The 144,179-nt window shown below is 37.3% G+C and overlaps 7 protein-coding genes, 1 long non-coding RNA gene and 1 other non-coding gene across 47 annotated transcripts in view; 1 reads left to right on the top strand and 8 right to left on the bottom strand.

The window, feature by feature from the left end:
• LOC122139436 overlaps nucleotides 1–29,092 on the bottom strand; it is an 84,166-nt gene extending 55,074 nt beyond the window's left edge. For 5 of the 8 annotated variants that reach the window (XR_006156287.1, XR_006156289.1, XR_006156285.1 and 2 more), the window contains exons 1-4: nucleotides 9,071–9,180; nucleotides 7,481–7,790; nucleotides 7,183–7,292; nucleotides 6,966–7,094 (exon numbers count right to left, since the gene is read on the bottom strand). This is a non-coding gene — a long non-coding RNA (uncharacterized LOC122139436). Of the gene's footprint in view, nucleotides 1–4,255; nucleotides 4,780–6,965; nucleotides 7,095–7,182; nucleotides 7,293–7,480; nucleotides 7,791–9,070; nucleotides 9,495–28,912 lie in introns of those variants that run through there. The other 3 variants (XR_006156292.1, XR_006156288.1, XR_006156290.1) reach the window with 3 other exon arrangements.
• Nucleotides 29,093–29,360: 268 nt separating this feature from the next.
• ly6pge (lymphocyte antigen 6 family member pge) lies at nucleotides 29,361–33,810 on the bottom strand. Its single transcript, XM_042737080.1, has 3 exons — nucleotides 33,311–33,810; nucleotides 30,624–30,740; nucleotides 29,361–30,313 (listed from the first exon to the last, which is right to left on the bottom strand). The coding sequence occupies exons 1-3, from the start codon at nucleotides 33,369–33,371 to the stop codon at nucleotides 30,117–30,119; spliced, it is 375 nt and encodes a 124-aa protein (XP_042593014.1). The 5' UTR covers nucleotides 33,372–33,810; the 3' UTR covers nucleotides 29,361–30,116.
• A 3,984-nt stretch (nucleotides 33,811–37,794) lies between these two features.
• LOC109111252 (transforming acidic coiled-coil-containing protein 2-like) lies at nucleotides 37,795–79,363 on the bottom strand. 12 transcript variants are annotated; one of them, XM_042737064.1, is made up of 16 exons: nucleotides 53,655–53,780; nucleotides 51,366–52,788; nucleotides 51,160–51,195; nucleotides 49,519–49,579; nucleotides 49,149–49,404; nucleotides 48,614–48,663; nucleotides 48,375–48,484; nucleotides 47,583–47,733; nucleotides 46,811–46,945; nucleotides 45,566–45,658; nucleotides 44,751–44,810; nucleotides 43,579–43,644; nucleotides 41,884–42,018; nucleotides 41,202–41,278; nucleotides 39,452–39,495; nucleotides 37,795–39,317 (listed from the first exon to the last, which is right to left on the bottom strand). In XM_042737064.1, the coding sequence occupies exons 2-16, from the start codon at nucleotides 51,779–51,781 to the stop codon at nucleotides 39,271–39,273; spliced, it is 1,737 nt and encodes a 578-aa protein (XP_042592998.1). In that variant the 5' UTR covers nucleotides 51,782–52,788; nucleotides 53,655–53,780; the 3' UTR covers nucleotides 37,795–39,270. The 12 variants fall into 12 exon arrangements, 10 of the variants coding, with proteins under 10 accessions (XP_042592998.1, XP_042592996.1, XP_042593000.1 ...); XM_042737062.1 differs by having other exon boundaries at nucleotides 37,795–39,240; XM_042737066.1 differs by having other exon boundaries at nucleotides 37,795–38,625.
• Nucleotides 79,364–79,394: 31 nt separating this feature from the next.
• On the bottom strand, nucleotides 79,395–97,067 carry LOC109111059. 6 transcript variants are annotated; one of them, XM_042737074.1, is made up of 6 exons: nucleotides 94,493–94,814; nucleotides 91,121–91,252; nucleotides 89,445–89,510; nucleotides 84,771–84,994; nucleotides 83,468–83,596; nucleotides 79,395–80,166 (listed from the first exon to the last, which is right to left on the bottom strand). In XM_042737074.1, exons 2-6 carry the CDS (start codon nucleotides 91,151–91,153, stop codon nucleotides 79,395–79,397), a joined length of 1,224 nt encoding a protein of 407 aa, XP_042593008.1. In that variant the 5' UTR covers nucleotides 91,154–91,252; nucleotides 94,493–94,814. The 6 variants fall into 6 exon arrangements, with proteins under 6 accessions (XP_042593008.1, XP_018979571.2, XP_042593009.1 ...); XM_019124026.2 differs by having other exon boundaries at nucleotides 91,121–91,223; XM_042737075.1 differs by having other exon boundaries at nucleotides 89,454–89,510; nucleotides 91,121–91,223.
• Nucleotides 97,068–99,602: 2,535 nt separating this feature from the next.
• On the bottom strand, nucleotides 99,603–104,188 carry nsmce4a (NSE4 homolog A, SMC5-SMC6 complex component). Of its 2 annotated transcripts, none has more exons than XM_042737078.1 (11): nucleotides 104,050–104,188; nucleotides 103,264–103,503; nucleotides 103,081–103,161; nucleotides 102,776–102,906; nucleotides 101,803–101,946; nucleotides 100,735–100,833; nucleotides 100,557–100,647; nucleotides 100,370–100,464; nucleotides 100,247–100,295; nucleotides 100,078–100,163; nucleotides 99,603–99,842 (listed from the first exon to the last, which is right to left on the bottom strand). In XM_042737078.1, the coding sequence occupies exons 2-11, from the start codon at nucleotides 103,478–103,480 to the stop codon at nucleotides 99,777–99,779; spliced, it is 1,059 nt and encodes a 352-aa protein (XP_042593012.1). In that variant the 5' UTR covers nucleotides 103,481–103,503; nucleotides 104,050–104,188; the 3' UTR covers nucleotides 99,603–99,776. The 2 variants fall into 2 exon arrangements, with proteins under 2 accessions (XP_042593012.1, XP_042593013.1); XM_042737079.1 differs by lacking the exon at nucleotides 104,050–104,188 and adding an exon at nucleotides 103,895–103,913.
• Nucleotides 104,189–104,781: 593 nt separating this feature from the next.
• LOC109111061 (Hermansky-Pudlak syndrome 6 protein homolog) lies at nucleotides 104,782–108,587 on the top strand. Its single transcript, XM_019124028.2, has one exon. It carries the CDS (start codon nucleotides 105,130–105,132, stop codon nucleotides 107,632–107,634), a length of 2,505 nt encoding a protein of 834 aa, XP_018979573.1. The 5' UTR covers nucleotides 104,782–105,129; the 3' UTR covers nucleotides 107,635–108,587.
• A 1,745-nt stretch (nucleotides 108,588–110,332) lies between these two features.
• On the bottom strand, nucleotides 110,333–120,665 carry prom2 (prominin 2). Of its 2 annotated transcripts, XM_042737059.1 has the most exons (25): nucleotides 120,386–120,664; nucleotides 120,015–120,036; nucleotides 119,622–119,897; nucleotides 118,658–118,713; nucleotides 118,014–118,219; nucleotides 117,808–117,928; nucleotides 117,280–117,343; nucleotides 116,967–117,056; nucleotides 116,626–116,822; nucleotides 115,434–115,508; nucleotides 115,010–115,073; nucleotides 114,685–114,841; nucleotides 114,432–114,584; nucleotides 114,204–114,327; nucleotides 113,987–114,075; nucleotides 113,807–113,891; nucleotides 113,582–113,725; nucleotides 112,840–112,908; nucleotides 112,655–112,747; nucleotides 112,445–112,498; nucleotides 111,691–111,771; nucleotides 111,499–111,567; nucleotides 111,324–111,413; nucleotides 111,092–111,204; nucleotides 110,333–110,973 (listed from the first exon to the last, which is right to left on the bottom strand). In XM_042737059.1, the coding sequence occupies exons 3-25, from the start codon at nucleotides 119,842–119,844 to the stop codon at nucleotides 110,886–110,888; spliced, it is 2,505 nt and encodes an 834-aa protein (XP_042592993.1). In that variant the 5' UTR covers nucleotides 119,845–119,897; nucleotides 120,015–120,036; nucleotides 120,386–120,664; the 3' UTR covers nucleotides 110,333–110,885. The 2 variants fall into 2 exon arrangements, with proteins under 2 accessions (XP_042592993.1, XP_042592994.1); XM_042737060.1 differs by lacking the exon at nucleotides 120,015–120,036 and having other exon boundaries at nucleotides 120,386–120,665.
• A 1,815-nt stretch (nucleotides 120,666–122,480) lies between these two features.
• On the bottom strand, nucleotides 122,481–143,416 carry LOC109111076 (LIM domain-binding protein 1-A-like). 14 transcript variants are annotated; one of them, XM_042737049.1, is made up of 13 exons: nucleotides 143,299–143,416; nucleotides 143,100–143,134; nucleotides 140,242–140,342; nucleotides 128,607–128,709; nucleotides 128,365–128,409; nucleotides 127,799–127,874; nucleotides 127,477–127,579; nucleotides 127,148–127,320; nucleotides 126,692–126,814; nucleotides 125,714–125,797; nucleotides 125,509–125,632; nucleotides 125,269–125,420; nucleotides 122,481–124,747 (listed from the first exon to the last, which is right to left on the bottom strand). In XM_042737049.1, exons 3-13 carry the CDS (start codon nucleotides 140,267–140,269, stop codon nucleotides 124,517–124,519), a joined length of 1,242 nt encoding a protein of 413 aa, XP_042592983.1. In that variant the 5' UTR covers nucleotides 140,270–140,342; nucleotides 143,100–143,134; nucleotides 143,299–143,416; the 3' UTR covers nucleotides 122,481–124,516. The 14 variants fall into 14 exon arrangements, with proteins under 14 accessions (XP_042592983.1, XP_042592991.1, XP_042592986.1 ...); XM_042737057.1 differs by having other exon boundaries at nucleotides 122,481–124,142; XM_042737052.1 differs by having other exon boundaries at nucleotides 125,275–125,420.
• On the bottom strand, nucleotides 126,886–127,017 carry LOC122139513. Its single transcript, XR_006156355.1, has one exon. It is a non-coding gene; the product is annotated as a small nucleolar RNA SNORA13 (small nucleolar RNA).
• Nucleotides 143,417–144,179: the final 763 nt, after the last annotated feature.

Raw genomic sequence — 144,179 nt, 5'->3', positions numbered from 1 at the left:
TGCTTCTTCCCTCTCAGCCTCTAGTTCTCTCTCTTCTTCATTTTCTGTATCCTCATGTCCTATCTAGGATAACAAGTGTGCATAGGGCCTAGGGCTACATGCTCCTTTAATAAGAACATAAACATTGATGTGCATGTTTAACTTTTGTGTCACCATCTCTTATTTTGTGGCTCTGTGATTCATTACAAACACAATGTCATGCACAAGTCCTTTGGAATGAGGTCTTGTCTATGGCTTTTTATTAGTCAAATACTGTTGTTTTATTATATCAAAGCTGCCTGCAATAGATCATGAAAAGTCATAATCCGTGATAAAAACACAGACTTTTAACCAAATTTGTTAACACACAAAATTGTATGAAACTTTCAAAATATCAAAGGTTTTTTGTTTTGTTTTTGTTTTTTGTCCAGTTTAACTTTGCATGACAAGCTTGGCATGCTGGAGTTTTTATTTATTTATTTTTAATTTTTTTACACCCATCATTTGAGGAGTGACATGTATGTAACATCATAAAAAAATGTGTGATCTCGTCTGGAGCTGTCTAAATACACTCACTCTTGTCACTTGTTCATTATTTAGTTAACTGTGACATTCACTAATGAGTAAGTATCCCTTTTATCCATTTTTTGGGGTTTAGAATTATACAGTAGCCTCTATAGAGCTTGTGTGGGAGAAAAAGTTACTAAACTAATTTCTATGACATTGTATTGACTACACTGACTGATCATTCAGATATTATTTTATCACAATCAAAATGACATGTTGCTGCAAAAACAAAAAAATAAAGCATAAAACCAAACTTGGAACAAGTTCCAAACTGTCATTTAAATGAGCTCACATTAACGTGTATAACACAACCACATAAAAATAAAAGCTATAATTTCATCCTATCAATTTTGTGGGCTTAGAATTATATAGTACACATCTCTCTAGAGCTTGTGTGGGAGATTCACAAATTAACTTAAAAGATTCAATGACTATTTATAAATTATTTCAACTTAAAGTGGATTTAAATTGGGTTTTTAAAAGAGCTCACAATTTATAGTGAATTGTGGATGTATTATTTTTACTTTTACCTCATTAGCATCTTACTTGGCCTTGCTATCTCTCTTCAGTCTCTCAAAATAAATTTGCTACTGAATTAGAACAGGAGTTCACATTACTGCAGCTTAAAAACAGTATAATGAACCATTCATTTATAACCAGAAATAGTATCAGCTTAGTGATTTTTCGTTTGTAGCATTTGTAGTTAAACCCAGGCAGTCTCAAAAACCATGAACACAAATGGTGGGAATTCTGTTGTTGACATGAAAGTACACTTCCTTTTTTCTTTATTGTGCAATGTTAAAATCACTAATGATGTCAACAAGCTTTATACTTTCAAGTGCTCAACACATTTTCACAAGATTAATAGTTTTTGTTCATGTGAATATTCCAACTGTATGGTTTGTTTTTGGCACTCCACATAAATTGCTGTCATTATTGGAACACCACAAATCTGATATTTAAAAATTATAAAAAGAATAAGCTTCATAATGAGCAATGTTAAAGTTGTGCCCTAATACTCAGACTTTATGCTTTTACACTTTCATACCTGGTGTGTTCACGCTGAATGTGAAAACCAGTGAAGTTATGCACAGATGATTCCTCTCTCCTTTCATAATGACTTTAGAAGATTTGCAATATAGTTGCATGCACTAATTTTATGGTACCTACCCACAACCCAGATTACTCTCTTTTATTGTATGGCATAACCTAACTTTTTAGCTCATTTTGAGTTCCCTGGACAAATAAAATAAAGTTGAACGTAGACAGAAAGGCAGAAAGTCTGTGTTAAAGACATTTTGACAGGAATCATACAGTACTATGTAGATGCACCATGTTGCACCAAGTTATTGCTTAGAAAGAGTACAGTATACACAATCGTTTGCTAAATAAAAGGATAATAACACATTTAAACAATAGTGTATTTTCCTCCACAAATGTCATCCTGAATTAGCTTTTATTTTTCTATGAACTATCCCTTTAAAAACATCCCTTTCTGACACATAAAACTTTTCTTAACTTTTTTTGTAGTTTAAAAAACAACATGCCAAAAGTTTTTATGACATGACAAGTCACACATTCAACATGCTAAAACAATTATTCAAAGACTCTCAATACAGAAGACTTTGTCTTAAGGTTCATTAATTTACACCTGGTTGAGACGTGTCAGTGACACTCAGATCAACTCTCAGATCAAGGTCATGCTTTGACATGCTGTTATGCAAACAAACTGCTATATGCTGTCAAGTGAAGGTGGAAATGTTATTTTCATAACTGTTAATTAGCATCTCTAAGATAACGGAAAATATAAGTTTGTCCAGCTGATTAGCACTTTAATTACACTGGTTACACAGAAATATGGTCCACGCCCTCAAAACTTTGTACTGATTTAGTGTAAGAATGGTATGGAATCAATAGACAAACAATTGGGAGGGTGTTTTGTAAATTATAATGAATGTTTTCAGGGTTGCGGAAGAGTGAAAGTTATAACATGGATTTATATTGTGAATATTATTCAATGTCTTTTTCTCCAGTAAAATATCCAAAAACATCATACATTTTACTCAAGTAAGATAAGAATATATAGGCTACATTTTCACACTGGCATAAGAAAAAAAAAAATCTGGAAAGCAAGTCATAAATACTGATAATGCTCAGGAAATGATTTTGCTTCTAAGACAAATCTAAATGATCTTGTCAAGAACAGCAAATTTACAAAATTCTAACTTTTAATCGAAATCCTGCGATTCTCCAAAACCTAAAAGAGAAATGCCAACAAACACTCTTCTGACTAAAATAGCCAGACTTTCCTATGTGAATTATTCTTTAATAATTTGTGATCATCCATATAGTCTAAAAGCCATGATGAAGAATTCCCCCTCATTTGGACTCCCGAAGATGGCCTCAAAGATTTATTAAAACATGCTATAAAAAGAGTCTGAGTAAAAATAACTGACACTGATATCATTTCTCACCTAGCCTGGCTACAGACCACCTCAGGGATCAACGAGTGTTGAGAGAGAGAGAGAGAGAGAGAGAGAGAGAGAGAGAGAGAGAGAGAGAGAGAAAGTGAGTATGTATGTTTGGTGGTCTTCATGTGGTAAAGAGGGTAGGCAATATATGGATAACACTTTGGGTTAAATTCTACAACTATTGTGACACTTTCATGCATGGAATTTCAACAGAAACCTGTATCGATGATATTTTCATCACTAAATCACTAAACTTTATATGGTGTTCATTATAAACTTTGAATATGACATTTGCACATATATTTTAAACAATATGTAAATGAACTTTAAATTAAAACTTACTGTTATGCCTTACATTTGTCTAGATATACTGCCTTGAAGCCATTCAGATGATTATATAAACTGACTGTGATGAGTAAAACTTTGACATTTAGAGCTAATTTGCAAAAATACCAAACACAAACTAATAACTCCTTTCAATTCTGAAGAATAAACAAGGGTTAATAAATGATTGTGGCAGAAGAGGGGCCAGATTGTTGTGGATTAGTGAACCAAATTAAGTGGCATTATGGGAAATATTAAAACAACACAAAAAAGACTGATATAGGCAGAACTCCCTTATGCTCTGATAATATCCTTATTACCATAGCAACACCATGGAGTCTGGGCTTTAAGTTATTTGCCCTTTTGTCTTGTTTTGTTGTGTTCCATGTCTTTTTTTATTTTTTATTTAAATAAAAAAAGCTGCTGACCCTGACTCTTTTCACACAGCTCTAATAAATCTTAGCACAAGAATCTAGACAAAGAAAGTTTATCACAAACAAGTTCCACTCATTCTTTCCATTCACTGTCTCAAAAGAATGTTTTACAGTGTTTTTTTTTTTTTTTTTTTTCAAGAAAAAACATTAGAGAATATATCACTAATGTGAACGTCTGGTCATGAATCACATGGGGAAAAAAACAGTCTGTGTGAAAACAGGAGTTTGAGAGTTTGACAAGCGTGTAGTGCTATAAAATTTGTGTTTTAGTTATGCATATGCTTTATTTTCTTAAGATTAACTGTTTTTTCCAAGACATTTTTAGATGTCAAAGTTTCCTGTCCTAATATGCAAAGATTTGATTTCAAAAACAGCATCATAACTATTAAACTATATCTTATGCTTTTAAATCTGTGTTTAACCTCAGAATGATCTCAAACTAAAAAGAGGTGTTTAAGTCTTATTTTGTGGTGGGTGTACTTTAAAATTACATTTTTATAAACTTACTTCAAGTAATGAAAGATTTTGAAAGTCTGACAGTAGTTAGGGCTGAGTACTACCGTAAGGTTAACCCTGCCTGCTTTAAATGTTCCAAAATGATTAACAGTTAAAAACATTCATTAGAAATTTTGAAAAGTAATCAAATGCAAATAGTTACATTAATAAAGCAATTGAAATAGTTACATTACGTTACGTACAGTAACTTGTAATCTGTTACCTATTACATTTCCAAAGTAACCTTCCCCATATGTTTACACATACTTTTTGTCATCATTGCAATATATTTCCTGCTTATTACCAAAAAAGCCATAAAAAGCCAAAGGCGGCTTAGGACATAAACTGACTGCTAAGACAGAGCTAAAACCCATGACCTCAACACATCATCTGTTCAGCAGAAAAAATGTATCCTGCACTGCATCTACTATATGAGTCAAGGTCCAGAGAGTTGGCAGGGCAGATCATTAGTTTTCCCCCACACCGCAGTTATCACCTCTGAAGAACTCCTTTCGAAGAAGAAAATCACAAGCATAAAAACAGTAACCTCCAGGGAACCAGACCACGGTCTTCTCATTAACAACTGAACAACATACTTGCTAAATGGTCACTATTGCACTTAAAATATTTATAGATGACACTACTACAGCCAAATAAGTTGCATGAAATGAACTCAAGTTGCGTAAGACGAATAAATAAGTCATGCAGCAGCATTGTGTATGTCAAGGCTGGTCCAAAAGCAAGTTTCAATAATCAAACTGTGAAAAATAACACTCAGAAATGTGGAATAATTGCATCAACTGGCTTTCTGGGAAGAAATATGCAGCATATATATATATATATTTCATATAAATGTCTGCGTATTTATTGAATTGTATTGTACTCTTTTATTATTTGATTGAGTTTTTGCATAGTAAAATGAATTTTAAATGTAAATATTTTAAAAAATGGCATTTCATATTTATGAAAGTGAAAAAAAAAGTGAAAGTGAAAGTGAAAGTGACGTGACATTCAGCCAAGTATGGTGACCCATACTCAGAATTCGTGCTCTGCATTTAACCCATCCGAAGTGCACACACACAGAGCAGTGAACACACACACACACACTGTGAACACACACCCGGAGCAGTGGGCAGCCATTTATGCTACGGCGCCCGGGGAGCAGTGGGGGTTCGATGCCTTGCTCAAGGGCACCTAAGTCATGGCATTGAAGGTGGAGAGAGAACTGTACATGCACTCCCCCCACCCACAATTCCTGCCGGCCCGAGACTCGAACTCACAACCCTTCGATTGCGAGTCCGACTCTCTAACCATTAGGCCACGACTTCCCATTTATGTCTTTTGTATGAAATGCACAACTCCAGATGGCAATAAATTTAAATGTTTAAATGCATGGAGAGCCTCGAAGCTTTATCTTGGAGTTGGTTCACTCCTATAATAAAAGCACAGTTTATGCTAGTTGTACTATCATTTAAAAAAGAATGATACAAAATGTGAAAATCGGCACTGCAAATGTTATCGGCAGTGAGCATGTCCAAATCAACAAAGGAAACATCTCTGTGAATCACAGCCCAGTCTTTATGGAGTACATTCACTCTTTTCTCTGCTGTATTTGTCATGGCAACAACAGTAGCCTCCACAGCCAGCAAATCATACTTAGATTTGACTTAAAAGAGAGAATTCGCTTTTTTTCATAGCACAGTCTATCTTGTGTTTTTCCTCCCTTAAAGCTATCAGTGTGAGTATCATTTCACAAAAAAAAACAAAAAAAAAACAAACAGACAGTAAAGTAGATTTACTAAACTGTCAGCCAGAATCCAAAAAGTCAATGTAACTGCTGTTTTGCTCACAAACAGTGATTAATTAAGCCCATCATTAAGATTTTATGGCAATTAAAAATACAGCAGATATGTGTTAGCTGTGGAAGCAAAAACCAATGATGGTAAGACTTGTCATAATGATAATATGTGCTGAAGAGGAGACACCTCAACTAATTTGCTCTGAACCTTTGGGATTTCAAGCTCGCTTTGCAAGCTAATGATTTTAAAAAGGCTCAATTAGTGAAACCTGACAGGCAGGGCAGGTATCATTTGTCACAATGGTAGAAGGAGACTTTTTGAGGTTAGACAATTCAAAAGTTATTTTGAAAATGTCACTTACTTGTCCAGACAAGGGTGTAATTTTAACTCCCATACTAATCAATTTTTCTTTACTAGATTTATAGTCTGGACATTTGCATTTTCATATAAATTGTGATGGATATTATAGGGAACATCAATTGTCAAAGTAATCTATAAATTAGATTTATTTTACCAAATTGAACATGAATGTCAACAGAGTGACATATTGGTAGACAAAGTGCACAGGCCTTTATTAGAAACTTTCAGAGAATGTTTCAATCGGTGTCACTCAGTCACAATCTTAGGCCTATACTAATGACCATGCACACTAAAGTCTTGAGCATGTTTAGAATGAACATGAATATTGTGTGGTGTGAGAGCGGAATGGCTTGTCAGACATAGCAACAGTAACGACGGGTCAATTGCAGTTGAAGTTACAACTGTCAAGCTCCAAAAAGGACCAAAAATAAATAATCACATATGTAATGACAGAATATGTATTTTTGGAATAAACTTTTTCTTTAAGCATACTCTAAATTAATTTGCATAAAACTGTCACCTCAGTGACTACTTACTAGTAAACAATAAGAAATATCCTTTGGGCTGGTTCTCCCACTTCTTTTAGTTTACATCTGAGCAGGGACTGCACAAACGTCTGCTGTAGCCAGGCAGGTCACAGAACCCAAGGCATGTTGCTTTGTTCTCTGTGGCAGTGTTAAAAACAGCATTTGTGACAACTCCGATTAAGTTGGAGCCAAGGATGTTCAAACAGAGACTGATAATGAAAGTAACCTCCAGACTGCTGACTCTGTGAACCCCCTGCTGTAACACGGCCACTATCTCCACTTGCCAAGCAGGCTTCCATGCTCAGCAGCGCTTCAGGGGAGGCCGCTCCTCTGACACTGCAAAGCAAACCGGATACGAGACTGAGAAAATAGGATGACTCCATCGTACCCAAAATAGAACGAATGTCAGATGGAGTCAGAGCATTTTGGAAAAACTTAATCTGTGTGTCAGTTTATCAGCTATATGACAGAACTAGTAGCCAGGTTTGCATGACCAAACAAAACATGGCAAAGATGCAGCAGACCTGGAAGCAATGTGAATCCACAGAGACAAAGGAGTAGAGCACCATCCAGTCATTTTTCAGTGCACTCGTTATGATGGCAGCCAGCGTTGGGGAAAGAGCAGGGTCAGAGAATTGTGGAGTGAAAGCCAGACCCTTCCCAAGGTCAGTCTTGTTCAATACATCACACCACCTCACCCTGTGGCCTCCGCAAGCCGACACACCATGGCCACATACACATGTCAAAGAAGTACTTCTTGCCAAAACAAATCACCCAGAGGGCACCCCAACCAGATCATTCCTCTCAGCTCAGGGCCTTTGTGTGATCTTCTTTCTGTTATGCAAATAGGAGAGAATGGCAAACTAAATACTGTAAATAATCATGTGCTCTCAAGTTGCAATTTTAATTCATGCAAAACATTTGCAAATTAAGCACCATCCCATGTGTTCAAGACAACAAATTTGTCACTTCTGGGGAAACTGGCACAAATGCAACTGTGGCTAATTTATTAGATGCAATAAATTACGGTTACGGTTTAGTGCATGCAGACAAAACGCAATGAAATTGACAAACTGGACAATGTTTGCTAGTGATCAGTAACAAATGTCTGGGAGCGACAGAATGTCAGACATTTCTAGGAGGTCATAGCAGCCAATCATTTTGATGACAGGCTTTGGCTCTGGCATTTGAGATTGGCCAGATCAATGTTTTCTTATGTATGAATGACTTGCTAAGACAAAGTCACTTGAGTTTATGCATAAAAAGCATAAAATTTATACTTTATAAAATAAAAAAAAGTATAAAATGAAAGCATTAAAAAATAGAAGTATAAAAGGTATACAAAAATGTAATCTAGGTAAATATTATTAATCTGGGTAAATTTAAATGACACTATTATTCATTATCATGCTTGCACAATTTAACTGATTAAGTGTTAAAACTGTATTAGTATAGGTAGAAATTCATTTTAACCTATAGATTAATAAATGCTATAAAAATATTGCTTATTTCACAAAATTTTATTCATTAATTTATGTTAACTGTTCTAAGTTTATATGAAAATGTTTTAATTCATATTTTGGAAATTAAAATTTCTTCTTGGCAATTCCATCCAGCTTTTAGTAAACAACATCATAACATTTGCATACAAAATATGTGGATGGAAACCTACCTGGCTATATACACAGAGAGAGCCAATCTAAAAAAAAAAAAAAAAGAAAAGGAGGAAAGAGCTAAAATGACCTATGTATGTCTCTGAGGGATACTGCTTCCAAATCGCATTCTTTTCCAGACCGGTCCGTTGTTTTTTCTGAAGGAAACTTTGCACGATAAATGTATCTGCTGATCCGAGTCGACCTACTTTTTTGCAGATTACACTCTAAAAGAAGATTTTCCTTTTATATAACCCTACAATGCATACAAGTATTTAATATTTTCTTTTCCTTGTCTCCATATGTGCGTCCTTCTAATTTAGGGCCTCTTTGTTTGTCTTTAATCACGATAATAATAATACAGTATAACAGCGCACCAACAACGGTGCCAACCAGGTGTTCAGCAGAAGTGATTAATATTTTCTATAAGGTCACAACAAAAGCTAGTTTCAGCTGTGGCACCTTTTTCCAGGAAAATGTCTTTCTGAAGCAGCCCCAGCTTCCCGGTATCCACCTCAGCAGTTCACGAGCCTCCACTCTTCAGATTTCCAGCTGAAACCCAATGTGGAGTCAGTTTCCTCAGAGACCTCTAACAGCTTTTTGCATTTGGACAGAGGGGTAACCACAAATGCCACAAACTGTCACTGACACCATTATGAAACTCAGCCCCTTCTGCATGAAGTAATACACACATTCAGCGCTCACACACACTCATATCCGACACACGCCCTCCCCAAACCCGGGCCATTTATTATTAATACAAGAAATCATTAAAGAATCCTAATTGGTGATGTGCTCGCGGAGTCTCCGAGGTGTGCAGGGTTCTGTCAGTACTGATCTCCAGCCTTCCAGTCTTTTGATAAGATGACAGGACACCCTGCTTTCATGTGCTCCTCCTGTTGACTGCAAAAGATGTAATTTAAATCTTCCTTTCCTTCTCCTCCCCATCCCAGGCTGATTAGCGCAAACCCGCTCCCAGACTGGCAGATGCTAATTCAGGAGCCCTTGTCTGGGGAACGTTGCCATTAGCGGCAGGTAGCACACCAACGCGAGATACGAAAACCTCCAGACGACTCGACCCGGCTGTCAATCACAGAACTAAAGTCAGTAGTTCAGCACAGCTAATGATACCTCACCAAAGTCGTGAGGTAAAACTACAGGAAAGATGAAGAACGATGTAAAAACGTAATCAGACGAGTGCTAATAACAGGGTGACCAGCGGTACAACTGGCTCTCTGGACTCCTAATAACAGTCGGTGCCCGGAGCAAGAGACCAGGGTGCCGTAAGACAACCTCGGCTGTCTAATTTCTCTCTCATTATGTCAGAAACTTCCAGTCTGATTCAAAAACTCACACTAATGGTTTAAAATAACATCAATGACGTCTGTCCCAACAGCCCCCACCTGAAAAACATAGGCTAACAAATGCGTTTGACTGTACAAAATCAGCAGTGACCGGACTGTCGGCCTGTCAGACAACACAGGCATGCTGAGATTTCAAAGAGCTTATCATTATCTAGGAATCTTAGCGATGTCTGGTTTGACAAAAGCAATCATGGTGACAGCCCATAGCAGTGTCTGACAGGGCTCTCCGTAAACCCAAAGTGTGACTGAACCAGTCGGACACTGATTATGCAGGCGTAGCACTGCTGCCAGCACCTGTCAAACCAGCTGTCTGCTGTCCAGAGGTAAATAAAAGCCTCTAGTCATTTAAACCACTATTAAAAAGATTACATTAAGCTCCAATTCCAGCCAAGGGCGTCATGAACCTATTTTTTATTATTATTTTTTTCGTGGTGTCCCTCAGTTTGAATCAGCTTGACTCTTCTGCTTCCAGCCATTCACGCACATGAAATGCTAGTTGACCTGCTTGCAACTGCGCTAATTCAAAGCCAGTTCATTACATCCGAGTCTCATCATCATCTTCTGCCGCTGGTCTCCCTCTGGTAAAAGCTATTTAAATGAGTCCCATTGGTCACTTGTTAAAAATGAGGTTCCCAAAGCCCAGTTGTACATGATTGATGGCAGACAAAAGTAGCATATCGTAGCTGGTGTGTGCAGCGGCCGTACTGTAGCGTTCGGGAAGCTACCTTGGAACTGTAAAGCTCTAAAGATAATGTAAAGTTTTTAAACTTAGCTACTGTAAATTTTCGAAAATGCAGTTAGTTACACTATAGCTAATACTAATAAGTAGCAACTAACTACTGTACCTTGAAACTAAAGGGGCAAAAAAAATTCAAAAGTAACTATCCAGTTATATAATTTATGGAGTATTTCAGTGTCATAGTTTTCTGGTACAAATACAAGTGTTTTTGATAAATAAACATTCCAAATTACAGTGATAGCATCAAATTTTAACCGATAAATTTACACTGAAATCACAAATCACACGATTAATCGCATCCAAAATATTTTGTTTACATTTTATATGTATGTGTACTGTGCATATTTAATATGCATATATAAATACATACACATACAGCATATATTTTAAAAATATTTACATGTATATATTCATATAACATACATATATATATATATATATATATATATATATATACATATACATATATATATATATATATATATATACTATATATATGCATGTGTGTGTGTTTATATAAACATAATAAATATATACAGTACACACACACATATTATGTAAACATTATGTAAAACTTTTATTTTGGATGCTATTAATTGTTTGACAGCACTATTAAAAATATATAAATAATAGGGCTGTATGTACCAAGTGCCATTTTCTGCATGTCTGTGATCTAATTTTGAATACTGACCGTGATTTTAAAAATATTAATTTTTTTTATTAAATTAAATTTTAAACAAAATTATAAAAAGAAACTCCAGATCTGCTGTGCTTTTTCATTGTTATTATTAGTATTATTATTATTAGTAGTATTATTATGAAACATGCTGCACATGTTTTTAAGTAAATTAAGCAATTATCAAACTGCAAAAGCTGTGAAAATACTGTATGCGTTATGTTTTTCATAACAATAATAATAACAACCTTCCTTATTTTATTAACTACATTGCAATTTCGTTTTTATTCTGATTAATCGTACAGCCCTAAAATCTAAAAACACTAGAATACTTAAAAGACATATTGATGAACTAAATATTCAACTATATAAAAACTACCTAGTAGGGAGTAAACTTATTTTTTAAATCTGTACCATTACAACAACCATTTGAACGAATGTAGAAATGCTACATAGAAGTACCATTTAGGACAAACTGAAAAACTAAAACACTCTACATATGAGAGAGAAGACCTTTAGGACAAACCAATTCAATAAAATGAATCTATCATTCCAGTATGAGAGCGAGAGAGACAAAAGTGTGTTTGATTACCTCAGCTTGCTCATAATGTGACATTACATAAAGGCTAATCAAATGCTGGAAAAGCTATAGTGAGCGCAGTCACGCTGCTAAACAATTTAGTTAGGTTAGTTATTCCCCAACAAGGTTTGTGTGTGCATATCGGTGCATAATAAGACTCAGTCGCGGGGTGGAAGGGTCATTGAAGCTGCTGCGATACACATCAACTAATTTTCCCTTGAAACGCAGCACAAATATCACAATAACACACATTTTATGTGTACAGCCTCCCAAGAGATGGTGCTGAGTTTCATCCTATTTGCACCCAGAGTGTGAACGTAGCACCCAGGCTGACAGTTCCATTTCTCCATCTCCCTGTGGTCAGACTCATGGAGCAGCAGGTCACGGAGGCTTCAGAGGTGGGTGCAAGCCTCCAGATCGCCTGGAGTAAGGTTTGCAATTAGCCACTCACTCCGTAGGACTGATAGAGGAGAGACGGGAGGGTTTGCTTGCATGAGTGTGTATGTGTTAGAGCATGTGTTTAATGCTAGGCATGTGTGACCGGGGGTGACAGCCTGGTTTTGGGAGGCGAGAGGAGAGATTGAGTGCGCTGTGATGGTGCCTGGTGTGTCACAGTTCTGTTGGTGAGAACAGCACCTCAGGCTCTGCTGGTGATTGCTTTGATGTGAAATGATTTCACTCTACCCGCCGGTGGAGTCCGCAGACCGTGGGCGCTTTTCGATGCCACCAGGACCTCGCTTAAATGGGCTCGCTAATGTTAACTCGCACACTCAACACGCACACCTCTACAATACAAACTGAGCTAAGTGAGAACACAGCTGCTGTTCTGATCATCAGGTAATGTCCCTGTAGGACAGACCCGGCCCATCAGCTTGAGAGGTGCAAATGAAACACACAAAGGGTGACGACCGTGAAGGGTGGGAGACACACGAACAGTCTATGAGCTCAATGACACAGTCTTCTAAAAGATATTAACTGTGAAGCAGTCCCTTCTAGCTAAGGGATCTTTTAACTTTACTATAACTCCACCTGGACTCTCAACCCCCAAATTAAAAAAACTAGAGGGGAAACTAGAAAAGAAGTCAAAGTACGTACAATTAATAATTATTTATATATAATAATATACAGTATATTAAACATTTAATTATATATAATTTATATACAGTTTTTCTTGTTTTTAGTGTGCTCATTGGTTCTATAGGGCTCAATTCCTGAAAAAACCCTTTAATAAAATACATTAAAAAGTGATTACAAGCTTTCATGGTTGCATTTCAATACTGATGAAGCCGGTAGCTAATTTTCTAACTAATTATATGGTCAAGTCACCCAGGTGTGTGAGCATATGTGCGGTGTGCATATGTGTTCCGGTGTGTGTTTGTGGATGCGCTGTGCTGCTGGAGCACCTTGACTAGGGTGGAGGTCTCTAACAGACCGCCAGCATCTGCTACAGTTCAACACCGCCCTGCCCAGACACCGTGAGTGAAGGTGCAGGTATAGCCATCAATTAGATTTTAACAAATGACTTTCTAAGTGCATTACCTAGCAGCTGCTAAATCGGTCAACCCCTCCCTTTCCCCATCTCGGAGGGGACAGCAGAGAAAAAAGCAGGAGATAAGAGCTGAACATTTTTCCCCTTCTTTTCCACAGTGTTTTGTTCCACATCACGGCCAGCTGCTTGTAAAGTCAGCTATGGCCAGGAGCGCAGAGCGGTGGATCGAGAGGGGGGACCTAACCACATCTCTGGGGGCCGAAACGGGAGGTAGGGACATGGTGACACGTACTACAGACCATGTCCACCCCAGGCTAAGGCCGTAAAGGCCACTCGCTTTCTCTCCTCCTCCTTCTCAAGATATGTTTAAAGAGACAGTTCACCAAAGAATTTAAATTCTGTCATCATTTACTAACCCTCATGTCATTCAAATGATTTTGTTACTTCGGAATCAGAGTATCATATTATAAGCACTGTGAATCATTTCACCAAAATTAATGATAAAAATGTTCATTAACACGGGTTTTGATGATTTTATCAACAATAGGACTATGGTAAGCATGAGACGAAGACTGTTGAAATGATCTTCGACCCTAGATCTGTAGGGGATCACAGTCCTGTAACGAAACATGGGAAATTAATTGAACAGGTTTCATCTCATAAATACAGGGTTCCCACGGGTCCTTGAAATCCTTGAAAGTTTGTGAATCTGAAAAAAAATTTCAAGGCCCTGGAAAGTTTTTGAAAATAAACATACATAGATACAGGTCCTTGAAAGTACTTGAATTTATTTATTTCTGGAAAAAAATCCATATTATTCCCTCTGATCCGCTAATGTGTTATTTCGCCAACACTTTGTGGCCTATGTATACTAGCTTGCTTGATTTACGTTAGTTACGTGCATTTTCCCGTTGCATTAAGTGTTTCCCCGTAAGGTACGTTGCCGTGACGTTCACACGTGCACAAACTACTACTATGGTAAAGTTTCATAGACACACCGTGAAATTAATGTTGAATTTCTTTGCTTGTTAAGATCATGTAAACCCATGAGGCAAGAAAAGCTTAAAAGCATATTCAAATATCTTAAAACTTATGGTTACATGAGCCTAAGCTCTTTTCAATAAAATCTATGCAAAATAGGGTTGCCAACCATTCCGTATAGCCTAATACGGTATTGTCCCATACTTAAGGCTTCAGAGAAGTGTTCTGTATGAAAGCTATATGGAATGCAGTTTGTCCTGTATTCCCAGGCATACGCTGTATGGCCATCTAGACCATACAAATAACAAATTAATCATTCTTTTTGCACAAATAATTGTTTGAATTGCAAATGTAGCCACTCAAGGAAAGCTTTAAGACCTTGTAGAATCCTCTGCCGTCTGGTTGCTCCCACTTCACAGTGAGTGGGGCTCACGCTAACGGCAGTTCCCTTCAGCATCCATATTTTGATTTTGCAAAATCAGTTTGGGTGAATGCAAAGAACGTGATTATTGATCATAAGCACAACATCCAGCTAGGCAAGAAAACATGCAATCTACCTGAGGTAAGACGTCTTTCAGTATGGTAAGTTAATGTTGTTAAATACAGAAACAAAATTACACATTTTTAAAATTGTAACTTGCATATTCCTAAACCTGACCTCATTCATATTGAAAAACAAATTCAAGCCCAAAAGAAGCCCAAACACTCCTAGTTACCTTTAACTGAAAATAATAATAATAATAATAATTTTCATGATTTCATAGGCTATATTGTTGCAATAACATTTTAGTTCAAAATTTTAAATGTCATTGTTTAAAAAAAAATGCTTTATTGATTGAAGTTTCATAGATGTTCAGTTGTTATCCTTTCAAATTCTATGCCATATTGTATATAATTTCACATTATATCACATTATATTTCACATTATATATTCACCTCCTGAATTGCTACACCACAGTCACAATTCTATAAAGGTTAAATTTACTCAGGCCAATGTTTTGTGTATAACATGCGTGACATTTTTTGAATTACATTATTTTTTTAGAACAGTTGTACATAGGTTAAGCAAAACAAATGTGATTATTTCTGAGAACCTTTTATATGCATACTTAACTGTAGACATGAAAAATGACATACTCTATGTGGTACAGAAAAAATATTTTAAGAGCGTCCCTTTGTCTTACCCTTATTTTCCTATAAAGAATCACAGTTGTCCCTTATTTTCATTTTCTGAAGTTGGCAACCCTAATGCAAAATCTATATCAGATCATTTTAGAATACAGTATAGAATATCAGATCTCTGTCATATGGCCAAAAATAAATGAAAAAAAAAAAAAAAAAAAAAGCTTTTTTGCATAGTTATGTTTGACAAATGAAAACTAACAAAGTATCTTACAAGGAAACACAATGTAACCTTGCTCTCACTTTGAAATGTGTCCTCACATTAAGTCCTTTAATTGGAGGGTATTGGACCTAGAAAGTCCTTGAAAGGTCCTTGAATTTGAAGTTAACCAAGGTGTGGGAACCCTGTAAATACTTGGGTGTTTATTTGGACAATTCGTTATGTTGGTCTACTCACATCAATAGTCTGTGTTCTAGATTGCAGCAGACGTTATATTTTTTTGCAAAGGTTGAAAGTATTTGGGGTAAATCAGAGGATTTTATTTCAATACCATTAGTCTGTCGAAACTTGTTCGACTACTATACTACTTTAAAAATTGTAGGTTGGGAAGCGAAACAACCTATTCAGGAGATGTACGAGGTATTTGTGTTAAGACAAGCTAAGAAAATTGTTGCCGATGATACACATATTTTATATGAGAATTTTAATATGTTACCCTCAGGTAGACACTTAAGGATTTTGATATGTAAATCAAATCGCTACAAAAAATATTGCCAACTTCAGAGAAATTATTGAATAGAGAATTGCAAAGATGAACATTGAAGCTTTTTAAAATATTAATTTATGCATAAATTATTGAATGTTGTACTGTGTTATGTGAATTGTATTGTGTTCTGGCCATGTCATGGAGTCCAAGACGAATTTCACAGAAATGGGATAATAAAGTATATTCTATTCTATTTCAATTAAAACATACTCTTCAGCATAATATGATAGAAGACACAATAACACCTCAACATAATAAATCAAATATTTTTGAAGATAAAAAAAAATCTAGTAAGAATATGACTTTCAAATAATCTAATGATAGTCAATGTCAGAGATTGACCAGTTTGAGCTGTATGATGCTCAAGCTGATGCACGAATGAACAGTAAACTGAAGCAATTTGTTAGTGTCTAACGGGTTAATTAGCTCACCAAAACAAATCTAACATATACTGTATACAGAAGAGCACAACGCACGCACATTCTCTCTCTCAATCTATTTAAAGCATATTCACACAAACGCTTCCCTTCAGAGCCATATATAAATCGTAAACTTTTCTCATCTTTCACTGTAGTGCATTTGTGGAGCCTCTCCATTTCTCTAAGAGGCATAACAGTGTGACACCGACAAAAGTTCAACGGCTTTCACTTTATCACAAGTTTCTGAGTCACACACTTTCAGTCAAGGCAATATAGCAGTAGTGATTTAGCTGAAATGACACGTTGCCATAAGCTTCCACAGACACACAAAGCCCAGTGGTGATAACTGCTGCCGTGAAGGCCATATTTCAGCCTTGTTATCCTCTTTGAATGATTTCACCAAAATGTTTTTGTGCCACTAATGGCACTGTAGGAAGCACTTAAAAGCTTGCCAGTATGAAATCTGTGACATTCAGAACTGAACTCCAACTACTGAAAGCTTCCCTTTTTACTCTTTAGAAAGACATTCTGCGAGTGTGACTTAGACTTTGCTATTTGTTTGCGCAATGAACAGCAAGAATGCATGAGATGTTTCTCCAAAAGCACGACAGACTTGCCACTAAGACCTGGGTTGTCATAGTTTTATGCCAGCAATGAGCTTCCTGAATAGTGCATTATTCCTTATCTCTCACAAAAACAAATTAAAACACAACATTCAGCTGCAGCCTAAAAGGATGAAACTGAGCTGAATGAAATAGTCTTACTCAGAATCTGATTGACTGCAGTGCATTTGCTTCACATGTGGCAAAAATTATGACAAATACAGGTTTTCCTCAATGGCTCAGACACTAAAATCCATTCTACAATCCTAAACCATAACATCATTTTTCAAAAGAAAGACTGCAGTATATACACTATTTGTGCATTTCACAGAGGATATAGATGTCAAACTTTTTTTTATTTGTCAACTTTAAACTGAATTTAGCATTTTACAATGTGGTCTTGTAGAAAGATTAGAATAACCATTTAATTTTTTTTATTAATAAAAAAAAGAAAGAAAGAAAAAGAAAAAAAGTGGGCATTTCATACCAGAAAGGAGGGAGACTGCTAATCAATGACTACATAGACATATGGCAGTTTGAGAAAAGAAAAGGAACGTTGATTCCCAAGACTACAAAGCCAAAGTAATTTTATTTTATTTTATTACTTTTTTTTATTACATACACTGACAAAACTTTTACAATAATACAGAAAGTAAATATGGTTTAAAATGTATTTTGACTTTCAAATACTTTGGAAGTGTGTCATTTAATATCTGATGTAGATCTTCCCATCCAACCTGGCAACTGAATATTAGGTTTACACACTTTTTTTAACCATGCATGTAACTGGTCTTTGACCTCTGACTGAATACAAGGCCAGTGATATGAATACAGTCCCCATGTTGATGTGTTGTACAGGAATTATATGTGCCATCCCACAGGCATCTTCCACTGACAAGCTGTCTTTAACTACTGCATAAATAATAAAAAGATATATATATATATATAAAAAAAAAAACAATCACAAACAAATCACAGATTCACAAAATAACCATCTCTGGATGAAGGCTGGTTTAAACATGGCATTCTGTAGAGAGCCACTTATTCTGTGAGAGAAGCGAGTTCACAGATCCTTCATGTGTGTGCTAGACTTACACACCCCAGCTTTTGTTTATTGATAAAATTAGTGTGGAAATTAATTTCCACTGCACAGACAGTGTGGCCTCACCTTTGAGTCTGTCTCGCTGTTTGGAATGTGATAAAGCAGAACATAATTAAATCATTTATAATGAATTTTTACAATTGTAAGCCATATTTTGTTTCTTTAACTTACAAACTTTTTAATTATAATTTTTAATGCATAAGCCTCAGGCGTCAAACACATCAAGATTGGTGGTTAAATAATTAGATGGTGGCCCACATTACATATATTACATTTTTAGGACATGCTTCATGCTGTCCAATTAGCCAAAAATATGGCACCCAACAGCACTCTGCTCTTCCACTCTCACCTGTCTTCAGGGCGATGAATCATCCCTCTTGTTATGACTTTAAGTATATATACTGTATATGAGGACAATTTCTACCTGTTTAGCACTGGATGGGAAATCATGAGTCTTAAACTGTCTACTTAAACTGCTAGAAAAGGGCAAACACACTTTTGTACACAAGTGCTTACTGTTTATACTCACATATGAGGAGTGTGGAATTAAAATGAAGGTTTTGACAGGCTTTTCCCAGTGAGGTGTTGTTATTCCTGTCACCGTCTGGCTTCTCGGTCATTTGGGGTGGGCTTTTAATGCCTGCTCAGAGTTCATTAGGAAAAACACTAATGGTTTAACGGTTTTAACTTACTTTAGCTGTGCATACAAGAAATAGAAAGCAAACAAAATATTCTAATTACAAAAAACAAACAAAAAAAAACAAGCAATTTGTGCTTAAAATGATTCATTCATATGCATTAAATTAAACTATATTTTATACAACAGTTAGTGCTGGTACTCAAATAATTGTCTGAACTACTGATACACAGTGATGAGGATTTTTTTTTTTTTTTTTTTTTTTTTTTTGTAGGTTACATTATGCCAGTAGACTTTTCTTCATAAGTGAGTCATTGAATTATTCATTCAACAGAGTCATTCAACAACACTAATGTATTCAGAAACTAAACAATTGTTTTTATGAATAAGTCAATGAATCATCTACTGATTCACTCAACTGATTAATTCTGGAAATGCACAATATTCATCTGGGACTTTTTCATCGGCAAAGCAAAAATAGACAAAGTAGCTGCCAATAAAATGCAGGTTATTCAGTAACTGTTAAGGGGCATATCATTATTTTTGTAAATGTGCTGTTGCTCTGAATATCAGCCATTATTTTTTTTTTTTTTTAATAATTGGAACAACAGCACTCTTACTTGTAGGATATTGCCTACAGAAAGATTAAATTATAGAATATAAGCAAACATGTTTAATTACATGTTTAATTACCCTATACCTTTTACCAACCACTGTTTTTAAACACACTGATTTTTTTCTAAATGTGCTTATGCACATCTTACCATTATTTCACTTCATGTCTCTAATGATTTCTTTTCAAAAGACTGTATGACTCGTGAATTTCTAAGTGTGAAACAGCTGTTGTGTGAAACATGGGACACACAAACACACTAAAGTGTCTGTGATTTTGCAGAGCTGTTGTCAACACAGAGACTGTTTTAAAAACACAAGCGAATCGAACGCACCCCATCACCTTGGTTACAAACATCAGCTTTGTCCACTGACCAGAGCTGAGTGAAAGGATTAAAATTAAGCACATTAAAAACTTGAGTTAATTTAAAGCTTGAGAAAATGACACCACATCCTGAGAAGACAGAATGGATCACACAGACTTTTCACGAGTTGACGTGGCAAAAAAAAGAAAAAAACTGAACCGCAATGGAGTGTTAATTTAATTAAAATTACAAATGCGCAATTTCTTAAATGAGTCACGCAGTTCACGATGCAGAAGCTGTATAGAAGCACAAAAGCAGATGATCAGCCGATGGGAAGATTGGAGCAGTCACCCCAAATGTGTGTGTCTGCTACCCCTAGTGGCATTGGAGCAACACCACACAAAACCAGAGAGAATAATCCCTGAATGCTTCCCCTGACTCCTGTGACCCCCTTCAACCAGGCTACATGCCTTTCTCCCCTCTCTTCTCGCACGGCTCTTATAACCCCTCTTGCCTCCCCACAGAGAGTAGCTTAGGTCATTACAGTGTGCTGTCAAAACCTGTGACTGCTCTGCGTCAGAGGATTAGGAGTAAGAGAAGAAGCACAGTCTTCATTTTTTTCCACCTCCTCTTTCCCCCTCCTAAAGTTGACCTCTCACTGTGTTTTGTAGCTACTTTCACAGTGGGTTCCATTAAGGCACAGAGGATAGGGGCACATGGAATGCACGGATATGGACAACAGATCAGGATCAGGATTTATACAGCAAGCTTGTGATTATTTCTAAAACATTCCAGCTTTGTTGGGCATAAAATGATTTGAAATACCTAAAATGCATTTCATTTTGTAAAAACAAGAGTTGTAGTGTGTAGTAAAAGCTCCAATATAACTCAAATCTGTCCAGCGTCATTTCACTAATTTAATTCCCCCTTCTTCTTCCCATTCTTTCTTTATCCATTATATCCAAATGAATTAGTTTAATACAAGACTGAAATACTGAAAAGTAGAGAAATAGTTATTATAATTTATTTACCAGTCAATAAAAAAGGTAAAAATTACAAAAGTAATGTTAAAATCACAAACAATTTCAGTTTTGGTGAAACCGCCCTAGCTTCCAAAACATTAAGAATAGATATAAAGTCTGAATTACAGAACGAGTTCTTCTTGTAACAGAAGACATGATCCATCCAAGCTGCCATCTGAGCAACAGCTACACCTTATCAAGGTTACGTGAGGGGGGTCCTTATAAATTGGCAGTTTCTCATTAAGTGTAATGTCAGCCCACTCAACAGGCGTGCAAACATAAGATGAGTCCAACAGAATGGCAGGCTTTCCTGTGCAAGAATAAGAGCCAAGAGTAGGAGCGTATCATAGACAGATACATACTAATGACAGGAGTCTGAATATATCATCTCGTAACTGTCTGCTAAGGTCTGTCATTGTCTACCAGCCCTGCAGGATCTACCAGCCCACTGCAGTCACTGGATGAACTGAGTGGGAAGGAGACAGAGTGTAAACATGCCGGAGCGGAACCCGGGGTGAAACCGCATCTGTCAGGAAAACTTTTAATGAGGGTTTAAATGCAACGCCATTTACGTCCTTAAACAGGGGGATGGGAACCTGCAGAGACCGATTTTAAGGGGATACTGTAAATCACACTAAAATCATTATTTAGTCACCCTCATGTTGTTCTGAATGTGTCTGACTTTCTTCTGTGGAACACAAAATAAGATATTGTGAAAAACGTCTCAGTTTCTTTGTGTCCATGACATTACAGTCAAAGAAGTCCAATGTTGTTTAAGAGCCCAGCATATTGTTTGTGTTTCTCAGAAGAAAGAAAATCATACACGTTTGATAAAGAGTTTTATGAGAGTGACATCCAATTGAGTGTGCAAATAAGATGCTTTCCTTCTCATCATCATAAAAGGAAAAACATGAAGTTTCTTTTTCATTTATCCAAAAACGTCTGGCCTAAGATAGCATCACGACTTAAAGCCTGCACTTCATATTAGTTTAATACGCCCGAGAGCTTACTTGAAATAAGTGTGAATCAGCTTGCTAACAAAGGCCTCGGGTGCGAGTTTTTTCATGCAAAATACTTTTCTGAAAGCCCTATAAATAGTTCTGAGAGGCTTAAGCTCCACTCTCTGTAGTTTTCAGCCAATGGAGGCTGATTCAGGCAGAGCTCTTTCAGTACTGTAAATGCCAGCAGTCTAATGCTCCCTTATGTCCTGCAGTTTTCATGCCCTCTGCTAATCCCAGTTTGGACTCGAAATACACTTCTGCCTGTTCCAGAAAAGCTGTAACTGAAAAAGATAAGAAAAAGAAAAGTGATATGACCTGCTAAGTGCATCGTGCGACAGGTAACAGCACGCTATCTGGCCTTGTGCTTCAACAACGCAGCAAATCAAGTTCATTTCTAGTCCAAGAGATGAGTCATGTAGAAGTTGGCTAGTCAGTTGGACGGTTAAGAACATGGCCAGCTGTGCCTCCTCCATTATGGCACCTGGCAGCTGCTGTGCCATGCCTCCGTCTGTTGGTAGCGCCAGGCTCCCCGTTCTCGCCCAGTGCCACGGGGTACAGACTGCACAGGCCTGAGAATCCTGGCCCGATGCCCGTCACTCTCCCCCTCCCTGCCGGTTCCCTTTATTATCTCATGGTATTCCTGTATTTGCTCTCTTCTCTTTAAAGGACTACATTACTTCCACCTCCACAAACTTGTCAAAACCAATTTGCTCCCCTATTATCCCCTGAACTGATTTCGCAGTGACCTCCTCTCTCTCCCCCACTTTGCTCACCCCTTTCTCCTAAACCCATTGCATCTCTCAACTAAAACCCCAACACGACCTGTGCTCCAACTAAACCGAACACCTCCCCCCTCAATTCACCCTTCCTGAGTTGGGCTTTACCTGCACAGCCCCCTTCTTCCTCCCTCACTATACTCCTTTTCTCCGGATTTACTCTGCAGTCCTTTATCCTTCCGGTCCAAATCTGGAATACAAAACAAAGGAAGAGGAGGGCAACTAACGCAGAGTCTGAGGAAACACGCTGAAGCTCCATAAAGGCAAAGAGAACATAATATACTTGACAGCCTATGATGGAAGCGCAGCTCTGTCACCCCTTCATGGCCTCCCCTTCCGCCTCCCTTCAATTAGCGTCTCACCAGTGACAACATGGAGGATCTTCATTAGGGGAGAATGCTCAATTATATCAGTTGATATTCGTTTCCAAAACTAATTATCCCAGTTGCATGGCATGGCTGACTGAGCCTGCCCCTGCCCCAGGGCGCAGCGGTTACTGATGTGACTTGGCTTTGGTTGGGAGTTTGGCTCCACTCCATCCGTGCCTTTTTTATTTGCTCTAAAGTGGCTAAATACATCCTCTACATGTAATTCTCATTTTTCAGCAGGTTTAGTCTGGCAAAAACACATAAGCGCATTAGCAGACACTGATTGGTAGGTAATCACTTGCTGCTTTTGTAGTCATTTTCATTCTTTTGAACACCAGCATTACTATGATTATTGACACACTAACTTAAGTGCAAAAATACAAACTAACATTACCAGGAATTAAACTAAACTAAAATTAAAACTTAACTCCATGTTTCCTAAACTAACTGAAATAAAACAAAAACTTATATCCATGTTTCCTAAACTAAATGAAATAAAATACAAATTAATTTTAGTTAGGTTTTTGATGCATGGTTTTTAAAAAACGTTAAACTTTAAATACAGTGCATCAACTTGGGAGCCCTAAAACCCTCAAGTTAAAATAAAAACCTATAAAAAACTAAAACTGAATGAAAAATTTAGTTGGTGAAAACCAACAAAAACTAAACTGTACTAAACTGTAAAAAGAAGTAACTATAATAACCATGATAAGCACAATAAAACATTTCTGTGAATACCAAACTAACTTTAATGAATAAATAATGTCCACACATTTATTTTAGTTTCAAATACATGGTTTCTAAAAAGTTTAACATTTAGAGCCATCGACTATTAGAGCTCTAAAAAAAAAAAAAATACATAAATATAAATAAATAAATGTAACCTGTGACATCTAAAACTAAACTGTTAAAAAATAATAATAATAATAAAAAAATTCAAAAAGAAAATTCAAAACTGTAATAATAGTTGAATACAATGCTGAGCTCTCCACTTGACTACAGCGGACAGTGGGACTATAATACTTAATTACAGTTAATTTACAGGATTTCTCTGCAGTACAACAGACTAAATCACATATAATCAGATGGAAGTGCTAAAGCAGAGTCACAGTTTGGAATATTCATGGGCACATTTACCATCAACATTCAGTGTGGCCCAGAGGGGAATGAGTAAAAAGAGCCTCTTATTTATGCTGAGGAGTATTCAGATTTGTTATTTTAAGACAAACACGCAATTTTTCTTTACTTGTTTATTTATGATTTTCTAAGGGCTTTCTGAATATACAGATCTGATTAAATGAATACACGTGCAGGAATAAATGATGCCTCTTAAATATAGTTGCAGAGGAAATAAAAGTTTAATCAGCTCTCTTATTAAATCTCTGTAACACAGCAGAGATTGTGTCATCTCACATGCGTGAGATGTACCAGCCTGCATAGAACACTAATCTGGAATAATTATCATGTGAGTAAAACCATATAATTAAGTCTTTCAGAGGCACTGGTCCAAATCTTCAGTCAAAATGTTCTAGACTGAAAAAACCTGCTCTGACAGGATAGAAAGCAGTTAATTGTGGAAACCGAGTAGTCGCCTGCAGTGACAAATGATTAATCATAGTCTAAAGTGTGAAACAACATATGAGAAAAAAACTCATTTAATTAGCTAGACTTCAATTTCACAGTAAACTAATCTATAGATTTCATGTTAGATGAAAAAGAAAAAAAAACTGCACAGGGGTTTTAAACGAATTGTAACACAGAACTAGATTTTAAAAAAAATGTGTAAAATTCTGTGAAATCACATCCTTAAAAACAGTACTCTTTGCAGGTGGCTTATTTGTCAGGTGCAAAATTTCATCTTAAATCAATTATAAATTGAATATATTTCATTCTCAAGTTTAAAGTTTATGACTTTGTGTCTCTTTTGCGTGCTTGCTCACTTGCTAGCCATATTAACTCCACAGAACAAACTATTAGGTTCATTTCAAAGTAGCTGAGGCCAGACTGATTATGCATAACTCTCCAATTCCTACTCTCCCTCCCTTTCCCAAACCCTGTTTCTGAACTCACCCCCTCTGCCCCTCTTCTATCAAGCCTCTGTGCCCTCCTCCTTCACTGGTTCCAAAGCCCTGGGTCTGCAGTCCGGAGGTAGATCACTTTAATTCTGCTTCATGGATCTTTTTCAAAAAGGACCTGAGACCCGGAGACCCCAGAACCAGTGACCGCAGGCTGAACCCAGACCAGCCAGCCGGGCTCCGTGCACTCGTAAACACAGCCATCATCTCACATGCTCCCTTTTCCACCCCACAGTTTTGCTCCCTCCCAATCAGGCACAGAGAGTATTTGATTCGGCCTACTAAAGTAAGTGCCCCACTCAGTTTGTGGGATATATGAATATGACACACTTGACCCATGCTGTTGTTCAATACCTATATGGTCAATACATGGAGGGAAGAAGAAAAGCTATCAAATAATGTCCCAAATTCTCTTTTTTCTGATGTCACACCTGGCTTTCAACAGATTAGCACAATGGGCTCTTTCTTCAAAACACAAAGTAGCCCTGAATATGAGTCAATGATGTACTGTACAAAAAGTGTAAACAAAGATCTTTTAAAAACAGATGTGGCAAAAATGTACTATTTGTATCCACATTGGCTTCTTATGGGTAAATTGAATTTCTCCAAAAATGTCACGTATTGTAAATGTAATAAAACAATAGACCTTAAATGTGTACAATTAATCATTATTACAAATTTTCAAATACATTTTGCAAAATACAAACTACTTTTTACAAATATCATGAATAGTTAATTGATAAGTATGATTTCATTTTTTCAGAAGTCGTAGCACAACCTGAAACTAACCTTGCCTTGTCATAGAAAAGCCAAATTATAATACATTTTAAATAACAAAAGTCCTGACATTTATTCAGAAATGCAAAACAAGTTTATTATAGAATATGTGTATTTAAATCATTGTACATGTGAATTGCATATTCTTAAAGGGGTCATATGACGTTGCTAAAAAGAACATTATTTTGTGTATTTGGTGTAATGCAATGTGTTTATGTTTAAGGTTAAAAAAAACACATTTTCCATATAATGTACATTATTGTTGCTCCTCTATGCCCTGCCTTTCTGAAACGTGTAGATTTTTACAAAGCTCATCGTTCTGAAAAAGCAAGGTGTACATTGATTGGCCAGCTATCCAGTGCATTGTGATTGGCTGAATACCTCAAGCATGTGACGGAAATGTTACACCCCTTGCCATACTGTCATGCCGTCTCCCAACACGATGAGACAAAAACAATAAAACCCATTACAAACAAGGCATTTGTTGCATCCAGTGGGGACATAATTACTGATTATAATGACTTGTACTGTGTTTTTACGCATTGCGTATCCCGCTGCGTAAACATAAAGCCATGTCTGCATTTGTGATCGGAGAAACGACAAACAACCAGTGCTACTCTACACTGCTCAAAACTTGTGTTTGAAAAGTCAGTGGCAAATTCTTTAAATATAAAAAACGTACTTACTGGCTGTGAGTCAGAAGCGCCAGACTGTCCTTGCAAAGTATGAACTGCACAACTTTATAGAAAAAGCCGTTGTGCCACAGACGAATTGTAGGCTACTGGTTCAGGAAATAGTCCTCATCCTCCATATTCTGAATATTTGGGTTGGACTGTTCTGGAACAGTGTTGTAAATACAACTTAATCACTGATTTCTAGTTGTGTCCTCTTTTGGAAGGCCAGACAAAGTAGTTTCGCTTTCACAACGAAACACAGCATCTCCAAGACATGGCAGCAGCGGCAACAGAGAGAATTAAAGTCACGCCTTCTTTCTTTGCATGAACATTTGGGCGGCATTATGCAAATCTTCCCGCATCATGATGTAGACATGTGGGGGCGTGTTAGAATGAGCCGTTTTAGGTAGGAGTGGTTGACTCTTAACTTTTATAAAGAATATCTCTTTGGATTTGAGACTTTATTCTTTGCAACTTTACAGATCTTCCTTATGCACCAAGAGCTTATAACACTCCAAAGAGAAAGGAAAAATTGAAATCACATCATATGACCCCTTTAAGTACATGAATGAATGTTATGTCATTAAGCCACATACATGTTGGTTACACCTTGGGCCAAAACTTTGTACTCCCCAATGGAGAAAAACAAAATGATGCCCAAACCCACGAGATGGAGGAATGAGGTTATTCATCATCTTTTTAAAATTCTAGCAGTCTGCAAAAAGCAATTCCGAGAACCTAACATGATATAGTTCATGTGTGGACCAAAAAATAACGTGCAACGTGTACTGGCAAGACTTTCTAGGAGATCAAAACGACCATCATCTGGTTTCCAGCATCCCAATAAATGACACGTGGCTTAAGGCTTTCCGTAGTGAAAATGGGATTTACAGTAATAGTGTCCCTAGGTGGAAATGGATTAGACTTGAGCAGCTACCTAGGGATGATCAAATGAGCAATTTCTTTCTAGATGCTCACCATAGCAATGACCTTTACGCATGCCACAGATGGCAAGCAGTAGCATATATTTTAATAAAAATGATAAGACATTTTTTTGGATATCGTTTTCCCTATAAGCTCAAAGGTACCTCTCTGGTGTACTACGATAAGATTTCAGTGCAAACTTGGAAAATGTTAGTCAATAGACATCAGAACATCTGAAGAAGTTTTCATGGAGGAAAACTCCCATATTGCCATTTCAGGAGCCTTAAAAATGAGATTGCTGAATAACTGGAAGATGCACTCTTGATTTTACTAAAACCTCTCTAGCCTAGTGATCTGCAGCTTTACCCGCAGCACTATTAGGTCTTGTTGAAAGTGAGAATGAAATCTCCAAATAAAGCTGATGAGGACTGATGAGGACTGACACAAGCAAAGCAAAGCACAAAGTGGAACGGCCCTGTAGCATCACAGTTTGGGGTCATTCTTTATCCCCCTCTGGGGCAGCTCGTTCACACTATCACACCTGTCTGTCAAAAGAAAGACTTGCAGAGTGAATGAGAGAAGAGAGAAGATTTAACCAATGCAAAAGTGAGAGAAATAAAAGAAAAGCACTGTCACAACGGAGATCACAACAGACAGAAAGGGCAAGGTTTAAATTACAGCTTAAATAACCTTATGTACTGCTTTGACTTAATGACCAACAAAATTAAGGCTCAGAAATAAAATCTCCAAAAGAAAAATAGCCAACGCAAGTGAACTGACAATAAAAAAGGGCAACTAAGTGGTAGATATATACAGACCTACTACTGTAAATAAAAATACACCGGCCTATAATAGGATAAATAAATAAAATTAACTAGTTAATTAAAATTACAGAATGATTCTGAACGCTTCTAGCACATTTTGTAGGACAGCCCAAATTTACTACGAAGAAATTGGGCTATAATAGCCTAATAGTTAAGGCGATCATGGCTACTCTGGGATAAATCTTTGAGAAGCAAGTTTTCTAAATGCATTTTGCTTGCTTAAAATTAATTTTTGGTCACTGTTAATTGACGGATCAACCAAAAATAAGCAAGGATTAGCGTTAATCATAAATAAACACGACATAAACTCTCAAATTCTTTGAATAAATAAGCACAACACGTCATGTGGGCGCTTCCACACCAGTGACGATTAATAGCCTATTATAAACTTCAAGAACGTTGTAGAAGGTTATGTTTAAAAAGAAGTACAATGCGAGTACAAACAATCCGTCCGCTAGATGTGTCTACCTTGGCCAGGTCAGGTGTTCATGGTGAGCTCTGGGTTCCAACAGCGTCCCTAGCGTTTAACGGCCTGATTACTGTTGATTTCTTAATTTACAGCGGCACCTTGTGTTGAGTAGAGGTAAAGCACCTGAGGACGTCAGTGGAAACACTTCTTCCGTCAATCAATTCAGAAGGAATTGATTGACGAAAATGTAAATTGGGCACATTTACATATTTTTTTGTCAGTAATTATAGAAGTGTATGAATAACAAATACACCCATTTTTCATGCTTGCTGTTTCCAGACTAAATTCTAAATGAATGAATGCATGGATGGATGGATGGATGGATGGATAAAAAATAGTGTATGAATAACAAATACACTGATGAATTGTCACTGTTTCCTGACTAAATCCTAAAGAAATATATGAATGAATGAATGAATGAATGAATGAATGAATGAAAACACCCAATGAACCATAAGGAAAAAGCAGTGTTTATTTACAATCAAGCACAAAAGCCAAACAAGCCAGAGAGTGTAGTCTTCATATTCATTTCCATGTATAGAGAGACATGAAAATTAAACTACACATTCATTTACTACATATTTGAGGCTCATCTTAAAACATCTCCTTCTTCATTATACCAAACCCTTTGTTCATTACAACAAAATAGATAATTCACCAAAAACTAAACATTCTGTCATTATTTACTCGGGTACACAATTGGAGTTATCTAGTAAAATGTCCCAGCTGTTCTTTTGCTTGCAGTACAGTGAAAACAGTTGTTGACCAAGGAACTATGTTCAAAAAAACTATGTTCAAAAAAAGCTTTATAAATATTTCTGTGCTTTGGAATGACATGAGGGTGAGTAAATAATGATGGGGTTTCATTTTTAAGTGAACCATCCCTATAAAAGAGTTCATTTAGATTCATTTGGCCTACAGAATAAAAAGGTGTTTGGCTTTTTGAATTCCTAGAAAGTTTGACCAATAAATACATTTGCTTTATGCAGAGTAGAAATGTGACAAAATCTGTATATGTGCAGCTCTTTGTGTGTGTGTGCTTTATTAACCTAATACTCACTGCATGCACAATCCCATGGCAGTACACTTGCTGACATTTGCAGTGTGGTATATTATCAGTATGTATGTCAACAATCACAGAGTATACAGAGTTCCATAATGGTAATGGTCTTTAATAGCCATGTCAGTTTGTCTAGGGTAGCATTAGTTTGACAGCAGATGCCAGACGAATAACAGAAGGCCCAGGAGGAAGCTGAAGCCTGTGCTGATTCTGGTGGCGTGTCCTGCCACATTGCAGTCATCAGAGTAGCAGCAGTGAACTTTGACCCCTGGAGCTCTGTAGCCCTGGCTGTTAGCCTGGCTGCAGAAGGATTTGTATGAGCACGACTTCATTACGCCACCTAAGAGGACAAGAACGGTATGAGAGCATGATTACATATTAATGTGCCTTGATCCTCATAAGGAAGCTATAGACCTCCTGCTATTTCTAAGCTGGAGCCAGACAGAGCAGTCTGTCTTCCTTAAACACCAACCTGATCCAGTGCCTCCCCTTAAAACACACACACACAGTCGTTAATGATTTTTCTAAAGATTTATCCCTCTGTAATTTATCACCCACATCCAAGGAAATAAAAAAATGTTCTCGCCCAGTTTCCTCTCATCCATCCATGCAGGAAAATTAACTATTAACTATGTGCCCATTAAACTTACTGCCATGTCCACGGACAACAGCACATGCATCTGAGTAGCTCGGACATGTTTTAGATCCTTGGCGATTACAGTCTTCATCTGTAGAGCCCATGCAGGTGTAACACTTCAGTGCCTCACCTAAATACAGACAAAGAAGAGGCAAAAGTAATTCAACATTAAAATTCCTCAAAAAAGGCCTAAAGTGTAAGTACTGACCAATCAATATTTATTGCTTTTCTTAATTTTGTCCTGTTGTCCTGTAAAAATTAAATTTAATAATGAAGTTACTTGAGAATAAAATCTATTAGTAGTAGTAGTAGTAGTATCAATATGATGATGATGATGATGATGATACACTATTTTGTTTATTATTTTACTATTTCTTTCTTTTTTTCAGTCAACGCATTGAAATGTGCGTTCTTGTATTAAACATGATTACTAACAATAACTTTAAAAAACAACAATTTGTCAGTAAGGGTAAAGTAAAGAATAAAATTTCAAAACAAAAAAGCAGATATATGCTCTTAAAAAATTATATTTTATGCAATTTTTGTCACATAGATTTATGTAATTTAATGTTTTTAAATTAACATGATGAAAACAATCATTTAAAAAAAAATAACTCCACACAATTTATTCTATTTTCATCTTTTTTTTTTTTGTTCTTTTTACTTATTTAGTCTCTTTTTGAACTTTATGTCACAGATTAAAGAGGATGCATAAACGATTAAATGAAAGGAAATAAATATTCTGTGTCCAGATGAGAACCATGTCTCAATGCAATCAAGGCAATTTTTACTTTGTCTCACCAGTGACACAACAATTGCAAACATCCAATGCATTTGACTAAACAAAGCTTGAAGTATTTTATGCCATTTCATTTCTAGTGTGGAGACAGGAAAATGTCACTGTACTTCATAATGACACACATTTAATGATGCACACTGTTTCTATTTCCATGATGAAGCAGCTTTAAACAGCAACAAATGTGCTATCAACAAGATCTTTTTTTTTTTAATCTTAGAAGATCCTAAATGATAATCTACAAATCTTGATCTTAACTTCACTGGTCTGTGAAGTCCAAACAGAACACTGATGTTTTATCCATTTTTTCCCTTTCGTTTAACAGACCCCAGGGAAGTCGACAGAAATCACAGCAGAGGAACATGTCAGTGTCTTGTAAATGCCCAGCAGTACATGTTGTGGTTAAGCCTTTTTCATGTGCCTCTTTGCTATAATCTCACAAAAAGTGCATTTTTTTCAGCAAACATCCTTTGAAGATCAGTCCAACAAGATCAGACACATAAACTCTATGACTGTAACACCTTCAGAAACAGACATTACTTTTAAAAGTATCTGCTATGTGTGTCTTAGAACTGTTAGTTCACCCTAAATATATCCTTCTGCTGCTTCTGAGTCACTCTCTTTGATAGCTAAACCTCCAGTTTTACAGGCAGGCTATTCAGGCTGTTTGAAATTAGGGACACTTTTAAAGTATAACACCAGCATGAAGGTCACATCCTTTTTCAAAGCATTTATCGAAAACATCATGCTTTAATTCCTAAAATGGACAATAAACTGTTACTTCCTGTCTATTGAGTTGGTCTCATAGTTCCAACACTCATAACAAGAATAACAAGATGTTTTTAACAGCAAATCATTAGAATTATTTCTAGATTATCATGTGACACTGAAGACTGTAAATATTGAATATTTCAAAATGTTTAGAGTAACATTTATATAAGAAATCGTATACTCATCCATGATGTCACTTAAGACACTAAAGGTATTATTCAACTACACACACGCACACGCAAAAATGTATAAATATTTGAAACAAATCAGTGGTTTGGAATTAATGCTATTGTCTCTATTTTATTCTCCACACCAAAAACCTTATGACAGGTTGAAAATAAAGTTGTTATATGCTTCATCTACACACAACATCCATAACAAGAGAGAACAAGCAGTCTCCAGTTTCTCTATGCCTGACTTCAGCTGCCTTTTGTCAACTATATCCAGACAGTTCTGTACTTTAGCTATTGTTTGTCAATATATTTAAATAGTTTAGGATTGTAATAAATTAAAAAAAAAAAAAAAAAAAAAACACACACACACACCTACCTGATCTTAGCTCCTTAGCTGTACTTAAATTACCCCCATTTGCATTTAGTATTAGCTTCAATGTGTAATTAAAAAAGCAACTGCTTTTTCTCACTTTAATTAGCACTTGGTTCTCAAATTTCACAGCAGATGCTTTCACAGTAATGTTTTGCTGTTGAATTGTGTTTTCTACAATTACTATTTAATGCACTACTGTTTCTGAATGTACTTCATGTAGAGATTCTCTCTTTTTTTTTTTCTTTTTTTTTTTTGGTCCAGCAATCTAATAAAAATAAAGACCTGCAAACACTTTTAGCCCTCAATCTGTTTAAGGGATTGAATTTCACCAGTTATTTTCTGTTAGTCCTTTAACACCTTCCTCAAGGCAAACAAGATATTCTCAGTCATAAGGAGAACACCTCAAATGGAGGAAACCGGAGAAACTAAATGAAATAAAAATGAGGAAAATGACAAAGAAAAAAGCCAAAATACCAGAAGTCTTTAGTGAAAAGTGAATCAAGACTTGTGAGTGTGGCACACATGCAGTAACTGAGAAGAGATAGGAGTTAAATAGTAGAAAAAAACAACAAGAGAGTAGTACTTACTGTGAGCAGCGAGGAGGATGAGGCCCAGGCCCAGCAACATGAAGAAATGGAGCGCTCTCATGTTGCCGGTGGTCTATGGCTGTCAGGTTAGCACAGTAAAAAGCAGGTTGTTTGCTCTTAAAACCCCTGAGCTTAAGTCCTAATTCCCAACGGCAGTGAGGACACACAGATTACCAGCCAGTCCACTGAGGCCTGTCCTTCGGTCTTAAGATCTGAATGGATCCTCACCATCTCCACTAATCAGAGATGAGGGATCGGTTACTGTGCTCCACCCATACAGAGCTGCATGCTAGCCGGGGGTCTGATACAACTTACAGATTTCATTAAACTAATGCCTCCATATACCGTATTAGTTTATCAGTGACCAAACTCACATCATTTCTCTTTGTGACACAGCAGAACAGTGGACACAACCAATCAAACAGTTGATGCAAAGGCTACTTGAACAAGGGTAACAAAAACCGAAACTTTACCCTAAATTAATAACTAGATCAGCTTATAATTATGTTACTTCCATTTACTTATTTTTTCCCACATTAACTACTTATTTTTTTATTGTATACCTTAATTTCATTTGTTTGCATTTTCAGTGATAAATTCATAAGATGGAAGCTGTTTTAATATATAAAAATTCTATTTTTATGCATATAGTAAAACTGCTTTCATTTTATACTACTGTATATTATAGTATTCAGTAAAATGATCTTAAAACATACATACTGTAATATTTTTAGTATGTTTGCAACACCACCTATAAAATTATTTCTGTTCCAAAAACATTTCTGTTGTTTTAATTCTTCCCCCTTCCACTATTGTTTTTTTTTTCTTCTTAAATTCTACTTTTGCTGTTCATTTGTTTCCTTAATTGAATATGTGCATGTGGTAAGGGTAACCAAAAAAATCAAACCTTTAATCCATATCAAATTAATGAATAGATAAACTTATATATTACTAATAAATATTCTTTCAACACTAACTACTTCCTATATACAATATTTAATAAAATGATATCATAAAATATCTAAATTTATTTGATTTATAATGAATTATATAGCATATTTATAATGTATATACTTATATGTTTATTATGTATACAGTCTTGTTAGTATGTTTGCAACATCACCTATAAAAATAATCATCCATTTGTTTCCATTTCTATTTATTTTTCTTACATTGCAACATTTCTGATTATTTCTTCAATTTTACTTTGACTCTTTTTTTTTTTTCACTCACTCAGACAGTTTGGTTCTGTGCCAGCATGTAATTGGCACTAATATAGTCTGTCTGGCGTGATTTTAAGACCCATCTGTCAGCTAACTAATGCATCTTTTTATGCACATACGTAGGATCATGTCAGCAAGATTTATTGTTTGTTCATTAACAACGTCGCTTTCTTAAAATGCCCTAGTGGGAGGCTAAAAGCATCTGCTAAATGAATAAGTGAATGTGATTGTTATTACATCAAACATCAAGCCTTTACATTTTGCATATTGACTGTGTCTGGGTGATATGGGTCAGATAAACAGAAGCTGTATTGCCATCTTTTATTGCACTTCATAAGCATGTCCTGTATAGCTGACAGAGCTTCATTTGTCTGAAACTTCAGCTACAGCAAGACTGAGACAAAACCATTCAGATTAAATTAGCTCAGAACCACTGACAGTCACGCGTGGGTTCATTTATATATCAAAATAAATCCAAAAATAAAATCACACACCAGTGTTGCTAGAAGACAACGAAACAAATGAACAACAAGTATCTACAAAGATACACAAGGAAGCAGATAAACTAACAGTATCAAAATCTGAAGTTATGTTCCTTTACTATTTTCAAGTCATTTTCATATTTACAAAACGGTCAAGGCCTAAAACATGCATTTTTTTATGATCATGAATACCACTTTGTGACAACTGAATGATTAATTCATCTGTTTTATAGTATATATATATTCTCTCTGGTCATTTCGGTTTTCAAGTTAAGAAGAGGGAACCACAGGAATCAGTTTAACAGTCGCCTCCATCAGTGGTTGTCATGGCAACAGCACTCATAACCTCAGACTCACTATAAACACATACTCTCTGCATGTGTGTGTGTGTGTGTGTGTGTGTGTGTGTGAGTGAGAGAGAGAGTGAGAGAGAGAGAGAGAGAGAGAGAGAGAGAGAGAGAGAGAGAGAGAGCTATACAGACACTCAAACAAAGTCTCTACTGATGGGGAGTACTTTCACAAGACCCTCAACATAGGTAAGGTGGTGTACATTAACATATTAAAATGAAGAGAAAATAATTACAGCCAGAAACTAGTGTTCTCCCAGTCATAGGGACTCCAGTTTTATGTGAAGACGTCAGTAGTATGAGATCCTTTTGTTTGGTTAGTTCATTGTTCTGTCCATTAGAAAAAGGAAAAACAATACCAAAACAATTTAACCTTGTTCTTCCATCTTTACACTCTTGTCCAGTTATTGTTCTTTTGTCCCTTTGTGGTACAGACAGAACTGTGTCGAATGGACGGCTAGCTCTTTCCCATCTTGGCAATCAGTTCATCACAAATTTTGGTCAGTTCCTCAATCTCTTTATTCTATAAACAGAATCCAAAAAAATCATGTTAACCTCTGAATGTTTTGTTTTTTTTTTTTTTTTTTTGAAAAGATGAAAGATGTTTCTTACAATATGGTGAAATTACAGTAAATTTGTGAAATATTTTAATTTTAAAAATCAGCTTTCTATACTAATATATTTTAAAATATAATTTATTCCTGAAATGGCAAAGCTAAATTTTCACTGAAACTATTTTCATTATTCCTGTCTTCAGTGCCAACTGATCCTACAGCAATCATTTTATTCTGAAATATTTTTTATTATTATCTGTGTTGTACTGTTTAATACTTTTGTGGAAACCATAATACTTTTTTCAGGATGTTTAAAAATATATATAAACAGTCTGTGTTGACGCATTAAATTTATCATAAAATATATTAAAAGAGGAAATCATTATAAAGTTATAATATTATTGTTTTAATGTAGTTTACTTTGATCAAATAAATGGAGCCTTGTTGAGCATTAGAGACTTTTCAACAACATTTACAAAATCGTATTTATTCTGTGACTTTCACTGGTAGTATATACAGTCATAAACAACATATTGAATTGAATAAAATAATTGTTTGCTTTACTTAAAAATTAACTAAATGTTTTAACAACAACAAAATGACTTTAAAAGATGAGCATGTGGATCTGCAAGTGTGCGCAAACCTTTTGTTCCAGTGTGCGCTCCAGTGAGTCCACCTTCATCTGTTCTTTCCTCAGACTGGCCTGATACGCTGCCTGCTCCTGCTTGGCTTTGACTCTCACCTGAGCGATTTCAGCATTCGCCCTGCGGGTGCCACATGGTCAGAGTCATGCCATCATTTCATATTTCTAAAGACTCTCTCACAGTGCAAGTCTAACCCTTAATTCGCCTAACAGTTGTTGTTCCTTGTACAAAGCAAAGCATATATTAAAAACATATGCATGTAAAAGTTCTGTACATACTTATCCAGTTTCTCCTCAGCATGGATCTTCAAGGCCTGGTAACGCTGCTCCTCCTTACGGACACGGGACAGATACTCCTGCGCACATTTCTTCAACACATCCTCATTCTGAAGGGAAAAAAAAAGGAATATAGTAAATGAGCAAAAGCTATTAGATAATTTTAACCTGCAGCCTAATAGTTTTAATAGTATTTAAATTTTGCATGCAACATCCACAATCAATAACAATCAAGCCCCGACCTACATTTTTCTCACTGAATATTCAATTTATCTTAGAATTACATCAAATTACTGAGGTGCAAATGGAAATGCACAATGATTTCAACCTTTATCAATCTCAGTGTAAAGGGCTCACCTTCCGAAAGCCTTCCAAAACATCTTTCATCTTTTCATAGCGACGGAACAAGTCAGCGAGAGATTTCTCCACGGAGTTGAGATCAGCCAAAGCCTGGTCCTTCTCCAGGATCAACTGCTGGATAGTGTGATGAGACAGAGTCTTAAGTCAGCGAGAGATTTCTCCTAAAGTGAAAGTGAAAAGTGACGTGACATTCAAAAGTATGGTGACCCATTCAGAATTCAGTGCTCTGCATTTAACACAGAGTGCACAAACAGAGCAGTACACACACACACTGTGAACAACACCCGGAGCATTGATGCAGCAAATGCTGCGGCGCCCGGGAGCAGCTTTGGGGGTTCGATGCCTTGCTCAAGGACACCTAAGTCATGGTTGAAGGTGGAGAGAGAACTTACATGCACTCCCCCCACCCACAATTCCTGCCGGCCCGAGCGAACTCAGACATGAAATTATATTCTACATTACCACGACTTCCCAAGTCACATTAAGTTCATAAGTCACATTAAGTTCATATAACACTAAATAATGACAAATGAAAATGTGCAGTTTTGGCGACGATTTAATCTCCTATGTACTTCAGACATACACCACTATGCATGACCAAATGAAAATGCAGTTTTCGACGCTGCATCTCTATGATGCATGCAGACAACACACACATACGCACACACACACACTCAAAGATGTCCAAACCACGGAGACAAGGTGAGATGAGAAGACCTTTGAAAGACTTACTCAGCACATTTTTAAGGGAAACGTTATAAAAAGTTAATAGTCACATAAGTAAATTAAAAATAGTCACATTTTATTTAACTGTAGAAAATCTGCTGAATGGATCATTTTAATGAACTGATTTAAAAAAAAAAACTGTTTCACTGATTCAACAGAATCATCACCCAGTTGTGTGGAACTCCCTTCCCAACCTTTAAATAAATACTACCACATGTTTTATAATCAATTATATAGGTTTTATTCTAGTTTTATTACTTTAGTTTAAATGTACACTACTGGTTAAAATGTTTTTTTTTTTTTTTTAAAGGAACCAATACTTTTATTCAGCAAGGATCTATTCAATTGACAAAAGATTTCCATTTCAAATAAATTCTGTCCTTTTGTACTTTGTATTCATCAAATAATCTTGGAAAAAAATGTATCTTGGTTTCCACAAAAAAATATTAAGCTATTTTTATAAGCAACAGTGATAATTGTTTGGGTTTTTTTTTTTTACTTTGTAGCTACTTTTTTCTAGTTTGAGTGTACTTAATTGTCTTTTATAATAAAGACCAGCAATGCAAAACCAGATGATACTAAAATGAGAGATAGACCGTATCAGGTTATAGTAAGAGAAAACTCTCCCTGTCTGTTACTGTCAGATGTGGTGGATGCAACACAAACAAAGAAAATAAAGAGTTGCTGTTACTTACCAGGCATGCCTGAGTGATTTATCAAATATTTATGGGGGACGGAGGGAGCAAAACAGAAAAAAAGGGACGGCATTTAGTCAAGCCAGCAGGGCGGGACATGTGAGAGAGAAAAGCGTGTCAGAAACATAGACGAATTTTAAAATTAATGAAAGTGTCATAGAATAAAATGAAGTAGGTGGTGAGAGCCAGAAAAGTGGCAGAGAAAATGAACCATGGCAAAAGAAATTATAAGCAAAGACACAAAATAAAGTGAAAAGAAATGACCGACAGCTGGGAAGCGGAATATCAAGGATGGCATTTTATCATGAAGAACATAAAAAGGGAATGAAAAAAGGTTTTTCTTTGTACAGAGAGAAAAGCGTGCCAAGGTTAAACCAGACACTCAGTATAACAATCTGAAAATGTAAGAACGCACACAGCCTACAGTATTTACATGGACGTAAATACTGGACAGGCAAAGAAATCAGATTAATCTGTCAGTGGGTGAGGCCTGGTAAGGGACATGATTTGAGTAGAAACATGTTTATATTTTTTGAGATCAAGTCAAGTGGAATATAAAAGGAGACATGAAGGCTTGTGCTTGTAACTGACCAGTGTTTGGGTCCAGAGGCACGAAAGATTTGTCTGCAAATTAAATGAGAAAGTAACAAAAACTTATTGCATACGTGTGTTGGTGTGGAGTGACTGGGTAAGGGTTGTGCCTGTTCATTTATAGAAGTGTAGCAAAAGAAAAGCACAGATAAATAGAATCAGAAGTGCCTGAAAGTGTTGACAAAACACATAGACTGAAAATCCCCAGGAGAAGATGAAATCATATTTAGCAATCAGGACTCACCAATCATCTCTGCAATAGTCTTCTCATACTCCATAACTATCCTCCTGTAAAGAATAAGCAGAAATCAAGTTACCAAACAAAGAAGGTGCATATATACTGCAAGATCTGATCTTTTTAAGATCTAAAGTGACAGTAAAGACTTTTACATTGTTACAAAATATAAAAAAATATTTGACAGTTTACTGTTTTACAGTATTTTCATCAAATAAATGAAGTCTGTTAAGAGATTTAGGCTCAAAAACATTAAAAACAAACATGTTCTAGAGTCCATTCACATCTGGATTGGTAAGCATTAAATACAGGTGTAAGTAGGGTCCAAAATGTTTTGTGATCTGATCACTGGAACCACATACTGTGGTAGTTCAACAGAAAATACGGATGGACTTCATCTCTAAAATAAATAATCATGTCATTTGTCAGTTCATTCCTTTGCTTTTTTATTTCCCTTTTTTTATTTCCCAACATGCAGGAACACACTGACGCAGCAAGTGATGCACGTACTCACGAAGTCAGAGACCCTCCCTTCGAAATCCAATCACAAGTGATCACAGTAGGCGCATTTGACACACGTTACTGCTAGCTACTGTATGTATCTTGGCTGACCATTTGTGATCGGATCACCACAAACGGATCTTAATACCAGGTGTAAACAGGATTTAGACCCGCATTTGGAAGTGTCCCAAATTGGAAGCCAAACAATCCAAGCTAGAGATTTTATCTGTTTGCACGCATACAGCAAGATCCTCTCAGTGCCAGACATCAGGACTGGTTGATAATGCAAATGCAAACTTATAGAACAGTACATTCTGAGGTGGCAGTCACAATGAAATTCTGAATAAGGTTGATTACGTGAAAGGTCAGGAAACTGGCATTTGTTATGTCATGTGTTTGACTACAAGAGTTCGGCTGGCAGATAAAAAACTTGCTTGGAGAAAAGCAGGTTGCCAGCACAGTAAGCTGATGGATTAGCTATGTCTTCCTTAGCCTCTTAGGCCTTCCTTATCCTGAGCCCAATCAGGCTAATGAACTAAGCCCCATTCTTATCCACACTAACAAGGCCTAGTCCAGCTGGCTGTAATCCGCAACCCTTCCCGATTACCTTGTTCACTTTGCCCCTTGAATACAAAAGGACAGCTTTAAAACATGTCCTGGTTCAATAAACTGTCTTCTGAATTAGACAACACTGCATTTTTTTAAAAGTGCAGTGAGGTGACAAATACTTCAAAAATACTAAACATCTAATAAAACTGTCACCTGATTTGAACCCTTAGTTAGGAGATTGTAAAGCAGAATCTAATATAAAACTCCTTAAAATGGCATTTAATTTTGTGTCAAGAAAGTTTCATGAGTTTTCTGGATGGGTGAAAACCAATCTTTCGTCTATTCCCTCCCTTTCCTGCCTCCAGCTCTGGCACATCTGACATGTTAAGGCCCTCTTTAATTGGCTTTCTGTTTACGCTTGACTTCAAAAAAAAAAAAAACGTAGGAAAGAGATAAACAGATTGAGAGGTGGACTGAGGTTGATGCATGGAGCTGTAAACAGCCTTTACGGTTGAATTCACAAGGATTTGTCAGGCTGAAAAACATATGTAGTGAATAAACGTTTCTGACAGTTTTATTGATTTGAAGTTTATAGAGAGGATATTACATGATGGGAAAAGTAGGGAGAAACGGGGACGGCAAATGATGCAAGCTTCACTCGTCATAGCTCACAAGGGCACAGGAATTTCTGTCCTTTGAGAACACCCACCTCATCTCCTCCACTTCCCGTCTACTCTCTTCATATTTTCTCTTCCACTCCATGGCTTCTTTCTCTTTCACAACAATCTGAAATAAGAAGAGCGTTACTTCACACACTTTACACCCTGGAAATTGTTAAACCAGTGTCATTCTGGGTTAATGCAAATCTAATTTTAAATGTCATTTGCCATGTTTCACACTGTAAAAATTCTTAGTATTTGCACATTTATGAGGGTAATATTATAATATTATAGCGATGAAATGGAAGTAGTGACAGATCTTTTCTTGTGATGTACATCTGAGCAAAACAGTTTATTGAAAAAGATCAAATTTAAGGCATAGATTTGGTTCTATCCATCGGTTGTTGATTGGATTTCGTCGCAATCAATAATGAGTGCGAGCTCACAGTCAGTCATAAGAAAGGGGAGGGGTTTTAGCAGACCAAATCACTATAGAAGTCTTTCATTTCATGAGAAAATTGAAATATGAGAAAGTGAGTAATCTCCTTTCATGTTGACTTTAAATCTTCTGAAATACAGAAGAAAAATAATTCTCTCATCACTCCAGTATATCAACATTTTGAACTTCCCTCTGATGCTGAAAATGAACACAGCATGGGAACGTTTCTCTGATTGTCCAGATTGTTGTTTTTATAATTGTGGCGTGGCATCATGCAATTGGTGAGAATATACCTCTTCTCGGGCAATGCCAAGAGAGTGGTCCATGTCACGTGGCAGATGAGGGCTTTCCCCTTCAATGTATCCTGTTCGTGAATAGAGGGAGCACCTCGAAACCCCGCTGTCCCCCGGTGAGGCCGTTTCTCTCTGCTGCAGAGGAGAGAGTTGTGGAGAAACCATGAAAAACCTGTGAGTTTATTTCTGTAGAACAACATTCACTTTACACATCTTGGAGGGAGGCAGCAGATCATCTACAGGTTCTACTCAGCAAAGCCATAATGCCATGGAGAGCAGGCTCTTAGTTTGGGTTCAAAAGCCTCCAGCAAATTGCGACTGGCCCGCTGGAATGTTATGACTGACAATCCCCAGTGTGAGATGGGTGTGAAAAGCTGTTTGTCATGAAATTTTTGCGGCTGTGACCAGGTCAGAGAGGAAATGCTGTGTCAGATGATGACTGCAGGAGTACAGTCTGATCCTTATGTTAGCTTTCGAAGATTAAATAAAGTGCATTAAAAAAAAGACTGTATCCTAAAAAACCCTTAATGCAACAAAAGACCACAAAAGACCAATCAAAACACACTATTTGCATACGTCCTACAAGAAAAGGCAGACATGTTTTATGAATATCTGCTTCAAAGGCTCAAACAAAAGCAGAGATGTACTGTCAGTAAATGTACTGTAATTTAATAACTAACTTCTGAATATTCACATGTACCATTTTCAGAAAGCAATTGTTTTCATAAGGCCTCTTTATAGCCAGTGATGGGGTGTAGTTACTGAATAATCATCATGTTTAGCCCTTAAACCCACTTGCTGAATAAAGCTGATTAATTCTTCCTAACAGAGCTGGCTTAGGAGATTAATTGAGTTTGACTCTTATACAAGGTAGGGGGCCATGTGTTAGAGTACAAATACAGAATGCCCACCACATGTTGGGTCTGCAAGGAGAATTTATTCCTAATACCATTTACTGCATTATTGGAATGCAGTCAGATCATGGACGAGACATATAGTCATATGGGAGGTACAAACTGAAAAATTAAAACCTAATACAAAAAGTTGAAATGGTGCTCTATCATATTTAGAATTGGGGTGTTGATCTCAGATATTCTATGACCACATACTGTACATTAAACATGGTCTAGATTTGAGTCTTGGCACTCACTGCATAACCTAATCTAGAATCTCCCTGAATGCGTGATCCAGTTCAAGAAAACAGCATAGAAGAGGGGGAGAAATGAGGAATAACTCTAAATGCAAATGAGAAACAAAAGTTTTAAAATTAATATTGCCATGACATAGTTCAGTACAGCATGGGGTTGAGATGTATTCCTGTTATCTTCAGAGCAGCTGCGCATGTATTTCCATGAACGATAAATTACTGCTAATGAAAAAGTAAAATTAAGAACACGTCATGGAGAATGTGCTGACGCAGCATGTGAAATGTGTCTGTGAGACTATTTCAGGAAGAGCGTTATCTAATAATGTATGTTAAAATATTGAATATTTTAAGAAGATCATCAGTTCAGGGTAGTCATCACTGAACCTCATTACTCCAGCTATATAATACAGTGTCACTCTTTTTATATATGGAAGCACTCCATAATCCTAAAATGTATTAGTACTCTTCTAGAAATACTTTTGATACATTAAACATCAACTCTATTTTGGAAATGAAATCTAGAGGTTATTCAGGGGCAGAAACAATACCTGTGGAATACGGGACGTCCTGCGACAGAGTTCGCTATCTGTCTGTGTAGTTTTTCCTGCAGTTTTCTACAAAAATAACCACACTAGTTTTGACAGAGTGAGACAAAACCTATTACTCAAAAAAAAAAAAGTTATGAGATCTATAAAATGTTATGTGTTATGTGGATTAAATGTGTCTGAAAAATGGGTTAGAGTTTACGTGTTTTTAATATGTATGCGACTGTCCTTTAAAGAGTTTCGATTTTAATTTGAGGTATTATTTTGTTGTCAAAAGTTTGGTCAAAAAGATTTTAATGTTTTTTTAAAAACTCTTATGCTCAATAAGGCTGAATTTATTTGATTAAAAAAACAGTAAAATTGTATTACTGTGAAATATTAATACAATTACTGTTTTCTACTTTAATATATTTTAAAATGTAATTTATTCCTGTGATCACAAAAGTGAATTTTCAGTCTTCAGCATCACTTTGCTGATTTGATGCACAAGCATCATTTCTTATTAATTATTATATATTTATTGTTCCTTATTTACAGTTTTGTTGCTTAAAATCCATGATACATTATTTTTTCAAGATCATTTGATGAATAGAAATTTATAGAAATAGAAATATACAGCATTTATAGAAATATAAATTTTCTGTTACAATGTGAAAGTCCAACCGTCACTTTTAATCAATTTAATGCATTCATTGGATTCTTGCTGGAAAAAAGTATTTTAATTTTACTGAACCCATACTTTTGAAGGCAGTGTATATATATATATATATATATATATATATATATATATATATATATATATATATATATATATAAATAATGGGATAAATACATATATATATATATATATATATATATATATATATATATATATATATATATCAGAAAGTGGACAATATATTTATTTATTTTATTTATTTATTTATTTTTTACTGTGTCTGGTTCTAAGAATGTAATGTTTTGATATTTCAATTAGAAAAAGGACAATCAATGATTAAGTTTCTTATGGTGCAGTAAACAGAAAGGACAAGAGAAGGATGAGATGTTTCTAGTCTGCAGACCTTGTTTTCTGACTAATGGTGGTTTAGTCTAAAGGTGGTACAGGGACAGTGGGATTAGAATATACGGACTAGACCTAGTTAGACTTTAGAGGGGACATTTTCTGTCCTTCTTACTTTAGCCATGCGAGAACCGTTGAGATTCCAGCGGCGTGGGCTGGGCTTCTTGAGGCGAGACTGTGAAGCGTGCAAGACAACATGATGAGAATGGAGCGGCAAGAATATGAGGCATGTTAGAGAGGTTGTAGTACGTGTGCATGTTTGTGTATACGAGATTAGTCTGTTCATTCCATTTCCTGTACAGATGCTGAGACAGAGGTGACGGTCACTCATCCAACATGACTGAAAGCAGATCTGAGCTAAGCTTCATGTGAAGCCACGCCAGCGGCCTCAAACCAGCCACACAGATGGTCTGTATACCCACTGTATTCAAATGAGTTAGTGTAAATTAGTAACAAATCGAAACCAGGAACTAGCATGAATGTGACAAGGAATTCAGCTATAAACATTCCGTTTAGGATAAGCATATAAATTATGAAATCTGCAAACCATTCATATTTGATGTAATAATATAGAGTCTATATACAGCGTAAGTTTCCAAGTCACATTGACCTTTATTTCTATGGATCTCCTGTCCAAGCAAACATGCAGGATTGTCACAAAGCCCTGGGAAGAACACACCTCTTTTGCTCAAGAGGGTGTTGGATTGGGAAAAAAGGAGCACCAATCGGGGGACAGGAGCCGGGATAAAGAACTGGGGTGAGATGTCACGTCCACAGTATGGTGCGGTAGTTTATGGGTGGGTATTCACACTCATACCCAAGGGTGCAGTCAGGGGGCTCGGTTCAGAAGGGGGTATCACACACACACACACACACACACACTCGTGCTTGGACACACTCACACGGGTGCGGGCTGGCTCAGCGCAGTACCTGAGGGGACACAGTGGACAAAGTGGGGCTCTGAGAGATGTTTTTGGCTACCTGTAGAGCCTCTATCCTCAGGGCTGCGAGTACCAGCTCCTCCTGGGCCACAAGGGAGGGTTGAGGGGAGGAAAGGGGGAGTGACCCATGAAGTGGGAATGGGGTAAGGAGGAAAAGAGGGGTTAGAGTTGTACCAGCCTCACGCAAATACTAAACCTGAGGGGAAAAAAAGCTTACAAATACTGTACACACACAAACAGACACTCATACACATTTTACTGTGAATGTTGTGTATGTGGAGAGATCCATCGACCCTTTCTAGGAGTTTTATTACTTTTACTTTTAAACGGATAAATCAGCCGAAATGAAAATTCTGTCTTTCAGTGGAATACAAATGGAGATATCAGAATGACTAAAGAGATGCCTTGTAATAACAGTGAATGGGGACCAAAAGCTCCAAAAAACACCATAATAGAAACATAAAAGTAGTCCATGTGATTTATTTCAGAAGACTTCAGAAGGCTTGAAACTATACAGTTAAAAAATCTGTAGTCATTAAGATTTTTTAAAATGTTTTTGAAAGAAGTCTCTTTTGTTTGATAGCAAATTCAGTAAAAACACTTACTGTATATTGTGAAATATTATTAACTTATTTATTCTAGTATATATATATATATATATATATATTACTTCATTTATTCCTCTGATGGCTTTAAGGATGTCACATGATCCTTCGAGAAATATTTTTATTATCAATTTTAAAAACAGTTGTGCTGCATAATACTTTTGTGGAAACCATGATCTTTTAGGATTCTTTGATGAATAGAAAGTTCAAAAGAACAGTATTTATTAAAAACAAAATTTGTAACAATGTAAAGTCAATCACTTTTGATCAATTTAATGCATCATTGCTGAATAATAGTATTAATTTCTTTAAAAAAAAAAACATGCTGACCCAAAACTTTTGAATGGTTGTGTACTATTATAGTGTTTTTGTTTACTCATTTGGAGTTTGCCAGTCCCAGAATTTTTCTTTTTTGGTTGAACCATTCCTTTAACATCTCCTGACCCCCAGTACTAGGGGGCAAACAAAAAATGAGAGACAGAACAAAGCAGACAAGGTACATGAAAGGGACAAACAAACACACAGTGAAACACAGCTGAGTGAAGACACACACTCTCACACACACAGAGCTGCAAAGGTCCAGGGAAGAAGAGATACAGTAGTTGGCTGGTAGGCTTCTCTCTACACACCTGCAGTTTTTGAGCGAAGGCAGTGGGGTTGGTCTCAGCCAGATCAGGCTCCAGGTAGCTGAGAGGGGCAGGTGAATCAGACAGTCTGTCTAAGAGGGGTAGATCTGAGGGATCCATGGGGCCCTGGATGGGGGACTGCGATAGGACCGAGAGCAGAAGAGGGACAAGAGGAGTAGGAGGTGTCTGGGTGTCAGTGAGGCAGGGCAAGCTTGTATTTAGCCTAGTGCATCATAACACTTCTATGATGGGTTTATGAAGCTTATGAATAAACATTCTGTGGTACTGATTCTGGTGAGGAGACCCTAAGTAAGCTGCATGCCTAGCAAAATAATTGTCTTAAAGTGAGAGTTCACTCAAAAAAAATATATATATAACTAAAGAAATCTGTCATTATTTACTATGATTATAATTGGGAAAAAGAGTGTACATTAGTTGGAGTGTACATTAGTCAAAATGACTCCTTTCATGTTAAACTGAAAAAATATGCAGCATATGTTTTTGAAATAACATGGGGTGAGTAAATAATGACAGGATTTATTTATTTAGGATGCACTGTCGCTTTAAGACTGAAAACAAAAATGTGCAGCATTGTAAATGCATCAGATCAGCTGTGCAATCTTTATTAGTAACAAAATAAAAATAACCCCATCTTCACACATTTGTGGTGTTTTCTTGTATTCTGACTGTACGAGCTCCACATTATCTGAGATAATGAAATAAATACACCCTTAATGGTGCTGATTCCTTTGGGGCTTGACTGGTTTGTACTTACCGCTCCATCTCTCTCAACGCTCTGTGTTCGACTCTGAGACTGGCTGTCTCTCTTTCTGCTTTTTTCTGAGACCAAGGAGTCACGAGCACCACATGGTGGCAGCACAGGTGATTTCCCCTGTGAGATCTGAGCCTCCATCTCCTCAAAGCTCCTGTGAAGAATCAGACCCACACAATTAAGCACATGAAATACATTGCCAAAGTACAGTAAATAATTTTCAAAGAGCCCATGAGAGTCAAATTTTATGGCTGAGAGAATCAATCTATATGATACCTATATATTGTACCTTCAGAAAAAAGGTACAATGCTGTCACTGGGATGGTACCCTAATTTACAAAAGCTAAAAGGCACATTTTTGTAACTTATTCGCCTCTAAGGGATTCATATTAATACATTAAAGGCACATATTGATACTTTAAAACAACATAATAGTAGCTTGTGTGTACAAAATTCACCTTTAGCAAATATATTCATTTAACATAATCTTCATGGTTTTACATTTGCTCAGTAGCTGACTAAATGGAAATGACTTTTTCCAACATAATGGAGCAGTTATGTCGTCTAGCAGCAGGTACTAACTAACTGACAGACAGACTTCCTGTTTAAACAGAAAATATTTCCACACAGATTACTACTACTACTCTTATTAAATAATTTCATTGCATTTTAAGCAATATATGATATATGTTACATGTAATAATATATGATATACAGTATGTGTGTGTGTGTGTGTGTGTGTGTGTGTGTGTGTGTGTGTGTGTGTGTGTGTGTGTGTGTGTGTGTTTGGTTTACCCAGTGCAGGGAGAGTTGGGCTCTGAATCTTGCATGTTGGAAGTCTTTGTTGGACTGTCGGTCACAGAGTCCAGCTTTAGATAAAGTGATGGTTTCTTCACTGAGAGAGGCTGTAAAAAACATACATTTATTCAGAAAAAAACAAATCCCTGTAATTTAAAATTAGTTTGGTGTTTGTCACACACACTATTCTTTTTTAGAAAATTTCCCTAAGTTTAGTGTGTCACGTAGATACTCACAGGTGCGGAGGAGCCAATCTTTTCCATGTATTCAATCTCATAGTCTGTAACTGCAGAAAAGACAATAGGAAAAGACAATAGAGAAAATGAGAGAAGATATAACAGGTTAAATGCTTTATAAAGGTTATATAGGAATTCAAAATAATATAAGGCTTTCAAAGAATATTCTTTCTATGCTGATCATCGGTTCAGACTGACAGAACCAATATGAGAGTGGCACTATAATTCATCTGCCTCTGTACTACTGACCCAGTTAGTTTCATGCAGAAACTGCCCTAGGGTGCGAATGGTTCCCTGAAGGTCAAAGGCTAATAAAACGGGTCAGCTTTGAGTTATTTGGGGTTGTAGGCAAACTTGTATCATGTGGGAAATTATCTGATGGGTAAATCTCACAAAACCATTTTACTCCAAAATCAACAGGGGAAAAACTATGTTTTTATTTTTAGGACCATTACTCTTATTTTGGACAGAAAAATCAAGGCTCATGATTAGAGATAATGTAGTAACATAATAAGAGACTTCTCGACTCTCTCACCATCACTCTGTGCTGGTAAACTGTTCTCATTGACAAAAGCTGTAAAGTCAGTCGGCTGTGGGAAGTCTTGGGGGTCAGAGTTCAGCTCCACCTCTACGTCATGTCTAGTCCATTTCTGACTGGTGGAGGAAGCCAGTTTCTCCTCATCTGTGGCGTGATCTTGTGAAGGATTTGTATTGGAATATGGGTATTTCTCCTGCAGGTGATTATGTGTGTGTGAAGTGGAGGGCGAGAGTGGAGAACACACAGGACAACACTGTTATGATATGAGGTGACAGCGAAGGAGAAAAACAGATCATCTTCAGAATGAACATCTGCAGTGACTGTGTGAGTGTACTGTAGGTGAATGTACGCTCACGTCTTAACTTACTTGAGCAGATGGCTCAGTAATCTGAGTCCTCTTTGGTGATTTCTTCACTCTAAAAGTGTTACTGTTTAAGAAAACATGACAGAAATGTATAGTCATTCTTAAAGTATCAATGTAGAACAAAATACAACATCCAACTATTATTTTTGTCCAACCATTTTTACAGTACACCGCAGTTTTTTTGGCAGATGCTGTACAGATAATGTTCTACTGAATAAAAGTTTTAGTTAAATAATACATACCTGTTTTGTTGTTCTGATAAAGGAATTAAATAACCTTTTGACCTTGCAAATATATTGTAATTCTTACAGTAAACGATGGATCTTATTATCAAGGATTAAATCTCATGAGTTAAGATCTTACTAGTGTGCAATATAATAGATTATTCTGGGTTTGCATCATGATTGATGCTTCTATTAGTGGGATATATCAAATATGCAGTATGTTTTTCAGTTTGTATTTTTTTTCTGCAAAGGTTTTTTTTTATTGTAAACATTTTTTTTTTTTTTTTTTTTTTTGCTAATGCAGTCTTTACTAATGGAACCATGCAAAGAAATTAAGACCAACAGATACTAAAGATTATTTGGAAATATGTTTTGCAAAAGTATGGTGATTAAGCAGTAAAGATCTGTGGTTTAGAAAATAAAAACAAAAAAAATCCTTAATACTCCACACAGTCTCTGCCCTGACCCAGTTTGTTTTAATCCCTGTAGCCCCTGTAAAATTGCTCAGTGACCCAAGAAAGTGACAGATGCCTCACATAACAGAAGCATTTCAAATCCTATTCTGTTGCTGTTGTTGGCACATTTCTTAGTTTAAGTGTGATGTAAATATTTCAGTTACTACTTTACTCCTCTTGTCAAATCTGAAAAGACATTTGTGCTGAAAAAAATAAAGTTGAAAACTTTGAATTGCGTGAGAACTATAGAGGAACTATAGAGGAAAGTTTGCATCTGAGTAAAATATATTAAATTGATTAATCTAAAACAGAAGCAAATGATCCAGTAAACTCCCAGATTGAAAGTAAAATTACTTAAAACTGCTCCTTAATAGCTGTGCAGGGGGTCTTAGAGAAGGAAAATAATGTCTGCTCATAGGCACAATAAAAATTCCCTTGTCAACATTCCAGGTCACAGTTTCTGCTTTCTAGCAATAAAACCTGCAGTGTTTATTATCCACTAGGCCACCCTAAGGAGGTAAGATTTCTGAAATGAATCTCATAAAAATGTCTGGATTACGAATTCATTCGGAGATTTTAGAGATAAACTATCGATCTTCATGTCTGATTCATTGAAAAAAGCATAGTCAACAAAGCTCAACTTGGATCACATGCACATAGTAACCCAATCATATAATGTTTTCTCGCCTAAGGTTTGTACCCCTGTGTGCAATGGCATGCCTCAATTGCCTGCACTTGTTTGAGAGTCCACTAGATGGCAACACATTCTCACTGGAGAATATCAAACATGGAGCCGAGGAAGATGGAGGTGACGTGGAAGATGTGATGAGACATCAGTAATATGTATTAAACTGAATGATAAAACAATTGACAATGAGCTCATGAGTTAAAACATGTTAAAGTGACATTTTTATGTTAAGCTATATTATTACTGATGCTGATTTTTCCACCATCTCTCTACTTACAAGAAACAACACAGAGAAGAGACATTGCTGGACTTCCTGTGATACATGAGATCAACAGACATGTGACAGAGGCTGACAAACAAGAACTAACACCCACTTACATACACATGTATTTGACCATTTAGAAATATACACAAGAAAATGTACAACAATTAGAAACCATGCAATACAATGGATGATGTACTTTGAAATGAAATCAGACTTACGATTTGAGAGGCTTCTTCTTGTTTTTGGCAGGTTTGTTCTGGTTGTGATCCTCCAACTCAACCATGTTATCATTGTCATTCTCGTTGTCGTTGGATTTGTCAAAAGTTGCAGCTTTCGGAGGGGAGTTTCCCATCTCCTTGGATGATTTGAAGGTATCGATTGAGCCTTCAAAAGAGTCAGGATCAAAGTTGTAAGATCCTTTAGACAGGCCAGGAGAGTTGGGGATACCAGTGCTTGTAGAAAATGGATTAAAGTTAGGGTCATCCCACTTGTTGGGATCAAAGTTATATGACCCCTTGGGGAGCGGGATGTCATCAATGTCATTTGAAAGTGCAGGGACAGGTGCATTGTCTAGCTGCTCTGTCTGGGGTGGAGGGGCCTTCTTAATCCCCAGTTTGGGCTTTCGGATGGGCATCTTGGCCCCTGGTTTCTTGCCTAGGTTTTTAGGAGGAGGAGTACTGCGTGGCGCCTCTCCACTGTCCTCTGAATAGTCAAACTCCAGTCTGACTGGTTGGCGCTTGGTGATTGGCTGTTCCTCAATGTTGCTGGGTTGCTCTTTAGCAGGGGAAGAGGCACGAGGCTCCTCTACAGCAACAGGAGTGTCTGAGACTGATGTAAAGTCGGCTTTCCTGCACAAAACCGGCGAGTTGGCAACTTTACTGCCTCCTGTACGGAATGGGTCAATATTCTCAAAGTTGTCTGGATCCCATTTGTAGGAGGCACTGGGAGGGATAGGAGACTCCTCGTCAGGAACAGTTGGAGCCTCGGGTACTGGATCAGGAAGCACCAGTTGGAGTTGACTTGATATTGAGCTGGCAGTGACCTCCTCAGCCAAAGGTGGAGGACTTTCAACTCGAGACTTTATCCTATTCCTCCGTAGGGTACCAGCAGGACTAGGACTAGGGCTGGGAGAAGAGCTAGCCCTCTCTTGGGTTTGCAAGGGGCTTTCAGGCTGTAGTTTCCCTCTCTTTTTCTCCTCTGGCGTGCTGCTAGAGGAGACTGTTTTGAGAGAGGTATGCTCTGGGTTTGAGTTCTGCCGGGAAAGTGGTTTCTTCTTTAGGGAACCTGGACGGGGCTTCTTCACTTTACGAAGAGTTCCCGAAGCACTTTCTGTTCCTATGTTGAAGGACTCTGCTCGTGGGTGAATGGGTTTGTCGGAGGTTCCTCCTGAGGATTTGTCTCCTGGGCTCTCTAACTCACCGGACTGCAGGCTTAGAGAGCGGGTGAGAGGCGCTCGGCTTGATGGTCCAGACCCAAAATTTGATTCTGGGAAGGGGTCATCAGCAATTAAGTATTGTAGGTTGTAGGTGCCACTAGCTGCTATTGGTTTGTCCTCATCAAAGACTATAGATTGAGAGCGACTGGGAGATTGAAGCTGATTTGGGTCTTGAGCTTCGCTGGCAGAGATGACAGCAGTGGAAGCTGTGAAGATAGAGAATGACATGTTACTATACATTTTGAAAACAGATCATGCTTTCAAGCAGATAACAGAGTACTCACATATGCATTTATATTATTTTATGTTATATAACAACTCCAGAACTGAAAAAGGATAGTGCGCAAAAAGTACTAGTAATGTTTGTAAGTTTTGTTTTTCTAGATCTTTCTTTAAAAAAAATCAGTAGCAATACATTGTATATCCACTAGAGAGAGTACAAGTGCAGTGTTTGATAACAAAGACCACAGTACTCCTGTCTGAGAATAATGGAAGTGAAAAGGCAAAATGAAAATTTTTTTCCTTATTTTTTTTTAAATAAGAACAAGAAATGAAAAAAATAACAAGAATACTGGTTAAAAAAGACACGAGGAAAACCAAAAGTATTGATTAAAGAATTTAATTAGACCTCCATCTCTTTGTTTCCAACAAAGCACAAACTGACATCTAAATTTTGCACACAGCCATATAACATAGATACTTAGATACAAAATAACTATATATAGCTACTTAGCTTTCCTTAACATTTCCTGGGATTCAGAGTTAAAAATAGTTAATAGTAAATTCTGTTTTCAGGTTTACTATTTACTGTTGCTCTGTGCTATCTGCTACTGTATAGTATTCATTTACTATTTATTGTCATTTAATATACCGTCCATTTTTTACTTTATATTAAATATTACAAAATTTGTTCAAAACGAGACACAGTGACACTATTTGTCAATGTCCTGTAATCTTAATCATTTCAAAGTTCAGTAAACCCTCCTGAAGCTATTCAAATGATAAATAAAACAATAAGACCACATAAGACCATCTGTGTGTGAATTGTGATGGAATGGAGATCTAAATGTACCTGTGTGTTCTTGGGACAATGCCTCTGAGTTGGTGCAGGGGGGCTCTGTTGGAGGCACTCGTGGGGAAGCAGACTTCACAGGGGTGGTGGACTCAGGGGTTTCGAATGCTCCGTCGAGTCTGAACTCCTGCAAAAGAAACAGTGAGACAGAAGAAGGTCTGAATATTTTGAATTAAGAGTTAATTTAATAATCTCATTGAAGTATAAACATCAAGTCTGTTTTGTTTCCATACAACAAAACTGCATATCATATCCAGCGCTGATACAGCAAACAAGCAACATCAATTTATGAGACAACACATCACAGCTCATATTTAAACTACAGGATCAAATAAATTCAGATACACCTATTAAACAATCATTCATTATGTGCCAGACCTTATAAGCAAACGCCTGCATCAGCATGTGTCTAGTAGGCCCTGGTGGATTATTACAGATGGAAATGAAAGCGCTGAACCTGCAGCTAGGAGACCAATAACAGCAGCTCAAACACATATTATGCTCAGCCATGGAGTCTATTTTTTTAACTACTGAGTATCACAGTGGACGTGCTATTTTCAAAAAATTGGTCATTTCAGTCAAGACTACCCATTTTGCTTTTTATGTCAATACAACAAAATGTCAGTTTGTGAACATTTTTGGTCATGGCATCAACTTATACTGTAATACACAAATTTGACACAATATGTGATAATGCAGGCGAACATACAGCAACAGTCCAAATACATTAACAAAGGCGCAGCCTCAGACAGATGTGCAGACCCCCACCCAGTCTCACCGGATTAGTCCCTGTCCTTTTTCTGCTGTTATACCACGCTCACCTCTGCCTGCCTTGGATCATGTAATCATGCTTGGAGGTCCAGCTGAGGCGCCGGAGGAGCCCTAGGGCTGGATCTGCCCCATCCTCTCCAGATGTTCCTCCCAGCAGCGTGTCCCAGCCCCAGCGAGCCCACTGCAGCGGAGACAGAGCCTGCCACGCGCTCACTGCCATTTCTGCCACCGATCACAGCCTCACGGTCACTCATACACCTTTTCCCTATTCCCAATGGCAATTCCTGAAATATATAGCTTTGTTTCTATCCCTTTGTGTGTTACATCCCTTTCTCACCGTCCCTCCCTCTTTTTCAATACCGTAGGCGCTCTCTCTCTCTTCGATCTATCACTGAAGGTGGGCTTCATCCAAATGAAACCCGTTGCAGATACTCGCCACTTGCAGACTCACTGCTTGGCTCTCTCTCTCCCTTTAACACATCCTCAGGCACGTTTCCCTCCCCCACGGTGAGGACAGAAGCAGAATTCCCATTCGGGCTACTGTAATGTAAAGAAAATCTGTGTTTTCTTATATATAATCGATGGGTTTTTTTTTCATTATTCCTCCATCTTATTTATTTCTTTCTCTCCACCTGAGCTGAAATATCCAGCTGTATTGCAAGTATAGAACAAAACAGGATTTTTCTGTTTCAATCATAGTTCTATTCATTTGAACTCATGTTTTCATTATTAGTATCTACAACAAGGACTTGGCTGGTGTCATACGCTCAGTTTTGCTGCATAAAACTCTGATTAATGTCCTGATGCTTTCAGTGCAGTGAACACACCCCTTTCCTGCTAAAAAAAAAAACCCTGCATGTGTTTTGGATGCTAGTCCTCAACATGGGATGCTGACCAGGCACCTTAACCAGCAACACAAACTAGACCAGGAGCAAATCAGCATAAACCAGCCTTCTGGTGTCTTCCATAGGAATGAATGAATAAAATCGAATCAAATTCGATTAAAGTATTCTTTAATCTAGACCTGAATAATTTACACAAAAATTTAATCTTTACCGTAGCTTTGAAATTATTATTATTTTTTTTATTTTTTATTTTTTTTTGTAAGGCTCCTGTCCATGTTTTGTCTATGTGATAAAGTCTTGTAATTTTGAATGAACCTGCTGTAACACAAGACAAATTTCAGATTTGTTTGACAATAAAGTTGTATCATATTGTATCTTATGATTCTGTATCTGAACAGTGTACACTTACAAACATGATGTCACGTTTCGGTTGTATTTGGTTTGGCGTTCCAGTTCACCTGTGTTCTCTTGATGTTTACCATGGTTTTGATTAATTAGCTCCACACCTGTTTCAGTTCTCCCTAATTACATTTCCAGTCCTCTGTTCTGCCCTGGTCCTTTGTCTGCTATTGTATTTGTCTACGGGTGGTGCTACCCCTTGCTCCTAGACTCCTTCTGTTTCTTGTGTGGATATTAGGGCTGGACAATATATCGAACGATATGACCATGCGCATCTCGTCAGTAAAGCCGGTTCCATGATTAGCGGTAAATCCCCATCACCTGCTTTCAAATGGAGCTGCAGTTAATACACAGAGCCGTAGTTCACTGATAAGCTATGCTATATTGAGTTTATTATCGAAGGCGATTGATTTTCAATAATGAACTCGATATAGCGTAGCTTGTAGGTAAGTTGTTGATTTGTGTATTATGTTATATTGTTTTTTTTATTGGGTGCTGGAGAGAAATAGACTGTATTTCTCCATCTCCCCCGCTGAGGAGGACATCTCCAGACCCACTCATGAACCAGAGACCAGTCAGCCGTCATCCCACTGCATGGAACTATTGCCAAAGCCCACCACAGACGGAGAGCCTGAGCCTGCCGTGAAACGTGAGCCTGCCGCGACACATGAGCCAGCGCGCATACCCACGACTGAGCCTATCATTGCCCCGGAGCCTGAGCCTCTAGAATGTTCTGACCAAGTGCGTCAGCCGGCAACACCGTCCGTTCCCGAGGGAATTCTCACTGTTTCTGTTTCTCCTGAATCTCCGCTGGTCTCGTTCAGCCCTCCTCCTTCTCCTGAGTCTCTGCTGGTTCTGTCTGGCCCTCCTGTGTTTCCTGAGTTCCATGTGACTCCCACCTCCTCTCCTAAATCCAGCCAGTTCCTCAGCTCTGTCTCCCCTGGTTCCTGCCAGTCCCTCAGCTCAACCTCAGTCAGCGCCAGCTGGGCACTCTGATCCACCTCCTCGGGACTTACAGTCTCCAGCTCCGCCTTGGCGTAAGGATCCCCTGTCTCCACCTCAAGCCTCTGAGTCCTGGACTCCATCTCGGTCCTTCGACACATCGGCTCCACCTTGGCTCCTAGCTTCCTCGTCTCCACCGTGGGCCGTCATCCCACTAGCTCCACTGGGCTCCCTCGTCCCTCTGGCTCCGCCTTAGTCAGTCATCGACCATCTGCCTCCTCGGGACTCCACTCCTCCAGCTTCGCCTCGTCACTCCATCCCTCTGGCTCTGTCAGGCTACTTCTTCCCTTCGGCTCCACCTTCTTCTTCAGTCGCTCTGGCTCTGCCGCAACCTTCCGGGTCCCTGTCTCCACCTTGGCCATGCGGATCCTCAGTGTCACCCCGCTCTCCGTCTGCTCAGCCTCATCCTGAGCTCCTCGTCCATTGGCTCCGTCTCCATTAGTCGGCCCTCTGGAGTTGTCAGCCCTTCCTCCACCATGGCTCCTCACTCCATTGACTCCACCGTCGGTCGCTATCCTGGCTGGTCTCTGGATCTCCTTTAGGCTCCTCCTGCTCTGGGCTCATCCCTCCATCTACTCCGCTCTGGCCCTATGAACTATGCCCCTTTCCTATTGCCTGCCCCTCACCTGCCCCACGCCCGCCTCTTGAATCCCCACCCTCCCTCCTCTGTTAAACTGCTTTTGTCGGTACAAGGACACACTGTTCTGGGAGGGGGCGAAATGTCACGTTTCAGTTGTATTTGGTTTGGCTTCTCTGCATTCCAGTTCGCCTGTGTTCCCTTGTTCCATGGTTTTTTCGATTAATTAGCTCCACACCTGTTTTAGTTCTCCCTAATTACATTTCCAGTTCTTAAGTCCTGTGTTCTGCCCTGGTCCTTTGTCTGCTATTGTTTTTGTCTACGGGTTGTGCTATCCCTTGCTCATGGATTCGTTTGGTTTCTTGTGTGGATATCATTAAAGGACTGTTTTTGGATTATTCCTGCATTGTGCGCTTTTACTTGCACAAAACCGTTACACATGAGCCACATTTCTCAGCATGTCAAAATGATGGTCTTCCAATGGTGCTAAGTCAAATTTTTACAGTCAATCAACAGTTAATTTAAATACTGTACCTACAGTGTATTTAAAATAAACAGATGCCAAAAAATGATATATGCCTGCTAATGTGACAACTGACATGAAATACCCAGCAGTTTATTAGCAAAATAAGAGATTTTCTCTTCATTGCACTGCTAACCTCAGCGAAATGAATGAAAGGAAGTACTCAATATCTTTCCTGACAAACACATACAAAGCACATACATGCTTGTTGATCATATAATTTTATTTTAAATACTTAAATGCACGTTAAATGGCAAGAGCCCCTTGATGCATTGCATCGACTACTCTGAGAAATTAGTAGCAATGGCTTTTCATTAAAGGTGTAAGTGGATATACTGGAAATGAATGAATGAGAGGTTACAATAATCAATAAGTACAGGTCAAATCCAAAATCATTGGGATACAATGTTCTAATATGATACAGGTAGAGAATTAGAGCAATACAAACAGTATACTTCTTTCTATATAAGTGCTGCAATATATACAGATGGCAAGGAGTAAATTTCAAAAGACTTCCAGTCTATTTTTACAGCTTTCAGTGTGTTAATGACATTGGGTGAGATAATTATCAGTTGATGAGCTTTTCAGCCCATACAGGGATGTTTTCACATATCTGGGAAGCACACTGTTGCCATGGAGACAGTGCTCTCTAGACATATGCTCCCATGTGCTAGACAACGCACACACTGGCAACATACACAAAATCCTGACCCAAGCCTCATATTTCCTTCTCTTACGTATAGATCCACATATGCACAGGAAGTCTATTAGCACATATAAATACCCATTTATTTTGTGGTATGGGAAAATAAAATGCTGATTTATTCCTGAAAAGTCTGCAGAGGAAATTAGGTGGAACGCAACTTATGTTTCTCTTGGGGGTTTTGAAAAACTAAGAATGGGTTTTCCACATCCTAGCCTTTTAGACTTGAAACTCTCCTCTAGATGGTGGAAAAAATATAAAATGCATCTCTGTTAATTTAATCTTATTGAACATTTTTATTAATGCTACTGAGTCTGGGGTAATTGCAAATTCCAGCTGTAATTTTAAAATGCAGTAAATTAAAAAAATCAGCATAAGAATACGCAGATGCCGCATGGTCAAAATATCTATTAAACAAGTAAACATCTGCAATACATGAGTTGTAACATAAAGTGAAAAGCTAAAGGAGACAGAAGACATGAGCGATTTTTAGGTGAATTCATCTTAGTGGAGACAGCCAGGCTTGTCTGGCACAGAACAGCACTGCTGGGCTCGAGCCACAGACACTGTTGTGAGCTTGACGACCCACAATGCTGTTCAAACAAAGCTAACCTGAACCGAAAGGACAGCTATTAGTCTGTCAGAGAGGAGAGTGATTAAGAAACAGATCTATAATCACGTCTCCTAATAATGGTGTTAACATATCACTAATACAATACTCCACCAGACCTATTGTGTGCTTCTAAATATCTTCTAAAATTCTAATTGTAAGTATAACTGAACTTGAAAAGGGCTTAAGAAAAAAAGCATCTTGATAAAAAAAAAAAAAAAAAAAAAAAAAAAAAAGTAGTTGTGATTTGCTCCTTTTTATGCCAGAGGGTACAGTGTGTACTAGAGATTGAGGTAATGACACAGGTGGACCAGTAGAGGGAGACAAAGGCTGTGCTCCAACTGGAATACTAGCATATGGCCAACTGGTGTGTGTATGTTATAATATGACAATTAAAAAAATTATGCTAACTGGGCTAACAGGCCCAGTTTCCAATACTAAATAAGGAGTTAACATGAAGTTTACCTAAAGTAAACTTGAATACATTTTTTCATCCAAAGTCAGGAGAGAATATAGACATATCTCAAAATAACCAATCGCTATCACAGTGTTTTATGAGGTAATCACTCCTTTTGGCAGTTTTACACCTAGAACGTATTTAACACTTTTTACATGTCTATATAAACTGATTAAACAGTTAAATCACAGAGATATAGAGGCCTAATTCCAGGCAGTTCAAGTTGAAGTTACTCTCAGTGTGCAATGAACTTTCCCAGTCCTGATCATCAATGATTGAGTTCCACATAAGATGTGATGCAAACATCATGCTAACTATATAATATGTTGATTAGTAAAAATAACATTTCAAGTCAGAAATCTTGCAGTACCACAAAATGGTGCATATAAACTACAGGACCAATGTTCCTCAGCAAAGAACTGCTTCCTCTCTGGAGGGATGCAACAATATTCCAGCTTTCACCACCAGAACGATCAAATAATTCAGATATACTCTCAATATTTTATGTGTGCTAGATCTCCTGCAGCATTGAGCTTATTTAATAGTCTCAGAGGCTTTAAGGAGTGATGGAAGACAAGCAGAGTATAGCTGGTCATATGCATCACCAAACCGGACATCTCAAAGCTGATTCACCACATGTTGATCTTTTTGACACTAGGTTGTCAAAAGAGATTGTGGATGTCTTATGTACTTATGGTGACATCACACAGTGAGAATACCATTGGAACAAAAGGACACATGATCGCTGGATGCCCCTATGTCAGCCCTATTGTAACATGTCTTGATACTGCATGAATACCAGAATGGTCCTCACAGTCACAGCACAATAGCAAACTCCAGATAACCTGGAAGTCACAGTAGAGGTGGTTGGCCAATAGTAGGCTACATGCCCAAATATGTATGTGCAAGTCAAACAGTTGAAAAGTTGAAAGAAAGTGCAGGTCACATGATTAGAGCCTTCAGAGTTGAATGCTTAGCAGTGCATCACGTTTCCCAGTGGATCTGAATGTCAGTGCTCATGATATGTGCTTCAGTATTCTGAAGTGGGTAAGTGGAATATAAATATAGAGCTTTTCATTAAAAGACTAAGAAACATTACAGTGCAATGAGGATACAGATATTGTTCACATTGAAATATGTTTCATTTAGATATTTTGCCACTAAACTGATATGAAAAATAGAAAAGAAACGGAATTATGGGTTAAAAGAGAGACAAAATAGTATTTAAAAATAAAGAAATCACAGAAGCCAGATTTGAATGCGTGTTCCCTGAGCACCACGTACTACCACGTACAGCAATGTACTACCATCTAAAAAGTTTTTTTTAAGAAATTAATACTTTTATTTAGCAAGGGCGCATTAAATTGATCAAAAGTGACAGTACATACATTTAGAATGTTACAAAAGATTACTGTTTTAAATAAATAACATTACTTAGAACTTTATATTAATCAAAGAATCCTGAAAATTAAATTATTAATTTAATGATTATTATTTATCATTATTATCAATGATAATATGAAATGTTATTTGAGCACCAAGTGAACACATTGGAATGATTTCTGAAGGATCATATGACACTGAAGACTGCATTAATGGCTGCTAAAAATTCAGCTTTGCCAACACGGTAATAAATTACCTATTAAAATATTTATTTTTTTAAAAAGCTGTTTCAGATTTTAATTATATTTCACAATTTAACAGTTTTATTATATTTATATTTACATATTTACAGTCTTAATAAACGTGACTTTTTTGGAAAATATTTTATAAAATCTTACTGACCCTAAATCTTGTAAAATGACGATTATTAAATATCAACATTTATGGTTTTTAATTCTTGATGAATACCAAAAAAAATATGTAAAAATAAAGGCTTGTATAGGAAATTAAAATGTTGGATTATGAATGCAATATTTTATAAAAGGCAATGCTAAAAGCTTCTTCCACCAGATTCCATTCTGTCATGGTGAGCTACTTGTACAGTAGGTGAACTAAATGACAAATCTAATAATACAAAGCTTTTAGAGTTGAGGTTCAAACTCCCACATAAACTATGCAGGTACTGTTATGCAAGAATTCTCAAAAGGGGATTGCATAAGCCAAACTTTAGATGCTAAAAGCTATGTTAGCCATGGCTGAATGAGCACCACTGTATGGTGCTACAATACTTTTACTTAAAGCACAGACCTCAAGAGCAGGTTCAGACTTTCCCATCATCCCCAGCTGTGTTGCCTAGAGCAAGAAGTTCCAGGTTTTTTTGAACAAAGGTCAGTTACAACAGTAAAATATTCATTGTGGCCGATAGGATGAGGATTAAATACAGTAGAATACCTTAGATGTTAGAATGTGTTTTATAAACAAAGACACACAGTTGGTTAACTGACTATTTTAAAGGAATAGTTGCACAATAGTTGTCATTATGTATTTCCCCTTATGTTTTAAACTTGTACGGGTTTATTTCTTAAGTGGACAAGGGTCTGTCAAGCTCCAAAAAAGGTCAAAAGAAGGCCATAAATGCATAATAAAACTAGTCAGTATGACTTGCACACTATATTTAAAATCTACCGAAGCAATATGAAGGCTTTGTGCAGGCTGACTGAAATTTAAGTCATTATTTACTAAATATTTGGCCTTGAAAATCTGAGCTCACCATTTACATTCATCGTTTGGAAAACAGCAGCTTAGGCACTCTACTATATATCTTGTTTTGTGTTCCACAGAAGAAAGAAATAATTTGCTTTTCTACTGCAAATGATGACAGAATGTTCATTCTGGGTGAATTATTCCTTTAGATTCACAGCAGGCTTATACCACAAACCAACAGGCATATAGAAACACCACTCCACATACATGAAATGTTTGTCATGATCAATGCCATTCTGCTTTTCTGAATGTCTACAACATAAATAGCCTCTCTCTCTCTCTCTTTCCCCCTCCCCCTTTTCTCCAACACATCTCAGTGTTCCATTTCAGCAGCATCTCTCTCATTCTCTCACTGCTGCAGCATTAGCCTCCATCCCCCACAAAAACACACATCTCTCTCCTATTAAATACAGCCATTACTCCCCCGTCCAGACGTCTGCAATCCCGCCAGACTAGAACACACATGTCAATATGCAAAAGCACATACAGAGCCTTACTAACACCAGTAAACGGCTAATGTAAATAAACATGATGTCTGATTGTGACATCACAAAGACACAATAACAATCCCCTCCTCCTTTGTGCGTGCCGTTTCTCTGACAAACACCATACTTATTACTTATTTCTCACAGCACAGGCATCACTAAAGGAATACTCACATGCAGACTCAAACCAGGTGAACAAATCAGGCACTTCAAAACAACAACAACAATGATGTCGTCAAGAACCTTCCTATCTGCTCCTCTGGTTCTTACTCACATGCTCTCGGGACGCTCCTGAGAGGGACAGGGGGGCTGTCCGTTCTCAGCGGACTCCACTGCTCCCATCCTCTGCTATATGATCTCCACTGGCACCCGTCTCCCTCCTCCTCCCCCCAACCTGCGCCTCCTGTTTCTCCACGTCTTTCGTCCTGAGGGCCCTTGGGCTGGCGTCAGACACACGCTGCTTTGCTGTAGTAGATCTGGAGCAGATGGCATCAGGGGCATGCAGGCGCCCTGCTTTCAGCCCTCAACATCCCTTCCTTTCGCTCTCTCTGACTCTGTCTACATTGCATCAGGGGAAGGCTGTATCTCTCTCTGTATCCTTGACAACAATAGAACAGGACTGCTATGCCTTATGGGTAGAGATGTGGAAGGATGCGAAGAGCAAGAGAAGAGGGAGGGAATAAGCGATGCTCCTGCTCTCTAGTCTTCAACTCTGTCTTCTCATTGGGTTGTTGTGGCGTTTGGCAAAGTGGCTGGTGGTTTTCTTCATAACCCCTCCCTCTCTAACTCTCTCACTCTCTCTCTCTCTCTTTCTCTCTCTCCCCAGGGAATGGAGTGCTTTAAAAGATGAGCAGCTTTTCCCTGTCGATTTGAGGTCTCTTGTGCCGATCAGCACAGTGAATGTAAACAATAGCCGACCCCACGCCAAGTTGAAAGACACACGTCTCTTTTTCACACACCGAGACACAGAAACTGAGGCATGCGATCACTCCTGTCTTTTGTTATGGAACACCTTTTATAGTTTCTCTGTGTTTCTTTATTGCCCTAAATCACACAATTACTGTAACTCTCCCCTGTGAAAATAGAGTGACACTACAGGTTGCTGACATTACAGAAACTTAACTGAATAACTTAACCCTAATGGTCTGTTTGGAGTCTGAGAGACCCTAGGGCATTTAGTAGTATCTTGAAAAATATACTTCAAAAATGAAGAAAAAAAGGAAAATTTCCTCACCATCATCTGATGAAAAATTGATTTTAGCATAAACAATATTATAGCTTGATAACATGCATCAAACTTGAAAAATGTTACATTACTTTTGTACATAATTTAAAAAGGCAATGCATTTTTACATACTAAGGTTATTTGATTCTAGAAAGTGCATTTCTACATTATGAGGGTTAAAGCTTTAGAAATGTCTTTAAAATTGGTTTTGATGGGATCAGAGGAACATATTTAAATAAATGCCCATCATGAAATCAACAGCAACATCCAAACAAATCAACTAATAAAGTATAAATTAACTGCATGTACATCAGACTCTCTGATTTACAACTGCTGTTCTTTCATAGGTTTCAAATCTTTCTGTTTGCTCATGTCATAGTCATGATATATCAACCCCCCATGAAAACTAAAAGACATGGCAGAAAGCAGTCATCAGTCCAAATGTCCTCAAATGACAGATATATTCAAAATCGCAATGAATATGTTATGAAAGGGTTTTAGGTATGATCTGGAAAAGTGAAAATGAGAATGAGAATGAAAATGAGACAACTCAAAGGAAAGAGATTACGAGCCTGAAGGGGAGCAGTAGTGATTCACACAGGTCGAGCTAATCCATATTGATTTACAGCATGAGACAGCAGCAGTTGTGGAAAAATTGGGACATTGGTGGGGGCATCTGAAACATGAGGATTATTAATCTATTGTTCACTCATGAGAAAGCAGAACAAAGAGCTTTTCGCACAGATCTGCCTTTTCACTTACAGAATAGAGCCTGAGGACTGTACACAGAGTAGGGAAAGTCTTAATGCCCCAAAGTTAACTGAAGCTTTCTTATGTTCCTATGTTTGTATATGACATGGATATAAACCACTAAAGAAACAGAGAGGGCCTTTCCAGAAAAGGAAAAGTGGGCAGTGACTCTTCAAGAAAAATACAAAAAACTGCACATATTATATATTATACTTGTTATATATATATATATATATATATATATATATATATATATATATATATATATATATATATATATATGTATATATATATATATATATATATATATAATAAAATACAAGATAGAATATTTCATAAAGCATTCATTTTTCTACAGCAACACTAACCAGCAAACAAGAGCAGTGGATAAGGTTTCAGAGAGAGTGAACGTGGCTCCTAAATGCTCATTGAATTTTCATTGAGCTTCAGTGGCGTGGTGTGAATGTGAGGGAGTAGAGGTGAAAACTCTTACAAGCCTCATAATAACTGCTCCATTATCTGAGAATTTGTTGACTAATGGTCCAAAAAGAAGGTGCCAGTTAATAATTCATATTAATAGTCAAACAAAGTGTAGTAAAAAATAAAATCAAGACATGCATTTTTGATGTATTATTTATTTTTAAAGTTTTTCTTCAATAAATAGTATGCTTATATGAGCATAAAATATCACGGTACAACAAGCAAGGTAAAATGACCCATAGGCCTTTAGCCCAGAGAAAAAACAGGTACTAGGCAGGAAGAAAAAACATTTGTTCTACAAGTCCACTGCCTGTCATTACCAAAACTTTTTGAAAATAGAAAATAAAAAGCAGAAAGTAAAAACATGCACCAGTACACAAAGGGTGATAATACTTTAGCTTGAGGGTGTTGTTCACACAAATGAGATTCAATGACCATGTTCAATGTTCAAGGCTCTAGGCTAGTAAAGGTCTATGGTTCTGTAGCCAACCATCCTAATGCTGGAGACCGCTAGTCTGTTCAAACCTCTCATCATATTATGACTTCCCTTCTCTCAGCTCAGCGATTTAAGGACATACGCTTTATTACTTCTAGAAAATTCTGTGCCAGCAGAGGAACACATTGTTCTACAGCATCTATATGCAGCTTTTGTTTTCTTCTCAGCGGAAGCCAGGGGCTACTTTTCTCTCACTCTGATTTTTAAGAGCAGGTGATGAAAAAACACATGATAAATTCCATGATAAATTATAGCAACAGCAAAGGGGTTTTTAAAGACCTGTCACCAATTAAACGGCTGTCTGTGTCAGACAGCTGGAAGACATGTGACAACTCATTATTTTACAATAAAAAACATTTTCAACAATGCTGTCACTCACAGAGAGAGAGTGTATAGTGTGTGTACTGACAAATACATCCTATGCTCAGACGCAGGAAATTGAAAATTAAATTTTCAAGCGGTGCAGCCACTGAAAGATATTGCAATGGCAAGTTTTTTAAAGATTCATAACATGAGCTTTTAGTATCTAGGTTGAACTAACAGTCAAACATAGAATATGAGTCAGGAGAGCATATTTAGTTATTTCTTTTTGGTCTGGGAGCCATATTCATATTTGCTATTTATTATGAATCAATCAGTTGTTTTTTTTATTCATTCGCTAATGAACAAGTTAAGTTAAAAAAAGCATAAAACCCTTCTGTTTGGCACTAGTATGATGAATACAGGTATATAGGGCTACATTTTGCCAAGACAAAAGTGTAAATGTTTACCTAAATGTGCCCTAAAAACTGAACTGTACTGTGTTCAAATACTGGCATCTTCTATATACAGTAGTGAATACAAAACCATACATAATACAAATGACCTTCCAAAGAGAAAAAAAAAAGAGAAAAATGTGAGAGTGTGAGAGAAATGATAAAGACAGAATGCCCTTGGTAGTTGTTTGCAGAGGGGACAGGCTTCATTCCCTTAATGGATGTTTTATGTTGAGATGCATCAAGCTGGTGCCCCAGGGCATCAATTTATATTTGGCTGGATGGTGGTGCACTTCTGAAATAAATCTCATTATGTAAATGCTGCGTTTTACATGTAAGATTTTAAGATTAAGTTCTTGCATCTGCATTATGCACCCCTTTATGGGTAGATAAGATGTACCTTTGAGGGTACTGCACCAGCTACAAACTAAAGGTACATTTGTAGTGTTAGGGTTAGTTAGGGTTGCATTTTTTTCCATACAGTGTAGGATGGTTTTTAGGCTGTTTTCCTGTTCCGATGTGTTTACAAGCTGTGTGCTGCAGTGGGCAGCAGAGTTCAGTTCCAACACTGAAAGAAACAAATACACATTCTCTCGCCCTCTGCTGTCTGACAGAAGAAATGCAAGCTGAGCTCATCGCCTCTCAACGTGGCTGAGTCATCCTGCTCTCTATCCAAACAGTGCACAGCCTCTGATTGATGTAAAAACGTTTACAACAATGTGCACAAATGGAAATGAGTCACCTACAATAGTAGCAGCACACTCCATGACAATACAGTATCTTAAAGCAACATAGAGAAGTGACTTCAACCACTAAAATCACCTTGAAACAGTGGGTTAAAATGAAAATATCTACAAAAAGGAATTTAGTCCTGAGAAAGGGCTAGAATCATTTGCTCAGAGATGACACTTGGTTTGACATTTTGTTGTATAACAAGTGGATGTAATGACTTTCAAACATTTTAATCATGAATTAAAAATGATTTTAGGGCCACTATATTCTTTATATACAGTGCTGTAAAGATGCATACAAAGCCTGGTGCCAATGTCTTCATGGTAAATTAATTTCTGGGTGCTTCAATTCTTTCAGATGCAGAGGAAACAGGGTGTTATGAGGTACTCTATGTACAGTTCTGTACATACAGTACATACAGTGTATGTCACAAATCCCTCAGGATCATCACTGCTATTATTATCCGCAGCACAGTCAACAAAAAAAATCAGTCAGATCGATTTAATTAAATCTAATCAGTATTCATAAATTCTCACCAGTTTGATAGTTCAGAACAGACTAAATGGATGAAGAGAATTTGAAAGCAGACCCATGTGAACTGTATTGCCCACACAGGGAGGGCATATGAGTGGCAAAATCATCCAAGGTTCTTAAAATAACCACAAAGCAAAAATAATGCAAACTAAATTTGAACGTGCAGCATCTCTACACCTGTGACATCCTCACAAACTTCTAAAGAAGAAAATCTGTACACTGTTGAACAATCAGTTAGCACACTCAGCAAATGTGACCTTGGACCACAAAACTAGTCTTAAGTGTCAATTTTTCGAAATTGAGATTTATACATAATCTGAAAGCTGAATAAATAAGCTTTCCATTGATGTATGGTTTATTAGGATCGTACAATATTTGGCCGAGATACAACTATTTGAAAATCTGGAATCTGAGGGAGCCAAAAAATCTAAATACTGAGAAAATCACATTTGAAGTTGTCCAAACGAATTCTTAACAATGCATATTACTAATCAAAAATTAAGTTTTGATATATTTACGGTAGGAAATGTACAAAATATCTTCATGGAACATGATCTTTACTTAATATCCTAATGATTTTTGCCATACAATAATTTTGAACCATACAATGTTTTTTTGGCTATTGCTAAAAATATACCCCAGTGACCTAAGACTGGTTTTGTGGTCCAGGGTCACAAATGTTCATATCCTACCTTGCTGAAGGCTCAGCGTGCTGGAGCTGTTGGATTTGAGGAGGCACAGGGGCAGCAGGGGGAGCCTCGGGTAGACCAGAAGGAGCAGGAGCAGGAGGAAGGGTCTGAGGCTCAGGGGGAGCCCTGTCCGGAGGGGTAGGGGGCGGTGTGGGGAAATCGACCGTTTCCTGGAGCAGGTGGGCAGAGAGGGCAGGGTGCTGTGGTAGGGGTGATAAGGGAGAGGGGACAGGCTCACCGCTCTCAGCAGCCTCTACCAGAGGAGACCTGCACAACACCACAAATACACAGGCAAACACACACTCAGGGAATGGTGAGGAGAGACGCACCTATGAAATTGTTTATATAAGAACCATTATCATAGTACACAACAGAAATACGTTTTTTTTGCTATCTCATATTTCAGACATCAACTAAGCAAGATTTTTTATTCAATTTGTTTATTATTATTATTATTATTATTAAACAATTCTCATAACTAAGCAAATTGAATATATAGACTACCATTCAAAAGTTTGGAGTCAGTATGATTTTTTTTATATATAAATTAATCATTTTATTCAGAAAATAAATTACAGTAACAATAAAGACATTAATTCAATATATACAAAACATTTATACAAAAGTTTTATATTTCAAATAAATGTTGCTCTTTTGAACTTTCTATTTATCAAAGAATCCAAAATGTATCAGTTTCTGCAAAAATATTAAGCAACTGTTTTCTACATTAATTATAATAAATCTTGAGCACCAAATCAGCTTATTACAATGATTTCTGGATGATATCTATCATGTAACACTGATGACTCGAGTAATGACCGCTGAAAATTCAGTTTGCTTTAACAAAGTTTAAAAAAATTACCAATTCTAAACTTTTTTATTGTAGTGTATTCATATTTGCTATGAATTATAATTCAATCAGTTGTTCTTTGATTTGTTCACTAATGAACCACATGAGATACATGTTGTATATATAACTGTATAAAAAACTTACAACATTATCTGTACCTATCAAATTTCTGATACAATAATAAATCACATAATGATATATATCATCCCTACCATCCCTACTCCACTCTCAGCAGGGAAAAAATGGCAATAGCTGAGCAGCATCACCGACAAAACCTAATCCAACAGGCAGAACAGCAGACAGCCCTTCAGCTGCTCCTGTCAAGGGGTGTGTGCCTCATGTCACATACTAAAAATACAACTCACTCCACCACACAGCCTAAACAACTGTACATAGCTCTGCTCTATCTCATCAGAAACAGTTGTAGACAGTTTGCAGAATTGCCCTCTAATCAGGTCTATGCACGCATCAAAGTATTACGATCCTCTCCTTCCTTCGCTTTAGCCGGATAGTGGGATTGCATGTTAGACATAACCACAAACCACAATTTTAATGAACACAACAAGGTTTCTAAGGCACCAGAGTTAATGGGAAGAGCACAAACACAAAATCTAATCTCCCAAGAGCAGCTGTGTCCATAGGAATGAGTCCAGACATGGTTTTTAATAGCAAACAGACTGCACTAAATAAAGGCAGCATGGGGGAGCTGACATTTTAGCAGCCATAAAAAATAACAACGTCACTACTGTTAGCAGCACAGCCACCATACAGGTTTTTCACAGTCCTAACTACACTCTGACTGACAGCGATATTTAAGGCATAATTAGATAACTACAGTGTGGTTAGGTTTGAGCTAAGAGGGGCTGCGTCATACTGTTATCTTTATAATAAATGCAATTATTATGCCTATTGTCTCGTTTTATAATGTAATAATGTTTATAATTGTTAAACATTTTGAGTAAGAGTCCCTTTTCCAAGCGTCACTAACATAATTGTGTTCCATTAACACATAATTGCAATGGCTAATAATTGTTGCCATGGTAACTGTTGCTTAGCTCTTGTCATGCATCACAAGGTTTCCAAGCCACCTCTCTCTCTCTCTCTCACACACACACACACACACACCAACACAGAAGCCATTGCATCCACACAGTTTCCTTTGTTCATAAAATCACAAGTAGATTTATAAAGTAGACTGAAATAAATAACAAATGTGGAATAAGCTAGCTAAATGACATGGAATAGTTTGGAAATTACATATTCATCTGCCCTACATAAAATGTGTGAAATCTGGAAACACAGAAGCCTGTTGTATGTGACCTATTTAGTAACTTTGTGGTAGGCACTATAAAAAAATTAGCATGAGCTCTCAAATTTAACATTGCTGTGTTTTCATTCAGCTGTTGTGGGTGAGGCGCTAACACCAAGACCAAGTAAAATTTCCTTGCAACTTCCTAAATAACTACAGGTATTAAACTTTCTCTAGTTTTCACTGAAGGGTAACTGAAGGCATTTTATAGGCTTTTATTAAAATCTGCACAGTTATCTTAACAAGATAATATTAGCTTTTACAAGTGGAAAGTTGGTAGCTAGCCTTAAACATCTGACTAAAACCATCAGGATTTAGTTTTGCACTGTATTTCATTTATGTACAAAGCCTCAAAAGCCACATAGTTCAAAATACCATTTCCAAAATAAAATAAAGTAAACTCACATGCCACAAACGATATGTATCACAGCATTTTATGGGTTCATGTCTAAAAGTGGGTTTAGTACAGCAACACAAGTTGTCTACAGAGGTGTTTATCACACATTACCAAGAGCAAAGGTATCTTAACTGCACCCATAAAGTCCTGTGTAATCTACTTCATTCCTTACAATAACGGAATTTAACCTTCTGTCAGCACAGAGCAAATCATTATCATCAGGACACTGTCAAAACAAATAGAGTGAGCAAGCTAGCAAATTTGAAAGAATGAGAGACAGACTTCACAACACACTTCCTCCTTCCCTCCCTGTCTTCCTACCGTCCCTCCCTCCATCTATCCAGTGAGATCATCACAAACCATCTGTAATTAACATCTCTCCAAATATCCACAAGACTGTATTCTCCAGCAGTTGACACTATTAGTAAAATTCAAAAGAGAAAAAATTTAATTTTAAACAGCAAAGGAGGTTTAGTAGAACTCACCCGAGATCAGTACCCAAAGTAAAGTGTGCGACTATTCTTTTAGGCAAGCCACTCAAAATTCCTCAGGCAGCCACTTCACACTCCCTCCCTCTTTTATTTCTCCGTATCTCTCTCTTTCTCTCTTGACTGTATCTATCTATCTACACACACAGAGTAATATTCTCAACTGGAGCGGCCCTGAACTATGGCTTTTGTTCCATACTGACAGACCTCTTGGTATGACCTCATGTGAGGGCGTTGGTGCAAATAGCAAACACATATGCATGCTTAAGCAAGACACGTGCACACACACACATACTGACAGATACATGCAAAATTCCTTTAGTCCACATCTGTGGCAAGCAATAATGAGTGGGCTGTTCAGGGATACTGGGACAAATGCACACAGTCAAAGTTTCTCTCTCTTCTTTCCCCTCATTCTCACTCCCTATCACTTTGTCCACCACTCTCTCTTTCCTTTTATCTTTCTTTCTCTCCGGCTCCGACATGTCTTTCTAAATGAGGTGCTAGGCTAAAACCTCTGACTGACAAGCACCAAGTGCTCCACTTTCATCTGTTGTGGCTGCTGCAACAGAGCAGATATAGACTCACGAGAGGGAGTGGGAAGTAATGACAAAACGAGAGCAAATAAGAAAGTCCCCAAAAGGAAGCTAAGTGTACACTGCAATGCTCCACTCTAAACCTGTTCGAAAATATTCAACAAGTAGGTCTTTGGACACCCATGTAGTAATTACTTATTTGAACAATGCCTGAAACTTGGTATTAGGGGCACTTCCTGTGTCTGGTTGCCTTTTTAAGATAAAAGCATCTACAAAATGAATAAAAGTAAATGTAAATGTAGTCATTTGGTTCACTTAAGCAATGAAACAGACAAAACACAAAAAAGTGACAACCCCAGATGCAATGCATGACCCTTCTATCAATTATGTCGTTCCCTGGACCTAAACACAACTACTTTGGCATCCTGTAGTCAACATTAAAGGGAATTTCTTTGTGGCAAGTAGCAATTAACTCAATAACAAACCAAGGAAGTGGTAAATAATTTCATGAAAGTGCATAAGGAGCATTTAGGAGGTCTCACCTGCAGTCTGGTGGGTCTTCTGGCTGCTTAGTGATAGGGGTAAAACTCTCCTCAGGTGCAGGCGGGAAACTCTCCTCAGGAGCAGGAGGAAAACTCTCCTCAGGTTCAGGTGGGAAACTCTCCTCAGGTGCAGGTGGGAAACTCTCCTCAGAAGCAGGAGAAAAACTCTCCTCAGGAGCAGGAGGAAAACTCTCCTCAGGTGCAGGAGGAAAACTCTCCTCAGGTGCAGGAGGAAAACTCTCCTCAGGAGCAGGAGGAAAACTCTCCTCAGGTGCAGGAGGAAAACTCTCCTCAAGTTCCAGGGGAAAACTATCTTCAGGTGCAGGGGGAAAATATTCTTCAGTTGGGGTTCGGAATTCTAGATCAGTCTGAGGTGAACAGAGGGTCTCAAATGGCCTAGAGAGAAAATAAACAGAAGAAATTTTGCTCACTGTTTGTCTCATTGAAAACTCCTTATAGCCTGTATGCAAGTGTATGTGTAGTGCTCAAATATGTGAAGCCCAGTGTGTGTTTGTGCGTGGGTATGAAAGGATTCTTTCTTGCCCAAAGGGCATGAGTTGATGTCACTGTTGAGGTCACCCTCAGGAGATAATGGGCTGTAGTACTTGTACTTGGCTCCATTTTCACTCGAAACATCACGTGAGAATAAAACATACTTTTTTGTATCTGTGCCAATGAAAAGCACTACATTTATTTCAACATATTTGTGAGTGCAACAAAGTCAATATCCCTCACGGTCTCTCATTTTAAAAACAAACATCAAATGAAATTTACCTGTTTTCTGTAGATCCACAGGTAGACTCATCTCTGTGCTCTGGAATGATCTGAGACATGGAGGCTGCATCCTTCAGAGCTCTGAGCCAATCAGACCCTTCAGAGTTGACTACATCTGACCTCTCAGGTACAAAGACTGCACTTAGCATTTGGCTGTCTGAACTGTCGATAACCTGTGATATCTGCTCTGTTCTTGTGCCTGAACCCAGCAACACATCTGCAGCTGTTGACACCTTACTGACTTCATCTTCTCTGTCATTTTTCTCTATCGCTTTTTTGATTAGAACGGATTCTATGTCTCCAGGAGAGTTATCTGCTATGTCAGGACTTCGCTCACTTCTACTTTCAACTTTCTTTGTGGCGTTTTCACGTAAGTTTTGGATAAAAGACTTAGTGGACTGCTGACTACACTGTTGATTGACTGCAGGAGGGGACTGGTGGGAATCCTGGGGGTCAGTCACCAAGCAAATAGAGGTCTCAGGGTATAACAATGACACAGCCTCTATCATTTCTGTCTGTGATCCATTAGAAACTTCTTCAATTTGCTGGTCTACATTATCGACTATTGCTTCAACAGGGGAAAATAAAGAATGCTCCTCCAACTTGCTTTGGTTTTCTTTGGAGATGCTTTCTTCAATTATAGACTGTGAAGACTTAGGTTCAGCCCCTTTGAACATTTCTCTGTGATCATTTTCAATGGCCTTGTTCTTTTCTTCATCCACCATCTGTTTACTTCTCTCTACTTGAATTCCTTCTCGCTGTTGTACGTCATTTGAAATGGTGTTTTCTTCTTCCATAGAACTGATTGTATTTTTAGTGTCCAAACAAGTTCTTACATGTTGTAACTGCTGTTCAGAACACTGTGTATTCTGCTCCTCTGTGTTTTGGGTACCATCTGGGAATTGCACTGACAAATGCTTATTAAGCTGCTCCATCTTCCAGGTGGCTGTCTCAGATTGGGGAGTGGAATTAGGAGTGTTAGGTTCTAGTGCATCTTTAAGGGTCTGATCCACACTTATCTCTTTTTCCTCTTTAATACATTTTTGGAGGACAGAAGCAGAGGATGTAGTGGTGGAGAGCTGGCAATCAGAGAACTGAAAAACGAATTCTTTCTCTTGTTGAATTTGGGAAGTTCCTGCTGTAGACATCTGTGCAAAATCACTCATTGAATCAGAACTGATCTCAATGTTTCCAGTGTCTCCAGGGGTAACAGAATCGAAACATTTCTCTTCTGTTTTTAGCCCTGCCTCATGGTGTGAGAATGTGGGAATCACAGAAAACTCACTTGAGTGATTTAACGGAAATTCTGAGCCTTTCTTGGTGTCAGGGATTTCGTTCCACACATTCCCATGTGTATCCGCGCTGACCTGTGATTTGGTACAGTCTGCATGTTTACTCACACTTTCCTGTGATGCTGAGATGGCAGGCTCTTTTGCCTCTGTAGCCTCTATAACCCGTTTGACTTCTAAAGTTTCAAAAGCTGACGATGCTGTTATAGACAAGCTGGGAGCTGACTGAGGTTGGATTTCACTTGAAGTACTTTCACCACAAACAGGAAATCTCCCACCATTAAGATCTATTGTTTGTATTGTCTTCTTTTCATTCTCTGGACATATATTGAACACAGCAACATCTTTGTTATAGCCCCCCACCAGTGCAGCACTCTCTGATGTGCTGTTTAGGGAACTTGGAGCCTCTGCACTATAATACATCACCACCTTCTCTTGCTTTTCACTTGCCTCAGCATTTGCATGATTATTGGTCTCAGCATTTTCTAAAACGTTGCTTTTACTCACACTTAACATTGCTTTTGGGGCACTCATAAAGTTCTGTTGCAGCTGGTGCTCTCCGGATTGTGAAAGTGCCAAATCTGACTGGCTCAAACCCCTTGGATCTTGTGTGTGGTCTCTTTTAGGAGAAGCATTCACCACTGCTGACATGGTGTGATCAACGACTGGAGGAGATTTTTCAGTTAGTGCCCCTCTACAACTCAGAGCCTCTTCTATAATCCCTTCAGAGGTTAAACCAGGATCATCCATAGGGCTAGAATGCAATTTTCCTCTTGGAATGGTTTCATCTAATAATTTTTTTTCTCCTGATAGATTAGAGAGATTTATTAATGTCTGATTTTCTGCTTGTGTTTGATCAGCTTTTTCTTTTGCAGCAATCTCATTCTGTTCTTGAGAGGTATTTGCACTTTTTTTGCTGTCCTTTTCTGCAATGGATTTTACATTTTGCACCTCATTTTCTTGCATAATCTCCCTGTTCTGCTCTCCTCCCATCACCTGACTGAATCTTTTGGATACACTTTTATTCATTTTTACATTGTCAGACACATGCTGAACAGGTTCCTCAGTCAAAAGTGTATCGAGATTGTCCTCCAAGTGCATCAGATGTGAATCACATTTGATTTCATCATTAGGACTTTGTTGCATTGTCAAAGCAGGTTGAGAATTAAGTGTCTCATTAGCACATGATGTTTTAGAGGAATTCGTCTCTTCTTTATTATGCTTCTCCTCCTTAAAAGACATTACTTCTTGTTCCTTCCTTTCACCCTGCTTTTCATTTTTTTGTTCAGTCCCTTCTTCCTGAGAGGAACTAGTTTCATTTTCTGCATTGATTTTTTCTTCGGTTTCCTTAACACACTCCTTGTTGTCCTCTCCCCCTTTCATGTGCTTGAATTCTTCAGATGTGTCATTATTAATAACCTCATTTTCTGTAGGAGCATTTATCGGTGCATTGCATAAATCATTTTCATATACAGAATTTAAATGTCCTTCACTCTTCTCTTTTCTAACAACCTCCAATTCTCCAACACCCTTAGATCTGTCATTCTGTTTCATCTTTGCATTTCCAACAATATCCAGGTTCTTTAACACCAGCGGTGAATCACCTGCCTGGTCTGGTCTGTCAGTTGTAAGCAAATGGTTTCCAGATGATGCTGCAATTTCCTGTGTGGAGACAGCAACAGGGTAAAGCAGATCATCTGCATTTTGAGATCTTAACCTCTCTTCATTCACATCCAGTTGTTGATTAGATTTGTCCGTAATATTCTTTACAATCTCAGTCTCAGAATCACACACACAGTTCACACTGCAATCCTCCCCGGGTTCTGCTACAGCAATATCACAGTCATTAACAGACTCACAGTGACTCAGCATTGGGCCTGGAGCCTTTAGTACAATGACAGACACATCCCTGGCATCACTGTTAGTGCTTTGTGTGGTAATTGAGGAACGATCCCTTTGTGCTGGTACTGTAGTCACCGCTGGAGGAAGAGAAGGGACTGTTGTGTCCCTAGCATCCGCTGCATTATTTTTCATCATTTCATTACTGAACTGTGATTCACACTTATCTGCTTTTGACAGAAATTGCATCTCTGAGATTATAGTAGGCTGCTCAGTGTTGGATTTCTTGTCTGGTTGAGTGTAAGGGCACATGCTGTCTATGTCTGGGGCAGCTGCTGGAGACATGGAGCTGATTTTTACCTTTGTTTCAACTTCACATGTGTATTTTTCTGGCTTTGACTCATGCTCTCGACTATCATTCACAAGATTTTCTGAATTACCTGGACATGTTGGTTCTATATCACCTGTTTCAGGCAACCCACATCCCTTTGGTTCATCAATCTCTTCATCCAGCTTTTCCTTGGTGGTAAACAGAATTTCTGTATGTCTTTGTTCAACTCCTTCAGACACAGTCATATCAGCCCTCTCACCATTAAGAGCAGGGCTGCTGTTACGACCCTCTTGTGGAGTTACATCCGGTAGTAAAACACTGTTCTTCTCAGCAGATGCTGACTCATCTATATTATTTGGGGTGGTCTGAGTAACATTCAAACATTCTTTATTTTCTTGCTTCTCTTTAATTACTTCAGTTGCTGCCAGAGTTTCATTAACCACATCCTTAGATTCATTAACACAGGTGGTCTCACCTGCAGCTGACAGTGATGAAACAGGATTTCCCTTGCTGACATCAAGAGTTCCATCTGTCACTTTTCCATCGTCTTCACAGCTACTCATATTTACATTAACATTAGCGCCAAGTTTTACAGTAGGATCACCCTGCGTTTGAGATGTACAGGTCATTTCTCTCCAATCCTTTGACTCTTTAAATGTCATTTCCACTTTTTCTTTTTGCTTTTCATTTTTTTCATCTTTACCTTCTTCAGAGGCAGTATGTTCCCTTTCTGCTCCATGCAGGTCAGTATTTCTCTGGCCAGTGGTCGGTTCTGTCTGAAGAGGAAGTGCTGGTTTGCTGATGCTGAGAAAACCTTTAAAGTTGAAGCTAGCCTCTTTTACTGGATGATGTAGACTTTCAAATACCATCAATGGGGGCAAAGAGGCACATTCAGTCATTTGGCATTTCAGTGTTGTATCATTTTGGTTCTCAAAAGAGCTCTGCATACCTTTTGGAGACCCTTCCACTTTGGTACAACTTGCGGCGATATCCCTCATGTTTACTTGTAGCTTAGTAAATTGAGATGTCTCTTCACTTGTAGGAAATATTTCTTGTCTTTGTTGCTGTGTCTCTGTCTTGATGGATGTGTCACAGCTTGCGGTTCTAGTCTGTGAAGAGCTCTGTACCTGTTGATCGTTGGCTTGCACAGAGAGACATTCGTTTTCGAAATAAACTGCTGGTGGAAGTGATCTATCACTGCCTGGCAGGTCTGCTCCTGATGCAATTGGGCTCGGATTCAGATTAGCCTCTTCCTCTCTCTGCGCTTCTGTCTTTGTAGAGTTTATGTGGGAAAGAGGAGGGGGTGGGCTGATGGAGTCGCAGTCGTTTATTCTGTTGATGGTCAGAGGAAATGGGGCTGTGCCTGCTGTGACAGGATGGATGAGGTCACTCTGGTCTTGTGTTGCCGTTGGTGATGCTGTGATGCAATGGGATGGACACGTCTCGGTCGCTGCCTCTGTCTGTAACACCCTGCCGGCATGTGCTGCGTTCCGTGCTCCGCCTTTGCTTGCCTTTTTCCCCTCCTCTTCGCTCTCTTCTTTTCTCTCCTTTGATCGGGAACTCTCCACCTTCCAGTCACATGTTCCAAGGACACATGGAGAGGAATAGGTGACCAAAGCTTTGTCCTCTGTGCCCACCGTGCCTGTATCGATGTCTCCGGCTGGGGAGAGTGCAATCAGCAGACCCCCACCCTTTCCCTCACTCTCCGTCGAGCTGCCACAGCTCTCCTCAGTCGCCTCCTCTTTCTGAACAGGTGAGCACTTAATGTCTGGAAAAATTACTGAGGTGCATTCTTGTCCCTTTTCAGCTATAAATTCACTTAATGTTTCCTCTGAGCTCGGAGACTCATCCGCTTCCAGCACTGCCGATTCTCTCTCTGCTGCTTGTAATATTATTGAGGCACCACCTCTCTTCTTCTCTCCCTCGCTTTCTATCATTTCTGGCATCGTGGGTGTTGTTTGTAGCAATGTGGAGGCAGTGGACTCTGCTGAATCCCATTCAAGGGCACTCTCTTCTGCACTGGCTAGGCTCAAAGCATGTGAATTCCCCCACAGTGGTGCGTGTGCGCCAGCTCCACCGCCTAAAGGAGGTCCATTCTCCTGCTCCAGTGCATATGTCTCTAAGTCACATCTCCCTATAGGCTCATGTTCAGGGGCTGTTGTAGCTTGGCAGAAATCAATCACAACAGCAGACACATTTTTCTCATGTTTGACTTCCCCTGTTGTACAGTGGTTGTGGTGTATGGTTTCACCTTCTGATATTGATTTGCAGGGTCCATCTGTCTGATCCTGGTTATCATTTTGCTCAGGCCCCTGTGGAGAGTCCAGTAACAGGGCAGGTGGAGCCTCAGCCAGGGAAAGATGAGCTTCGGGTTCTGGAGGTGGGGAGCAGATCAATTGTTTACCCTCAGAACTCAGCTGTTCTGGGAGTCCTAATTCCTGTCTTTGATGGTCAAGGCTTGATCCTACTTTTGTGTTTGTTTCTATCTGTCCATTTATCTGCTGATGTGTCCCTGACTCCACCTGTTTCTGTATGTTTGGTTGTATGCTTATTTTAGCTTCTAAATGCAACGTGTGACCAGAATGTTTATCCGTGTATGTGGATGGGCACACCAGTGAATCACTAATTAACTGACTATGTGTCTCTATTTTTATTTCATCTGAGTTCTGAATCATCTGTGTTGCTTTTTCAGAACTTCTGACTTCTTCATTCAAAGGATTTGTTTCTTGAATTATTCCAGTTTCTCTCTGGGTTGTCTGTGCTATAACGTTTATTCTGTTCATCTTGTGAACTCTCACCCTCCAGGGTGTTTTTCAATGAGCACATATCCTGTATTGATTGATCCTGGGTAACTGTTTTCTTTTCCTCATCAATCTCGGATGTTGTTTGTGTACCTGTCCATATGGTATGTGTGTTTTGTTGACCAGCTATGTTCTCAGCTGTGTCTATTTTTGTCTCTATCTCTGACTTTGTTTGCTGTTCTGCCTCTGACAACTGGCTTGCTTCTTCACTGTGGTTTTCTGTCATATCCTCAATGCTTTTGACAACCTCAGCTCCAGCTGCACATGTATTACTTTGCTTTCTTCCTAGAACATAATCTCTGAAGCTAAACACCCCCTCTTCACCCGCTGTTGAGTCATTTGTGTGCGCGCCATCATTTCCATGGCAACCTTCATGAAATTTGGCAGGTTTATGTGAAGATGAACCAAAATCCTTTTTGACTTCAGCTTTCTCGGTTTGATTTTTCTCATCACTTACAGAGAAAAGCCTATCCAGATCACCTGCAGTCCATGTGTCTGCATGGGAGTATATGCCAAGAGCAGCCATTTCATCTTCACATTCCCTTAAAGCTTCCTGGAGTTCATCATCCATCTGGGCAGCCAAAGGACTGAGGGATGGAACATGTTGCTGAGATTCGCTAGACAAGTGGGCTTGGGCCAGTGATGCTGTCTCAGTAGAAACATGGTCACCATCACAGCTATCAGTGTTCACCAAAAAAGATACATTAGAATAAAACTGCTCTGAAGAACAATAAGTTGTTCATTCCACACCAAGCCAAAGCACTCCACTCCACCTCATGCCAGAGACAGGATGAGAGTTCATGCATAGGCACAACGAAGTATTTTATATGTGTAAGATACAAAAAACACACACGCACACAGCAAAAAATAATAATCATTATTCTTAATCAGTTATTTGTCATTCTAAAACAAGGTAAATTTTCATGAGAAAAAAATTGCATGATAATAAAACTTTTTTTCAAGAATATATCTAGAATTAAGATTATTTTTATTACCTCAGTGACATTGTTTTATTTTAAACATAAATCTAACAAATTTTAGTGAAATCATTTAGTGAATTAATAAACTTTATTCAAGACATATTCTATGAAATTAGTATTTTTATTATATACAATTCTGCTTCTCAAGTAAATTTACTTTGTTTTAAGGATGTAATTAAATAAGAAACTAAATAATATTTTTCTTCTGTGTAAAACAAGGTTTTACTATACACAGTGCCATGATTGTTTATTTATTTACTTACCCATTGGGTACCACTTCATTTCCTCATTTCAAATTTATGAATAATATAAATCACTTGCATTTATGTTTCATTTTCATTGAGATTAAAATTGAACATTTTTTGCAAATTTAGCAAAGTGAAATGCCTTCGTAACAACATAGCCCGAAGTCTTATGGACTTGGCAGAAAATCACATGCTGTTTAAGAGTAAGGTTAATGCTTCAATGCTTTTAGCATCCATTAAGGACCCAGTGTAACTGACTACCTATATAGTACGTATGACAGAACAGCACCAGCCAAAAAAACTGCTAAATGCTTCTAACAACCTTATTACTGCAGACAATATAGAACCTGGTGAACCACTGTGGCTCCACATATCACGTTCCAAGAGCTGAAACACAGTCAGTGACTAACAACCCAATAAAGTAGCTACAGCTGATCTAATATGACAAACATGCTTCCCCCACACTGCCTGTCTCACCTTAGTGTGCTTCTTTCTGTGCCTCCAGGGGAATTAACAGAACAGAGACAGCTTAGCTAACAAAATTTTGCCTGTCATTTTAAACAAAAAATCTATCAATCACCTTCACCTCAAATGGAAACAAATGAGAAAGCAGATCCTCATGGGTTTCTCTCTGATTGGACCACAAGACTCATGTGATCTGCCAACTTGCTGATATAGATGACAACAGGCTCAACCATGCAGCCTTTTTTTTTTTTTTTTTTTAGTAAATGATTATGACTGGAAGCTGCCACTCCCATTCAGAAGAGGCAAGAAAAACATTTATAACTCTTCTCTGGCATAACTGGAAAGTCAGACAGCTGTACTGCAGTTTAAGTTACAGCAATTATGCTTGTATGTGCTAAAACTTACTTGAGGCCTTTTGGCATACTGTATGCCTGAATGAATTACAGAACTGCAGCCACTCCCTACTTCACTGTCAGACAAAATTTCAATACCCACAATGCTCTGCCCTTCCCTGAGCACAAAGACACAATCTGAAAAGAATACATAAATATTAATAAAAACATAAATAGTATAAAAACATAAACAGCTGACTCTGACAGGATTTAGCTGTAATTAGCTGAGATAAACTAACATGAAGTACACCCTTTAAACATGTTAAGTATGTTAAGTATGAATGTAGATCTCATCTGTCTGTGTCCGCACAAGTCTATGCAATTGCAACCAGATGTAATGATGTGTTGATAACTCTCTCAACAGGAAAAAAACTGAACATACGTACACACACAAAACAACTACAAATATATACACACCACACTCAAGCATGACTTCCTGTAAAGGAGGACACCTCTCAGGCTGTATACCGTTCTAGTGTGGTAAACCATACACTTTCACCTCATGCGTGTTAAAGAGTCGTCAGCTGCCCGATCAAAGCACAACCAAAAACAATGCTAGTTTAGTTCACAGCAAACCAACTCAACCAGCTTTAAAGCCAAACATTAACCCAGCTAGTACAACTACATTTGTGTAAATGTTTTTCCAGTTGTGAAAGGTTTGTAAAAACATTTTGATCCTAAATACTTAACATGACAGATGATGTATTCAAGTATATAAATAAAATGTTTATATATTAAAAAAATTACATATTTTGAGTTCACCATTAAAAAGCAAGCGGTTGTATTTTGTTCATAAACATACTGTATATTCTGTAAACTTAATTTTTTTTGAAGACATTTTTGAAGCCTGTTTCATTTAAATGCTGACTACATTAAATAAACCTAAGCAAGTTTGGCACAGTTTTGTTCCATATTAGCAATAACATAAAAGCATACAACATTGATTTAGGCTACCTTACCCTAGAAAAAAGTAATATATTTCAAATACATTCATTTCATACTAAGTATAGTTTAAATCTATTAACATATTTACTGCTATCACTCGAATTTTTTTATGAAACTTTATTTGGAGTACAACTTGTGCACAATGCACATTTCATAATATTAAACCTAAAAAAAATTTAATGTCACTATTGATGAGGATTGTAATATATTTGAATAATATTTGTCTTTAAATGCAAGATATTTAAAGTGTACCTAAAGTATACTTGCAACAGCTCCACTTTAACACAATAAAATATACTTAATTATATCTTCCAAACAATTAAAATGCATTAAGTACAGAATTAGTTGTTCCAGTTTAGCAGACTTTAAGTATACTAGTTTAGTATACCAAAAGTCCAATTCCAGGGTATTTTTATTAAGTACATAAATATGTAAATGTATTTGTAGTATACTGAGCAAGAAATAAACATATTTCAAATACATTTCAGTATATTCATTTTTCACTATAGGGTAGGTAGATATGTTTATGTTTCTTAAGATATTTTGGCTGTATTTTCAACATACTTTTTTTCTCTCAAAGTTACTGTTCAGTACTGATCATTTTTATAATCCAAATACATAAAACGCACATCATGATTTGGGTACACTGGTGTTCTAAATTTCTTTTTTTTTTTTTTTGCATCTATTTGTTTGTTAAACTTGTTCAACAGAGTACTGCAGTGTAACTTAGCTGCAACTTAAATTCAAAAAGTTTTGTGCTCACTGGGAAATCCATTTACACAGCACACATCAATAATCACACCCAAAACACAAAATGGAGCAAAAGAGACCTCACCAAAATCTATTACATATGAAAACATGAATACACTTTGGCCAAGTTACCAATGTCTGTCTCTTATTCTGTAACAGACTAGTATCTCTCTGTCTCCATTTTAATCATTCCTCTATTACCTCTTCATGAGGCCCACTACTGGTGGACTGGCCTCCATGTAGTGCTCTAGGCCTGCCAGCAGAGGGTTGGCAGTGCCACCCAGTGCCACAGCCTCATTCTTCATTTCAGCCAAGCTCCCCTGCTCACAACTTTACACACACATACACAAATAAATACCCATGAATATGAGCCTCATAACATCAGGGCTCATTAACAGGAATATTCAAATACTAATCAAGCTGTAAAAGAAATCTAAGAAGATGGGTTTTATCAAAATAATTTTAGAACAAACACTTTGTCCACTAACAGGCTGTGGTATGTAAAAATCACAACATTCACTTGCTTGACAATTGCACAATTCCTTGGAGAAACTCTTGCTGTAATATACTCTACATACTATGACATAGTATACGTAATATATATGTATAAAATAAATAGAATTTAACATGTAAATAGTAACGTCTTCAAACAAGCCTTTCATTTTAATTAGCATTACCTCAATAAAATCATGTAAAATAAAAGTTATTGGAGTGTGTCTGGGTTCTACCACCTTAACAGCTGGCAAGGTTTGTGGCTTTTTTGTAGGCCTGCCAACTGTCCATTCAGTCAAGTTTTCCATAGGAATGAGTCAGAGATTAATGGAAATTCATTCTGTGTTTATCCAGCCAAGCAAGTACAAGGAAGGATCTTCGTATAATAAGTCTTGTGTTTTGCTTTGATTGTGAAACATAGTAAGACAAGAAATAAATGAGTGAGCAAGTATCAGAGTCCAATGTAATCACTGGCTTCCAGTTTCAAAATTAATATGAACTTGTGCCATTCTTTCTGTCCTCAGCTCCCAGGGGAGTGCACAATTTAATGGCACCCATTTATTGAACTTTCATAGAAATATAAGTTCTGTCATAATTTACTCACCCTCATGTTGTTTCAAACCTGTATGAGACATTTTTCAAAATATCACCTCTTGAAAGTCATTTAGGATTGGAATGATATAAGGGTGAGTAAAAGATGACAGAAAATTCATTTTTGAATACCATACCTTTGATTACAGTAGACACATTACCCATTATCACATTTTTAATCGCTCTATTTTTGTTTCCTGAATGCAAAATAGTTTTTCCTTTTTTGTATACCAGTACGCAAAACATAACCGAAAGGTGGAAAAACTTGCATCAGTTGTGAATCATAAAGAATTTCAAAAGAATCAGGCATCCTGTTGAAACTTGCTCCTTGCTAAGTGTCAAATGACAGATCTACTCCTCAGCGCAGTTACCTGAGGTAATCAGTGTGTTTGTATGAGAGAGAGAAATTGTTGAGACCTACCCAAGCGAGGTTCCCCAGGTGAGATTGAGCTCAGTGCTGAGGTCGAGGTCTATGCTGGGCAGCAGATCATGAGGAAACTCTAGCTCCTCTTTATCCTCCTCTTCCTGTCTTCTCAGCTTTTCTTCCTCGTCAGCAGACACTTGTGGCTCTGCTTTGACTGAATCAGTGTGGACAGATCCGTTCTCTGCAGTGGCAGACTTCTCCTTGTCAGTGTGTACTGCAGCCTGAGAAACACAACAAAAGTAGTTAGAGCACAGACCGGTGCAATCTGTTTTTAATTAGAGATCCATAAATCACTCAGACCAGCTGAACACACCTAAAATGGCTTACTTGCCACTTTGCGAACAAGTTAGTTGTTCAAACCGAGATTGCGTTCCTTCAAATGTACAGGGTTTGACATTTTACATCAAAGAAAACACACCCACCATGTCAATACAATTCAAATGCTGAGGTGATTTCAGTCTAGGCTACACACCCTGATCATTTATCATTGTGGCATCAGAACTTTTAGACAAATCTTTAAAGAATAAATATGTTTTCAATGAGTCCACCACACCAGCTGGGTCTTAAGGATCAGTTCAGGCACGTTCATATGCCCTTTTGCAAACATGAATAATCAATGTTACAAAAACAAAAAACATATGGTTGTAAACAAAAAAGGAAATTCTAGGTACATATTGTATTCCCACAGAATTCATTTACTTATTGTTCCATTGAAAATTAGGCAAAATGAAGTGATTGTTCCGACTATACTGGTTTTACCACTATTCTTTCCAGATGAAATAAGATACAGACACACACACAAACTCATTTTATTCATACACACACTCATTGATCAACAGTATGATTCACAGACAAGTCTTGTGCAGCAAAAGAGGATCATGTTGCAGGCTCTTTGGAACACAGGCCACATTAGAGATGCATTACACAGAAGCCTCACATCCATTAACAATTGTTTTTATCATCTTCGACTCCTACACACATCACATGCACTTGATACACATGGGTGTACTGCTTTCCCACCTCTGCTGTAGGTTACGTGTTATACACTCTCAGAGCTTTAAGACTTTAAGAGTGAATTCATGCATTGATCTACATTCCCAGGCCTGAGCCCAAACACCACTCAATTTGAATCAGGTCAGAGTATCAAATGAAATGCCCTGATCTTAGTCCAGACAAACTCAAGGGTTCGGATTCCATTAGCTTATTCAGAGTTTTAATTTGTTAACCAAGCCTGGAATAAACACAAGGGTTTCAAATATCAGTAACATTTAGTAGTGACAGATGGCAGGATTTTCCACAAAAAAAAAAAAAAAAAAAAAAAAACAGTAAAACCCCTGAAGAACAGGATGCACTTCACACACCGGCGAACAATCACTGTACTGTATCACTGTATCTCTATATCTCTTTCCCTCGGCCCTTCATATAAAAATGACCCAGTGTCTGCCACACTACTCCAAAAGTCCTGTCATCAACCTGAGAATCTGTTTACACACCCGCAGACAACAAGTCAAGGCCTTATTTTGTTATTTGAATGGGGTACAGAAGTGTGAGACCACTAATAAAAATGCTTGTTAAAAAATCTTTATTTTATTTTATTTATCATAAAAAAATTTGAAGGAAAAATTTAACTGAAAAGTTTACATAAATTTAAAATGTTCCAAAAAGCCTCTTTCAAAAAGCAAAAGAAAAATATTTCTTGGAAAAGGGGTTAAAGGAGTCAATATCCAAAAATGTTCTTACATATCATTAATAACCTAGAAATATGAAATAACAATTAATATTTACATTTCAAATTTTGAAACATTTTCAACATTTCAAATTTTGTTTCCAAGTTTAATTGACATTTAGAATCTGAGTTTGTATCTATTTTTAACTTTAATAACATTATAAAGCCATAATGCTTTACAAGTACACCCAAACCATTAGCACACATCAAATACTTAAATCTTTGATCATAAGAAAGGACTTTTTAACCTTGCTTATCACTGAAATTTTATTCAAGCTGTAAGACCACATTTTTCACACCTACACTTGAGTTTAATAGAATAATAGCACACTTTGTCTTCTTATGATCTTGTTTCTCATGCTTGGTTTCAAGTTCCACAACTTCCTGTTTCCTGTATATGCTGTGAACCTATATCTGAGGCCTAGAAACTTCATTGAGCACACAGTAACTAAAATAAATCACACTCACTGAGCTACATTATTCTGTAGGTTTAGAATTCAAACTGATATAAGCTACATTGGGGAAATGTCTTACCCAGATCTGCTGATCCATATACTGTATACAGCACACAGGGGCATTTAAAGAATGAAACAGGGAACCTCAAATCACTGCTTTCTTTTTAAATAAAGGGCCACTGTCTACCTTTGTCCTTTGACCTACAGCATGAGTGGTCCTGAAAAGCACACCCCATATGGTCTCTTTTGCCCTGCCCCTTTTAACAGACCACATTGTCCTCCACTACAGTAAATCCCTTCTGTTAACTACCATGCGTCCTTGCTGCGCAGTGTTACTGGTTGCCATGGCAATCCTATAAACCCAACACAGTAGACTGACCTCTAAATAGTTGTGGAATACACACACAACCCATAAATTATATGAAATGCAGTCCAGTTTTGAATAACTATATGAAACAGACCAAAGTATTATCCCTATTTAGGACACACACACCAATGTATTCAGCTAACACGCAACAGTTCACTCAATACAAAATAAATAAAACTTTTACACTGCAAAAAATTGACTTCACATTACGTTTTTAATCAATCTTTTTCCCTTGTTTTCAAATAAAAAAAAAAGAATAAATTTTTTTTTAAAAGAAAACTTTTTTACTCCCAGTACAGTAAGACAAAATACATTTGTACTAGAAAAACACCTTGGTCACACTTCAGTTTGGAGACCAAATCTCACTATTAACTACTATAAACTCATAATTTGCTGCTTATAGTTATTAAGGTAGTTGTTAAGTTTAGGTATGGGGTAGTAATAAAAAATATGGTCATGCAGAATAAGGCATTACAGTATGTGCTTTATAAGTACTTAAACAGCCATATGCATGCTAATAAGCAACTTAGCAAGTAAGAATTGGTCCCTAAACTTAAGTGTTTCCTATACATTCTCTTAATAACTCATGCAGCACTGCAGCATTGTACACTAAAGATTGTCTTAAAGATTTGAGAAATTTTAACAGGAAAATAAGAAATCAATATTTATATTTTGCAGTGTAAAACTCAAATTTGCAGCAAGCCACTAAATTAATCACAAACTCACCTTCTCTAAGGAGGCACACACACATTCGCACGAGACTGCTGCAGCTTCACAGTGCAGCACTCCTGCGCTGAACTCCCCGTGAGTGCAAGCAGAGACGTGTGTGTGTGTGTGTGTGTGTGTTTTGGTTCAGCTGGGCAAAGTCACAAACATGCTGCCGGTCGTGCCTATGTTCCAGTCTCCTCCCCAGACTCCTGACTCAGCTCCCTTCACCTCTATAGACCCATGCCCTTCACAGTAGAACCCTGCTAGTCCCTGGAAGTGTGAGACAGACTGTTCCTCCTGAGAAGCAGTACTACGAAATCTCAGGCTAGAACACTCACAGAGCAACTGCTCCCCCTACTATGTGAAACTCTTTGAGCATGACGCTTCTGCCCTCTGATCCCTCCCTCTCAAGCTACCTCCTGCCTCTTATGTCCGCTGCTGTTCTGTCACTTCCTGCTGGGAGACTGAGAACTGCACTCTGATGCACACGCTGCAGGTGAATACTGGGAAATGAGCCAAAGGTCAGTCTCAATGTAACCCACAGGAGGGGATCATGTAATATACTAACTTTTGGAGGCTTCTTAACTAGGGTCTCTATAACAATACTCCATTTTAATCAGTAAGACTGACCCTAGAGATTTTTTTTAATTTAAACATTTTTGTTTTCTTACAGTTTCTACCCAATAAAATGTTTTAGAGCTTGGGATACCCAGAAAAAATTATATTAAAAAAGAAATTTAATTAATTTGTCGCACTGCAAGACTATTAAAATGACCAACAACAAATGTGCTTAAAATGTTGAAAATTCAAAAAGGAAATGGTGATTTACAGTACTTAAAATACTTTCCTTTATACATTCAAATAAGCCTCTAATTTTTGCCATTCGGGTTTGCAAATTCTTGCATATTTACAGTATTTTGCAAAGGTTATACAGCCGATTATACACTCCAACAAATATTTACCTAAAATCTTGATGCTTGATTAATATATAATTATATAATTGTCAGCAATCTAACTAGGTTTTCAAGTCTTAAACTGGATGCAAAAATAACATCACAATCACAAAAATAAAATAGATTTAAAGGGGTTAAATAGGTCAATATCCCAAATTTTCTTACATATCGTTAATTACCTAGAATATTTAAATTTCAAAATTTTCACTGTTCCCAGGTTTAAATGACATTTAGAACCAGTGTTTGTATCTATTTATTACTTATTATTATAAAGCCATAACGCTTTTCATACTACATAAGAACGCCCTAACCATGAGCATACATCAAATACTTAAATCTTTGAGCATAATCATTCCTAATCACTGAAATTTTGTTTAAGCTGCAAGACCACATTTATATAAATACCATGCACACTCCCAGTGCAACTTCACACACACATGCTGACACCCGTCCCTACAGTACCTCATTTACCATGTCAGACTGTGCTTCTTCTGGAGGAAATAGCACCACTTTATCTGGAGCGCCCTCCTGTGGCAGAGACAAATATGTGTAATGCAAAAGAACAGAAGAGAGATACAAGATGTGGTAAAAGCAAGTCTTTGGAGAGATGCATGGCAGTTCCGAGTCACTATATATCAGTGTCCGGTGCTGCTGTTGCTGGAAGTTTACCAAGAGTTTCGTTCTGGGAACCTACCAAACTGTTGGAGTCATCCATGAAAAAGAACTGAGCCCAACAGATTGATCCTATTAAGATAAACCCTGAATTACAAGTTGAGTAGCCTTTCCAATGTAGCATAACGTCGCCAAAAGTATTCCTTTCAGGGTCCACAGAATATCAAACCACAGTTGAATGCACAAATGCATAAATGTCTTGTAAAATCACATCAGCAGCAAAACGTCATACACAAGCTAAAGATTTAAATTGTGGTGAATGTTGTTGGGGAAACTTTTAAAACTGACTTTTAAATTACTGTTTGGATTAATTAGCTATGCTAAACTATATTTATATATACAGAATGCCATATTTTTATATTTATATTAGCCTAATTACCAATTTAGTGACCGTATCAAAAAAGCACAACAAATCTGCATAACAGGGTCAAAAACTAAGTAGGCCTAGGTTACTGTACCTATAGCCCAACGTGAACTCGAAAACGTGTTAACCAACGTGTTTATCTGTTACGTTACATGAACAGTCCGAACAATCAAAACTTGAATGAAATTGACATTGCAGCGCTATATACGAGGAGAGAAGGAAGCTGTTAGAACGAGCTGATTAACTAGAATGAATGGGTTGGACATTTTAGCAATACATCTATGAGGAAAAAAGACGGTTTTGAACGATCTGATTCATTAGAATTAATTAGGCTAATTGAACATTCTTGCGATACATATCAGAAAATAACTTTTCGAAAGATCCAACTCATTCTAATGAATCGGATCATCGAAATTCATCAACATTCCACCGCAACATGTGTGTGAGAGGGTCGTTTAGAATGAACCGATTCACTTGAATGAACTGAACTTTCCAACGCTACAAAGAGCGAGGAACGTTGAGGTGAGAGCGTTTGCTATTATTAGTCCCTCTGCAGACATTACAAAAAAAACTAACAAACCACTACTCATTGGAAAATGTAGCTCATTACTAGAAAAGCTGCACTTTGAAAGCTGCCAGACTAACGTTACTGTCATGCTACTGAAAAAAACTGTAGTTAATATAGTAGCATCTCTACTTTTATTTAGTCACTCTCTAGCACAGATGGGAACAGCATAGGCCTATTAGTTTAGATTGAAAAAGAAAAAAAAATCCCACACAGAATGAGTTCACTGACCATCTGCACTCTTTCAAAACAAAATTTGGTCAGAATGTTTGACAACACAATGAAAACAATGGTGCGTGTTGTGTACCACAGCACTCTCTCTCTTTATCTGAGCTGTTATCTCAAGCACAGGTTGTCACAGGCAGTGTGTCAGTTGATGGTGAATGCTAACAGATGTCACCAAAAGTCATAACAGCTCTAAACAGTAAGTCTAGTTTTAAGGCACACACGACACAAGCATGGTAGCACAAGCATTTCAGAAGAGACAAACACTGCGGTGCTGAGCCAGGCAGAAGGTCCCAATTGAAACCATCTTACCGGAGGCTCCGAAGTGCTGTTCTCATTGCCCATCTTGTTAAGCGGGGCTGGTAGGTGACCCCTTCACATCAGACCAAAAAAGGCACAGGCCACCTCTGGCAGACTGAGGTACCGATGTGAAGAAAGCAGACACTGTCAAGGAATTACAAACACTATTTCTTTGTCAAACATCCAGAGAAACACTTTAAGCTTTGAGCGATCAGGGAGTGAAATATGTGTGCAAGTATGTGTCATGTGTTGAGATTAAGAGGCTCTGATGAAAGCAGAACAAAGTGCAGAGATGCTGTCCAGTAAAACAACTTTCTCAGGGTGGTAGGGGAAAAAAACTATTATTAAGAGTCATGGCCTTCAGGCAGTTTCACAGAGTTATACAATAATTTATATAATAATACCTATCACGTAATGGCCCAAATGAATCATATAGCAAGTTTAAAATGCAGCAATATTTAATTTGTACTGAAAACTCTTCAAACTCTTTTCAGTTTGAAGAAGTTCAGATTTCAAGTGTAGAAATGTAATTTAAATCTAAAGATCCTGAACATGAACAAGATAAATCGGATCGAACCAGACCACGCAAACAATCCAGGAGAAACAGTAACCATTCAAATTGACTCTGAAAAAAGAGGAACAATATAGATAAAATCACAAGCTGGCCATAACAGAGAGTTTAGTACCAGCATTCTGTGCTTTTGTTTTAATTTACTGCACCAGTTTATACAACAATACAAAGTGCTGGTATGTCAGCACAAAAAGACATTACATATAACAAAAGATTTCTATTCCAAATAAGTGCTGTTCTACTGAACTTTCTATTCATCAAAGAATCCTGAAAAAACAATTCCAAAAAAATATAATAAGCAGCACAACTGAAGGATCATTTCCAAAGCATCATGTGACACTGAAGACTGAAATAATGGCTGCTGAAAATTCGGCTTTACTATCACAGGGATAAATTTCATATTAAACTATATAAAAACAGTTATTTTAAATTCACAATATTAGTGCTGTACTGTAATTCTGAATAAATGCAGCCTTTTTGAGCATAAGAGACCTCTTTTGAAAACTTATATAAATGACCTTTATGAATATATAATAATTTTAACACACTTTTTTCTTTGACCATTAAGTCCAGTCATTAATAATTTGTGTCATTACTTGATCGTTACTTGTCTGGTGACTTGCAAGCATGAGAACGACATTTTAATAGCATCACTGATTTAAAGTTCCATTATTAAAAAATGGTAAGTTCGATTAACATCCATGAATCATTTCAAACTGTGCACTTTTTTACCGTGCCACATTAAGAGAGCAATGTTTTCAGGCCCATTGCACATTTGGCTCAAGTCGCTCACTGTGTGAAGGTTAGTGAGAGTGAGTGGAGGCATATGTCTTATTAGCCCATAAAAAAAAAGCTCTTCTAGATGGGTCTAACAGACCTCTGGCCAGAGCCTCTTTTAAGAACACCACAAGCTCATTAGAAACATAAATCAGCTTCCTGGAGCATTTTGCACACACACACTGTTGACCTGTGGCCAGAACAATGCAGAAAGCTCCAGGCCCCATCAGTCATGCTGCCGCCCCCTCAAACAACCACAACTACAGCATGCTCTAATGTGGGGAAACTCTGTCTAACCCTTTGGTGAAACACCTAGTGCTGTGAGGATTCATTGAGGGCGTCAGCTGAAATTCAGACAGCAGAAATACTAGTCCTAGATGTATACTAATACTAGAGAGTTGGTTTTTAGTTTTTTCCAGTGGGCACAAGAGCTATATTGTATGGCACAGTGGCAGAGTTTTACAGTGTCATTTAGTAGGAGTCTGTTTTTGACAATTAGCGGTGTTAGTGGGTTAATCTGGTGCAGTAAGCTCATCATTTGACAGATTGTGCTAGTGACTGAAGGTTTGGAGATTACTGCCAAAATCAACTAGTCAACAGCAGCTGCCCTCTGTCTCCCACTGCTGTGAGCCAATACTCTGGAAAATGTGTTGTGAAAATTAAACATGGCCTAAGACTTAAAACGGTATAACCCACTAAATTTACTGTAATTTTATCCCTCACAGCCTCATTTTTGGTTACATCAAATTTTGTATGGTGTATCACCAATACTTTCATGTGTTTGGAAGGAAGTTGACTGAATGGGTATTTAGCTTTAAAAATGTAATATGAAATATTATATAATTTTGTATACCACACAAGCCAAATTGAGCATAATGGAAAAAAATTTAAAAAAAAAAAAACATTTATTCAGCTTCTCTGCTATTCAAGAACCTATGGTCTCTGCAGCATATAATATAAAAAAGGTTATTATGAGATATTTTACTTTAAAATAAGAAATAAAAACCACAATGTGAGATATGAAGTCACACTGTAGAGATAAGTTGCAATTATAAAACAAAGTGGCAGTAAACAAAGTCAAAAGTTGGAGATATAAAGTCACAAAATGGAGATATAAAAATGTAATCCCATTCTCTGCTGGGTGATCAGTGCCTGCTCTATATTTTGGCAAGAAGTGCAAACCTGAATACGAAACTTGTTATAAATAGATGTTGTTCCTGTCTGTCACTTGTTATTTAAGTCTTCCCGTCCTGCCATGAGTCATGTTCACCAGTTTCCCTTCAAAACAAATTGTGCCATGTAATAAATACTGTAGGCTTATACAATTACTTCCATGCAAATAATGTCTGAAGAGTCAAGTTTAGATGATCCCAACTTCTCATGGACCCAGACTGAGACTGACTTTCAGAAACAGCTAATCAATAAGATAAACAAGAAAGACAAATGATGGCACTGCTTTAAACACTGAGTGAATGGAGTGTAATTTCAGCCCTTCTTATGTTTGTGTTTTGTTTGTAATCCAACATAAGAGCCAAAACACATCTAGACTTTTAGATCTAAATACTGCAGACCCATATTCCACTAATATTTAAACATTAGTACCTTCCTTTAGTGTGGCTAAATCACTTGCAAACATGACTACATGAATGCCTGCTGACATAGGAACACTCTTGAAGCGGAACAGGAACATGTCTTCTCTATTCTTGGACTACCAGCTTATAATTGAGAGAGAGAACAAAAATAGATTTTTTCACACAGCACAGAAATTGATGTGTTAAAATGCTGCATAATATAACCATGAAACAAATTAAGTGTAATTTTTTTCCTCCAAAGCCATGTACTTCTGGTAAAAGAAGACCCACACTAACACCTAAAGTAAACCAAATGGAAATCTAAAGAGAAAATCAAAGGGTTTACTAATACTGCATTAGTAATGTAAACCATGATAGTGCAATAAATCACCTCATTTGAACTCCTTATGGTCATTGAGCTAACTTCAAAAACAGTAACAACAAAGTGAAGTCAAACTCACTCACCCAGCTCACAGAAGCAGAAGCAGTGCATTTATCCAAGCTCACAATGCCACACTTATTAATGTAGAGCTTTAGATTTAGTTCACTGCAGCTACACTGCAGTTAACAAGCTTGTCCCCTCTTGAGACGACTGGCACATTTGGTTGCTATATCTGCACAGAGTTCGAGCAGGCGAGAGGGGTAAGCTGACAGGGAGATCATGGGGGGCCACCCTGATTCTGACATGGCAGAGATGACAGAGTCAGCTGGACGGTGCATGGCCCTTGGTAACACTTGTAAACAAACACAATGCCATAAACTAAACAGAAAGGATTTTACCCTTCCCGTAACCTCCTTTGCCTGTCAACAGGGCCCCAAAACAATTACACAGCACTTTTCTCTGAGCTGTATAATCCAATTTTTTCCTTAAGATGCACTCATTTATTTTTTTTCTAATTGAAAATATTTTCGCATTAAAAGACCGGAAGACTTCAGTCATATCAATGGCCTAATAAAAGACATTTAATTTTTTACATAAAGCAGGTCCCCTCATGGAGTGAATAATGAGTGAACATAGCATTTCTACAATGGTATTGATCACTGAAAACTTTTGGGAAATACATTCAGGCTACTTGGTGTCAATATAATGCTCTATTCACATTGACAGCAATTTTGCTGGCGGTCACCAAGTCACTGTACTGTCTAGTAGGTATTCACATTGCTGGATGCCCAAATAAAAAAGGCAATCAATAGAGTACCCATTAAAATCTATGCAATCCTTACAGAATTGCTTTGGGGAATAAAATGCATCATAAAATAATACTTAGTGGAGCTTTACAAGAGAAAAAGAAAAAGTAAGAAGTGATAGGCTCACGTCTATAGTAAAGTGCACTAAAAATGTGAAAACATATTTTTCTACCCAATTTACTCACATTAGTGTCACCAAAAGCAGTCAGGTTGATCCAGTTATATTAAGCTTTTCTAACTAATACAACTATTTAGTAAAGCACATTTTTACAGTATTACTTGAAAAAAGGTTAATAGGGCACAAGAATATACTGTAACTTACCAAACCAGTGTTTTCAGCTCTGTCAGGCATCCTGCAAGACTTTTCATTCAATGGCTACTGCAACGTTCTTGTTAAACTTTCTAGACTGTGATCTTCCCTTCCAATTTCAGCTTCAATTCAGGTTTCCTATTGGAAAACCTTACAGTGCATAATACATATATGCATTATTTATGTATTATCCATTGTCTGCTACCTGTTCACCTCACCTGTTTACACTCTTACACACACACACACACACACCCCATACCATTTCACTTACTCACAAAATAATTATTCTCAACTTTCGCTACATAATACAGAAACCTGACCTTTTAAAAAGCATCAAGCAAAGTATTTATTGATCACTGAAATAAATACTTTTTAAAAGCTGACAATCATCCAACACACGCCTTCTCCTCCCTGATACCATTATACAGTATTAAAATATTAACTTTATTGTATATCTATTATAATAAAGCAATTAACCAAATATTCCCATCCTTAATGCCTATTAAAACGAGTACAAAATGACTGTATCGCAAAATCACTTCAATTGCATAAACAAGGAATGCAGAATAATAAGATGAATAAATAAGCACTAATTGTCTATGAACAATCAAGGCTGAGTTCCTATTCAGTTATGGATAATTATGCATTCACTTAATAGCAGATATTGAATGCACAAATATTAGTTGTTGTCAAGGGAATTAATTCATTTTTTTGAATTCCTTATTTAATTCTCTAAAACTGTGTATTGTCAGCACAATCTAGACTTCATCTGCTTGTTGCCAGTGTCTGCTGCTTTTCATTTATCCATGTCTGTCATTCCTTTCCCTGCATCATTTTCCCTTTTACTGTGCAGATATTGTCAGGCATCTTTTTGCACCTCCCCCTTTTTTTCCCTTCCATTCCCGTCTCCTTTCACGCTCTTCATCTCCCAAGCTCCGACCACTACAGGCCAGTATGAGAAGAGACAGACAAAAAAACATGCTTTTTTTTTCATATGCCCCTGACGTCAGCCTAGTCCAACACAAATACTCCCCCTCATCCCCTTCTTCTGCCTGCACTGACAACCAGCGAACAGCCGGCGATGTCTTCCCACTCATTCTCATTATGCCTTTATGTCTGCAGTGTCTGCGATGCAGTGTTACCTGGCTGCGTGCGACTCCGATGCAGCTTCCCATCCTGTATTCCATGTCCTCCTGAGGAGAGGTGACAGAAGCACTACAAGGCTTGCAAAAATAGTCTCTCCAGGATTGCATCCCCACTACAAAGAAATGGCATCGCTGAGCAATGCAAGCAGGGTGTGAGCAAGTGTGTGCAAGCGTGCGAGGATACCCTCATATGTGTGTGTGTGAATAAGCCTCATCTACTGCACTGCCCAGGGTATAACTATGACATACATGCTCATTCTCTGTTATATAACAACACAATTATATAAATAGCACAGCCAAGGATTCAAAAAAAGTGTCTTGACATTTTTTCCTCTCTTCCTTCGGTGGCTTTTGCAGCGATGCTATAAGATGCTGCTCTGCAACTGGGTAAAAAGCCCCTCTGTTATCGACAGCGACCGTCACACAGGCAGGGAGAGGAGGGGGAGGACAGAAAATACAGGAGCTGGATGAGAACGAGAAAATAAAAGAACAGAGCATCTGCAAGTGTAAAAGAGCAACAGCTGCAGGCATGACGACACGGTACTGAGCATCAAAAGAAAATGGCCAGAGGAAAAGTGATGGAGCCACTCAAGTGAAATGGGACAGTGGCAGAAAATAAAAGGAGTTTACAAAAGGAGAGTCAGGATTAAGCTTTATGAAGACTGATGGACTGAATTTAAAATATTCATTCTTTAACTGGCATTAAAATCAGCCCAAAATTGCCCATTGTTTTTTTTCTATCTATCTATCTATCTATCTATCTATCTATCTATCTATCTATCTATCTATCTATCTATCTATCTATCATAATAAGTCCATAAAAAATGTATACTATAAAAATGTCATAACATTTTCTTATTGACCCAATCATATTCAGATCTGCCTCCATTCAACACAATCCAATCAACAACCAGTGGATAATACCGAGCCAGACCCACTTTTTTTTTTTTAATTGCTTAATATGCCATTAAACTTTGTCACAATACTGTGATAAAGTTAGTCATAACTTCAGTTTCACGTTCACTCTTTTTCATCAACAATCAATATAAGATATGGATATATTAGTCAGTACTGAATATTTAATTGCCATTTTTTTATATTTTAAATGAAATGTTACCATCATCTAGTGCTAACTTAAAGTGACAGCACTACATAAGGACAAAGATTTAACCCTTGAGGTTTCTTAAAGGAATAGTTCACTCAAAAATGAAAATTTGATAAATTCCATCCAAGATGTAGATGATTTTGTATCTTCATCAGAACAAATTTAGTGAAACTTTGGTGAAACATTACATCACTTGCTCAAAAATGTTCATTTTTGGGTGAACTAATTACTTTAAAAAGAGTCATTTACTATAATAATGAGCCTATAGGGAATATATTTGAGTCTTTCTCATGAAAAACATTCAAATTTCTCATTAAATATTCATCTAATAATGAATAGTTATGCATATTTCATACTGTAAATGACAATGCCGTGATGCCGAAATGAAGCATGACAACACTGAATAGACATTGACAATTTATTGATTTTAGTTTTAGCTCATAATTAGTATTTAAGACTAAATAGTATTGAATTTTAATATCACTCATAACATTAAAATGATTATCAGTACTGGCCTGAATTCCATCCCTATGGAAAATGAGCTTTCAGCAACTTTTACCTCTGAAATAGAAAGCAATATTCTTCATTTTTTTCCTTCTCAAATAAATATTTACATATTACACATGAAATTGTTTTTATGTGTATCTTATTAATTGTATTAACTAAAAATGGACACCAGGAATGATACTGCAGTTCCCTTAAAAGTGAAACAGGATTTCAGCCACATTGAAATACAAGGATATAGAACTTTCCACCACAGTGACCCACGCATTTATGCATAGTGAGACATAAAACAGCACATACCCTGATTAAACAAAGCACACCGACAAGCACAAAAGCCTATAAACAATTTTGAACTGAGGATCAAAAAAAAAAAATATGAAAAGCTGTAAGAAATCAACAAAAACAACAGCTGCCCAATACTACACTAAAATCTCAACTTCAGCCACTGACCTGGATGCAGATTTACACAACTACACCATCCAAAAAGTCCCAGCAGCGTAGAGAAGCGTCTTGTGAACATGAGTGTTACTCAGACAGCAGGCAGATCCCTCCAAAAGGCTTCAGATGTCAGTGGGATCAAACTACAGGGCAGTTAATCCAAGCTTGGACCAATCTGTGAGCATATGGAGGTCCCCACCACTGCACACATGGACAGCTCTCTATCGCCTCCCTGCATAAGCATTTTACACTTCATATGAACATGATAACAAAGCTCAAGAAAATACTAATATTGCTAAATAGACATGCAAATAAACTTGACTAGAGGCAGCAGTCAAGATTATGTATTCATTAAGAATTTTTAAAGAGTAGTTTTAAATCACATTCAGCTTTGTCCATTAAAAAACAAAAGTCTATTTCACCACTAGGTGGTAGTTTTCAGCTTAATCGTCAGAATATACTTTTGTGACCATATTAATGATTATTTCAGGGTTGTATTTTATTCATTATTGTAAGACTTATGTTTAATCTCCAATTACTATTAAGAAATGCAAAAAAAAAAACACTATTTAGTTAATCTCCATTAAGTTTCTTATCTATTCAAAATCATAGATAGGTTTAATGGAGCCGCTTAGTAAAAGGAGACTCTTTAATATGAGGGCTGTGCAAATTGAGATTTGACTTGCAAATAGTAGAATTACATAATGGTTTACAAAGCAAATCTGTTTTATGATATATTATTGCCATGTGAGCAGTGAGACACATTCTCAAGCAGCCAGACACCGTCTATTATATGCACACAATTGACCTGCTACTCTGAATATTTCTAAGAGAAATATTCAAATTAAAATATTTCTTTAGTTACATGGAATCCAACACTTAATATAACGTTAAGTGCACTTTACATTTATTGTATTAGACACAATTATTACACTTTATACAAAATTCAAAGACACAACTCTTTAAAATTGAGATCCCAAATATTAAAAAATATAAAAAGAAGAAAACAATTTTTATTTTATAAGCATTTTGCCAGCTGTCGCTAACTATCCTCCAACTTTACTGAGACAAAACTTCTGGAGCGGGGATCAAAGCTTCCTTGATATCAAAGGCATCGATGATTTCCTGCAAGACACGGATCATAGATACAAGTTATTTAATGTAAAGAACAGACTGTTCCATGCTAAATAAATATGATCTGAACATAGAAATTTTGTAAACAAAATAGTCTCAAATAGTTGTTAAAAAAACAAGCCTCGGGTATTCTTGAGAAGAAAATGATTTCTATATTATCACCTCAATTAGAATCCAGAAAACATTTCTTTCCAACCCCAAACATCTAGAGTCTTAATGCACTCACCCTCCAGCTTTCCTGGTTGATGGAGATGACACACTGATGTCGGACGACAGCTCCACCAGGCTCCATCTCACCTTCCTCTACTGGAGCTATAATACATCCATAATACATATAATCTCCAAGATCATTCAAACAAACACAATCAAACAGTGACCTGTGGATTTGATCTTACCTATACAAGGAAGCCCATCCGTATCCATGTACATTCTCACCAGACCATCCTGAGAGAAATATTTCATTAATTATTGTGAGACTAATGTTTAATCTCCAAAGCTGTTGTTGCTTCTTAACATACCCTTATGAGAAAAGACGTGTGGAAGATGTTCTCCACAGTCCGGGAGAAGGAGTTGGGGTCAATGACGAACTCATAATATGAAATGGGTTCCTCTGCTGTTCCACAAAAATCATTTTTAATGGGTTTTAAAATAGTCTGTTTTGCTTAACTGCGATATGTTATTCTATTTTTATTTTAACATGCTTACAATCATCAGCAAAGTAACTTTGCAGACATCCAAGAATTCTTTCAACCTCTTTCTCTGTTGCCTCCTGGTGAGATTCTTCCATTTTCTTCAGCTGTGATGACAAGATATTTTCTTAATTTCTTAAAATCAGACTGATTATCAAGAATATTAATTGACATTTGCATTATAATGAGCACACCTGGGTGGGCATAATTCGTTTCGCCTCTTTGCTGGGGACTTTCCTTTGTCTTTCAACTCTCTGCCGTGGCGGAGGAGGCTCTGCCAAAAATGAGCCCAATTGAATTAAACAAAAATAGCAAAGGTTGTAAAGTAAGCTGCAGATTGTATTCGTAAACTCTACTTAATGAGGCTGTCAGAATAAGTTTTGATTAAGCTTTAAAACTGCTTAATAGCCATTGTAATCAAATGGATTCAGAGGTTTAGTGTTAAGTAAAAGTAAGTTTAATCCAATAAATATCAATTATATAAACTCATTACACAAGCTTACACCTACAGTTAAAAATTTTGAAGAAAGTCAAGTTTTTTTTATAATCCTGAAAAGTTTCTTATGCTCATCAAGACTGCATTTATTTGAAACAGTAATACTGTGAATTATTATTATTACAATTTAAAATAACAATTTTTATTATTTATTCCTGTGATGGCAACACTGAATATTCAACAGCCATTTCTCCAGGCTTAAGTGACACACATGACACTATGCTTCATTAAAAATCATACTAATATGCTGATTTTGTGCTTAGGAAACTATTCATTATTATTCATGTGGAAAAAGTTGCTGCTTAATATTTTTGTGGAAACTGATACATTTTTTTTCAGGATTCTTTCAGGATAAATAGAAAGTTCAACAGAACAGCATTTATTTGAAAGAAACCATTTGAAACATTATAAAAGTCTTTACTGTCACCTTTTATCAATTTAATGTGTTCTTGCTGAGAAAAAAAATCATGAACATTTCTGAGAGATAACACAAATTTAGCTTTGAACTGATTCACTTACATCAACAGTTTTAACTGATTCGAGATCCTTTACTACAGAAGTGGGCCACAAAGACATCTATATATCAGTACATGGGGCGAGAAGGGACTCACAAAACCAGCCTAATAAACTTAATAGCAAAATAATAACGAAAGATTTTGCAATTACCTGCAAAATAATTTCAAGTTCAATGTGAATTTCCAATATATCCGCTTGTTTTAAACACTTACCTAATCGCCTTCAGTTTCATTAACTACAGACATACTCACATGTAGTGGAATGAGGGGGCTGTTTTGAAGCAGTACTCAGATCTCTTTGCAAGCCTTTGCCAGGCACCTTGTGGTAAATATCCCTCCAAGTTCCCATCCTGACCACTTTCATCCTCCAAACGATTCAGACCCATGAAGGACAACTAGAATGATCGATATGAGAAATCAATCAAGGAGAAAAATCATTTCACAGTGAATCCGAACATCATTTTCTCCTAAATACAAGATCTGGGCTGTGTTTCTCAAAAGCACTGGGAGCTTAGTTGATCAAAGAGACCACTGGTGGCAATGGTTCTGTGATCTACTTAAAGGTACACTAAGCAATATTTGAAAAGCACTTTTGACCACAGTGCCATGTGGGGCGGAAATATCAAAATAGGGGAAAGGTCCTGTTGGGGTATGGAGCATGTTTGTTTTGGTGCTTTCAAATATCAACATCATTTGGCAAAATTCACTTAGTGCACCTTTAAGGCTGTAATACACTACATGATTTTTGCCCCCATTTTCTGACGATTTACAGTCTGGAGAAGTCAGAAAGTCAGAGCCAGTCTGCAGATTTGAGTTGACAGATTCCATAGAAAAATCGCATAGTGTATGATGGTCACGGACTCTGATTTTGATTCAAACCAGTCAGAGTATTAACAAACATGTTTGATATTTTCAGCCAATTTTGCAACCTTTGTCAAGAGTCTCCTAGCAACAATGCACACGTTTCTGTGTGAGTTTGTTGTGATCAGCACAACTTGACGGTCTGGTAGTGTGTGATCCTCAGATGTGTAGTGTGTGATGGCCATGATGTGATGTTGGTGTGATGGGTTTTCCTTCGTCACTATTTAAAAAGACGGTAAGTGTATGATGCCTTGTGTTTTAAAAATCTGCTCAGATTTTTCAGTCATGTAGTGTATTCCAGGCTTTAGGCTTATGATGCTTTTAGGAAATGCAGGTCTGGCCTATCTTGTCACAGTAACATACCAAATGCTCTGCAAATGCAGATGGGTCAAACGCAGAGCCTTCAGCATGTAGCTGGCTGGCCTTTTCCTTCCCTAGATCAGTGGCTAGTACCAGGAGTTGAGCATCCAGTGCTGCTTCACGAGCCTGCCTCACTGAAAGTAGACACAGGCCATAACAACCCAGCAGGAGATGATCATGAAGATATAATACATAGAAAATGAAATATGTGTGCGCAAAACTCTGCCAGGCCATGCATCCTACTAACTGTCTGAATTGCATTAGTTCTGTAGGTAGGTACAAGAATATGTAGTGTAGAAAAATAATACCATTGGCAAATAGTTTGTTGGCCTCTTCTAATACATCAGTGAGTTTATTGTTTGCAGGGTTCAGCATGTCCTCGCGATTTTCTGTATACAAAAAAGCATACACACACAATATACTTACAATACTTCATTACTGAAACAGCAAACGGTATCACTGAAGCCAACTTTAACATTATTAACACTCACGCTGGACTTGATTGATCAGATCCCTGTACTTGCTCCTGATCTCTCTCCTGCGTGTTGGATCATCATCTTCCTCACTAATACCCGAGGGTCCCGCACCGATATCATCTTCGTCAGCCATATCACCAGGTCTCTCTGGCCTGTTCCGTCCACCCAATCCATTGGATGTTCCTGCTGACTCTTCTTGATTCCCTCTAGACCTTCTCTTTGAATCAGACATCTTCAATGATTCTTCTTGATTTTCTATTCAGAGGGAACATATGTCAGAATAGCAGTATTACAGAAACTTAAATACCTAGATCTATAAAGTCTGGTTATGTTGTAACAAACATTGCAATGACAGTTGCACACTGGGAAGTGTTTAAAAAAGTTATGTAGGTTTCACTCAAGTATTTAAAGATAACATATAACATAACATAACATACTATAATAAAGCATAGTATGCAGCATAACTTATTAAAGCATCGAATAGCATAGATTCATGCTAATCACATGGTTAGTAAACACAGTATTTCACTGGTACACAAACAGATTTTAGTAATACTTTTTTTAAATCAAGTTTATTTTCAAAACAATCCGATCCTGTGTGCAAGCAATCCATTAAAATATAACTGTTATATTGTATTGTATTTACACAAAAATATTTCCTGACAGTCATCATATTTGTGATCCACTGCAGCTGAGCTAACGTTACAAATGCGATGAGACATCAGAAAATAAAACCAGAGGATAACTAATAAACACTGCTGTACAAAAACTAGCAAATTAGAATGTGTTATCAAAACTTACAAACTTCAAAAACTGCAGGGGTAATATCTGTCATTTGCATAAACGATGAAATCTTCGCGGGAGTAGAAGGAAGTGTGTTTACGGGCCTTACGTCATTTCCGACGCATTCTATGACAAAACTTGTGTATTTTAGATTATTTTATTTATTAGTTCTTCCCCTCGTTTATATTTTTATACTATGTGAACAATATTTTTTAAGCATTAACAATGCCTATTTACGAACTACAACTTTTGTCCTATTTATCGCTCACATAATCTCACATCCTTGTGGTAGTTGTAGTCCTTATTAAGCAACTTTAAAACACACACCGTATGTAATCTAAGTATTCTACGTTAATCTAAATTAATCAGCCTGAAAGGTTGTTAACCAAGGATCTTAATTTACCAATACATCGAAAACCATTCTACAAACACAAAGGAAATTTCTAAATGAATCAATGGCGAATCGCCTCCCTTGTTAGCATACAAAATGACGTCATTACTGAGCGGTTTAGGTTTTTCCAGAATAAAAACTCAGTTGCGAGTTTGTATATTTCAAATAATTATACATATATTAAGGTTACTGTTGTGTGTTTAGCTGTAAATTTAGGTAAATTGTATTTATGTAACGTTAGAAGTTGTGTCTGATATAATAGGTTAGAGAACAGAGTAATGAATTAAACCCCTCCTTCCAACAGAGCCAAAAAACCCCTAAAAATACCGCATAGGGTGTGTTTCAAAACTCAGTAGGCTGCTACCTAGACAGGATTTCTGGCTGTTATAGTGGCGAGCGTTGTTGCACAATAATGCTCTGTGAGTGAGCGCCTCAGTGGGTATTGAAACACAACCAATAGAATCCGGAAATGAACAAACTCGTGATGTCAGGAGGAGTGGGAGAGAAACAGACAGCACAGCAGAAATGTACGTGTATTTCCTAGGATTTATGGACTGTAGAGATATGACATCGTCATATGATGGAGTTAACGCGTGAAACGAGCACTGGACATGTTTCAGGGAGATTGTGGATGATCGCTGGTCCAAACTGAAAGCGTTTTCACGCGCATCGTGTGCTTCCCATTCCAGATCGACTTTTCAGCAAACATGACGCGACTCTCATTAGAACAAGTGACTGATTTCGGTGATTTCACGAAAGGAAAGGATCTAAAAGAGTTTTTCAAGCAGGCATACTCCAACATCTCATCTCAAAACTGCCTGTCTGATGTGCGTCTGAGTCCAGATGGACGTCACATTCATGTCATTGTGCGGGAGCCCAAGAGTGGTCTTATGACATATGACAAATATCAGAGACCTCATCTCATCCAATGCCAGAAACACAATGATTTAGTGCTATCTGGAAATGTGCCTGTAGTGGATGTCATTTATGTCCCTCAAAGCAAACCAGAAGATGGAGCCTCTGTGCTTGGAGTAATATTTGAGAACGGAAGAGTGGAATTCTGGAAATTCCTAGAATGCAGATCAGGCTGGCATTTACTCCAGACTGTGGATCTGTGTAACAGCCCTCGTGCTAAAGTCAGTTCTGTGTGCATGGGTCAGAATTTCATTATATGGTGCGAGGAGCGACCACCATCTGAGAACTCCAATAGTGTATGCAGCAACTTCAGGTTCTGCATCTGCAAAAAGACTATAGAAGTTCACGAGGGAGGTGTCAGTTTAGGAAACGTGAAAATTGCATTGCACAATAATCCTCGATACACAACTGTCAGTTCTGGGGATTTGGTCTATCTGCTCCCAGACATGAGGGAAAACTCTTCCATGGGTGTTTTGAAAGTGTTTCTTGCATGGTCTCCTGAACATGACACATTTAAAGTGCATAGTGCCTGTAGCTGCACAATTATGAAAAGCTCAAGCAAGGAATCTGACTTCAAGAGACTTGTTGCAGACTGCATTGGCCTTCTATCCACTATAAATCCTTCTGATATCTGTGGATTCTCTCCCACTGGATGTGGAGACCTCCTTCTCCTTCTCAGCACTGGTTGGGTATGCATTATAAAGAGGGATGGCAGTCTTCACCACATATACAAACTACCTGATAATTGCCTAAGTGCTAGTGGGACACAAAATAGCCTGAAAATATATAACGAAATCCTGGCACTAACAATAGGCAAGACCCTTTTCTTAATCGACACCAAATGTGGTCTGGAATTAGAAAGAATAAGTCTGAAAACAGAAGGTCTTCTCTTCATAAACACTTTGGACAGTCACTCTCCACAAATGTTGTCAGAAACCGGGCTGTTTGTGGTCACGCAAAAACCAAAGCCTTCTCCAACACTTTCAGAAGACTCGAGTGCACTCTTAGTTGAGGCTGTCTTTGAGGAGGCATGCAAATACTATCAGCAAAGAAGTCTAAGTAGCACGCAGCTCACGGTGGAGAAGCTCAAAAAAGGTGGGATGTTTCAAGCGCCCATATCGCTGGCTGCCATCCTCAGGGATTACCTCAGCAACCAGAAGATCAAAACTGGTGAGAAACATTCCACAGGTCAAGAAAGGCTCATGAGCTCACTCGAATCAGAGCTTAGGAGTCTCATTTTATTGGAGGACATCAAAACATCAATGGTGAAGGCTTCGGAGAAAGACCTAGAGAACTATTGTGAAAGCTTGGTGCAGCAGGAGATCTGCCGGCTGCTTAGTGGTGAGCTAGAGAGGGAGAATCTTCAATATCTAAACAGCATTTTCCATCTCTTTCCCACTTACTCCTGGCATGCCATCCAAGCGGTTCTGCATCTGAGGTCCAACGGTGAAGGTTTGTTGTCATCTAAAGTTCCTGTTGAGTTATGGAAAATCATCCTCAGCCCTGTGCAACCCACAGCAAACTTTGCTCACTGCAATGGTCAGCAGAAACACACTACGGTGCCTGTTTTTGAGCTCTTATGCCAATCTATCTTCAAATTCCAGCCCAGCTGGCTCCCCAGGTTTCTTGAACTGGCACAACAACAATCCGGCGGGTCCTCCAAGTCTTCGTGGGGTTACAGCATGAAGGAGAGCTCTGAGAGCTTGCCGCTCTATAAACGGGCCTTGACTGTGCTCCCTTGCAAAGGGACCTACCAACACCTGGAAGTGGAGCTGCTTTTGTGCAGCGAGCGGCCTAAAGCGATAATGCAAGCGTTGAGGATTCTCATCAAGCAAAGCCAGTGGGAACAGGTTGCGCAAGTAGCTGAGAGGTTCTGCCGGCAGAGCCCGCTTCTGAACAAAGAGATTTTCATTGCTCTGCTGTGCGAAGTGTCCCAACATAGAGACTTGGACCCCTATTTGGACCTGCTATGGACTCTTTGTCCAGAGGACATGACTGTGACGAGCATACTTAATATTGTATTGAAAAACCTGCCTGATTCAGTGCAGAACTCTGATCCTTTTGAGGCTCATGGCAGACAGGTCACCATCGGGCTTTTGAAACCACTGCTCAGAAAAGTTCTCCAAAGGGAGACCAAACCGAGCCAAAGGTACGCAGATATCCTTCAGTCACCCACGGTTCCTCCGCTCACTCCTCCACGTCAGCCGAAGGGTCTGTTCAGATATTCTGAGCAGCAGGAAACCAAGCAGAGCACTTCCTCTGGATCTCAAGTGACATCTCAAGCCAAGCTGCTCTGACTTTCCCACTCTCAAATCATGTCTGACCCTTTCCATAGACTGTTATTAAAAAGGTTTTAGAGGTACAGGTTAACCCAAAATGAAATTCTGTCATCACCTGCTCATGTTTATGTCATTCCAAACCTGTATGACTTTCTTCTTTGGAGCACTTAAGAATAGATTCTGATTAAACAATTTAACAGTTTTTATCCGTACAATAAAAGACCAAAACAATCTTTGACTTTCACAGTATTGCCTGTATTTTGTGTTCTACAAAGCAAAGTAAGTCATACAGGTTTGGAACAACATGAGGGTGAATAAATAATGACACAACTTCAAGAAGTACTATTTACGTAACATGGTCTGAACAAAATTATGGAGCTTCGGATCGAACAATATTTCATTAACTATTAAAATTCTAAAGTAATAACTTGCAATGCACAGATGTTTAACTACTGCTTAATTATTCCTAATATAGAATGTAATATATGTTGTTTTTATGTTTACTAGGTTTACTGCATTTCATCTGTGTTTTTGGTGTCTTTTAAACTGTCTTTTCTCTTTCTTAATTTTCAGTTGTGTCTTTTTTTATAGGCATAACATAAAGGCATGTTGTCAACCTGATCCTAATGCAAGGTCAGAGATGACTATGCATATCCACATTTCATTTATTGTATAAACTCTTAGAATAACAATGTGTTTTTTCTGTTGACACTACAGTTTGACATCATATGCTGGTGTAATTATTATTTTAAGAAAATCATGTGGAAGATGTAAGCAAAGAACTGTGTTAGTCATTAATAAAAATGTACTGTAATGTAAAATGTAATGTGAGTACAGATGAATTGGACATTTTAGATTTGGTCATTTCATGTTAAATGCCTTATATATTTCTTGAATTGCTCTTGTATTTAGTGCTACCACATGGATTATAACACTGTAAAAAGCAATTAAATATGACTGTATTGCTGCCACTCCTTTTCAAGTCTCTTTCTGAGCTAAAGTGTCACAGCCGTCATTCGTGATTTCTGGTTTTGTGGTCAGAGAGGGGAATTCTGATGTGTTTCCTATGCAAAGCTTTATAAAATCACTAGGTCTGTACAGCCCCACCTTCTGCATTCTGACTGAGCTCAGCAGCAGCATTCACAGCACTGCTTTAAATTCAATTCAACTAAATTCTATTACAGAGTGACCAGCTTCAAACTCAATCACACTGGACAGGCTTGTGTTGCCCTGAATTGACTCGTCATAGCTAATTGTATTTGGAGAGCTGAAACACTTCTATTTTCTCTGTGATGCAAGTGTTTACTAAGTATTGGTTTTACTGAGTATTCTTCACAATGTATTTAAAATTTAGAAATTTTATTTTATGATCTAAAGTAATTAACTAAAGGCACTAAAAATGTACATTTATAAACATTTAGTAAAAATGTCTGAAATATCTCTCTGTGTTCTACTGTTAACTGCATTCTACTGTTAGACAAATCTGTGCAGCATTCTGTCCGCTGAGGAAAAAGTGAATTGTTTAACACTCATACTGGCCTGTTTGAGTAAAAGTGGATTCTTGAGACATGGGACAAAACATTCATTTCATTTGTTTGATTATTAGAGATGATTGCAAGAATGGGTCTTCACAAATGTAAATCTTATTTGATCATTTGCGTAATTTCAAGTTTGTTTGTTTTTTCTGCTTGGAACACCACAAAAACAAAATGCCTATATTTATTATGTGTATCTTAGTACACACACATACAGTAAATATTTTGAAAATTTACATGTTTAAATTAAATAAAATTTTGATTTTAAATATTTTTAATATATAAACATATTTTTCTGAAATATATACATGCATGTGTGTATTTATATATACATAATAAATATAAACAGCATACATATGTAAACAAATTTTTTTATTTTGGATGCAATTAATCATTTGACAGCACTTGTGTATATATATATATATTGTATATATATATATATATATATATATATATATATATATACATATATATATATATATAATTACTCCAGTCTTGAGTTGTAATTAAAAAAAATAAAATGTAAACATTAAAACACAAACTTTATATTTTTGTCAATCATTTTTAATATATATAAAGTTCAAAAGAACAGTTAAATACATAATACATAAATATATTTTATAACATTCTAAATGTCTTTCTTTTCTATCACTTTTGTTCAGTTTAATTTTAATTTAATTTCTTAAAAAAATTATTGACCCCTAAACTTTTGGAAGGTAGTGTACACATGACATGAATGTGCATAAGTCTTAGATTTATATGATTTCAAGACCAGTTGTTTGGTTTTCCAGTTTTGCCCTTGTTGCACATGTCTATTAAGTATCTGTGGTATTAACTAATCAGAATGCTAAGTGTTAGCTCTAATATTGAGAAATGGGCTAGTATACTTTTAAATGAACATTTTTTTCTGCTATATGATCTCAGTATTTTCAAAAACAGTCAGTGAATAAATCTTGTCTGATTTCTCTCTCTCTCTCTCTCTAAGCAGCACAGATATGTGTGGAATGTGTGCGCCACTGCTCTAGTGCTTCATCCTGATTGGCACACTGTTGTAATGGCAGTTGTACCATGAGGCCTCAGTCACAGGATGTAGGGTGTACTGGGGGGAGGGTTTCTCAATGGGTCATCTGGACAGACTCCGGCAAGCAATTCTTTACACCAAACAAACAGGTTCAGCATGGTAGTGTCAGCACCTTTTATTATGATTGTAATTAAGACATGACAGAAGATAGAAATGTTTAACAGGACTCAGACCAACCCACTTCCAAAAGAGGTCACTTCTTGCTAGTTTATGCAGTCACAGTCTCCACAGTTACTCATGAGCTAATTTCATTATTAGGACAATCTAATATAATTTTTTTTGTTTTGTTTTTTAATATATGCCAGCAGTATATCTATAACAGCATACCCATATTTCTTATTGAATAAATGGCATAAATAAATTTCAATGCCTACAGGACCACATAAAGTGCGTACTAAAGCTTAAACTCCCATTAATGCCTTACAATACAAAAACATATTACAGTTGTAACAGTAAAGTTGTGCTTTAAATATCAAGCGCTAAAATCATTTGACACAAAGTTCATTTATGATACAATCTACAGCACTAAAAATAAAGAAAAGGGTACTCAGAAGCTACTTTGGAAATAATTTTTTACTACAATCATTGTCTACTTGTCAGTTTATTGATCTGTGGGTCAGTGTGTATAACTTAAGTCATTTTTATTTATGTGCTTATGTTAGAGGTGGCTGTTTGCCATTTTCCAATAATTCAGGTTTGAGGTGGGCCTTTGGGAAAGGATTCATCATGAAGTTATTGTTCCTTTAAAGAGAGAAATCAGAAGGAAACCATTGGAATTGATTCATGACAGTAGGTAAACACTCAGTAGACTTTTTCATGATCTGCTTCTATATTTAAAAAAACAAATAAGATCATTTACTCATAAGAATCTGAATACTTCATCCTGCGGTAGTACTTGGCCAGTTTAACTGAGAAAATGATGCTGGGGATCAGGAACATCATACACCAGCCCAAACTAAACCAAAAGGCATTCTGGAGAACAGACAGGATATTATGTTTTATTAGATGGGAACCATGTGCACTTACTGTACAAATCTCTCAGCGCTGCAATAAGGAAAAAGAAGCAGCTAGAGCTGATGATGGATACTTACCAAAGATTCTACCAAATGTTTACAGACGAGCTCCTCTGATCTGTCTACTGCTGCAGCTGCAGGCCCACAACGACCCACCTTCTCTGTGATCTGACACAGAGTGCAACACCATAATATTAATAATTCACCATTAAGATAGTCAGCACCTTGAATACAAATATAGACATAAACATACCGTTTGATTTGCCCATTGAAGAAATGTCTGAAAGATTTTCAGCTGACAGTCTATGAATGCCCTGCTCTCCTGCAGAAAAGAAGCATACAGTTACTATAAAAAGCACACAGTAGATTTATTTCATCACTGTAATACAGTTATCATCCTGACAGATCATTTATCTGAATATAGCATTTATTGCACAACACTCACAGTTTTCACTATTTGTGATATCTTGTAGTTCAGGACGTCCTGAGCGTAGCCAACTTTTTTGAAAACATTTTCCACAGTTGCCTATAAAATCAATAAAGAGAAGAAATTTGAAGATACTGTTGGTGCATTTTTAATTAGGGCCATAAAGATTAAAGATGATTCTTTTTTATTATGTTTTCAAAAATAATTGAACAAAATGAAATAAAAAATGATAATATTGTAAAAAATAAAATAATAATCATAATTTTAATGTACTTTAAAACTTAATTTATTCCAGTGATGGCAAAGATAAATTTTCAGCATCATTACTCCAGACTTTCAGCATCACATGATCCTTCAGAAATCATTCTAATATGCTGATTTGCTGCTCCAGCAACATTTGTATTATTATTTTTGAAACAGCTGCTCAGTAATTTTATGGAAACCTTTTCAAGATTCTTTGATGAACAGAAAGCTCAAAAGAACAGCATTTATTTGAAACAGAAATTCTGGTATCAATATAAAAGTCTTTACTGTCACTTTTGATCAGTTTAATGCATCCTGGCTGAACGGTACTGTATGCTAGTGAATTTTTAAACAATGACAATATTTCAAATGCTCCCTAATACCACCTGCAACAACTCCAAGTAGCAAATCATCATAATTCATGGGGTCTATAATTCAATTCTTTTAAAAACTGATATACTGTAGTTTAGGCTACAGTATTATACATACGGATACTCTCATGCACTTATGATGGCTAGTGTTTACTTACAGTGATTTGTGAGGCTTCTACACTGAGATTCTTAACAGTGGTGTTCAGTTCCCGCTGCAAAGAGGAAAAGGATGTAGATCATAGTAAACCAAACTGATTCAAACTAGTCAAGATCTCTTTGTGATTAATATTCATTCATTCCTAATTATAATGTCACGATCAGGTGAAATTTAAATTCTGAGTACTGTCTTTTGTGTTGTGTCAACACACCAGCAAAGGCATAATGTTAGACGTGATGTCAGTCTGGATGTCTCGCAGATCTTTTGCTTCCCCATGCAGATTATCTTTTATAGCTTGGTTATTCTGAAAGACACAAATAAGTGCATGTGATCCATCTCAGTCATTCACTAGAGCAGGGGGTGTTAACAAGAAAAGTAAACAAAAGTAACGTTCACCTGTTTGCCAGCCAAGATATCCAGACTTTCTGCTACTGAGCTCAGATTAGTCCCTGACACGTCATTAATCTGAAATCCAAAAATTTGTAGATTTTGAAATATGTTCGTATAAATATATTCTCAGTAAGTACTCCCTCATATTTTCGCCATTTTGCCAGAAATATATTTTCAATATAAATATATTTCAATTGTCCATTATTTATTCTAAAGAATACATTTTGCATATATATATATATTGTTATGGGTTAAAAAAATATGCACACACAAAACTTGTGCACAGGTATATTTGTAGGAATAGCCAACAATACATTGTATGAGTCAAAATTATTAGTTTTATTTTTTATTTTGATGTTCCATGAAGGTCTTTTGTAAATTTCCTACTGTAAATATATCAAAACTTAATTTTTGATTACTAATATTCATTGCTATGGACTTCATCTGGATAATTTTAAAGGTGATTTTCTCAATATTTTTTTCCTATCCTAACAAACCATAAATCAATGGAAAGCTTATTTATTCAGTTTTCAGATGATGTATAAATGTGAATTGCAAAAAATGACCCTTATGACTGGTTTTGTGGTCCTGGATCATATATGTGTAATGCTATGATCACTATTTATTTATTTAATATTTTTTACCATATGAATAATGCTCATGAGTACCCGGCAATAAATGATACGTTATTTGATTTCACAAACATTATATGCTAGTGTGCTTTTGGAGAATGAAGTATATAGTGTACCTGCTGTATAATGTTGCTGAAGTTCATACTGCTGGCTCTGCTGGAGAAGTTGTTTAGCTGGGACTTTACCTCTGGACTGAGGATGGTGATGTTTGCAATGTTGATTTGTAACCCATCAAAGGTCTGATCAATCTCATGGGTGTACTGTTGAGAGAATCAGCCATTAGTGTCCAATAAGTGATGCATCAATCATAGGAAAGTAAAGAAAGAGTTATAATATCTCACCTTTGAAACATCTAATTTACTATTTAGGTCGAAGATCTCATTCAGATGAAATGTGGTCCACAAGGACTTATTCTTTTGACAGTCACTAAAAATGATAAAAAGCGAATTTATTGATTTATTTTGGATGTAAATAATGTAAATATGACAGCCATCCATCATGCTTTCTTGAGTGTGACATACCTGTACACATTAACAATATTCAGGTTTGTATTCAGATTCAGAACTGTGGACAGGTTGATAGCTGGAATCAGCCCTGGAGTGTCAATAAGCTATGAAACACAATATGATAATCAAATATACTGGTAATGACTGATGCAAAAAATTACATTTACTGGAATCTAGTTAACTAGTCAAGGTCATACAATCAAACAAAATAAGTCATTGTTGCTGGAAATACCTGGATGAGTTCCTTGTTTTGCCATGGTTTACAGACCAGGGTATAGGTATTTCCTCCCACTATGAAAAGTATCAACACTACTAACATGAAGATCCAGGAGACCAGGAAGCTGAAACCTACTCCTCTAAAATGACACAAGAGGAAGTAATTACTGCATGTACAGTTTTACAACACTGACAACAGTTTTGTGTTACACAATCACAAATCCAAAGGGGAATTTATACTCACGCCATGAAAAATATTCCTCCACAGTTTGATGTGCCAGAACGTTCAGTGGGATTGTCTTTAGGATTTAGTCCAGCTACACCCAGCAGCAGACCCAGAAAATTACAGATCACCACCAGCAAAATCAGACAGCTCAGGACCAATCCAACAGCCAGACTATTACAAAAAAAAAGAGATTATTTGAGATTGTTATAAAAATACATTGTATTTAAACACAGAGAATCATGGTTAATTAGAACAAGATGTGTTTAAGTACCTGATTTGACTTGATTTCTCTATGTCAGGAGAAAAATCTTTGATCGATTTCTGCAGGTCCGTTAGTGGTGCTGAGATGGTCTTCAATACATCAAGAGGAAGGTCTTTGGTCACACCTGAGATCTGGGTTTTTAGTGTTTCAAGCTGAAATAGAGCCACTGTAAAAGACACAAGGCACATCACTTAACAACTAGACTGATCAGTAACTTCAAGTACATCACACTTCTTAACCCTTAGGTGAATAAACATTTGAGAATCAAGATAGTCCAAACAAACGATTCCCCAGAAAGAAGACTCATGTTGGGCACTTAACAACACAAACTTACATTCCACACTTAGTCTGGTCTCATTTTTCACCTTTGCTGGAATGCTGTCAAAAAAGTCTCTCCCCTGGGATTCAAACATGTACAATGAACATCATTCATTCGCAACGATTAAATATATATGTAGAACACAGAAGTTATGAATGTTTTCTTTTCCTTTTTCAAGAAATTAACTTTTTACCCAGCAAGGATATAAAATGTATAGTCTTACCAAAAATAATAAATCAAATAAATGCTATACATTTGAACTTTCTATTCATCAAAAAATTCTGAAATCTATCATGGTTTCCACAAAATATTAAGTAGCCCAACAGTTTTCAAAATTGATAATACTAAGACCACCAAACACCAAATCAGTGGTAGTGTATAGAGAGAGAGAGAGAATACACTGAAGTGAAATTTTATAGCTGTGAAATACGGCACTAACCTTATTTGCCTGTCCAATGACATCAGCATTTATAGCCTTGTCTACAGCAGACCTCAGGTCGTTTTGATCAGGAAACTAGCAAATTGTGAGACAGACAAAGCATATGCAAAGGGGTTTTTTTTTCATTAAAAACTATATTTTAAGCATAAAAACATTATTATTATTATTATTTATATATCTTTTATTATATTCTTTTTTTGTATGTCTCATTTTGCTTTCATGACAGCAGCACTCTAGAATGAACTCCACACATTAAAGTCAACGAGACAAAATGAGTAGTTTTCATACAGTCAGCCCCATTATTAAACTACTTATAGACTGTATTCTGGATGTGCATGATTTGAAATATACTTTTCAAAAATACTATTCATCTTATATGGGCTAAACATTTTAATGAGAAAAAAATACTAAGTGCATCTTTAATATTTATTATAAATATTATATATTAGTATAATCATTTAAAAATGATTAATAAACCTATATTTTCAGTGTGGTCTCAGACTCCATTGTAAGTTTCAAGCAGAGCCCCACATTTAACACTAGAGGGCAGTACTAGCTGTAATTAAATGCACTACATGTTGATATCCACATACACAATGACAGTGACAAATTATTTTTTTCTCTACAACAGCCTGTATTTATGGAAATGTTTTTCAATCAGGTAAGAGTTAGGTTTCCAAGAAAAAGCGCTTGCAAGCATTGACATGTTAACAATAGGTTCTTGTGTTACTCCTTATTGTTTGCTCCATTGTTCCTGTCTCCCTGCTTTCCTTCAATGACAGCGTTTGAGCCTTTGTGTGCACAGGTGACTGGTAATACAACTTGGTACTCTGTACTTCTAGAGAAATGCTGTTTAATAGTCATGTAATCTAAGCCAGAACACTGTGTGGGTTTTATAGTAATGCCTATGTTCTCCCGAGAAGATTGATGCAGAATTCACTCTGCTCCGATCACTGACCTAAGACAACCACAAATTGTCTAGAACAAGAAAGGGAGAATGATTGTATAATGATCCACCCACATTTTTGCAGGTATTTGCAGGTATCTTAATGCTCAACCTAAAACTACTGCAAAGCCTAAAGTGGAATCAGGATATAATCAGGACTCCACATGCTTTACTGAACAGCCATAACACAGTTCCCCAATGAGTTGTTCACTGGTTTATCCGCATGACAGATATGGTTTAGCTTACGTCAAGGCTTCCTTCCAGTGATAGTTTGTCCAGATCCGGCAGCTGGGAAGTGCAGTTTTCACAGTCTGGCATATGCAAAGTGTTGTTAATCCGCTGCCTCACAGCAGATAAATTAGCTTTCAGCACATCCACCTTTGGTTTCAACAGCTCCAAGGTTTTATTAAGCTTCAGCAGTTCATCACTGGTGCTGTTTATCACTGTAACACACATACAAAATGGGTTTAAAATCAATGGATTCATTTATGCTGCAAAGGTGAGTCAACAAGCAAAGGTTTGATCACAGAGCAAGTTTACCAAAGAAAGGGGCTGCTTTATCACTTGATGAGTAAATGCATACATACCATGGGCTATTTCAGTAATGGAGTTGAATGCTGGGTCGAGGGGACCTTTAAGACCATTTTGGATTAATTTACCAAGCAAAGGCCCCGTTTCTATGAGACAAACATGCAGGAATTCAATGTGAGATTAAAAGAAAAACAAATGGATCAAAAAAGAAATACACTTTTTTATTGTATTGATACCTATATTAAATGTTACAAAAAGGAAAATGTTTTTCCCTCTTGCATTTCAAATTTGAGTGCAATTTTGTCACTTTCAATGGTTCTGCCTCCATTAATTTGTGATCCCTGTCTTAAAAGATATAAACGAACGTACCATGTAAGTTGCTTTTGACGGTATCCACAGTCAAAGAGCTCTCATTCGTAACTTGTTCGATTTGCTGTTGAGGAATTAAAAGCTGTATCAATTTTCTCTTATGTATCAGCTATATTCAGTTTAATTCAGTATTGTTATAATTTGATTTCATTTCAGATATAAATCAACTTTGCAAAGTGTTAAAACATAAGACTTCAAAAGATTTCTATTTTAAATAAGTGATGTTCTTTTAATATCTCTATTTATTAAGAATCCTGAAATAAATCACGGCTTTCACAGAAATATTAAGCAGCACAACTGTTTTTAACACTGATAATAATAGGAAATGTTTCTCAAGACCGGACAAATTCAGCTTTGTATCACAGGAATAAATTACTTTTTAAAATAATATAGTAAATAGTTATTTTACATTATAATATTTAAAAATAATTCTGTTTTTACTGTCTTTTTTATCAAAACTAAAAATAATAATAATAAACATTTGAAACATTGGGTTTTAATCTTACTTAATCTCTCTGAATGGTGTACCTTAGGAATAGAGTTAAGATAGCCTTTGACATTCTCCAAGATGTCAGTGAGTTCTGTGGGGCTGCGCATCACAGTCTCTGAAGTGTTTGTACTGCTCAGGAACATGCAAACATTCCCTGCCCTACATAGCAATTGATATTAATTAAGCTAAATATAAAATGTCAAAAATATCATTACAATAACATTACACTCCAACCGGTGCTCACAGAATTAGTACAGTGATGAGAAATGTGGCCAAGTAAAAGCTTCTTCGCTTGCAGTGGATGTTCGTTGTATTCTTCTGCTGCATGCGGCCCCCGCAGTTACCACAGCAACGACAGCAGGCAAAGATTAGGCCAATTAGAGGCATCAGGACAATGTAGAGGATCCCAATGGCCACGCAGACCAGGAAACCTATCTCATATTGCAAAATCTGGTCAAAAGTGAAAGAGGATAGACAGGTTGGTTGCTGTGGGTACAGCTACAGTAAATTAAGCAGTAAAGATGAAGTTGATTTAAAAAAAACTCTTGATGACATTATATAGGTGTAGCTACTTATGCGTGTCCATGCGCTCTGCTCAACTGTGTATCCAAAACATGTCTGACGCTGTGTAATCAGATCAGCCAATCGAAACTGGCAAATAGTCAGTGTTTATACAACAAAATATTGATGTTGGCATGATTCACTTACGATAAAAAAAAAAAAAACCTGAGAAACTCGTCCTAGAACACACACACACGTGTCAATTTATAAATGTCTGTATTAAAATCCTAAGTACATTCTTCTTCATAGAAAAGTAAAATATTGCACAAATATGACCAAGGTTCAATTTATTATCAAACCATTAATTTACATGCAGGTGTGACATACCTCTTTAACCCTCTCCGTGCTGAAATTCATATCTTTTATCACCCTTATCAGCAGATCTACAGGAAGAACATACCAAGACATTGTTCATATTCTTTTAAATATTAATTTACACAACATAAAATAACATTATAACCAGTGTCACATCATTCCGCTAGTGCTAAAAAAGTATCAGAGGTAAACGGCGATGAAGTGATCAAGGTCAAAGCTTACTGTATCTCTACTGTATAATGATTTTTCATACTTTGTTTTTCTGAAAAAGCCATTGATGACAGCAAGTCGGTATGGGTGATGATTAATAGAATTTAGTCATTGTAACCTGAACAACTTCATGAGGTTTCTATGGAATAATATTTCTGTAAAGTAATGCTTCATTCTGTACTATTGTTTGCTTAAATAATAATTGTCTGCAGGAAGAGATGTTTAAACAATCATGTTTGATCCAATAATTATAAATCATAGGGACATTGTTAACATGTTATGAACAGCTTTGAACTTTATGAGATCATGTAACATGAGAAGTAATTTTCTTTTAGCATACAATGAATTTGCAGGTAATAACTTAAAAGTTTGCCTTTCCATTTGTGATACAGACTGCAACTATACAGGCAGTTTGAAGAGTACAGCAATAAACATATTTTTGTGGTAAACAAAGCTCTTGGAAAGGGGAGATGATTCAAATCTCATGGATATTTGCATGGTTATTTCCACAATAGTTTTGCCTCTGACAATTAACTGACTACATTTATCCCAACTGAATAAGCACCATCTAACCAAGCCTAATATCATCCTCTAATGAGTCTAATACAGCCATTACAGTCTCAGATCAAGTTAGATTCATCTGTGCCACATAACATGTTGTTTGCGTAGATAAAACCATTTGTAACCAAACTGCTGATGGCAAATTCCTTAATACTAAAAGAACATGAGATCAAAAGAAGATGAAAACTACATCACATTAACTTACCTTTAGGGAATGGATTGGGCTGGACAGAGTCCAGGAATGAATGTACAATTGGAGACATAAAGGCACTGTTTAAGGTCAGCTTGGTTGGTTTTTCATATGGAGTTTGTAGCTCTGTTCTGTTGGTCTCGATAGGACAGGACGATTGTCCACTTACAAATGTCCAGAGAAACAGCGGCAAAATCCCACTCCAAAAAACTCCTTTCATTCTGGACCTCATGTTCATTACTCAGTGGGGTTTTAGGTCATGTCTCGATTCTTATGAGAATTAAACGTCACCTACGGCATGATAAATGTCAATAATTAGTCGAATCTTCTTGAGAACATACAGTCACCGTACTATATTTACAGCAATTATTGTGATAATTAGAGAAAGAGGAACTGTAGGCTACTTACGTCCTAAAACGCATCTTCCTAACTAAAAAAAAAAAAAAACACTGTCAGGAATGAAAACGCTCTAAAAGCTACAATTTTTTTTTTTTTTTTTTTTTTTAGATAAATAAAATCATCTTGAAAATCTATTGTTGTACAATTTCTTACATATAAACACAGACTGAAGCAAAACTCGATCTTCTTGACATTGTCTCGGACCAATTTAAATAAACAGGTTGGATTGACATTAAACGTGTCCGCGTTAAGCAGATAGCTTTCTGTACTGAACTGTTTACCCAGTAACCTGAGAACTAAGTACGAAAAGAAGAAGCTGGAAAGACAGCACTTTTACCGCTCAGGGCAAAGTCATTAACAACACCACAATAGTAGCCTACCTGTTTTATATTTGAAGTTCTCCAGCTATTGTTCAGCATGTTCCTCTTAGTTCAGTTCAAATGAGTCTAAAATCCGCTCATAGATCCGATGTCTTTATCCCTCTGAGAGAACCTGATGTCAACACTGAAGTTTAGTGAAGCAAGAAAAGAGTTAAAAGAATTGGCAGTTAAAGAATGAAAGACTAGGACAAACTGAGATGGGAGGGAGAGAAAGAGGGAGGGTGGCTCTGAGTTTATAAAGACTGGTCAGTTTTCAGAAAGGAATCTATTTAAAACTGAGGGTGACCGCTTTTTTATATTGCTGTTGTTTCTAAAACAAACCTCTGCTGACAACCTTGGCAAATGTATCGCCATTGGCCAGTATATTGTATAGTTTAGGCCTACTTGCCAGACTGATATATATATATATATCAGTCTGGCAAGTAGGCCTAAACTATACAATATACTGGCCAATGGCGATACATTATAGATAGATAGATAGATAGATAGATAGATAGATAGATAGATAGATAGATAGATAGATAGATAGATAGATAGATAGATAGATAGATAGATAGACAGATAGACAGATAGATAGATAGATAGAGCTCCTGTAGCTCAAGTGGTAGAGCATTGTGTTAACAAGTGCAAGGTTGGGGGTTTGATTCCCTGGGAACACATGATAGCTAAAAATTGATAGCCTGAATGCACTGTAAGTTGCTTTGGGTAAAAGTGTCTGCTAAATGCATAAATTTAATCAGTCTGGCAAGTACTCTGCACATTACAGACTTCCAGTTTTTGTGAGATTAACCCCTTTTGTTCAATAACTAATGACAATATATCTTTGTGTGTGTCCATCATTTGGAAGTCTGCTATTTATTTATTTATTTTTTTATACACAAAACCTGATCATGTCTGAAGGGTTCACAAACTCTAAAGCTGCTCTTTGTATATATATGATTTTTGTAAAATGGCACAGTTTTTTAAATATTTAAAAGTAAACTCTTAACATCAGTCAGTCAAGCATTATAATATGATAACCAAGTATTATTTAATGATAGAACTTTAGTAATTCGAGTTAAAACTTGATAACCATGTATGAATGAATATTGGTCAGTTTAACTGAGCTTAGGACTGGTGGTGGTGGTGCTTTTTTGGTCATTCAGTATTTCTGTAAAAAAAAAAAAAAAAAAACCCAGGGAAAAAACTAACAAAAATGCTGATATGATAATAATTGAACGATTTCTACTAATAAGAACAATATAAAACCCACTAAGGGTTAACGAGCTGCTGGATTCATGAATAATAATCAGGTTGCATTGGCTCGAATTGATTTGCAGAAATCAAATCAGAGACGATAATAGGCGAGCACCAGCCAATGAGATTGCCTTTAGGCGGATTAGTTCCACCCAGTACCGGAGAAAGCGGCAGTTCTTTAAGGGTTAGTTCACCCAAAAATTACAATTAGCCTGTATTTTACTCACCCTCAAAGCATACTAGGTGTATAAAGGCCTCCTGTAGCGAATACATGCATTTTTTGTAAGATAAATATCCAAATTTCAAACATAATAGACACTTTGTTCTCACTTCCGCTGATTGTGGTACGCGGAAGACGTTCAGGCGTTTATACAAAAACATTTAACGGCAGATAAACAAGCACATGTGAATGCTTAATGAAAAGTTGGATTTAAAACTAATAATATTGCTAAGAATTCCAAATATTTAATACCAATGTTCCTGCTTTAACTTATTCAAACAACAAAAACATTTATATTATAACATATTATAATAGTTTCCTTATTGTCCCTAACTGCCTTAGAGATTTAACAGTTCTGTTAAAAAGTAGGACATGCATGCTTCCTGATGGCCTTCGACTGATTCATCACAAACAACCAGGTTAGCAAACACCATATGAACTGTAAAGTACATCAAAAACACTTCCAGATCTGGATCTGTTTACAGAAGATCTACCTGGAAATATGAAGTGTCATTAACACTCTAGTATTGACTTTTAGAGTTGTTCACATTTCTTATCAAAAAACCCAGTGTTGAGGAAGCCTCTCATAGTTTTTAAAGTACTGTTGATGTGTATATTTGAACCACATACCAGGCATGATAGCTTGTGAAAATGTGTTTTATTGGTACCATATATCAACTGTCAATGGCAGACACGAGGCAAAAATATATCTGTAAAACAACCACAAACAAAGGTGCTCTGAAAACACAGAAAATAGCACACCTGCTTTATGGCCGATTTGAGAAATAAACCAGAAACAACACTGTATTTCACAAGTGACATTGGAGAAAAATTAATTTCGGATTTGTATGCCTTGGAATGGTTATATTTAACCATAGTTTAGTCTTAAACAATTTTATAAGTCAGTGGAAGCCCTACAATGGAGTGCCCTCTGGTGTTTTAAAACCTAATGCAATGTAACCTCAAAGGGGCTTCTTGGACTTACTGATCTGGATTATGTTTAATCATCCAAATTTTAATAAGAATTCTTAAGGATTCATTCAAGGACTAATATATCATCTTAGGTTAAGGAAAAAAACATAAGTGAAATAATGTACAAAGGCAACATCAAATACACAGCAACATGTATCGTCTCGATATAATGCAATGGCATAGACTTAAAAAAAATAATAAATACATTGTACATTGACTTAAAAACTATAATCTACTTTCTCATGTAAAAGGTAGTTGTACCTTTAATGCATCTAGAAAAAATCTGAAATGAGAGGTTCAGTTTTACTTCTGACATATGAAGGGGTGAAGGGCACAGGGGTCCTAAGAAGAGTAAATAGAATTACACTTATACAGAACTTGGCTACAATCTTAAATATACAATCACAAATACACAAACAAAATGATGAAAAAACAAAAACATTATATAAATGTGTTGATTAAAGGATCTTGCTCCTTGGTCTGTAGCATCAGGTAAGAAAAAACAATAGCTGGCATACTAATTCGATGTTTTCCCTAAACTTTCAAAGCAAACTAATAATCAGTGTGAATGACGGGCATTGAGCTCGGCCTGTTCTTTTCAATACAGGCTAAAAATCTCCATGAAACAAAATGTTTATAGCTACGGTCTTGGGACAAAATGTGCCACCGGCCGTTGTACTAACAGTGTAGGATTTAGATCCTGCGAACAATGAGACTGTTACAGCTGCGATAGCTAATGTCTGACACATGCAGTTCCCAGACATACATGCTATGATCATGTAATCTCATTTTCAAAGATGATTAAAACAGAAACAAAGACAGATAGGTGGAAAGCTTAGAGCAAATTAGCATCTACTTACAATAATATTGATAACAGTAACAATACAAAATTTGTTATTTTACATTGAGATTGACAGCGTTTTCCAGTTAAAGATTATCAATTTTTTGTTTTAATAAGAACAAAATTCATCATAATCATTTTTTAAGAAAAATAGATCCAAAATACAGTGACAAGAGTGCAAAGGATATTTAGAGTTTTTGTTTGCTTGCTTATTTTTTCACTTTAGAAATCGTTATAAAAATAAAAAAGAACAAGAAACTAAACAGAATGCAAACAAATTAAAAAAAAATAAAAAATCAAACCAGACACTTCTTTTGAGTCTGGCGTAATGGTCAGGCAAGCTCTCAGTGACCATTTCAGGCATGACCAAACTCAAGAACCTCGATGCTTTACACTTTATTTAGTTTTACTTAAAGAACTTTACGTAGTGGTTCTCAACTCCGGTCCTCAAGCTCCGGAACTGTACAGGTTTTTGTTCCAACCAGGTCCTACAAAACAAATAATTGAGTTTTTAAAAATGGAGCTTTGGGTTTGAATCTGAGGTGCATACAATGGTCATATCACTAAACGGTCAGATAAAAAGTGATCCTTTCCTGTCAAGTGAGCACAACAGAAACGGCCATGCGTGTCAAAGCACAGCACGCACAGAGAGACCCGAGGTTGGAACAATAACCCACAGCCTGATCGCTAAGCCTGACCGAGACACAGAAACGGACGGTGTTGGAAAACGACTCTCAAAGAAACAAAAGAATCAACAAAACCGGAATGTCTGACGGCGACAGAGGAGGCCAATTGAACAGAAGTTTAGGACCGGGTCTTGCGAGCGAGGGGTCCTTGAGCCTTTCGCTAGCCCCTAACACTTCTACTGCGATGACTGTGAGGTGGGGTTGTCATTTTTGCTCTCCTGGCTGGAGGGAGCTTTGCTGTTCCAGGGGCTGTTGGTGCCCAGGGCAGGGGAACTGTTGAAACTGTCCTCGTCGTCGATGCCATTGGCCGCATCAAACTGTGTGTTCTCCAGCCGTGTGATGAGCCGCTCATCCTCGTCCCCGAACTCCCCTCCCATCAGAGTGGGCTCTCCCACCATCATCACATCCTGCAGGGGACAGGAAGGGGCGCAAACATTATCCCCGCAACCCGGGGGTGCTCCTAAGGGGGACGCGGTGGCTTTCTACACCACATCGCAACTGCAGAAGGCACTGAGGAACTACACCTCCACTATTCTGCCCACTACAAGCCCAAGTCAGCACAGGAACTTAAACCAGCAGTGCTGTATGTGAAAAGGCTACGTTCACCATGCTGAACACTAAATAGCTCTGCCATGGTGGGCATCCCGGATCCTTGAGTGCTGCACGGGTTCATTCCACCTCGGGTCTCTAGTGTTGGCTGCGTCTCTGGAGCTCAAAACACCCAAAAGACTGACAAAAAGCACAAAAAACCCACAGACCTGCGGCCCTAAAGGACCAGGGACTGCCCAGCATTGGATCATGTCCACTTGTCTCTATGTTGGGCCTGTCTTTCTAATATGAGGCATAACTTGAATACAAGCATTGGTCCACCCTCCTCCCGCTAACCCGTCTCCCATAGCTCAAAATGACATTAAAATGAGATGCTTACAGGTACCTGGCTGGAGAGCGCAAAACTGCTGGCTGGACTTTTCTTTTTACTGTTGCTGTTGTTGTTGTTGTTGCCCCCTCCGGAACTCATCGTGCTGCCGCCGGACATTTTTCGTTTCCTTCGCTTGTTGGGGGCTTGTCTTGCTGGCTCGGCTGGACAAAGAACAAAGGGAGATATCTGAGACTCGGGTGGGACACTGCTGGATGTTTGAGTCTGAGATGAAAGTCGCCCGATTCTCACCTGGTGGGGCCACCATCCGCTGCCATTTCTGAAACAGACAGGTTTTGAGGCAGTCTCGTGGGCTGAGACTGTATGTCTTGTGTCTGGACATCAGCTCCTGCATGGGCTCCAGGATTACACAGAGCTGTCGGAGAGAAAACAAACCCGTTAGTAATGTTTTTGAATTTACATCGACAGTTCTGTAGACTGATGGAAATGAACTTACTCGGAGGTAGTTCAGCGTGGAGTTAGATAAGCCACATCTTGTGATGTTTTTTGATAGCTGGTCAAGCATTTGGGGGTCTTGGGCCTGTTGAGGAAGAAATTTAATAAATCAACAACAATTGTGTGCAGACATGGTTTTTGCCCATGACTTACCAAAGACAAGCACAAATTATGCTACAGACATCTACTGAAATTACAAGGTGGGTCATTTCTTTTTAATAAAACTTAATAAACTTAACTTAAAATAATACAAAAAAAGCAAACAGTTAAAAGGAAAATAAATCTTTTCTTAAAATGTCTTTACAATTATAAAGTAAAACACAACCAAAAACAGCACAGAAAATGAAACTAGAAAACAGTCTGAATTCATGACAAAAGTACCATTTTAAAAATTTCTTTTTGTTTTCTTTTTTAAAAAAAAAGTTTCATCCTCACCTGTGCTACATAATTAAAAACCAAACCATTAATATTGTGAATATAATTACAACAAATATAATTTATTAACGCCATGGTAAAGCTGAGTTTATAGCATCATTACTCCAGTCTTTAGTGTCACATGATCCTTCAGAAATCATTCTAATATGTTGATTTATTGCTTATGAAACATTATCATCAATGTTGAAAACAGTTGTGCTGCTTAATATTTTTGTGGAAACCATGATACCTTTTTACCAGGATTTCTTGATGAATTGAAACCCATAAATGTATTTGACCCATAAATCATTTGTAGCATTATGGATGTGTTTACTGTTACTTTTGATCAATTTAATGTGTCCTTGGTAAGTAAAAGTAATATTTTCTTTAAAAAAAAAAAACATCCTAACCCCAGACTTTTAAACAGTTGTGTAAATATATAATTGTGTTGAGGATCTAGGACAAATCTATAAGGATTGTCAATACTGAAAATACTGAAATGATGTGAATAAATGCTGTAGCAACAAAGGATTGAAAACAGTACAAATAAATATCCCAAACTCACATGCATTGCCAGGATGCTCCTCGGAACTGTAGTTGCAACATGTGTGATGCTGAAGTGCCACGTCTTTATACGCATCATGTCATCAAACATGAACTCGAGGTACAATCTGCCCTCCACACACACCTGAGGAGATTAAAGGACTTCTCAATAACATCAAAAAAGGTGGAGGTGGCCTGCTATAAACTCAATTGTTATGTTCTTATTGCAGAGCTTATTTAATGGAAGTACTCCAAATTCCATTTAAGATCACAACAACAGTTAATGTACGCCTTCTCTGACACCACGTTCACTTTGAAAAGGAAATGAACGGGCAACACATGAAGGCTATTTTTAGGATTTATTTCTGATAATAAACTTTGCATAAAGTGTGGTGTGGTGTACACCGGTGTTCATACCAAAGGATATGCTTAGTTAACGTTTTAAAACTGTGCCAATAAATGCAAAGGAAAACGAAACCTGTGTGAACATGGGTTTGCCGTTCTGTGTAACCATGGTGCACTGATCGCAGTCCAGGGACACAAAGTTATTGTGGAAAGACTCCTTGGGATGTTTCAGCACATAGAAGAGTTCAGTGGCCCCACCCTCAAAAATACTCCTGAAGTACCGAGGGATCAACGTCCTACCAATAGCTGGAAACAGGATTCAAATTTTGGATTCAGATACAGTGGGGAAAACCAGAATATGAATTTATTTTCTCATCTCTCTGTCTATATTTGATTATTCAGTGTCAAGTTCAAACACAAACATTACAATCACTGAAGTGACTTTACAAAACATGACATTACTATATCGTTTGGGCCCATCTTCCAGACAGAAAGTGATCGTCAGCATTGCATCGTCTTCGAAAAACTCTGTAGTGAATGCATCCCACCACAAATTGTCACAGTCCTGCTGAGAAAGCAAAAAAAACACTATTCACCTATAATCTTAATTCACATAAACTTACATTTGCTAAACAAGCAGCAAGTAAATGCCATGATTTTGCTTGATTTGCATGCATGCCAACAAACTACTGTTTCCATTTCAACAAATGAAAATAAGATTTGCGCTACTCCCCTTTTTAAATTTGTGTACCATGAATGCTAATGAATGTGATTTTTTTTTTACCTCTGTCCAATTCTGTAGTCTTTTGTTGAGCTCAAATATTCTGTAGTCTGTTTGATTTCCATACGGTGTGTGCCTCCTGTAACATGAAAAGAAATGTTTCTTGATCAGCAAATCATCATATTGGAATGATTTCTAAAGGATCATGTGACATTGAAGACTGGAGTAATGGCTGCTGAAAACTCAGCTTTGGTATCTCAGGAATAAAATATATTTTAAAAATATAAGAAAACAGTTATTTATATTGTAATAATAGTTCACAGTAAATGGCGAGTATAGGAAACGACTTTCAAAAACATAAAAAAAAAAATTCTTACTGACTACAAACCTTTGAACAGTAGTGTATGTTTGTATGAATTATATAAGTCAACTTTTTTCAAGAAATTAACCAAACAATATAAGTGAATAGTATTTCAATAGGCAGAGCAGAGTCTGAAAAGGCTTGATGTAGTTTATAATATTCAGTGAAACCAAAAGCTTGTACATCCACTTTGTATGACACCCTGTTGTCTGTCTCCTGAAAATAAACTGCTGTAGACAAAAATGTCAACGGCCAAGTAAGTACTCACCCTATTCCAGGCTCCATGTAAGAGGGGGGATACATCGGTGTCGGACTGCAATATAAAGAGCATTATTAAGACCTTAAAATCAGCAACTTTCATATTAAATATCCAGTGTATTATCGGTTTACTTTAGTTAAACCAAAGTACTACTACTTTAAAACTAGAAAATAGCAACACACACACACACACATTAGACAAACACATATTACATCATCTTCATCATGTAAAACAATAATCATAAATCTCACCCCACATCTCTATCCAGCATCGCGCCTGGGTGAAACGGAGGGAAGGCACTACCGTTGGGGGGCTCCTTTGGGGAGTACAGCTTGAATGACTTGGACGAACAGCCTAGATAATAGAGAGAACACCATTCAGACATAACAGACTGTACATTTAGATTTAGAGTCCATTCACAGAATATACAGACAGGCCTACAAACCCATCCAGTTAAATCCTGATGCATTTAGTGCAGCTGTAGGTAAACAAGACAAGTCTATTTTTGGCCTAACTTCTCCATAACGTCATATTTTTTAATACATTATGCAGCTCGAGTTATTCGTGCCCACTGTCTGGCCTTGCAATTAGCTTAATGAAATGCATGTTGATCTGAGACTGATGGAAATGGTAGCTTTAATATTTAATATCTCTCTGAAACAATAAATATGATAAATATATATTTTTCAGATTGATAGTCCCCCCACACCCTGGCCAGCAAACAGCATTATGTGATCACGTGACATTTCCCTAAAGCTTATGACAGCCCATCCCCCATCCCGTATAAGAGATTCGAGTAACTCCAGCTAGCCCTGCTCTGTAATTCATTTAAACTGAAACAGCAAGCTAAAAGCAACAACCCAAAAACAGGCCTGACAAACACTAATCTAATGCAATGCACAATTCTGTCAATTATTATAATGCAACATTATACAATAAGTGCACTTTATGATCTGTGTGCATTTGTATCACAATATATAAATGCTATACAATAAAAGTTAAAAGGAACGTAATTTCTAAAGAATAATTAAATAATTTGAATTAACGTAACAACAAACATTTATATTCACAATAGAAAAATCCATAACTTTTCACAATATTTAATTTCCCTGATATTTCCAAATTTTGCATGACAGTCGACAAGAAAATCTGGGAAAATGATGCATGGTCACACAGATCTGCCATTCTGCTCGTGTGATGCACCATCCTGTCAATGTTGTGTCTCTGTGAGTTTTAGAAATCAGCATAGTTAAAATAAACTGAGACATGTCATGCACATTATTTTTCAACTACTCTCTTTACATCAGAGCTGCTTTTTATAGTGTATCTGAGAAACTTAATGCATTAATTATTTCTCAGTTATGTTCTAAGATTTGCACACATTAATTATTTCTCAGTTATGTTCTAAGATTTGCTTTTTTTTACTAAAACTCACACTGAATTTACCAGAAAAACGTGTTATAATGCTATTTACACACAAAGTAAAAAAAAAAAAATCTATTTTAATCCCAAATATATAATTCTCAACCATTAAAACTCGTGATATTTGCAAAGAACTGCATTTAATGCATATTCACACAGATTAATAGCAACCACTTCTTCATCCTCCTCTCTCTGTTGTTGGGGAAAACATTTGTGCTAAGCTACTTACTAAGGTGTAGCCACACTACTTAATGCATTTCATAAAAAAAGTGCACTGAACTAGTTTTAAAAGACATGTCACTTACTTCAAAACACGTATCGCTGATTTTTTTTTAGCAAATGATTCCTAAGAAGTCTCGATATTTGTGCAAGTTACTATAACGACAAACTTGATAGCCTAGCTTAGCCAGGCCTGGCTCGGAACACAGGCGAGGCCCGCACAGCTTCGACGATTATCCCAATAACGTAAACAACATCACCATGGCGACGCAATTCAACGCATTTATTTTCACGTTTTCTCGCTTTAAAAAGAAACGTTGCTATGGACTAGAATGGCACTGAAGCTCATGCGCACCTGCAGGAATCCAAGCTGGAATTCGACGCTCTCTCCCCGGTGCTCCCTGATTATAATCCCGCTCTGTCGGCCGCTGTTGTTAAAGCCAGGTGAGCTGAAACAGCAGCCCGTTCAAACCATAGTGATGTTTAAAATCAGTTACAAAACGCAGCTTCAGCGCTGGTAGTTGTAGACCGTGTTAAAAAGAAATCGGACTCAAGGGGGTAACGAGGAAAAGTGCCCGTGCGACCCTTTGTTCCTGCTCACGAACAATAGTACAGGCCCTTCTTTTTCTCCGTGCAACCCCCCTCAACACTCCCTGCTCTGGTGGAGCATCAGCCCCTCGCGGTCCCCTTCAATAAACCCACCCCTCCCCCAGACGCACTCTACTGCTGCCTGCACACACTTCACAACGAAAGCCTATATTGTAAACGTGTTAAAAGAGAAACAAGACAACACTTTAGAGTTAACTACAGTTAAACTTGAATAAATAAATAAGTTAATAACTAGCACATGACTTCAATGAATGCAGAGAGGGTGCTTTGTTTACAGGACCCACACATCTTTTAAAGACCCTGCTGGTGATACTCTCTCTAAAATCAAACCCTCAAACTAACTAGTAACTTTGATTTTAAGTAAATAAATAAACAAGTATGCATAAAAACATCCAAAACTTTGCAAGTTAAAAATATTATATAATTATGCATATAATATGCAATAAAAAATAAAGCACAAAAACATCAGAATGTAACTATATTTAAATATTTTATATATTTATAAAATATGCAAGAAACATAAAACATACATTTTATAATATACATGATATACAATTCGTAAATTTAAATCTCTCTATAAAAAAATCATGTAAATCTGTCTTATATTTATATTTTTGAATTTGCCCATGTTAATTTCATTAATGTCCCAACTGAACTCATTTGGACCTTATAGATACATTGAGAACTGTGAATCTGTCATGAAACCTAATTGCCAGAATTTATGAGGTTTAACTGATTTGCTACAATAAAATATTATAACCACAATTTGACTGTGAAATCACTACAGGCTTCATCTTCTCCTGCAACAGCAAATTACTGTAAAACTACAAAATAATGAGCTCATGCTGCAAAGTGGGACAGTGGAAACATGCATAAGCCCTTGTGTTTGAAAAAATATGTACGCTCAGACAAGTAATTGGAGACTTACAGAATGCGTAGAAAACTTGTTATTTAGAATTAATAGATGTTTAAGGTGTGTGTGTGTGTGTGTGTGTGTGTGTACAAGGACACAAATGGTATTACAATATGAAAGAGATTTATAAGGACACTGCCTATATGTCCCTATAACTCAAAAGGCTTAAAAAACATAAATGGTGTTTTTTTGAAAATCTAAAAATGCAGAAAGTTTTATTTAGGGGGTAGGTTTAGGTGTAGGGCGACAGAAAATACAGTTTGTAAAGTATAAAAACCATTACACCTATGGAGAGTCCCCGTAAACCACCTGTCTGTGTGTGTGTGTGTGTGTGTGTGTGTGTGTGTGTGTGTGTGTGATTTAAAGACACCATTATGATGAAATAGTGAGAGCTAAGATGTAGACTTTATTTTAAATTGATTTTATTAAGAGTTCTATGGAATATAAGCTATACGACTGGCTCAGTGTGATCATAACTTGCAATCTATAAATGCCAATATATGTAACAGAGTGATGGTGTTGCTTCAAGCAAAAGATCTGGGCTGGAAACTATTTAAAAAAGGCTGCTGGCTCAGTCGTGGAGATCCAGTTCTAACTCTAATCAAACATTCAAAATTACAGACAGGTGTTCAAGCGGTTATGGAAATAAACTCTGGGATCTCCAGGAACAGCATTAAGCACCTTTGCCGCAAAAGGACTGTTCCTGTAATTTGGTGCTATTGGTTGGCAATGTCACAAAAACAAATTCCACTGTCTTGTCTTTACAGGCAATATTAATATGCAAATAAATATGCAAATTCTATCATGCTGAACTTTTGCCTTCTGATATCAGTACTTTCTCAGAAAAAGGTCAGCATGTTTTTTAAAAAGAGGATCTTTAGGTTCTTTATCTATTTAGAACCATAGCATGCTGAAGAATCCTTTTATGATGAAACTCTTTTTGTTAGAGTTCGGGGTTCTTTATTCCTAGCTTTTTGTTTTTCAAATCTGTAACTGTCAAAGCACCTCATTACTGATTTTCAGGAGTTCAGTAACACACGTTCAGCAGGTAAATGATTTCATTTTCAAATTTAAATACAAATTTGAATTTAAAAATGAAACTGGTTTTCAAGCAAACATGTTCTTTTCTCTTTTTAGTTTTTTGTAAGCGTGAGCAGCTCTGTTAAGCGGAGGATACGTTTCTCATCTTCTCCACTTAGTAACACAAGTAGACATTGAATTTATAATCCATACTGTTAGATTTTTTTATTATTATTATTACTTGGGTTTATGCATACACATACCCAGTCACAAAAAAGATATAAACAATATTTTGAATATTTTGTTACATAAATCAATCAAATAAAATGAATCTTTTTTTTTCCTAATTATATAAAAACACTGGGATCAAAATGGCAGTTTTATTAAAGGAAGAATGTTGAGTTTCATTGTAACCTTTTTCAAAATATCTTCTTTTATGTTCCACAAAAGAAAGAAAGGCATTCAAGTTTAGACCGACATGAAGGTGGGAAAATGATTACATCAGCTTAATTTTTGGGTCAACTGTCTCTTTCAGAATGATTAAAAGCATTCAAGCCAGAGACTTTACTAAAGAATCAACTCTATATTAAACTGGCTGAAGGTCAAATCAGCACATAATAAATTTCTAATAAATTCCAGTGTTGGGTTAGACTCCCTCAGATAGAACAAAATCGCCCCCTAGTGTCACGAACGTGCATAAACCTCAAATCTTCTGAAGTCCAAGGACTGTAGCACAAATTTAGCAAAGAAACTATGGGCCAACTTCACAATTACACATGAGTGTTAAGGGAGCCAATGAAGATTATATAAATTAGCATGCGAAATCAGGATGACAGGTACCTCAGCGTGGATCTGATAACTTATGGATCTAATAACTTGCTTGTTTAAATGGCACATTCAGACACGCTGAACAAGAAAACGATTACAGCTAAACTTCCACTGGGGGCTCTTGCTGAATTCATTTATGAGCTTTATGAAGCTTTATGAACGTCCTTCATCTGCAGCAGTGAAGCTGTTCCCATTTTAACTCCTCTGGTTTGAATGAAGGATTGCCTCTGTGGGAAAAACTCCACCCTCCACCAACATGGCTGACAAAATCTCTCTCCCTGATGAGGCCTCTGCTTGCCTCTCAGTGCTCCAGGGGCTCTTTGTTATGCCACTGCCTCATCTCTTCCAAACACAAGCACAGGAGGAGCCATGTGCCTCACGCTCACCCAGGCTGCTCACAGCTACACGGCTGGCAGAGCGCGATAATGCTCTGGCGACAGACGACATATGTGAGGGCCATACTAACTACTGTGGGGGAATGACTGCAGTACAAATCATATCTAATGTCTGTCCTCCACTCAGAGGAATGTGCAGGAGAGGAATCTCATGTGCTGTTCACAAAAGATGGTCTACACTTTTTTTCATGAAATCGGTGTAATAAATCCCTAGATCCAGATTAAGCATTTATATACCGCATACATGAATATTTTGTTTAGGTCTTGGAAAACCTGTAGATTTAGGGAATTTCAAACGTGTGATTGGAAATTAATGAAATATTAAACAGTCATGAAAATTTCTCAAGTCCTTCTATAGTCAATAGAAAAATTTTATATTCTGAAGTGTTTGTTTTGCTAAATACTCTTCGTGAGATTGCTACTGTTATCCTGTCATCTCAAACTGGAAAAGTCATGGTAAACTCATACCATTAGTGAATAAATATAAACTGTACATGCTAATATGTTGGTAAAATCTGGATTTTGTTTTTTTGTTATCAAAAATATTTCAGTACAATATAACAGGAGGAATTTTTTTGATTATCTTTAGATGTTTAAATGTTTTATTCAATAAAACACTACATTTGATTAAATACTGTAAAAACAGTAATACTGTAAAATATTACTACAATTTCAAATAACTCTTTTCTATTTGTATACATTTTAAAAAACAGTTTATTCCCGTAATGGTTATTACTCCAGTCAGAAATTATTCTATGCTTATTTGGTCTTCATTTCTTATTATTATCAATGTTGAAAAGAGTTATGCTCCTTCATATTTTTGTGACATCCATTTATAGAATTTTTCTGATGAATAAAATGTTCAAAAGAGCAGCATTTATTTGAAATAAAAATCTTTTGTAGCATTCTAAATGTTTACTGTCACGTCTGATCAACTTAATGCATCCTTTGGTGAATAAAAGTAATGATTTCTTAAAAAAATATATATATTATAATAATAATAATAATAATTAATAATATATATATATATATATATATATATATATATATATATATATATATATATATATATCTTACTGACCCCAATCACTAGCAACGGACACACTTTAAAAACCTGCCTCTGGTTTTTGGTTTTCCAGATGATGATGCTCTGATGACCCAGCAGGGATCAAACTGTCTTGCAGGCTTTTCTAAAGCTTGTGCTCTACAGGTGATTCCTTTCTTTTCATGTCAAACCACTCATTACCACCTAAAAGTCTTACATGCATTTGATTGCCAGAGACGTATGCAAAGCTAAGTGAACCCACTGGTGGATTAAATTGACTGGCTTTTTTTGATGCAACCATCTCTTTAAGCCGTTAAATCACTCGGAAACACGCGTTGCGCTGCTGTGAGAGGAAATAAGATGAGGGCTCTGAAATGCCCACGCTTAACAAATATACTGTGAATATTCTGCCTCCTGCTGCACTGCAGTGGTGGCTTAGTGGTTAAAGATGTGGCAAAGCACTTAACCTCAGGTCACTCCATGGGGACTGGACCTGTAATAAATATACTGTAAGTCACTTTGGATATGAAAGCGTCTGATAAATGACTAATAAGCAACTGTGGTGTTTGTTGACTATGTTGGCAAACACTCTATGCCATCAAACACCAGTGTCAGACCTCAAAAAGCAGCGGGAGAAATACTTGATGAGAACGCTGAGAAAAATCAATGAGCAGTAAAACATACCGAGGAAAACACATTTGCTGTCATTGGGAATAAATCAGATCTGGCACTTTAGGTGTTCCTTACATAAAACACATACTTCAGGTATACAGAGAGAGTGTGGGGTCTGTTTCCATTGGCAACAGCAGCTGCAGGGTCGGGACATGAGAGTTTATTGAGGTCTCGGGGCAGGAGCCACTGAGCTGGAAATCATAGAGAAGCAAACAGCTGATCCTCGTCACTCTACAAGATACAGATGCCTTTGCTTACTTCTCATTTTATCACTGCAGTTCTACAATACCCTCAGTCTTACACTTACAACTGCTAATCTATACAATTATTCGGGTCCAACTAAAGCAGCTGCTCTTTATCATGATTGCAAAATTACATTCTAACATTTTCTGAACAAAGTATTTGCCCATGCAAAGGTCACAAACATGAAGTCAGTGTGTTGCTATGCAGTTCCTAGAATGTTTTGGGTAACGTTAGATGCAAAGCAGATTATTAGCTCAAGTAAAGAGTCAACCCCTAGCAAAAAGTCTCCATTGTATTCTGAAAGCATTTCTTAAAGGGATAGTTCACCCAAAAATTAAAATTCTGTCATTAATTACTCACCCTCATGTCGTTCCAAACCTGTAAGACATCCGTTCATCGTTCATTCATAGCTTCGTAAAATTACAGTTGAACCACTGATGTCACATGGATTATTTTAACAATGTCCTTGCTACATTTCTGGACCTTGAGCGTGGTAGTATGCTTGTAGTCTATGGGAGGGTCAGAGATCTCTCGGAATGCATAACAAATATCTTCATTTGTGTTCCAATAATGAACGGAGGTCTTATGAGGGTGAGTAATTAATGACAAAATTTTCACTTTTGGGTGAACTATCCCTTTAACCCAATCACTCTTACTACAAATTACTTAATTACACCAGCAGGTGGCAACAAGTGACTGTGTGTATAAGTGAGTTATTTGATCATCTATTAAATAATTTGCTCAAAAACAGATCCAATCAAGAACGAGACACGGAATTCAGAGTAGATAACAGCATAGGTCTATTACTTTTTCTACAATATAGTTCACGAATTCAAGTGATTTCAGGAGTCATTGATTCATTCACTCAAACGATTTGTTCAAAAACACTGATTCATTTAGGAACGAAACTGTACTTATGTATGTTTCTGGCTTCGTTTGGCGGCGCAAGAGTAGGTACAGTAACTGGTCATATTGTGTCCAAAAGATAAGTCAAAATTTTATCTTATTAACTATTATATCTTTTAAAAAAACTGTTTATTAAACTAGCAGCCTGTGTAATAGCAATATCAATATTTTAAAAGCTGTGATCAGTTTAAACAGTGTGAGAAAAGTGGGTTTTTTTTGTGTTTACATGCTGACCTTTTTTTTTTTTTTTTTTACTCAGAAACTACAAAAGTGCTGATTTTGACTTCCCTAAAATGGCATTTTCCATTAATACTGTCAAATTCTGTGAATGTGCTAAAAATGATTACATATTTGTTTATATTGCAGACCCCTAGCACCCTTCTGTGGCTCTGTGGTGCCCAGTAGGATGACAGTTTGAAAACACATGGAAAAGTAACAGCACACCTTTCATCAGCAATCCGCACAATTTAAGGAATCATTCATATCCACAGCACAAACAGTGAGTCACATTCCAAATCTTAATACACACAGAGGTACAAATATAAGCAATAGCAATAGTGATGCTTATCCTACCATGCACCACTAATAAATCTTCATTCAGTCTGTAAAATCATGTGTCCTTTTTGTTCAGACAGCACATTGATTCTTGCTGTGGTGGAGCCGTGCAGCTGGCAAATGCCAGCTCTTATCTAATATTCCCTCACCATCGCTGACACGTGACATAACGAGTTCTAACATCCCTGTCTAACACTGACAAGTTGAGGGGAGCTGATTTTCTGCAAAGGAAGCCATTTTGTTCTAGCTCTGTGTAATGAGACAGATCTGTGAGCCACGGGCTGGGGGGGGGGGGGGGGGGGGGTGTTGCACACGTACACACAAATGCGCGCTAAACACACCATGCACAGGCATTGCCAATCCAGCAGGGAGAGAGTAAATCAGCACAGCTTCTCCTAACTTGACAGGCACACCCTAACCCTTTCGTCGTTGTGCAACTTGAAACAGGCTTGCTTTGTGACCGAGGTTGCTATTTTAGCTTTGCTTAAAGTCATTTCCTTCTAATCAAGGGGCCATGTGACTTTCTGCATGAGGTAACAGGACACATGCTGATATCGAGTGCTTGTGGGTGAGAGGTAGAGAGTCGAGTGGCAGAGAGCAGCTGGATGGAGCTTAGTATCGTTTAAAAGCGTCAGTATGGGTTGTTATCTAGCTCAAACAAAGCTATAAAAGCTTTAAATATTTCATCGATATATCCGCGAATCCTGACGGCAAGATCACGGCGGCCCACTGTACGTGCAGCCCACATGAGCATAGGAATGTAAACAAACCAGACTTCAAATGAAACCTGTGTCGAGGGGAGGGGCGTGCGCTGTAAGCACAGATTGCATTGTGTTTCTGACAGAGGTGAACATCACAAGCAGGTTTTTTTTTTTACAGTGCTCTTCTGCCTTTTATGAAATGGCACAGTGGGACCCCACACAAAAGCAAGAAAGAGCCATCTCTCGTTCTCCGAACCTCTGTTTCAGTCTCGCCTGTCTCCTTCTTTCTTCTCTTTGCCCTTTTTCCCGCCTCCCTCCTCACAAAAAAGGAAAGCAATCAGACAGGACACATGTCTGTGGAAATTTCCATGACTACGCTTGTAAAAATGTACCCTTGTGACTTGATTTTCAACAAATGCAACGTGCCAAATTTTGGCTTGTTTATCAATGGGGTTGCCAGAGAGGCTTTTGTGGCTGCCTCTTGCGCTGAGATAAAAATCTGACTTGAGAACGTCTGAAGAAACTGCTTGCCTTGTGTTTATGGCACAGAAACAATCCCCACACTGGTCCAAACTTGCCTTGATGCCATTCACCCTGTTTTTACTCTTTATCACAGTGAGGGAGAGGACAGACGTTATGTGCCTTGTAATAGTGATTGTCTTTCCGTGATGCCACAGATCTGAAGAACATGTTTGGTACTTGGAAACTCCTATAGACTGAACATATGGACTCGATTAAAAACGTATTTAAGTGATTTAGAGACTAGAACTTGTGAGAGAAAAACACTGGGACAGAAACAAGGGTGCCTTGTGTCTAGTGGTGTAAATTTGTCCTCTCTGTTTAGGTGATGGCGCACACTGGGCTGCACAGCAAAGTCAACATATGCTACATCACTGCTTCCAGCATATTTGACCACACTCAAACCAGCTATGCTCTGTTATTACAGGGCCAACAGGTAACATTCAGACGCTAAGATTTCCAAATCTTAGCAGCTTTATATCATCACTATGTCACTTAACACGTTTACAAAAGGTGTATTTCATGCCGCCACTGAACGGAGATTCACTATGAGGATACTTGCTGCCAGATCACCAACATGAAGCCACGTCTTTAGAAGCATCACTTGATTTTTATGAAGATTCTGTCCCATAGTAGAGTGTGGTGCTGGCAAAGTCTTGGGTTTGATTTGAACTGATCAAATGAACACTTTAAATGCAAGTGAGTAAATACAAATATTATATAAATATAAAATTTAAATATATACAAATAAAAATATGGAGATTTATAAATACAAATATTTTATAAATATGAATAGATATAAACATCAATGTAAATATTTAAAAATATAAATTTATTAATTCATACATAAATTAACAGAGCTTATTGGTGTGCATAACAAATAACTAATATTAAAAACAAGTATTTATAAACAAATATTAAATATAGATGCATAAATATATACAAGTATTATATTTATAAATATTGGTTTATGCATTATAAATGTAAGTAATAATACTAAAATAACGTCATATTTATAAAAGTTAAATGTAAAATAAGTATGTATGTATGCAAAGTTTACAGTGATTTATGCTTGTGACTGATTGTGCAACTCCTATATAAATTAGTCAAGACAGATGTTTAAGATGTCTCTATTCAACAGTCTCAAAGCAAGAACAGCTGCCAAAAAAGTTAATACCTTTGATTTCAAATGCCTTCAACATGTGAAAAATGTTTGCAATGCAGATGAACAAATTTGTGTGTGAAGTTTTTTCTTCATATTATTTCCTGCCATTGGCACAAATGACTACCCAACGCCTAAAACTGTTTTCAGAGCATGATTCATGAAGGAAAAACAAAGAGAATATGTTTTTCATAACCGTCAGAAGTTAAACTGCCACAGTGTCCTGCTCAATCAAAAGCCTTTACTTGTTTCTCTATGCAAAGCACTTTAAGATGTGAGTGATGTCTGACGTCATTTGACAAAAGGACAGCACTCCACGCAACTATACACACCAGTCACAGAGGCTTATCAAGTCACAGCAATGTCCAGGAAGTCTCTGAGATCACGAACAAATGCTTGCTACTACGTGCAGAAATAAATGACACAAATGAACTCCTAAAACAAATGTCACCCTACAGGAATGCTGATTTATTTAATGCTCCTTTCCAGTTCAAATAAACAGGCCATAGATGCAATGCAATGCAACATATGACCTAAGTGGCCCACAGTAATGGAGCAAAAGATATGTGAAATCTTCCAGGTATAGTGCTCTTACTTTCATTCCCAAAAACCCCATGCCATTTCGCAACTCCTGCCTGAAGCTGTCCATGCAGAAGAGAGGGAATTAAAGCTCTTACCTGGGCAAGCACAACCTCCAACAGACATCTTCTCACATGTTTGGCACTGCTCTTAATGAAATGGTGTTGTTCAGTCCACGCACTGTTAGCATGGGCTCCTTCTGAGAAATAGAAACAGGCAGAAAGGGGTGGGGAGTCAGCAGGAGGAGGGCACAAAAAAATCAAAATGTAGAAACAAGAGCTCAGCGAGAAACAGGAAGTAGGAATTACACTCCTGCTCGACACTGCACCCAGGTTCATTAATATGCAAATTGCAACACTTGTGGGAGGGAGAAAATATGAGAGTGAGAGAGGCAGAGTGTGTGTGTGTGTGTGTGACACAGGAGAGGATCAGAGAGGGAGGGAGAGGGAAAGCGAGAGCCAACATTGTCAAAGTGACCTGTGAGGCACATTTTAGAGCACACTGGCCATGTGATGCTGTTCTTTTTTTCTCTCTATGTATTGCCTATTTTTGCCTTGTGCTGCTAACGGAGATAAACAGCAGCAGCCAGAGCCCAGAGGCACGGAGTCATTACCGCCTAGTGGAGCTACGACACACTGCATAAACACACACATACACACACGAGCACACGTACAGCCTGCCCTCCTGATGCTCCCTGGGGTCTGCTGTACAGCTCACCCCTGCCAGAGTGAGACACACACACTCTATCTGCTGCATGACTGATCTGCTTTCTCCTCATACAGCCGTCATTCTGCTCTTTCCATTTCAGTAACCTATGCATTGCTATGCATTATTAACTCTTTGATACATTCACAAAAAAAAAGTACTGTGGGGGAGATATGCACAATATATCGGTACCATGTCGGTTATTAGCCAAAAAATATATTAGAGATACTTTTTTTTTAATTTGTCAGTATCAGTATCTAAATATTAGATATTCAATTGTACATCCTTATTTCCCTTTAATTACCTTTGCCAAAATGTAACTAATGTTAATGTTTGTATAATATATATTATTATACAAATTATTATAGTAAATATTTATCTAGAAGTTATTAGCTAACAGCAAATACAAGTATTATTATTATAGTAAATATTAATATAAAAGACACTTATTTAATAACATTTAAGAAATTAAATCTCAATCTTTATACTGCATATTATATAGTATTGTTTGTGATGCCTAAATTCACTTGTAGAATTTCAAATGATTGATTATTGTTTGTTTTATTTTTATTTGGAATATTATATAAAAAATATATATTATTGTAATTTTTAATATCTATAATTTTAATATCAGCACCTGTGAGAGTACAATGATTAGATGCAAAAACAATGGCAATGGCTTCTGTAAGTACAATAACTGTGGTTTAGTCAGTGTCAAAAAAATAAATAATAACTAAATGAAAATTAAATTTGCTTTGGGAACTACCTGACTAAATGAAAATTAAATTTGCTTTGGGAACTACCTGAATATATATATATATATATATATATATATATATATATATATATATTTTTTTTCATTATACATGGTAATTTTTTTTTTTGTTTAATAACTGTGATTTATTCATAATGACAAGATAATGGTACTGTTAATGCTTACCATATTCATATAGCATGGTATTTACATGGTACTTTTAAGAATACTATTGTCAGAAACACAGAATTTTTTTTCAGTTAGTACAGTAATGATTCTTAATGATTTTGCTACCATATTCATATAGCATGATGTCAAAATGAAACATTAAATTACTTCTACGAATACCATGGTATTTCCATGCAACCTGTCCAAAAACATAGAAATATCTTGTTCTATAAACGTGGCAACTGCCATTTATTTGTACAGACAAGAAAATGGTTCAATTAATGGCTACAGACAGTTTAGATTAAAAATGCAAAACGTACCTGGAGTACTGGGACATTGGAGAAACAGCCTCCTTAGGGTGTGCTAAGGTGTCTAATTTCTTCAAGGAATTAGTATCTAAAACTGGCTGAACACTCACACCAAACAATACACTGTTGAAGTTGTTCACTTTGCAAGTATAAAAAGCTCAAGTGCACATCTTCAGCCCTCCCTGTTTTAAAGACTCATTGGCTTTCTCTTAGTCCCAAAGGACAGACAGAGGTCCCTGTCCACATGGCACCCGCTCCGTGTCAGTCCGGCGATCGATCCGACGCCTCCCTCGCTTTCCCCTCTCAAAGCCTCTCCCTCCAGTGGGCTGTGCTTCTAACTACTGAATTTCACACACCACTGGTCCTTTACGTCCCCTGTCAAAGCCGCCTGACAACTCCAGAGAGGGGGGAGTGAGAGAGCACTCAGCAACCTCTTGATTTCACAGACTCTCATCTGGCGTATCTAGGGAACAGGACACTGCTTTCATCGCACTGCTGTTATTACATGTCACCTGTCACTCAAAATCAATATGCTGATGACACAGAGACAACACTCTCAATCCCACGCGCACACCAACGACCCGCCAGTCGGATGTAAAATCAGACGAGTCCCTGCTATTACTTACTTCTAAAATGCCTTTAATGAACTCAGCTGATTTACTTTCTTCAGCCAAGAGGAGCTGCGGTCCAAAACACAGCGAGCAAAGAACAAAGAGAGCCACTCCACTGAGAATAATTTCACACTGAAGGGTTTCTCTGCGCTGCTGTAGGAAATGGCTTTTTGTTTTCAGAGCCACAGATTGGCTTTGAAGCCCTGAGCCTCGGGAGATGCTCTTCACCACAGACTGCACAATCAGGTCCCGCTCTCCCTCCCTTCCTCCCTCCCTCTCCTTCGTCCTCAGTCACACGCTCTCACACTCCGACTCTGCTGAAAACAAAGATGATCCCTCCTCTGTCTTTCCTCTGACACCACCATTATGGAAGCTTAGATGTTTACCTGTGTGCGCTGACACTCACTCACCTTCCCTCGCAGTTACGCTGGTGTTCCCAGTCGCGCTGTCGAGAAATGGAGAGGAAGGATGTACAATCAACTCTTGATCCAATTAAGTGCATAAAAACAACACAAAATGCAGTCAGTTGATTACACTAAAACAGCTTGAGTTCAATAAAAGCAAATGAATCTAATCAAGTTCCACATTGTTTGCCTCACCACATTTTACCTTTTCAGAGTCTGTGCTGTTTGTGGTAGTCAAAGCTTGGCGTATTGATGATCTGGAGCTGGGTCAATTAGCCCTAAAAAGCATGGACAGAGAGAGAGAGAGAGAGAACGCAGAGGAGAGCAAAAGGAGGGGGCGGGAGAGAGCGCACGGATCCACTGGAATAAATATGACGCAGAGCCAGAGCAACTTCTCCAGCCCGCTGTACCCAGCGAGGGCACTGTCACCATGGCAACGGCAGAGCAGTGATAGCTCGCCGGGGCACACAAGGCACAGCATTATTCTGTCTCTCGCTTGCTGGAAATACACAGTTCCACTCAGGCGGCGAGCACGTAGGCAGGCTGACGGGCGCCTTGTGTTCAATTAACTCTACTCGTTCTGGGCCCCAGGAGCCCAGCCACCTGTGACCTAAGATGAGGACGGACACTGCTTAATGTGAAGGTTATTTGAGAACACAGCAAATGGGTCACAAATCAACGTTTGGAGACAGATCCTTACAACATTATACAAAGCAAAGAGTCTGCCTAAATAAATTGAATGGGAAGAGTTTATACAGCGCTGCGAATAAGAATGGTTTACTGGCTTGCTGAAAAATGTTGGGGGACGTTTATATGACAACAATGTACAAAAAACAGAGAAGTTTCTTCTTTGTGTTTTTAAAAAGTTTTCCATACAGACCATCCCTGTTCACACTGATCTATGAAAATGACTAAAAATGCAGTAATAAGCATGCCAGGCCAGTAGATGGCGATGTCACTTTGTAATTTTTGTAGTTTACATGAAGACGATAAAGATAACTTGAACTTTGAAACACGTTTTCAATAGTTTTCATCTTCAGGCCAACAAAACACTGTTGTCGTGTAAATGAACAACCAAAACTCATA

The sequence above is a fragment of the Cyprinus carpio genome, chromosome B13 (genome assembly GCF_018340385.1).
Source record: "Cyprinus carpio isolate SPL01 chromosome B13, ASM1834038v1, whole genome shotgun sequence".
In the NCBI taxonomy this organism is placed as follows: Eukaryota; Metazoa; Chordata; class Actinopteri; order Cypriniformes; family Cyprinidae; genus Cyprinus; species Cyprinus carpio.
This window is presented reverse-complemented; position numbering and strand designations above follow the sequence as displayed.

Excerpts from the sequence above, each read along its gene's own strand:
- ly6pge (XM_042737080.1), bottom strand. The coding sequence starts at position 33,371 with ATGAGAGCGCTCCATTTCTTCATGTTGCTGGGCCTGGGCCTCATCCTC. Across the intron at positions 30,741-33,310 it reads CATCCTCCTCGCTGCTCACA|GTGAGGCACTGAAGTGTTAC; the intron begins GTAAGTACTACT and ends GTCTGTATTTAG. Across the intron at positions 30,314-30,623 it reads TGTTGTCCGTGGACATGGCA|GTGGCGTAATGAAGTCGTGC; the intron begins GTAAGTTTAATG and ends TTGTCCTCTTAG.
- LOC109111252 (XM_042737062.1), bottom strand. The coding sequence starts at position 51,781 with ATGCCCATCCGAAAGCCCAAACTGGGGATTAAGAAGGCCCCTCCACCC. Across the intron at positions 49,405-49,518 it reads TTACTGAGCCATCTGCTCAA|TGTTGTCCTGTGTGTTCTCC; the intron begins GTAAGTTAAGAC and ends ATATCATAACAG. Across the intron at positions 41,279-41,883 it reads TTGGCATTGCCCGAGAAGAG|ATTGTTGTGAAAGAGAAAGA; the intron begins GTATATTCTCAC and ends TTCTTATTTCAG.
- LOC109111059 (XM_042737072.1), bottom strand. The coding sequence starts at position 96,778 with ATGCAATCCTGGAGAGACTATTTTTGCAAGCCTTGTAGTGCTTCTGTC. Across the intron at positions 84,995-96,667 it reads TCGGAGTCGCACGCAGCCAG|GCTGCAGTACACACTGACAA; the intron begins GTAACACTGCAT and ends TGTGTTTCTCAG. Across the intron at positions 83,597-84,770 it reads ACCTGGGGAACCTCGCTTGG|TTGTGAGCAGGGGAGCTTGG; the intron begins GTAGGTCTCAAC and ends GTGTGTGTAAAG.
- nsmce4a (XM_042737078.1), bottom strand. The coding sequence starts at position 103,480 with ATGTCTGATTCAAAGAGAAGGTCTAGAGGGAATCAAGAAGAGTCAGCA. Across the intron at positions 102,907-103,080 it reads CAACAAACTATTTGCCAATG|TGAGGCAGGCTCGTGAAGCA; the intron begins GTATTATTTTTC and ends GTCTACTTTCAG. Across the intron at positions 99,843-100,077 it reads TCAACCAGGAAAGCTGGAGG|GAAATCATCGATGCCTTTGA; the intron begins GTGAGTGCATTA and ends CGTGTCTTGCAG.
- LOC109111061 (XM_019124028.2), top strand. The coding sequence starts at position 105,130 with ATGACGCGACTCTCATTAGAACAAGTGACTGATTTCGGTGATTTCACG.
- prom2 (XM_042737060.1), bottom strand. The coding sequence starts at position 119,844 with ATGAACATGAGGTCCAGAATGAAAGGAGTTTTTTGGAGTGGGATTTTG. Across the intron at positions 117,057-117,279 it reads CGTCAAAAGCAACTTACATG|AAACGGGGCCTTTGCTTGGT; the intron begins GTACGTTCGTTT and ends TTTGTCTCATAG. Across the intron at positions 112,748-112,839 it reads ATATCTTGGCTGGCAAACAG|AATAACCAAGCTATAAAAGA; the intron begins GTGAACGTTACT and ends TGTGTCTTTCAG.
- LOC109111076 (XM_042737044.1), bottom strand. The coding sequence starts at position 140,269 with ATGTCTGTTGGAGGTTGTGCTTGCCCAG. Across the intron at positions 125,421-125,508 it reads GCGGATGGTGGCCCCACCAG|CCGAGCCAGCAAGACAAGCC; the intron begins GTGAGAATCGGG and ends TTCTTTGTCCAG. Across the intron at positions 124,748-125,268 it reads CGCTCTCCAGCCAGGTACCT|GATGTGATGATGGTGGGAGA; the intron begins GTAAGCATCTCA and ends TGTCCCCTGCAG.